The 116,662-nt window shown below is 38.6% G+C and overlaps 2 protein-coding genes across 3 annotated transcripts; one reads left to right on the top strand and one right to left on the bottom strand.

The window, feature by feature from the left end:
• Positions 1 to 38,512: 38,512 nt before the first annotated feature.
• On the bottom strand, positions 38,513 to 107,170 carry SGCE (sarcoglycan epsilon). 2 transcript variants are annotated; one of them, XM_082632481.1, is made up of 13 exons: positions 106,993 to 107,170; positions 90,800 to 90,907; positions 81,384 to 81,506; positions 79,406 to 79,563; positions 73,390 to 73,462; positions 68,616 to 68,814; positions 57,229 to 57,391; positions 54,663 to 54,874; positions 53,694 to 53,720; positions 53,320 to 53,391; positions 52,768 to 52,956; positions 41,602 to 41,645; positions 38,513 to 38,791 (listed from the first exon to the last, which is right to left on the bottom strand). In XM_082632481.1, the coding sequence occupies exons 1-13, from the start codon at positions 107,099 to 107,101 to the stop codon at positions 38,775 to 38,777; spliced, it is 1,494 nt and encodes a 497-aa protein (XP_082488607.1). In that variant the 5' UTR covers positions 107,102 to 107,170; the 3' UTR covers positions 38,513 to 38,774. The 2 variants fall into 2 exon arrangements, with proteins under 2 accessions (XP_082488607.1, XP_082488606.1); XM_082632480.1 differs by lacking the exons at positions 53,320 to 53,391; positions 90,800 to 90,907 and having other exon boundaries at positions 38,514 to 38,791; positions 106,993 to 107,139.
• Positions 107,171 to 111,951: 4,781 nt separating this feature from the next.
• PEG10 (paternally expressed 10) lies at positions 111,952 to 115,287 on the top strand (the record flags this gene model as incomplete). Its single annotated transcript, XM_082632972.1, has 2 exons — positions 111,952 to 111,959; positions 113,817 to 115,287. 2 exons carry the CDS (start codon positions 111,952 to 111,954, stop codon positions 115,018 to 115,020), a joined length of 1,212 nt encoding a protein of 403 aa, XP_082489098.1. The 3' UTR covers positions 115,021 to 115,287.
• Positions 115,288 to 116,662: the final 1,375 nt, after the last annotated feature.

The raw sequence follows: 116,662 nt of genomic DNA, 5'->3' as shown, positions 1-116,662 counted from the left end.
CTCCTTCACTATGCTTCCAGGACATCACCATTTCCCGTTTTCTCCCTACATCAGTAGCCATTCCTTCACAGTCCTGGTACTGGATCCTCTTCACACCCTCAGTCTCTAAACAGTTTCCCGGAGGTCAGTTCTCAGAACTTTAGGTGATATTACTTAAGGAGTGAGTATGAATAGTCACATGGCTTTAAACATTATCTACATTTTGATGTCTACCAAATTTTTGTCTTTAGTCTGAACTTCTTCCCGAAAATTCAAATCCAGATACCTACCTGCGTACTTTAACATCTCCATTTGAATATCTAAAAGACATCTCAAACTTAACAAGTCTAAAACAAAACCAAGCTTCCCCACAACTGGCCACAAACAAAAACACCCACAGTCTTTTTCTCAGTAAATGGCAACTACATTCTTCAGGTGCTCAAATAAAAAATTTTTGACTCATACTTTTTGTCTTATATTTTAGTAAAACTTGTCAGCTTCATCTTCAAAATATATCCATAATTCAATAATTCAACCACTTTTCATCATCCCCTATGTGATCACCTTGTTCCAGAAGTCCACCAGCTCTTTCCTGGATTATGGTCCTAGTCAGCTTCATTTTTCTCTGTAGTTCCAACATACTTAACACTTTTTATTTTCCTATTTTTTAAATCTTCCATCTCCCCCGATTAGAATGTAGTCTTTCTGAGGACAGGGATTTTTCTGTTTTACTCTGTATGGTATCCACAGCTCCTAGAACAATACCTCTCAATTATTTGCTGAATGAACTAATAAATAAATGCTATAGAAACTGTCAAGTACTAACCCCATACAAGGCAGGTGGGCAGCCCTGCAAATGATGAAAAGGAAAATTATTTTCCCAACTGCCTTCTTAGTGATTTGGACAGAAGGCTAAAGATATACTTTATTTGGCTGTTAGGATGTTGATTTGAATAATGTTATAAAAAATTTAACCCACTTATGCAGCCAGATAAAGAGTGAGTTTAAATAGTCACATGGCACATAACCTGTGACTCTGCAGCAGGGCAAGAGTCTTTCTGTCCTGGATGCAAACTACTTGCAGACCTGAGTGCTTGCCATACCAGGTAGAACATAAGCTTTTACTCGCTGTGAGTCCTACCGTTCTTCATTTTTTTGCTTTATGCTGGGGGAAAATGTCAACTGCAATTTGTCATTGTACTTATACTATTATATTTGTTATAGTAGAGAGAATTATTTCTTTGGAATCCTATCTCTATCAAAAGTGGAAAATGAAAAGATAAACTAAGAAAGCCATGTATTTTTAAAAAAGATTGTGCTTTTTGTGGAAGTCAAAAATATTCTTCTGTGTTCAGACAAAATGTGACTATGTCATAAAATACTACTTAAAAATACTACTTAAACCGTTATGAAATAAACTATATTAAAAACTATTGCCAGTACCTAGAAATGTATATATGAGTGCCAGTATAAGTAAAATCAGATTAATTAAATGAAAACCTGAAATTTCAACAGGACTTTAATGAAAATTTTTTAAATGATAATGCTGTGAAATTCAGATATATATTAAGTGAAAAAATTGCACCAGAACATTTAACAGATGGTAAGTTTTAAAAGCATGTCCACTGAATATAGCAGAAATTACATGCCAAAAAAATAAGCTTTTGAAAATAGAAGGCTAACTAGGAAAACTTATCTCCCTTGGTATATCAAGATATGGCTGAGAACTTATAGAGGAAGTTTATGAAAAGTGTAATTTGTGACATTTTCTATTGCAGTTGAGAGCCCAGATATCAGTAAACCACCTAGTTAATTATATTTTGCTTACACTGAGAATTCTAATGTAATGGACTCAGAATCATACCTATGTCATGTTCATTATAAGAAAATGATTTACTGATTTGATTGAGATCTTAAAGTTTGATATAGGCTAATATTAATAAAGTTAATTAGTATGATAACAGAAAGTGCCGTTGTAATGATCCATGGACTTACAAAATGAGACTGAAATTAATGATGTTTTGCAAGGACATGGAACTTAAGTCCACTCATTTCATTCCCTGGGAATGGCTTTATGCTAAATTTTAAAAATAGAATATATTCTGGATATAGCCATTGATATCATAAACTGGAAGTGTTTTGTGGGTTAGCTTATAGACAGGTCAGTGTTTTGTTTGATAGATTGGATGTACCATACGGGAGCCTGCTATATGACAGGAGGTTAGATGGCATTGTACTTAGAGGTCTTTAGAACTATTGAAAGAGATTAAATTTTTTACATAATTCAAGAGAAAATGACCATTAGCCTAATTTCAAAGACTGAAATAAAGATGGCCAATTTTGACTGGCAGTTCAATCTGTCTTACCAGTTTGAATATTTTTCTGTAAAGACATTCAAAACTGATTGAATATATGACTCAATTTGTTCATTCTCAGGATAATTGTGATTTGGGGAAATGTATTTGGCAACGTTTATTCTGGTTCATTTTCTTACGCTAAAAATGGTTTCCAGAGAAGCAACGATTGGCAACTACATACCCAAAATTATAGGGTTGATGACTAAATTCTAGAAAACTTTTTCTGGTTTTAAATCTTATAAAATGTAAAAGCACTATATGTTTTACCTTTTCATGTTAATGGTGATAGTAAAAATGAGATATGAGAAAAAAGTGGAATTTATATGGCTGCCATTCAATATGGTACCAGAATCTAAATATGACAAAATTTTGGAATACCTGAATTCTATGTAATACTAGGAATAGTTGTTCTAAAATATAAAAGCTATTATACAGGTATTGTATCCATTATGAAGAACTTTGGGGACTATGAAACAGGATAAAATGAAATACTTTGTCTTTAAAGGATTCAAAGATAAAATTTTACTGAGCATCATAATGGAAATATCTGACACTTTACATGTTAGTAAAGAACGGTACCCAACACTGGACTGGTCTATAGAGAGGACTGCTGACTTCAAAATCACCTTTAAACAACTCTCAAACTGACTAGTAACTACACCTCCACCAGGATGAGAAGATCACAACATCAGAAGTAGGCATATATCCCAAGATGCCAGACTTGACCCATATGATTATTTATAGTGTTTTCTTAATTTCTTGGATTTTTGTATATGAATCAAATGTTTTTTTTCTATCATGAGCGCAATCTTGTGCAGAATTTAAAAAAATTAATCCAAAAAAAAAAAGAACGGTACCCAAGATTCTTTTTCTAAATTCAAGATAAACAAAGAAAGAAAAAATTTTCCATTTTCTAATTTAAAATATCTCCGATATTATAAATGTTTATGTTATATTAAAGGCTTATGCCCTTGTACATTAAAAATAAAAAGGTTTGATTCTCTATCTGGCAGTTGTGTTTTTTGGGGTTTTTTAAATTCTTAACCTTCTTTATTCTACTTTCTACCTAGTCAAAGTTCTTGACTTTTGACCATAGCTTTTTCATAACTAGGTCAGTATGTTTTGTTTTGTTTTGCCTGATAAGTCATAGGGTCAAGGTCCTGCTAATAAAAGGATTAGACTCTCCTCTATGAGACTAGATTAGATATTAATGTTTGGAGTGGCAAGATTAGTTTTAACTAAGTAATTCAGGAGAAAAGTAGTGACAGCCATTTCTGGTATAGAGAGAGTAAACTAGAACTAAGAACCCACTCATCTCCTTCCATCTCACCCCCACCTAGGAACACTATCACTAAGAGAAAAAAATGATGGAAAAACATTTAGTTGAAGGCCAAGGGGTCCAGCACTTTCAAAACACATTCGCACCCAAGGGACACAGAGCTGGAGCACTTAGAGACTACAAAATTAAAAATGGAAACTATAGAGAAGTAATACATGGGCACGGCTATCCAAAAAAGAATTTAAATAGAGTAATGAAAGGGGTAGGACTTGTACAATTGGATGTATAAACACGTTAAGCTACAGTTATCAGTGTGGGTTAGATGCAAGAATATATAGATTGACAGAATATGAAACAAAAACATTTTAATTCCAACAATTAGAGTAAGGTAATATTTGATTTCACATTACTAAGGAAAGATAGACATAATCTTTAAATGGTCCTCAGACAATTGCTTAATTATGGGAGTGGGGGCAGTAAATTCCCTTTCTTACTCCATATACTAAAAGATATTTAAGATGGTTAAAGGGTTTAAAGACATTCAAAATAAGAATTAGAAATAAGAACTTGTGTGTTACCAAGTCCAAGCTCATACTACTCACTGCACAACAGGGTGACTCATTGAGAGATGAGCTGTTAGGGCAAGGGACAGCGACTTTATTCAGAAAGACTGAGAAGACTGAGAAGATGATGAACTAATGTCCCAAAGAACCATCTTCTCTGAGTTAGAATTCAGGCTTCTTTTATATCAGTACTAAAAGGTGTGTGTGTGTGTGTGTGTAAAATCCTGGTTCTCGCCAGACTCTGGAAGGGATGTGTTAATTCCTTCCTTCCTGCAGCTGTTCGCAGGTGGGCCTAGTCAGGATGTTTCCTGTAAGCTAAACAAAGGTATATTAGTTTAATGCTCATTACCTGGGAGGCAGGGTTCCCAGAGATAGGCCATTATGTGTCATTTAAGCTTATAGACAACATCCCTCTAGTGATTAACTTGTAATAGAATACAAAGGTTCTTCCCTATTACAATTTCCCACTGTCAATGATCCATTCCCCAATCTTGGGGGAAAAGGGATGAAGACCTCTCTAATCGCTGTTGAAAAGGGGGTGATGAAGAGGTGATTACAAAATGGAATTGATGAACCTTGAACGGGAAATATTCCTTAGAGTCTTTTAGTCAGTAATACAATCCTCCTTCCTTTTTTTTTTTTTTTTTTTTTTTTGCAGTACGCGGGCCCCTCACCGCCGCGGCCTCCCCCGCCGCAGAGCACAGGCTCCGGACGCACAGGCCCAGCGGCCACGGCCCACGGGCCCAGCCACTCCACGGCATGCGGGATCCCCCCGGACCGGGGCACGAACCCGCGTCCCCTGCATCGGCAGGCGGACTCCCAACCACTGCGCCACCAGGGAAGCCCCTCCTTCCTTTTTTTATCTACAATTATTTGAAACCAATTAAACTCCTTAGCACTTTATTGTCTAATTTAATTGAACTTGGGGTTTTGGTTCCTGTTCCCAATACATATAAATTCCTGTGCTATTTATTTGGACAAAATTAAATGGGCTGACCCTTCCCTAGCAACAATGAAATTATAATCAATACTTCTCTTTTTTTAAAGAGCAGCCTTAAGTCTTCTAAGAGCTCACAAACCCATTGCTCTCCAGGCCTCTCAGAAGTAGGGTCATTTTCAGATGATAGTGGTGTTGCTTTTATCTGAGTGTGATGAATCCACGATTTTATTCCAGCTAACTTGACAGATGAATGTGTGGTACTCCAGCTAACTTGACAGATGAATGGGTGGTAAGTAATACCACGTGTGGTCCTGTCCACCTTGCAGTCAGCTGATGTTCAGGCCATTGTTCTCTCCAGGTTTTAAGGAGGACTCAGTCTCCAGGTCGGAAAGGATGTAAGGCTACTTCCGTTGGAAAGGCAGACCGGTTGGAGGCAAATTCATGAACAGGGGTTAGTATAGTGCCCAAAGTTTTAACATAATAGACAACTGCTAGGTCTTTAGAGCATTTATAGATTCTCCCACCCAGCAGACACCTGGAATGGTCTACCATACAATATTTCAAAGGGGCTTAATTTAAGCTTGCTTCTGGGAGCCACTCTGATCCATATCAGGGCAACTGTCAAGGCCTTATCCTAAGTTAAATTAGTCTCTTGACATTTTAGCAATGCTCCTTTTTAATGGATGATTCATTTTCTCGGTTTTTCCTATGGATTGTGGTCTCCAGGATGAACATAGTTTCCAATTAATTTGCAATGCTTTAGATACCTGTTTGATTATACTGGAGACAAAAGCAGTCCTATTGTCACTTTGAAGGGTGTTAGGGAATCTAAATCGGAATAATTTCCATAAGGAGGACTTTAACCACTTCGGAGGCTTTTTCTGTCTGGGTGGGATATACCTCCACCCATCCTGAAAAAGTATCCAAACACTAGCAGGTATCTGAAATTTCCTGCAGCTCAAGGCATTTGAGTAAAGTCTATTTGCCAATCCTCGGTGAGGCAGGTTCCTTTGTGTTGAGTCCCCATCTGGGGAGGTCTGACAGCATTCTTCAGGTTATTTTTAAGCACAAATCATGCAATTCTGAGTGACTTGCTGGATGATCTTTTGTAGGTTAGACCCCATTATATACTTTTTAGTCCATTGTAAGGTAGCATCTCTCATAATGGGTACTATTATGAATGTGCTGCAGCACAGTGTCCAAGAGTGTCTCAGGGATCAAAACAATTCCTTGTGCACTACATTTCCAGCCAAGCAAGGTGTGATCAAGAGTGAAACCCCATTCTTTGGCCCTCTCTTTGTCCTTTTCTACGAAGGAGATCTTGGCCCAAAAGAGGGATTGGAAACTCGGACATACATAAGAATTTTTGTTTCAGGGTGAGGTCTCCTAGTTGGCATTCTAGAGGTTGTAAGAATGAATGATTTCGTACTCCTCCAGATACTCCCATGACCAGGACGGATTGAGATGTTTTCTGTGCCACTTTGATGTCTACCACGGAGTATGTTGCACCCGTATCTATCAGAAGGTCAATCAGCTCATTCCCCAGGACTCCTAATGGGAAATGGGAATTAGGTGCCTCAAGTCCAAGGGAGCCCCTGGGCCTCTTCATTCATCAGAGTGTCCCTCTCTTTCTACCATATGAGAGGCTCCCATCTTTTATTGTTCTTATGTTTTAGCCTATGGCAATCCAATGTCCTTCCTCCTTACAGTAAGCACATTGTTCCTTCCCCAGTGGTGGCTTACCTCTCTTCAGGTTACCCACCTCCCAGGAATCCAATGCCACTACCAGAAAAGTGGCATTTCTGTTAATATTTGTTTTATGTATTTAGGTGCTCCTATGTTGGGTGCATATGTTAATGAATGTAATATCCTCTTCTTGTATTGATCCTTTTATCATTATATAGTGTCCTTCTTTATCTTTCTTTATGGCCTTTGTTTTAAAGTCTATTTTGTCTGATAGGAGTGTCGCTACCCCCGCTTTCTTGTCATTTGTTTGCCTGAAATATCTTTTTCTACCCCCTCACTTTCAATCTATGTGTGTCCTTTGCCCTAAAGTGGGTCTCTTGTAAGCAGCATATTGTAGGCTCCTGTTTTATTTTTTTTAATCAAATCTGCCACTCTTGATTGGAGCATTTAGTCCATTGACATTTAAAGTAATTATTGATAGATTTAAAATGGCAAATATATGTCTTGTTTTCCAGTTGATTTTGTATTTCTTCTTTGTTCCTTTCTTTGTTTTCCCTTTTGTGGTTTGATGGTTTTCTTTTGTATTATGCTTGTGTTTTTGGTTTTTGTGAATCTATTGTATGTTTTTGATTTGTGGTAACCCTGCTTTTCAAGTATGTTAACCCATTACTATATCTATTTGCTTTAGACTGGTAGTCCTATAGGCTCAAACACATTCTAAAAAAAAAAAAAAAGTACATTTTCTTACTCTCGTCCTCCACATTTTATGATTTTGCTGTCCTCTTTTACATTTTCATGTTTTCCTTTTACTCTTCATTGTAGTTATCATTGCTTCCACAAAAACTTTTTTGATTTTCTTTTTAAATCTGTATACTGGCTTATTTAAGTGATTTACTTTCCAATTGTTATTTTCTCTTTCCTATAGGTTCTTGCTTCTTTTCTATTTAGAGAAGAACTTTCATTATTTCCTTTAGGATATGTTTAGAATTGCTGTATTCTTTTAGTTCTTGCTTGTCTGAGAAATTCTCACTTTCTATTCTAAATGATAATATTTATTAATACTCTATCCAACAAGATTAACAAACATAAAGGGAAAAGTTGACAGGAATACAGTAATATAGGAGACTTTAACATCCTACTCACATCAATGGACAGATCTTCCAGACAGAAAACCCATAGGGCAACAAAGATATTAAATTACACAATAGAATAGTTAGACTTAAAAATATCAATTAAGACATTTCAGATTTTTTTGGATATATACACATGCTTTCCAAATGCATATGAAACATTCTCTAGGATTGACCACATACTAGGACACAAAACAAGCCTCAACAAATTTAAGGATAGAAATTATTTCAAGTATCTTTTCTGAACACAATGGCATGAAACTAGAAATCAACCACAGAAAGAGAAATGAGGAAAAAAATAATTACATGGAAACCAAACAACATGCTACTGAAAAAACCAATGGCTCAATGATGAAATCAAAGAGGAAATTTAAAAATACCTTTAGACAAATTACAATGAAAACACAACAATACAAAATCTATGGGATGCAGCAAAAGCAGTCCTAAGATGGAAGTTAATAGCAATGCGGGCATTCTTCAAAAAACAAGAAAAATCTCAAATATACAACCTAACCTACCACCGAAAAGAATTAGGTTTTGTCACTCTTTTTCTAAAGTAAACAAAAGGAAGGAAATAAAGATCAGAGAGGAAATAAAATAGAGATTTTAAAATAGAAAAAAAATCCATAAAATCAAGAGCTAGTTCCTTGAAAGGGTAAACAAAAATTGACAAACCTCTGGCCAGACTCATCAAGAAGAAAAGAGGACCCAAATAAACAAAGTAAGAAATGAAAGAGGAGAAATAACCGATACCACAGAAATACAAAAAAAAAATAAAAACAATACTATGAAAATTTTTGAACAATTATATACCAAGAAGTTGGACAGTCTAGGAGAAATGGATAAGTTTCTAGAAACACACAGCTCATCAAAACTGAATCAAAAAGAAATAGATAATTTGAACAGAACAATCACTAGAAGTGAAATACAGTCTGTAATTAAAAAAAAAACTCCCTGTAAACAAAAGTCCAGGACCAGATGTCTTCACTGGGAAATTCTACTAAACATACAAGGAACTTCTTCTGAGCCTTCTCAAACTCTTCCTAAAGGTCGAAGAGGGGACACTCCCAAAGTCATTCTATGAAGCCACCATCACCCTGATACAAAAACCAGACAGACAATACCAAAAAAGAAAATCACAAGCCAATATCTTTGATGAATATAGATGCAAAAATTCTCAACAAAATATTAGCAAACCAAATCCAACAACACATAAAAATCATACACCACAATCAAGTTGGATTCATCCCAGCACCACAAGGATGGTTCAACATAAATCAATGTGCTACCCCACATCAACAAAAGAAAAGACAAAAAACCACATGATTATCTCAAGAGATGCAGAAAAAGCATTTGATAAAATTCAACATCAATTTATGATTTAAAAAAAAAAAACTCTTCCCTCCTTATAGAGGGAACATATCTCAACATAATAAAGGCCATTTATAACAAACCCACAGCCAACATAATACTCAATAGTGGAAAGCTGAAAGCCTTCTTGCTAAAATCTGGAACAAGACAAGGATGCCCACTCTCATCACTTCTATTCAACCTAGTATTGGAAGTCCTAGTCATAGCAAACAGACAAGAAATAAAAACATATCCAAACTGGAAGAGAACAAGTAAAATTGTCATTATATGCAGATGACATGATATTATATACAGAAAACCCTAACAACTCCACACAAAAACTACTAGAACTGATAAACAAATTCAGCAAGGTAGCAGGATACAAGATTAACATACAGAAATCGGTTGCATTTCTTTACACTAACAATGAAATATCAGAAAGGGAAAGTCAAACAAACAAAATCTCTTTTAAAATCACGTCAAGGGGCTTCCCTGGTGGCGCAGTGGTTGAGAGTCCGCCTGCCGATGCAGGGGACACGGGTTCGTGCCCCGGTCCGGGAAGATCCCACGTGCCGCAGAGCGGCTGGGCCCGTGAGCCATGGCCGCTGAGCCTGTGCGTCCGGAGCCTGTGCTCTGCAATGGAAGAGGCCACAACAGTGAGAGGCCCGCGTACCGCAAAAAAAAAAAAAAAAAAAAAAAAAAAAAATCACGTCAAAAAAATAAAATACTTAGGAATAAACCTGACCAAGTAGGTGAAAGATTTATATGCTGAGAACTGTAAAACAGTAAGGAAATTGAAGATGATTCCAAGAAATGGAAAGATATCCCATGCTTTTGGATTGGAATAATTAATATTGTTAAATTGGCCATACTACCCAAAGCAATCTACAGATTTAATGTGAGCTCTAGCAAATTACCCATGACATTTTTCACAGAACTAGGATACTAAAATTTACATGGAACGGTAAAAGACCCAGAACTACCAAAGCAATCCTGAGGAAAAAGAACAAAGCAGAAGGCATAACCCTCTCAGACTTCAGACAATAGCACAAAGCTACAGTAATCAAAACAGTGTTGTATTGGACAAAAACAGACATATGGATCAATGGAACAGAATAGAGAGCCCAGAAATAAACCAACACACTTACAATCAACTAATCTTCAACAAAGGTGGCAAGAATAGCCCAGAAATAAACCAACACACTTACAATCAACTAATCTTCAACAAAGGTGGCAAGAATAGACAATGGAGAAAAGAGGGTCTCTTCAGCAAGTGTTGGAAAAGCTGGACAGCCACATGTAAATCAATGAAGTTAGAACACACCGTCACACCATATACAAAAATAAACTCAAATGGCTTAAAGACTTAAATATAAGACATGACACCATAAAACTCCTAGAAGAGAACATAGGCAAAACATTATGACATAAATCATACCAATGTTTTCTTAGGTCAGTCAGTCTCCAAAGGCAATAGATATAAAAGTAAAAATAAACAAATGGGACCTAATCAAGTTTATAAGCTTTTGCACAGCAAAGGAAACTACAAACAAAACTAAAAGACAACCTATGGACTGGAGAAAATATTTGCAAATGATATATTTCCAAAACACACAAGCAGCTCATACAACTAAATAAGAAAACCCAATCAAAAAATGGGCAGAAGACCTAAAAAGACATTCTGCCAAAGAAGACATACAGATGGCCAAGAGGCACATGAAAAGATGCTCAAATTTGCTAAGTATTAGAGAAATGCAAATCAAAACTATAATGAGGCATCACCTCACACTGGTCAGAATGGCCATCATTGAAAAGTCTACAAATAATAAATGCTGGAGAGGGTGTGGAGAAAAAAAGAACCCTCCTACAACTGTTGGTGGGAATGCAAATTGGTATAGCCACTGTAGAGAACAGTATGGAGGTTCCTTAAAGAACTAAAAATAGAACTACCATATGATTCTGCAATCCCACTCCTGGGCATATATCCTGAGAAAACTATAATTCGAAAAGATACATGCACCCCAGTGTTCACTGCAGCACTATTTACAATAGCCAGGACATGGAAGCAACTTAAATGTCCATTGACAGATGAATGGATAAAGAAGTTGTGATATATATACACAATGGACTATTACTCAGCCATAAAAAAACAATGAAATAATGCCATTTGCGGCAACACGGAAGGACCTAGAGATTATCATACTACGTGATGTAAAACAGAGAAAGACAAATATCATATGATATCACTTATATGTAGAATCTGAAAAAAAAGATGCAAATGAACTTATATACAACACAGGAATAGACCCACGGACATAGAAAACAAACTTAAGGTTACCAAAGGGAAAGAGGAGGGGGAGGGATAAATTAGGAGGATGGAATTAACATATACACACTACTATATATAACAGATAACCAACAAGGACCTACTGTATAGCACAGGGAACTATACTTAATATTTTGTAATAACCTACAAGGGAAAAGAATCTGAAAAAGAATAGACATATAGAAGTATAACTGAATCACTGCTGTATACCTGAAAACATTTACAACACTGTAAATCAACTATACTTCAATTTTAAAAAGTAACAGAAAAAAAGAAAAAGTGGCATTTTGCTTTGCAATTTCCTTTTTCTGTCATTGTTCCCTGTTGCTGAACACTTTAAAAGCAACATCTACCATTTGAGAAGTGTTCACTCCAAATGCACCATTTAATTTTTGCAAATTTCTCCTGATATCTGAGGCACCTTGCCCAAAAAAAGATCAAATTTACCATTCTCATATTTTCAGGGGCCTTGGGATCTGCATCAGTATAATGTCCGTAGGCCTGATAAATCCTTTCCAAAAATTCAGAGAGGCAGACCAGTGGAACCGCTGCCATTCCACTCTCGGTCCACACAGCCCATGGCGCCGGCCACCTGCCCAGTGTCTGCCGCCCCGCTGCCATGGGAGTGCAGGTGGAGACCATCTCCCCGAGGGTCCGGCGCACCTTCCTGAAGTGCAGCCAGACCTGCATGGTGCACGACACGGGGATGCTTGAAGATGGAAAGAAATTCGATTCCTCCCAGGACAGAAACAAGCCCTTTAAGTTTGTGCTGGGCAAGCAGGGGGTGGTCTGAGGCTGGGAAGAAAGGGTTGCCCAGTTGAGTGTGGGTCACAGAGCCAAGCTATCTCCCCAGACTATGCCCACGGTGCCAGTGGAGCTTCTAAAACTGGAATGACAGGAATGGCTCCCCATCCTTAGATGTGCCATGGAAGGATCTGGTGCCTCCAGATGCACACAGTGAGTCTGCAGGGAGCTTTTCCTGATGTTCCACTACACTCTTTGTATAAACATCTTCCCTGACTGAATGTGTTCTGTCACGGGCTTTGGTCTTCCCCTTTCCTCTCGTATGTATGTTGACCTGAACTATACGCCATAAACCTCAAGTTACTCATTTCAGTTTGTTTTCGTTTTGGGGTGAAGACTGAGTTTCAGTCGTTTGGATCTAGGTTTCCACTTAAGTATTAGTCAAGTATTAACAGCACAAGTTATGGATTAACTTTAGAATAGGAATTGGTGCATGGGGGTGGGGTGGAGTGTGTGCAAGAATCTATTTTATTTTTTTGGATGAAAGTTTATCTATTATATATTAAACATTCTTGCTGCTGCTGTGCTGCAAAGCCATGCCAGATTTGAGGTGCTTTTAAGGGCCGAATCATTCTCCAAGTTGAGAGATGTCCTTGGGTTGAATTAGAAGCCCTACCCAAAACTAAAATGGGATGCCCAGGCTTCCCTGGTGGCGCAGTGGTTGAGAATCTGCCTGCCAATGCAAGGGACACGGGTTCGAGCCCTGGTCTGGGAAGATCCCACATGCCACAGAGCAACTAGGCCCGTGAGCCACAATTACTGAGCCTGCGCGTCTGCAGCCTGTGCTCCGCAACGAGAGAGGCCACGATAGTGAGAGGCCCGCGCACCGCGATGAAGAGTGGCCCCCACTTGCCACAGCTAGAGAAAGCCCTCGCACAGAAACGAAGACCCAACAGCCATAAATTAATTAATTAATTAATTAATTAATTAATTAATTAAAAAAATGGGATGCCCAATGCCTCCACTGCCCCACCCCTGCCCTCCCCTTAAACCCTGTGCCTTTCCTTTTGACAGCAGGTCGTTTTCACTGAGATGGTGGACACTACAGGTATCTGTCCCCAGGCCATCAGGGACCTCTGAAACCTTCATGGCCTGGCTTTTTTTTTTTTTTTCCCCATCCTGTGATTTTTCTAATGCATATTCAGGACTCTTGTAATCTCACAGCTATACAAGCTCCACTTCCTAAATTTTAAAAACTGTAATTGAAAGTTAAATTGAGGGTGCTGTTTGTAGACACTTAACACCCATGAAAGCCCAGCCATCGTGACAAATCCCATTGTCTTAAGAAAGTGATGTTGGCCATCATAGCTTCAGCACCTCCTGATTTTTAATGCTCAGCTTCCCCCCTCTCACCTTTGCTGTCCTATGTGGTGATTTGGTGAGAGAAATTGATGCCTATTCCCCCACCCCCTGCACTACATGTGTTTCAAGCTTTATTATTGCAATACAAGTGTTTTTATGCTGGCTTTTCTCAAAAAAAAAAAAAAAAGAGGAGTCTTCATTTGGTTTTTGCTGAATTTCTTGAGTTTTATTCAAACTCTTGCTTTGGTACCCCTTTTCAAAGCCCTGCCAAGATGCACTTACGGTAGAGCTCATATAAGGGCATTCCTCACTCACCGGGGTCCCAATTTGGCTCAGCTGTGGGTACTGCCAAGTGGGCTTCAGGTGTACCATTTGAGTCTACTAGGTAGAGATGGTACTCTTCTTCCCTGGCCTTATCAATGACCATTCTTCTTTCATCTCCTGTAAGCATATCCTCCCTCTAAGGAGGGTTGCGATCTTTCCAATTAAACAAGTCTGAGGTGGAGAAAGGACTATGGATCCATGGAAACCCAGCTGGTTGCCATTTGCATTAAGGCCTCCTAGAGGATATCGGCACAAGGCAAACTGCCCTGCTCCAGCAGTGGCTCCTGGTTCAAACCGAGTGCCTTGTGGAGGTCTTAGATGGGAATACCAGACTAGGTCCCTGCGCCCAAGGAACTAACACAGGATTTTCTAGTTGCCCCTATAAGGAGGTGGGGCAGTCTGACCACTTGCTGATCCCCAGCATCGGGAATTGGGGCTGGGTTGGAACAGGAGGCAGTGGAAGGGGTGTATACATTAGTATAATGGCTGGAGCAGCTGGGACAGTCAGCTCGGCCAGAGTTTGGAGCAACATATCCTCACCCTCATTCCCTTTCTTTTCGTCCTGTATGACAGAATTTCCCTTGGTTTCTTTTACCATAAAGGTGACAACTGTCTGACTCTTCCTCACCCTGATATAATGGCACAAGTGCTGCACACAAAGGATCATCATCCGTCCCCGCTCCCTCACAGAATTGCTACAGAGCCATTCAAAGTCCACTGTAAAACCATGAATAGCAATTGATCATCTGTAACCGTTAAAAGAATGAGCTTTTCCCTTGACATTAGCCAACCAGGCTGACTTTTGGAATGGTGATTTTGGTGATTTTAGGAACCCAGTGGAAACTTTTTCTCCCTGAGAATATCCCGCTTTCAGACAAGAACAGACAGGGTTTTTTTGTTGTTGTTGTTCCTTTCCTCCACTGACATCAGTCTGTAAATAGAGAAACGGTACCAAGACAAAACGAAATGAAAAACCTGAAGAACAAACAGAAAACCCTAAACAAACCCTCAAGTTTGGTCTCGGGGTTTTACATAACACAAGAAACATCAACTTAACCCCGAGGCAATGTGACTCCTTGGAGAGTTGTTGGATCCATACCAACAACACAGGAGACCACAGACGAGGTACTTGACACAACGAGGGTGACAGTACATGGTGCACAGGGTCCCAAGGTAACCCAGCCTAAACCCCTTATGGAGATCCTAACAGGTACTGTGGCCACACATTATTACAATAAAAAATCTTCCTCTCAGTCATGGGTTCATAGCTGTAATCACATCACTTAAGCAAAATGTGCTTCAGAGAACTTGCTTTAGGAATAGTTGAAACATTTCCCATTTTTTAAAGACAGAAATACAAGACAAACAAAACACAAACGGTGCACACAGATGCTAGCACTCAAAGAAACAAACAAACTTGTTCACAAATCGGGTAAAAGTCCAAGAACTACTTTCTCTCTCCAACAGGGTACTTCACTCAAATACAAAACAAATTGGCTCATTCCAGAGGAAAAAGCCCCAAATAGAGGAAAAAGAGTTTCTGGCTGTACAAACCAGAGTGACTTACCCTACTGTACTGAGCCCATCAGCTTCCAGATGTCGATTCCTTGCTCCAACTGCCAAGCCCTGGGTCAGCCAGTTCCATTTCGGGGAATTTTGAAGGGAAGACCCTCAGGACAAGTGGTCCTGGCAGCTGCTAGGGCCTTACCTGAAAATTCCCCAACTGGGGATGGCTGCCCACCAGCAGCAAGGCTCCTGGCTAGCTTTGTCAAAATTCGTTAACTAAGTCCAAGCTTGTCCTGCTCACCGCACGACCGGCCAATAAGTCAAGAGATGAGCCCTTGGGGCAAGGAATAGCAAATTTTTTGGAAAGCCAGCAGACAGAGAACATGGTGGGCTAGCGTACCAAAGAACCATCTTCCCCAAGTCAGAATTCAGGCTTCTTTTATACTGAAAGGGGAGGGGTTAAAGTCCTGGTTCCAGCCAGAACCCAGAGGGCGTGTTAATTTATTCCTGCCTGCAGTTGTTCACAGGTGGGCCTGGTCAGGATGTTTCCTTTGCGCTAAACAAAGGTATTTTAGCTAAATGCGTATTACCTGGGAGGCAGGGTTCCCAGCTGTGGGCCATTATGTATAATTTAAGCTTATAGGCAACATCCCTTTAGTGATTCACTTGTAATAGAATACAAAGTTTCTTCCCTATTACAATATTTCAAGATGAGAAAAGATCTACTAAGAATACGGTAAAAGATAAAACAGAATTATTACATCCCATTACATAAAAATTTAAAACCAATATGCCAAAAGATATTAATAGAAAACATACAAGCCAGAAAATTTTAGAACATGAGTATTTGACAAAAATTTAATGTCCTGTGTATATAGAGAGCTCTTAAAGTCTTGAAAAACCAAGATATTTTCCAAATTTCAGTTGGTTCCTGATTAATTCTAGACAGAAGGTCACTTCATTCAGATACCTTGATGTACATTACGCAAATAATTTAACTTGGAAGAACATCAGGAAATCACAGTACTCAAAGCTAGGCTTTCTATGGATGTTTTTTGGGAGTTGAGGATTAATTTTAATGGCCACTATATTTAGTTTGCCTTTCTTACACATTTTCCAGACTAATATTAATTAAGACTAGGTTATACTGAGCAGAAATTTGGAACCTAAATGGCCCATCTGTCTGAGAATACATATTCCATTCTTTTTTTCTAAAGAGAATCTTGGCCAAGCTTTAGAGTACTCCCTCAGAAACTCCTGATTATTAGACTCCTAAATTATCCCCAAAGGTGTCGCTCCTACATTTACTCGATGTCCTTTTGTGCTACTACTTTTCCCCTAGATCTCTGTAGTAGTAGAACTCCAGGTGTAGGATATCCAGTTTTGAACTTTCAGCTATCTAATATCTATCAGTTATGGGTTTGGCTTGGGCCAAATGTGTAAAGGAATATTAAAGATTTGGTTTTTACCACTTCCTCAGATCCTTTAAAATGTACCTCAGAATTAAGTAAGGCAAGCACCCAGAAAAGACCACTGGTGCAGTATCATCCTTCTGTACCCCCAGGATTTGCCTTTGGTTTGAAGCCCTTGGTCAGCATGGCAGGACACTCTACAAAACCATTACATGAAATTTATTATCATGTCACTGTTAAGAATGTTGTTGATTACGTTACACAGTGGCCTCTTTATATGGACTCTCAAGAGTTATTTCATTCTGGCCTCAGCACTGGATATTTGTGCTTCTCCTGAACAGTTAGTTCATTTGCTACTATCTTATGGACACTGTGAGTTGGCTTTTCAAATATGCTGATAAAAAACTAGAGCTAAATTTGTGCTCCATCCCAGAATACAGGGCACTTTGGTCTCTGTTATTTATATTAGGCTTATTCTTGGCCCCTTTTTCCCTCTCATCTACTTCAAATGATGTTATCTGACTATACTTTGCCCAGCCCTGTAAGCCATCTTATGTCCTTTCTTCGAACAAGGCAGTGTGGTGGTCATAACTGTCTTCAGACCGTACCACCCAGGATAGCAATAGAGGCATAGCCAGTGTAGCTCATAAAATGTTCCACAAAGCGTTCATAGTTCTCTAACTCTTCATAAAAACAAGGCTGAGAGTTCTCCTCCTGTTCCCTCTACATCATTTCTTCCTTCTCAGCCAATACTGTTTCTTTTTTTTTTTTTTAATTACCAAAAATTCTAGTGGTATCTGTGCTGGTTCCTTTCCTAACTCCCAGTTCTGTTTCCCTTCTGGAGGTTACTGCTCTGAGGACCAGATGCCAGGCCACAGCCTCAAGATGTTGGTACACAAGGGCAGTGACCTCTTCTGTGGATACTTGCTTCTCACTGTAACATTGTTATGCTACTGCTCTGACAGCATCTGGCCCCGGCCAAGTGACTTCATTTTAAACCATAAATCAGATGCTGTCTCTCCACTAGAATGTAGTCTCAACTGCCCCCTTTTTCCTGTATCCCAGAGGATGCTGGAGGATTCAGGAAGATTCCTCTGTTTCTTGTGGCTTTAGTTTTCCTGGCCCTTCAGAAAAATTTAAGACACCCTAACGACCTGATATGATGTTGATTGAAAGGAGAGTAAGGTCTGCCCCATGCTCAATCCCCACCCTACACACAGGGGCCTTGAGAGAAATAGCAGTATTATCTTTAGAGGGACACTAACCCATGAATTCCCAATCTGTAGTCTGTGTCAAAGGGAGTAGTGACCCTTGGCAGAGAAGAGAAGAGGAAGAAGAACCTGGCACTTGGAGGAGGTGTTGAGTAGACCACTCAAGATAGGAGGTTACACTACTTCCCTCCTTATTCCCTTTTCCATATTTTTAAAAAGGGGTCAGTGTTAAAGAGGCCTCTTCCATGCAGAGGTCAGAAAAGGCCTCTCTGAGAAGATCATATTTAAGCTCTGGCAAACTCATATATAGCTAAAGAATTATTTGAGGGAAGGTGTTTTTGTTGGGTTTTTTCTTTTTCTTTTTTTTTTTTTTTTTTTGATGGTTGGGCCGAATCAAGTCATAATTATTTATTTTCAGTTTTCAAATTTTTTCTTAATAAAGTGCTCATTCATTTCCTTTATCCATATGGAACTAAAAGCTTGCCTTTCTCTTGGTAATCTGTAAGCATTCATTGTATAATAGGATGACAACCCTTAGTCTAGTTTTGCAAATACTTTCCCTGGTTGCCATTTGTCTTCTATTTTGACTGATTATAATTTTTTACATAAAAATGTTCAAGCTCAAAATTTATGTCATTTTTATTCATCTCTTTCCCTAACCATGATGCATTTGTGATACCTGTGAAAGGAAAGGGGAAAGGATAGAAATTTGGGTAAGGAGCTGCAGAGTGCATGAAACCCTGAGAAGTCTCAGGCAGGCTGTTGAGGAGACCTGGAGCAAGGATCACCCATTCAGAGGAGTCCTGTGTCAGAGGGGAAGAGGTCGGCTAATGGACACCCACCATGCTTGCTGTTGGCTGGGGGCAGCCCAGGGAGATGGAGACCTCAGCCTGAACAATGAGGCAGCTGCAAAGGTGCTGTACCTGCAGACTGTCCACTATGGCCTTCTTCACATTGGGTTCTCTTGAAGGGAGATGTGAACAGGGCACCTCCACAGCCATCACAGTTCACTCTTGGTGTTGGACATGAATCCATATCCACACATTTCCAGGAAATTTGTCCCACATGATTTCCATGGGCCACTTTTTCTAAAGATAAATTTTCAAAAGAGACGTGAATAGGACAAAATACAGTCCTTGCATCTGCAGTAAGCCTTCGGGCCACAACTGATGCTCACACCTCCCTCCTCTGCTGCCAATTCTAAATCCCTTTTGCCCCCAGCCATGCAGCTCTCCGTGGCTTACCTGGAGTTGTGATCCAAACTCTCCTTCTGGAAGGGTCTGCGTTCTTGGCAATCATACTCTTATCAGGCTAGGTTCCGCACCCATTCTTTCCATCCGCCATTGTGTAAAAGCAGTCCCACCTCCTATTGCTGATTAGGATCCTTTGTCCCTTCCAAAATGGTGACTCCTCTTCTTACATGCTGGTTCATGTGTTTTGAGGGGAGATCTGAGCAGCACACCTCCGTGGTCACCCCAAAGAATAATGAGGGAAGTAGTTGTACTCAACAGTAATAAAGAAACCCAGAAAATTACAACTCAATTCACATGCTACATCAAAGGAGCAGAAGAAAAAGTTGGGAATAGAGTCTTATAAACAGGACAATTCATAATATAGTGAACACAGAATTTTAAATTAGCAAGGAAAGGAGGGGAAAAATACAACTTAATTTTAATCTAATCTCTGATACAGAAAGAATAGCTTAAACATATACCCAAAAGAAGAAAACAAAATGCACAGGATTGGGATACTCATTTATTAAAAAGAAGTTTCTCTCTTGGTTAAAAGAAATGCCATAAATAAATTAAAAGGCAAATTGAAAAAAATATTTAAAAAATGAGTAGACCTGTTTTTAATATTCTTATATAAAAAACTTTTACAATTTTATTTTTTTAAAGCAAGATTTTCTCCAACTGATGGTTAGTTTGTAGTTTATGATTTCATGTGGCACATCACTACATTCCGTTACTTTGGCTACATTACATAAATAGTTTAACTTGGAGGGTCCATCAGGAAGCAACAGTGCTCAAAGCAGGTCATTCTATGGGAGCTTTATTGAGTTTTTCCTTTTTTTTTTTTTTTTTTCCAACGTGCCACTGTGGGCTTTTGGTTACGCCTTCCTTAAACATTCTACAGAATAAAATTATTGAGTCTGTGCTATATGGAGCAGAAACTTGGGTCCTCAATGGCCCATCTGTTTGTGATTAAGAGCAAATTCCAAGTTTGTTCCTGAGGAGCATCTTGGCCCGCCTCTACCCCTCACACACCACTCATCCTGGTGCGGCACAATGATGGTTCTTCTGGTTTTCAAGATACAGAGAGAATGTTTCCCTTAACCCACTGTCCCCTGCCAGTTACTATTTAAATTTGCACTCTGAATCAACCAGACAGAATAGCTGTATGCCAGATATTGCCAGAGGGGTTTTACACTTTTCTGCTAACTGTAATTTTAACCTTTACTTCTATCCTGTTTTATATTATTTTATTACTCTTTATTGTTGTGATTGATTTTTCTTTTCTAACATATTGCAGTCGTCCTTTTTTTTTCTTTTCTACAGATTTAAACCTTTGATATCCTGCTTTTACCAGACCCGTGGTTATCTTTCTTTCCTCAGAGTTCTAATTTTATCTGAGTGGGGACACGTAAAAGGAACAGGCATATTATTGGAACAAAAATTAAAATTGCCCATCACTTCCCGCATGAAGCACGTGTACACTTCATTTTTGGCAAGGTGCTAGCTTTGAAAATACCAATGGAGTTATAAGGAGAGATCAGAAAGAAGACACCAGAGGATTGGTAAGCCTCTCTCTCAGCATTCTGCTCGTCTTTAAAATACCGGGGGAGATACGTGGAGATAACAGAAATAGGAATGTATACTGGTGCCAGCCGTGTCCTCTAGCATCTTCTCTCAAGGTCAACTTCATTCATTATTTATTTTCATGTATTTATTTTTGAATAGGGAATATATTTAGATGGTTCAAAAATCAAAAAATATTAAAAGTTTTATTTTTCCTCCACAGTCCGTCATCTGCCTAATTCTCATGACTGCTACTCCCCAAGGACATGTACCCACTTTCACTAGCTTTTCATGTATTCTTACAAAGTCCCTTTATACAGCACAAAGAAATATATATTCCCATTTCTTTAACGTAAAATATACTATCCTATCCAGGTTTCTGTGCTCTTTTTTTCACTTAGCAATATTCCTTGGAGATCTTTCCCTATCAGTGTATAGTTTCCCCACTGTTTATTACGCCTGCATAGGGTTATATGGCAACAGCAATCTACCATTCCTTTATTGATTCCCATATTGATCCACCATTCTCTTATTAATTTGTTCCAACCAATTGCTATTACAAATAATACTACAGTGAACAGATTTATTTATAAGGTCATTTTCCACCAGTATGAATCTATATATAAGTTCCCAGATGTGGGATTACTGGGTCATACAGTATATGCATTTTTAATTTTCATATTTACAGCAAGATTGCTTTTCTTAGGGATCCTAGCAATTTATACTTCCAACCAACAATGCATCACTGCTTGTCTCCTACAGCCCACACCCCCGATGGAGTGTTATCAAATTGCATCCTGTCATATATTTAAAAGCAGTTACTAATTCCATTTCTGTGAATACTTTGCCTATACTGTTTGCTCATTTATCCATTCTTGGTCTTTTTCTTATCAACTTCAAGGAATTCCTTACATGTTTGGGAGAGCAGCCCTTTTCTATAAGATACAGATACTTTTTCTCAGTCTGTCTCTTGCTTTCCTTATGCTGTTTTTGCTTTGTAGATGTTTTATATACATATAAGATTTTGTCAGTCTTTTCCTTTATGACTTCTGGATTTTTATTTTTTAACATTTTTATTGGAGTATAATTGCTTTATAATGTTGGTTAGTTTCTGCTGTATAACAAACTGAATCAGCTATACGTATACATATATCCCCATATCCCCTCCCTCTTGTGTCTCCCTCCCACCCTCCCTATCCCACCCCTCTAGGTGGTCACAAAGCACCGAACTGATCTCCCTGTGCTCTGCAGCTGCTTCCCACTAGCTATCTATTTTACATTTGGTAATGTATATATGTCAATGCTACTCTCTAGCTTCCTCCCAGCTTACCCTTCCCCTTCTGCATGTCCTCAAGTCCATTCTCTACATCTGCGTCTTTACTCCTGTCCTGCCCCTAGGTTCATCAGACCCTTTTTTTTTTTTTTAAGATTCCATATATATGTGTTAGCACACGGTATTCGTTTTTCTCTTTCTGACTTACTTCACTCTGTATGACAGACTCTAGGTCCATCCACCTCACTACAAATAACTCAATTTCGTTTCTTTTTATGGCTGAGTAATATTCCATTGTATATATGTGCCACACCTTCTTTATCCATTCATCTGTTGATGGACACCTAGGTTGCTTCCATGTCCTGGATATTGTAAATAGAGCTGCAATAAACATTGTGGTGCATGTCTCTTTTTGAATTATGGTTTTCTCAGGGTATATGCCCAGTAATGGGATTGCTGGGTCGTATGGTAGTTCTATTTTTAGTTTTTTAAGGAACCTCCATACTGTTCTCCATAGTGGCTGTATCAGTTTACATTCCCACCAATGGTTCCCTTTTCTCCATACCTTCTCCAGCATTTATCACTTGTAGATTTTTTGATGATGGCCATTCTGACTGGTGTGATACCACATTGTAGTTTTTTTTTGTTTTTTTTTTTTTTTGCGGTACGCGGGCCTCTCACTGCCGTGGCCCCTCCCATTGCGGAGCACAGGCTCCGGACGCGCAGGCCCAGCGGCCATGGCTCACGGGCCCAGTCGCTCCGCGGTATGTGGGATCCTCCCAGACCGGGGCACGAACCCATGTCCCCTGCATCGGCAGGCGGACTCTCAACCACTGCGCCACCAGGGAAGCCCCCACATTGTAGTTTTGATTTGCATTTCTCTAATGATTAGTGATGTTGAGCATCCTTTCATGTGTTTGTTGGCAATCTGTATATCTTCTTTGGAGAAATGTCTATTTAGATCTTCTGACTTTTTGGATTGGGTTGTTTGTGGTTTTGGTATTGAGCTGTTTAAGCTGCTTGTATATTTTGGACATTAATTCTTTGGCAGTTGCTTCATTTGCAAATATTTTCTCCCATTCTGAGGGTTGTCTTTTCATCTTGCTTATGGTTTCCTTTGCTGTGCAAAAGTTTTAAAGTTTCATTAGGTCCCATTTGTTTATTTTTGTTTTTATTTCTAATTCTCTAGGAGGTGGATCAAAAAGGATCTTGCTGTGATTTATGTCAGAGTGTTCTGCCTATGTTTTCCTCTAAGAGTTTTACAGTGTCTGGCCTTACATTTAGGTCTTTAATCCATTTTGAGTTTATTTTTGTGTATGGTGTTAGGAAGTGTTCTAATTTCATGCTTTTACATGTAGCTGTACATTTTTCCCAGCACCACTTATTGAAGAGGCTGTCTTTTCTCCATTGTATAATTCTTGCCTCCTTTATCAAAGATAAGGTGACCATGTGTGTGGGTTTATCTCTGGGCTTTCTATCCTGTTCCATTGATATATATTTCTGTTTTTGTGCCAGTACCATACTGTCTTGATCACTGTAGTCTGTAGGATAGTCTGAAGTCAGGGAGCCTGATTCCTCCAGCTCTGTTTTTCTTTCTCAAGATTGCTTTGGCTATTCGGGGTCTTCTGTGTTTCCATACAAATTGGGAAATTTTTTGTTCTAGTTCTGTGAAAAATGCCATTGGTAGTTTGATAGGGATTGCATTGAATCTGTAGATTGCTTTGGGTAGTAGAATCATTTTCACAAGGTTGATTCTTCCAATCCAAGAACATGGTATATCTCTCTACCTGTTTGTATCATCTTTAATTTCTTTCCTCAGTGTCTTATGGTTTTCTGCATACAGGCCTTTTTTCTCCTTAGGTAGGTTTATTCCTAGATATTTTATTCTTTTTGTTGCAATGTTAAATGGGAGTGTTTCCTTAATTTCTCTTTCAGATTTTTCATCATTAGTGTATAGAATGCAAGAGATTTCTGTGCATTAATTTTGTGTCCTGCTACTTTACCAAATTCATTGATTAGCTCTAGTAGTTTTCTGGTGGCATCTTTAGGATTCTCTATGTATAGTATCATGTCATCTGCAAACAGTGACAGCTTTACTTCTTCTTTTCCGATTTGGATTCCTTTTATTTGTTTTTATTTTCTGACTGCTATGGCTAAAACTTCCAAAACTATGTTGAATAACAGTGGTGAGAGTGGGCATCCTTGTCTTGTTACTGATTTTAGAGGAAATTGTTTCAGTTTTTCACCATTGAGAACAATGTTGGCTGTGGGTTTGTCATATATGGCCTTTATTATGTTGAGGTAAGTTCCCTCTATGCCTACTTTCTGGAGAGTTTTTATCATAAATGGGTGTTGAATTTTGTCAAAAGCTTTTTCTGCATCTATTGAGATGATCATATGGTTTTTCTCCTTCAGTTTGTTAACATGGTGTATCACACTGATTGATTTGATTTGCATATATTGAAGAATCCTTGCATTCCTGGGATAAACCCCACTTGATCATGGTGTATGATCCTTTTAATGTGCTGTTGGATTCTGTTTGCTAGTATTTTGTTGAGGATTTTTGCATCTATATTCATCAGTGATATTGGCCTGTAGTTTTCTTTTTTTGTGACATCTTTGTCTGGTTTTGGTATCAGGGTGATGGTGGCCTCGTAGAACGAGTTTGGGAGTGTTCCTCCCTCTGCTATATTTTCGAAGAGTTTGAGAAGGATAGGTGTTAGATCTTTTCTAAATGTCTGATAGAATTCGCCTGTGAAGCCGTCTGGTCCTGGGCTTTTGTTTGTTGGAACTTGTCCCTTCAGGTAAGAAAACTGAGGTCACATGGCTAATAGGTGGCTAAGCTGGGATATGAACTCAGGGAACCAGGTTCCAGTGTCTATACTCTTAACCACTACATGAAATCATCCTCCCTCCTCAGCCTAGAGGATGCTCATCCTGCCCCTTTTACAGCTGAGGACACAGAGACCCACAGCCTATTTCATAGAAGCTCACACAGCTAGTGATGGGGCGGGCCAAAAACAAAAAGAGTTAAACTCATGTGACTACTTCCAAGTCTTGTGCTCTCCTACAAGGTACACCGCCTCCCTTTGCTATCCTAAAATAAATAAAATAAATAAATAATCAAAAATTTAATTTATTCAGTCACATAAATGACCATGGCAAGAGATTAAGGGTGTGCCTCCCAGATCTTCCCAATCAAACCAGAGGGCCTCTAAGAAACATAAAGGTGTGGTCCCTCTGCCATCTCAGCAGGAGGCAAAGATAGAGAATGAATTATCTCCAAAAAATCTAGGGATGTGGCTTTTGTCTACTGAAGTTGATCTCAGTGAGATCCATGGAAAGCCCATTAAGTTCTTGAGAAAATCATTCCAGTAGAAACTGCCAGCTGGGACTGAAAATGACGGCAAATGTACAAATTAAAGGAAGTTGTTTAATACCTCTCACCCACCCCCAAAATCTACTGGCAGGAAGCAGGATGATAATACATGCTACCTTTCATGAAAAAGAAAGAATGACTCAGAGGATGGAACCAAGAGTCACGTAAGATTATTCCCAAGCCTTGAAACCTAATCTAGGAAAAAACAGTTGCCCAACTGGATTTCAGAGCTGTTATGGATCAGTTTCCTTTTTATCTACCATTTTCTCTGCCTTTTGAACCAGAATGTTTATAACTATTATCCTACACGTCTCTCACCATTGTAGCCAAGGTACGTTGGGGGGAAAAACTTGTTTCTTTAGTATCACAGGTTCACAGGTTAAGAGAAATCAGACTTCAAGAACTTCACTTAACAGATGACATCCAGGAGCCTTATCTGCATCTGATTTAAATAATGTTTGACAATGAGGTTTTGGACTTTGAGCCGATAATATCATGAAATCCAAACTTAGATGATGAGATTTTTTTACTTTGAGCAGATGCCATAATAGGATGATACTCCTGGGAACATTGCCCCTAGGAAAGCAACTGTTTGGAAAGGATGTGAATCTTGGGGAATCAGAGGAAGGAGTGTGATAGGCAGAATTCTAAGATAGCTTCCACTATTCAAACTTTTGGTATAATTATACCCTGTATAACCCCCTCTCATTGAGTATAGAAGGGACTAAGAAAAGGGTGTGATTAGGTTATTAATCAGTTGACTTCGAGTTCATTAAAAAGAGATTGTCCCCAAGTCTGGCCTAATTAAGTGAACCCTTAAAAGAGTGACTGAGCCATTCGTAAAGGGAGAGATTCAAAATGAGAGAGATTCTCCTGCTGACCTTGAAAAAGGAGATACCACGCTGTGAACTATGCAAGAGGCTACATGTGGCAAGGAACTGAGAGCAACATATAGAAAGTGAGAATTGTCTCCAGCCTATAGCCACCAAGAGAGCAGGGACTTCAGTACTATAACCACAAGGAATTGAATTCTTCCAACAACCAGTGAGCTTAGAAGAGCACCCTGAGTCTCAAATGAGATCATAGCTCAGGCCAACACCTTGACTTCAGCCTGGTGAGACCCTGCACAGAGGACTCACCTAATCCATACCCAGCCACTTGACCCATGGAAACTGTGAGATAACACATTTGTGTTGTTCTAAGCTGTTAAGTTTGTGATAATTTCTATATAGCAATTGAAAACAAATCAATGACTGTTATACATCTCCAATGCTTCCCTCTTTTAAAAAGTATCTATTTATTTAACAAGTACCTATCTCATCATTCTATGTGGAATTGTGGGAATGAGGCAAATTACTCATAGTTTAGTATACGTCTCCATATCAAGAGAGACCACACACAAATAGAAGCATCTGAACCTGATGTAGATCATAAAATCTTGTACTTTAAGTCTGTTGCTGTGTTTGGATGAGAATTTAGAGTCTTGAAAGGGGTTTAGTGTATTTTGCATGTGGAAGGAACATAAACAATCAGGGCCAGTGTGCAGACTATGGTAGATTGATTGAATTAATGGCCCCAGTTAATAGCTGCCCCATATTTAGTATGCTTGTAATCTTATATTCTTCTCCTACTCTGATTTAGGGCTCAGTCAGTTTACTTGCTTTAATCAATGACATATTAGCAACTGTGTCACAAAGAGTGGCTTGAAAGAAGATGCACATTTTCTGATAACCCTTTTGTGTTTCTGCCATGCTATGAGAACATGCCCATGCCAGCCCAATTAAATGAAATAAACCTGGAGGAAACCACGTTTTCCCACCATACCAGTTGAGGCCACCCTAGATCAGTAGTTAGTCAACTCCACGACACATGAGGAAATTTAACTGAGACTGAAAGAAACTTCTAATAAAACCCAGCTTAAATGGTTGACCCAAAGTGAGCTAAAACATGCTTATTATTTTGGGGGTAATTTGTTACACAGCAGAACTGTAGCAGTAGATAAATGACACATCAAGACATAAGCTGCTTAGCATAATCTAGTTAAAGGATACATATTCCATCCAATTTAAAAAATTTTAGGCACTTGGCATTTCTCACAAAATAGAATATTTCTCACCAAGTAGGCTTGTGAGTCACTCTGATGCAGAATGTGTCAACATAATAGATCCAAGCTATTTTAAGAAAGACCTCACATGTCTAATCCATGATTATCAACTATAAAGATGTAGCATCAATGACACTGTTATGTCTCACTAGAAATTCCATGCGCAGTCAATAAAGAATTCTTCTATCTCAATGACCTGACTATTTGGCTTGGCCTGGGAGCTCACAATCTCAACATTCAGATCCCTGAACACAGGAGGAAGCAATTTTAATTATTCATTTCAATTTTTCAATAATTTTCAGAGATGAGGAATCACCACAGATAAGTTAGGCCATAACTCTATTTTGAAATGTGTTTGTTCTCCTTTAAGTTTGTCTAAGATAGCCCCGTGTTACACATTCACCTGAAACAAGAACCCTGGACTTCATTATCTGTATCCATGACAGAACCTTTGAACACTCTGCACTGATATAGACATTACCACGCATTAGTATACATGTCCAGTTAACGTTTTACTAATACTGTCTGTTGGAGCCAATAAAATTTGTTTCAGAGGCTTACCACAAACTTATATACACGAAAATTTGGCAAATGGCATAGACAATTCCTCAGATTGCACATCTACCTTGCTCTTTGCCCTAGTAAGAGCTGGCCTTTGTAACTAGGAAAAAAAGTTCAGAACTAAACTCTTGGTTTTATCCTTGATATATATTCTTTGCTCAGCCTTCTCAAACTCAGTAAATAGATAAAAAATATACCCAGGAACTAAGGCCATAACTCTGGAAATTATTTTCATTCCTCCTTTCCCCACATTTCCAAGCCATCAACAAATCCTATCAATTTTATGTACAAAATATTTCTCAAAGACAAATAGTTCTATCCGTTTTTTCTTCCTCATCCTATTTCTCAAAAGTTGCTCTTCTTTCCTCTGCATTAACTCCTTGCCCTTTTATCCATTCTTAATATTTTTGTTAGAGTGCTATTTTTTTTTTTTTTTTTTTTGCTGTACGCGGGCCTCTCACTGCTGTGGCCTCCCCCGTCGCGGAGCACAGGCTCCGGACACACAGGCTCCACGGCCATGGCTCGCGGGCCCAGCCGCTGCGCGGCATGTGGGATCTTCCGGGATAGGGGCACGAACCCGTGTCCCCTGCATCGGCAGGCGGACTCTCAACCACTGCGCCACCAGGGAAGCCCTAGAGTGCTATTTTTAAGAATTTTTATTTTGAGATAATTTCAGACTTGTAAAACGTTTTAAATATAGTACAACTAGTACCATATACTTAAAGTTATCAAATGTTAATATTTTATCACACTTGATTTTTTATTTCTATCTATATATCTATCCATCTATGTATACAATTTATTTCTAAAAGACCTGAGAATTCCAGCTCAAGATCACACATTGCATTTGGTTGTAATGTCTCTAGTTTCTTTTAATCTGTAGTTCCTCAGTCTATAGCTCCATGAGCTTGATGCTTTTGAAAAATAAGGCCAGTTATTTTGTAGAATGTCTCTCAGTTTGGTATTATCAAATGTTTCTTCTTGTTTGATTTAGGATATGTATTTTTGGCAGAAATATCACAGAAATGGTGGTTCTTTTGATGCATTATAACAGGAGGCATGTAGCATAAACTTGTCCCATTACTGATGGTACCTTTGATTGCTTGGTTAAAGTAGTGTTTTCCTGGTTTCTTTACAGTAAAGTTACTGTTTTTCGCGAAGGTAATTGTTAAGATATGTTGATCAAAGCAGGATGTTGAAGAGATATTTACACACCCATGTTCACTGCTTCATTATTTACAACAGCCAAGCGGTAGAAGCAAACCAAATGTCTATCAACAGATGAATGGATAAAGGAATGTGATATAGATATGCAATGAAATATTACGCCACCTTAAAAAAAGAAGGAACTCCTGTCATATGCTACCACATGGATGAACTTCAAGGACATTATGCTAATTGAAATAAGCCAGTTATAAAAGGACAGATACTATATGATTCCACTCACACGAAGTAGCTGAAGTAGTCAAAAATCATAGAAACAGAAAGTAGAAAGGTAGTTGCCAAGGACTGAGACAAGGGGGAGGAGAAATTAGTGTTTAACAAGTATACAGTTTCAATTTTGCAAGATGACAAAGTTCCAGAGATCTGTTGCACAACAATGTGAATACAGTTAACATTACTGAACTGTACACTTAAAAATGGTTAAGATGGTAAATTTGATGTTATGTGTGGTTTTTGTTACCACAGTAAGAAGAAAAAACAGGATGGCCGGAACACTATGTAAAAAATGTTCATCTTTAGTGATAATCAAAGAAGTATTAAATAGAACCACCAGTACCAGCGATGAATATTATTACTTTTGTCATCTTTGACAATCTGTCTTTGCATAGGTTAGGGTGTAAATTGAAAACATTACCTTCTTTGAAAGTATTTTGGCAATAGAAATACATTAAACATGGGGAAATAAAAGGATATGTTGAAGTCCTAACTCCCAGTACCTCAGAAGTTAATTTATTTGGAAATAAGGTTGTTGTAATAGTTAAGAAGGAGTCACACTGAAATAGAGTCAGCACTTAATCCAATTTGGTTGGTGTCCTTATGAGAAGAATAGAAGAGATACAGAGACACAGACACACAGGGAGAGAAGGCCATGTGATGACAGAGATAGAAGGGCTGCCACTGCAAGCGAAGGAATGCCAAGATGGCCAGCAAACCCCCAGAAACTAGGAAAAGACAAGGAAGGATTCTCCTCTAAGGTTGTAGAGAAAGCAGGGCCCTGCTGACATGTTTATTTCAGACTGCTAGCTTCCAGAACTGTGAGACAGTAAATTCTGTTGTTTTAAGCCACCCAGATGATGATATTTTATAGAGCAGCTTTAGGAAACTAAAAGAGTAATTAATCATTACACTGTACAGAGATATTCTGAGTCTATGTAAATATCCTATATTACTGTAGAGATAGAAGATGTGTGTGTGTACATATATACATCTATATATTTTCTAGCTCTGTTCATTGGGAGGACTTAGAAGCAATGACACTCTAGAATATCTAGTACCCAGATCTTAGTTTCTACTTAATTATCTATTTATGATTCTTGTGTTGAACAGTTTTCTCCATGGTGGTTGCAAAATGATGATTTGCTAATTCAATCATATCTTCTACATTAGTTGATATTCTACTGTAAGGAAGCATTTCATTCATTTATATCAGTATAGATTCAGAGACTCTTATCTACAGTTTATAATACATTACTATACTTGTTACCCAAATTGTCTTATATTTGGCCAGTGTGAGCCCCTTCTAGCTGGCTCCTGAATTCTTTTGGTAAACCTCCATTATTCTTTGGACATTTAAAAATTTTCTGGCACAAGAAGGTGTTCTGGGTCCATGCTCATGCTATTCCATCTGACAAAATTGCTAAGGGTGACTGACATGTGATCATCTTTCCAATTTTATCTTAAGTGTTTTCTCTTAAGATAGACTTATTCTGATCATTTAATCTAAGCAGCTCCCTTCTCCAGTCCCTATTACAACACTCCTTTAACCTTCACAGCCTTTACTTATTGACATTAGATTAATTCCTTCAACAAATATTTATTTAGCGCCAACTAGTGTCAGACATTGTACTAGACTTTGTTTATTGTCTTTCATAACACATTGTCTGTTTTATTTACCAAACATAATTCAATGCCTAGAACATAACAGGTTCTAAATAAATATTCACTGCATGAATGAATAAAATGACCTGATACTAAATCCAATTAGAAATTTTGAGATGGTTTGGGGAAAAGAAAGGAACAGGGATATATTATTCTGTTAGACCAATTTATCTCAATCTTACCTCATTGTTTTAGCACTTAATTTGCTTTAGGCACACACATGGACGCCCAAATTTAGGTAATAAAAAGAAGCTTGTCATATAAAAGTCATTAAATAAATTATTTATAAAATTACTAACATAAGTCCACAATACATTACTGAAAACTCTTGAGAACAGGTATATTTTAATATTCAATTGTTTTAAGATTCTGTAAGTGCAATTAATATAAAGTATGTTCCTTATATAACATATTCAATAAGGTAAGGGCAATACCCTCTAATAAATGTTAAACTTTCTGTAGCAAAAAATCATACCAGGGCTTCCCTGGTGGCACAGTGGTTAAGAATCTGCCTACCAATGCAGGGGACACAGGTTCGAGCCCTGCTCTGGGAAGATCCCACATGCCGCGGAGCAACTAAGCCCGTGAGCCACAACTACTGAGCCTGCGTGTCTAGAGCCTGTGCTTCACAACAAGAGAAGCCACGACAATGAGAAGCCTGCGCACCGCGATGAAGAGTAGCCCCCGCTTGCCGCAGCTAGAGAAAGCCTGCGCATGGAAACGAAAACCCAACACAGGCAAAAATAAATAAATGAATTAATTTTAAAAAAATCATACCAAGTAGGATTAAGAAAGATAATATAAGTATCCTCATTTTTGTTCAGGTCAAGTTCTATCATTAAATGGATTTTCTATGAAGCTGTGAAAACAACTGAAATCTTTGTATTTGGAAATAGCAGACAAGGGACTGTAAACTTAAAATCACATATTTTTCTACAAGAATTCAAGGCAGCATTTCTCCAAAATGTGTTTATTTAGCTCAATTATTATATCTAGGCACTTTTTTTTTGTTTTTAATTCCACTGAATTAAAAATTCTATCTGACAAATTAGGTCATTGAGGACGACAGAACTACTTATCTGCATAATTATATCCTTCATTTTCACATACAGCTATTAGTCCACAAGCACCAATCACATGTTTTGTCCAGTCCACATCTGTGGGACAATGCTTGTGTTCACCACTTTTTCTTCCTGAGTACACAGGAAGACTACATTTCCTAGCATCCATGGCAATTATGTCTGGGTAATAAGACATTACCAACCACCAGAGCGTAGATAAGAGTGAGAGATGCCATTTCGAAGCCCATCTCTTAAAAACAACCATCATGGGCTTCCCTGGTGGCGCAGTGGTTGAGAAACCACCTGCCAATGCGGGGGACATGGGTTTGAGCCCTCGTCCGGGAAGATCTCACATGCCGCGGAGCAACTAAGCCCATGCGCCACAACTACTGAGCCTGCACTCCAGAGCCCTCAAGCCACAACTACTGAAGCCCACACACCTAGAGACTATGCTCTGCAACAAGAGAAGCCACTGCAGTGAGAAGCCTGTGCACCGCAATGAAGAGTAGCCCCTGCTCGCAGCAACTAGAGAACACAACTAGAGAAAGCCCACATGCAGCAACAAAGACCCAACACAGCCAAAAGTAAATTAATTAATTAATTTAAAAAAAACCAAACCAACCAACATGACCTTTCAGCTTTAATTTCCTTTTCCATAGAAATCCTGGGTATCATGTATTCCAAATCATATAGCAGACAACATGGAGGAAGGCTAACATAGTTGCACTGTACTGTGGTAAGAGTGAGCAGTAAACTTTCACTGTGTTAAGCCACTGTGATTTCAGGGACATATTTGTCACATCAACACAGCTCACAACATAATTTTTCCCTAAATGAAAATCAGTCCTCTCACGGCATGAGACTCCAATGATGGAGCAAAAAAGTCATCAAGCCATTCTCCCTTATATATGAATCTCACATGTATCACAAGTTGACTTGTATGCTGTACATCAATGATTTCATCTCACTGCAGACTGAAATGTCAGCTAATAAATACAAGTGATAGTAATTGCCTTTAAACATTGTATGTCAATAATACTATGCAGAATCCAGCACTGCCCCTTGGTCAAGACATTTTGCTAATAGCTTATTCAGTTTTCTTTCTTTTTCTTTCTTTTTTTCTCATCTCAAGTGTCCATAGCATCTCTGAGCTTCTCTGCCCCAGGTTTTTCTCCAGAGCACCAAGATCTCACCCAGCCTACTCACAGCCAGAGCCCACAAGTATGTGAGTCAGTGAATGAAAGATTAAACCTTCTGTCACATGGAGGGAAAATTCTGAGGTTTATGCTACATAGTTCATTACAGAATCCGCAGTAGGACCAAGTTCTGCTTTCCAGAATAATAGCCAGATCCATGACATAACCTTTATTGTCTTTCCTTCTGACCGCCTCACTCTTTCTGCTTCTATACTCTGTCTTCCTGGAATCACCTCCCAAATGAACGAGCTATTCTGGGGGGACCCAAACTAATTCAATACTTCTGTGGTGCTGCTACCTTTCATGAATTTATCTATAAAAGCAATCAATTTCATTCCCAATTGTTTTATTAAAAAGGAATTACATATTGTTTGAAAATGATGCAAAAACAGACAGCAAACTAGTTACTGAGGTACTAGGGAACAGATTTCTGATCCAATAAAATCCACTTTTTTAAGATGAGCACTTTTCTGTTTGTGCTTCTTTTATGTAAAATCCTTACCCAAAATCATGTATTCTCGTACATAGAGACATATATTCTATATTTGCAGTCGGAGCCCTAATCATTCCATATGTTCATGGCATTATTTTGAATTATAGTACATGTACATATTGGTATAGTGTGCTTATTGTTGTCAGTTTTCTTCAGTGAACCATTTTTGAACCATTGATCCACATTTGTGATTGGGAATGTAAAGCAATACTACAGAGATTCATTGGAGCCTCTGGAAAGTAGGTGCTGAAATGGAATTGCAAGTGCAAAGGTTTATTGGGGCCAAAGCTGTGAAAGATAAGAGGGGATGGAAGCAGAATTGAGCAAGGAAAATCTTCAACCCGTGATGGCGATCTGACACCTCTGAAAGGAAAGGGGGTGGAGGGGAAGCTGGATTGAGCAAAGAGGTCATCCGACCACAGTGCACATCTGACAGTCACAGCCAACCCAACAGAAAGGTCCAGAGAAAAGATTTCCCATCAGAGGAGTGCCAGACCCTAGGACTCAGACCATGCTCAGTCATGGCTGAAGGGTGCCTGCCCAGGAAGTTTCTCTGTTCAGAGGCCAAAGGCAGATCCTGAAAGTGCTAAGGACTGGAAGCTGACAGTTAACTGCTCTCCTTGCAGCTGAATGGCAAATTCTTTCCTGAAAGAAGATCTAAGCAGCACGCTGCCATGGTTGTCACAGTTTAAAAAAATATAAACACCAATATGAAAACTACAGGATAAATTACCTAAGATGAACTGCAGCCTATTAATGGAATGTAAAGTGAGATGATCTAACCACAGAAACCCTTGCAGCCCATGTACAACCTTTTAAAACTTCAGATTTATTAATAACATAGTACGGTTTCAATAAAAACGTAAGTAATATTACATTTTAATTTTGTGAAATGTGAATAAAATACCATCCCTACCTTTCTCTGTCCATTAGATCCTGGCAAACACTCAACTTTATGCACCCTACTCTTTTGCTAGCCATTGGAGGAATAACTGTAACACAAAATGTAGCTGACCCATGAGTGTTCAGGTGACATACCAAGGACCAGATTTCTCATCAACTTTCACGGCGTCAATGACTATGTATACCCAGATGACTTACCAATCATATCACCAGCCCAGACCTCTACTTTGAGCTTCAAATTCATGTATCCAACAGCCTATGTCTCTCGGTTTTCTCAAGGGCACTTCAAGTTCACCTTATGTACAACTGAACTCATACTGTTTTCCTCAATCCTGGTTCTTATCCAGTATCTCTTATAACAATGGACAGCACTACCATTTGACACGGCCCCATCAGAATTAGCCCCTTTCTTTTCCTTAACACCATTTCCAAAGTATCCAATGTACCAACAACTGCTGTTTTTCACCTCCTAAATAGCTCTTTTGTTTGTTTGTTTTTATTTCCAATTCTCTACGAGGTGGGTCAAAAAGGATCTTGCTGTGATTTATGTCATGGAGTGTTCTGCCTATGTTTCTGAATAGCTCTTGAATCTCTCCATTTCTCTCCATCTCTTCTACCACCAAAGTTATTTCTCCAGTTATATCTACAATAGCCTCCTAGCTGGTCTATCCACTCACACTCTGCCCACCTCCTCTATCTCTCCTCTATATTACAGCTGGATTGATTGTACAAAAATGCAAAGTATGACCACATCACCATCCTTCGTTCTTAAAATGCTTTTGCCTTCAAAGTCATGCATGGTTGTTTGTTATCTTGGGTCTCACTTTCCCAACACCTCCTCCCTATACTCCATACTCTGGCTGCACTGAACTTTCCGGTAAACTTCTACACTCATCAGGAACTCTTCTCCCCAAAGGACTTAGCAATGCTCTTCTCTCTGCCTCAAATACTCTTTTTTACTCCACTTCATCTTATCAATTTCTACTCATCCTTTTGCTAGCAGAGCAAACTTCCTTAGGAAATCTTTTGTGACCCTGATGACCAGGTCACATCCCCCTGTGATAAGCTTTTATAGCACCAATGACTTTCCCTCATAGTATTTATCACAGTTGCAATTTGACATTTATTTGTATGACAACTCGATGAATGTCTGTCTTTCCTACTAGAGTGTAAACTGCATGAAGGCAGAGCCTGTGTTTCGTTTGGTCCACCACAGTGTCCTCAGAACATGACTTGACTCATATTAACATATTGGGTGTAAAATAGATAAGCAGCTGGAAGAGTGTCCCATAAGAAATTCCAAAATGCAAATTTGTGAGGCTGCTCCGTCTTAGAATGGTTTGCTTGAAAGTTTTGATCCATCCCCTCAATTGGGTATAGTCAGGACATGGGAAGCAAGAGCTCAAATCTTGGACCACTGATCCCAGAGGTCACACACCCCACCTACATGCTATAGCTGTACTCAGAGGCTCCAGCCTTGATGTTGTTTTCTACTTAATTATTCTCTAAGTACTCTCTTAGCCTCAAATTTAGCCTTAACATTTTTACCTAATGCTCTCTTCTATCATCGGTGTAGACCTACGGACGTGAACTTCCCCAAAGAGAGCTCATCATTTATTGAGTGGCCATGGAAAAAAGAAAAGTCACAAACTTTTAGGGGATATTTGAAATCTAAAGCTGAGGTTTCTTGAGTTCCTGAAAGTGCAGACAACCATTGCAACTGTTTTTTTAGGGCAACAGCTTACTGAAAAAAGGTGTTCTAATTTAAGTTCACCATTGGGACCCCAAACTCACCATGTACTCATTTGCCCTCTATGAGGGTGCTTAGTTGGAACAGAAATCCTCAGCATGGGGCAGAATCCCCACATTTTTTTACCCATAAAGTTAAGGGCTATTAAGGTAGCAACAACCACTGGGAAAGCTATTTGGACCTTCTTCCCTATCGAAGTATTAAGTCAGAGGTAAAATCACTGGTTTAGAGGGAACTGCAGAGATTAAGGCAATATCAAAGATTTGTGAGATGCTGGCCAATGATTCTTATCCCCATTCAGTTCCTCAATATGGTCAGTGTGAAAACTGATGCTAACTCCAACTGCATTTTCCAATCCCCACAGTAGTCTCTTTCCTAGAACAGATGAATAAAGTTCCTGACTCCTGATCTGCAGTTCCTGATTTGTGGATTCTGTATTACTTTGTTCCTGCTCATTTGGACTACCAGTAGTAGTCTGATTTCACCTGGCAGGAGCAACAGTTTGTTAACTCTCCGCCTTGTGCGGAGAGTCTAGTCTAGTCGCTGGGAGTTGTGGCAACATTTCCTTTCTCCTAGCACATGGCCCTGACCCAACACTTCTATAACCTCAAGCTGATCAATCCAGGAGAAGAGCAAGTGGCAATACCCTAGCTGTCTTGGAAAGGAATATGAGGTAAATCTTAAAAAAATCAAAGATCCCACATCCTCTGTTAAGTCCCAGGAAGGTGTGGCTGGGAGGGGGAGTTTCAATGACAGGGACATGGTAGGCTATTTCCCCTAAGGGGAAGACAAGTTGTACACAACACTAACAGGGAACCTTCTTGGATTCTGGAATCAGATCTAGATAGCATTTGTGTATCCTCTGACCAATTCATAGGTAACACAGAAATCTGCCCAGATCAGATTAAGAGAAGGCTTTCTAGTCTGCAACAAAAGCGGCCTGCTCGTTGGCCTGATGACCACATTGGTCCGGTAGTATCCAAGATGCATGAAGCATGTATACCAACATGGTATAAGGAAGCTCTGCTAAGCCTTGAAAGTAGTGTTACCACAGGGAAGCCTGGGGTTTTGGAGCTCATTCATGTCACCATCAGCAGGTAACTATTCTCTTTTTTTTTTTTTTTTTTTTTTTGCGGTATGCGGGCCTCTCACTGTTGTGGCCTCCCCCGTTGCGGAGCACAGGCTCCGGATGCGCAGGCCCAGCGGCCATGGCTCACGGGCCCAGCCGCTCCGCGGCATATGGGATCCTCCCAGACCGGGGCACGAACCCGTATCCCCTGCATCGGCAGGCGGACTCTCAACCACTGCGCCACCAGGGAGGCCCACTATTCTCTTTTTGAGTAACAACTCCTGGCGTGCTTCTAAAACCAAATATCTGATTATAGAGTCAGGTTAAGTATGCAGTCTGGGCTGCCCTGCATGAACTGGGGATTATCAGATCCACAACCCAAAGGGCCACGTTTACCCTAAAACACTCCAACAAGTGGTATATAAAAGAACAAGCTTTACAGGCCACAAGGATAGAAGTATTAAGTAAATGGGTAGCCCACTTGGAACACAGAAGCACAGACATTTCATACATTATAGGAAGTGCTTAATAAAAATCTCATTAAATAAAGAATGAACACATGAACCTGTTCCTAGCAATGAAAGGTTCCTACTACACAGGAGGCAATCAAATACTTTCTGAAGTAAATTTTGCCAGACTTCAGGCTTCATTAATAATATTTATTTTAAAGATCACTTTTTATTGTAACAAATATAAAGTCATCAATGTTTTACAAATTGTCAAAAATGCCTTAAGTACCAAAAAAAATACATTAGTAAAATGAATGTTATATTGTATTATTTGGTATATACTTGATACTGTCAACATGCATACCATATGTCAGAAAAGCTCATGCATTATTGGAAGAGAGAAAAAATAAGATATAAGTGCTATATTGTCTGATTACAAATTCATTGCTTCGGTTAGCTTTCTTTCTTCAGGGATACCATTTACCTGCAATGTGTAAGAATGAATATGGGCATGAGTTAAGCATGGACACTTTTAGATTTGGAGCAAAATGAATTACTGCAAGGCATAATTTTCTATCCTCTTAACATAATTTAAAATAATTATGTTGCATTATTTCTCTGCATTTGGTTTTCAAAAAAAAGGAAATTCTAAATTAGTCCTCTCCTTCTTGGGTCAAAGCTACAATGTTCTGTATTTCTCAAAAGGCATGGCCTGAAAATTCCTCCCACAATAAACAAAAAGAATTAGTTTGACTGCAGGACGTATGACTGTACCTTTTAATCGTGGCTCTTTAGAAAATATCATGTGGTTTGGAAGGGCAGAGAAAATGAGAAAGCCTGAAGTGGCATCAAAACTAATGGCTTGGGCCTGGTCCAAACGGTGGTGCTATTGTCAGCTCTTAACTGCTCTATTATCTCAGCTAGTGCTTAAGTCCAGGATTACAACCCCAGCAGCTAGTTCATTTCTTAAACTTCTGATGATCTTTTAAAAGAAAACAACTAACTAAAGAAAACAAACTTCAAAATATACCCTCCCTTGACAAATTCCATACAGCAAGCTGCAAACAAAATAACTTGATATCCATGGGACAAACTCTGTGCTTAAATTACCTTCATAAAGAAAATTGTGACATTAGCATAGTGCTTTGAGGTACTTGGAAAAAACAAATTATGAAAATTCTGCACAAATGTCGTTGCCTCTTTGCGATACCAGGATAACCAGGATAGAGGGTCAGCAAAGCTGTTGTGCACGTGAAAATACATACATAGCACTGAATCCATGCATGTGCAGACAGAATGGAATAACTTATAAATTGAGAAACAAACTTCATTTTTTCATTCACATGAACAGAATGGGAATAAGGAATGTAACCTGCCCATTTAGCTCTTCTCTTCAGGAGGTACGACTATTTGGTGTTACATTTATCAGAGGCAGAAACACAAAAATCTAATATCATAATTATAAAAGATGCCAGGCTGGTCTCTCTCCCTTTAGCACTTAGGTACTTTGGGGACTCATCAAAAACAAGTACAAGAAGAAAACAACCAAGAAGATACGGTGTACTTTAGTCAATAATACAGAAAATTACAGAAAAATATAAGAAAACAAGAAGGTAATAGGCTATAAGTGTTAACTAAAAAGGAGATGAAAGCTTTCCTGACTCAAGCAAAATGCTCGTTCCCCAAAACCTGTCTTAGAAAAATAACTTAGAAAATTATGTTGAACAACCTAAAATCCCCCTAGGGAAATTCTTTGGCTCTTATAACATTTGCTCAGGCATAAATTGTCTTTGTATTTGGAAACGGTGCCTATTACTAAAATGTAGCAAGCTAACAAGTCTACTTGCTAAAAATTTATACAACTATTAGGTAAATCTCCCTAACATCATCTACTTAGGTTTCCTTATTTCTCCCAATGGGAGTGGGGGAGAAGTAAAATCTAGATTTTTTAAGTATTCAAAAGAACTATTTACTATTTTTCTAGATATTGTCTTCCTTCACTCCTTGTCTGAAATAATTAAGAATCAGAGGTAAGGCATCTTAGGAGAGATGGAAGTCTGAGGTTAATGAGGAAGAAGTTCTAGCATTTCCATTGAAGAAACATTCTTTTTAAATTTTACCTCTTTAAAAAAAAAGTCATGAAATCAGTGGTAGTAGGGAATCATTTATTTCTTTGCTCTTTAGACAACACATATTTACAGCAGTTTGTTCCTTCATTAATCTCCTGAATGGTCACACAGTAGCACCACTGCATTAATATACTGAACAGTCTTGCTGAAACATGTTAGCATTTAATTAAAACAAGCAATCAAAATTATGGGGGAAATTCTTATAAACATTATTTCATAATTAAAATCTGATGAACAACTTCATTATACTTGCCTCAAATCTTTGAAAAGTTGTCAAACGAAAATCTCCTTAAATTCCCGAAAGCAGTGATAGAGAAGATAATTTTTTGAATGAAAACAAGCAATACTTTTCTATATGTGCCTAAAGTTTTTATGAGACTTACTTAATAGCTTCCCTACCACAATACCACTATTCATACTCAGAATTCCACATCCAACTTACATTTTTAAAACTTCTCTGGCTTTTCCAAAAGAGCTACAAAGGCATTACTGGTTGCTCAGCAATTAGAACTAGGAATCAACCACTAATTAGAAAACAATCATGAATACGTTATCTACTTGGTACAGAGATGAATGAAATAATTGGCTGTGGAAATTTTTTAGGGACACTTGAAAGAAATAAACTTAAAGAAAGCAAGTCTTAGGGAAATAGAATAGTCCAGGGAGAATTGCCCGCCATCTTGTTGTCACTGGTCATGTTATAAGAGCTTTTTAAATGGCATTAAAACCAGACCAACCATTTCTCATTTATCCCCCTGAAGCCTCAGTGATTAGTCACAATGGTTTCCTTTTGTAAGAGTCAGTTTCAAGCTGCTCACTTACTGAGACAAATCCTGGAAGCATCCAAGCTAAGAATCTTTCATACCAAGGGGAAGAATAGGGAGCTTCACTGAAGGAAGGGAATTTTATTCAGTCTTCCTTAATTAGACAGGACCTCCATGGATGCTTTTGCTGTAAGATCATTTACCCTGTGTTTATCACTCTTACGCCAGTCTACGCAATGATCTAAGCTATTATTCAGAGGTTCTAACTCTGATTAAGGAATGACACAACTGTTTTGCCTCACTTAGTGAAGCTAAAGCTTCATAAATTATCTAGTAGTATAATTATCTTTTGATCTATTAGCTTCTTTCATAAACATGAACTTATTACGTTTCATACTCACCTGTAGTCTGCTGTTGGGGAATCTGAGTCTGATGTGGCAAGTTCCTAGAAATGATTAACATCTTTTAGTAAAACCGTATTTGTCCATACACATGTTAGCAGAGAGCAGACACATTAGAATGAAAAACTTTATGGCTGGAAGGACCCCAGAAATCATCTAATCCAGCACAAACACAGCCCCCCACCTCTCATAAGTTTACGGATGCGGAAACTGAGGTCTGAGGAAGATGAATAATAACAATATTTGATAATATTCATGGAGTTTCTACTACATGTTATACTCTAGCTCACAACGACATAGGAGGTAGGTATTATTTTTCTCAATTTACAGATGAGGAAATAGGCTTGGAAGTCCAAGGCTACGTAGCCAGGAAGTGGTGGATAAAGATGAGAACATAGGACTCCAGGGCTTGTGTCTGTAACCTGTACACTTTCAGATCCAGGTCTAGAACACATATACACACTCTCAGAACAACATATATTACCATCTTCATTCACTGTGCCAAACCTGTGCTCCTCCATCCAAATTCCAGGGAATGCCACTGGCTATCCACCCAAATGTACCAGTCAAAATATGGAAGTCATCATTGACTCTTCCCTCTCGTTCAGTTTCTACAATGAATCCCTTGGGAACCCTTCATGAGTCTCCTCAATCTCCTCTGAATCTATTTGCATCTTCCCCATCTCCACTGCTACCTTGGTTGAAGCCATCATCATTTCTCATTTGGAACTCTGCAACTGATCTGAATTATTTCCTCATTCCCATTCTTGCTCCCTTATAATCCACTGTGCACACTGCTGTCAGATGATCTTCTGAGACACAAATCTGATTATGTCATTCAAATGAACACATTTCATTATTTCCTTATACCTACTGCAAATTAAGTTTCAAGTTTCTTAGTGTGATCTGGAAGGCCATCAATGTATCTAGTTCCTACCTGGAACCCTTCCTGAACTTCCTGAAACAGAATCACCGCCACCATGGCCACTATCATCTCTTGCCCCCAACCAGCTCCCATTTATCCTTGCAAACTCAACCCAAAATTTGTTACAGTGGACTCATATTACTCCTATAATTTAAAAATATCCCACAAGGAACGTTAATTAAAATATTTAACTTATTGGGCTTCCCTGGTGGCACAGTGGTTGAGAGTCCGCCTGCCAAAGCAGGGGACGCGGGTTCGTGCCCCGGTCCGGGAAAATCCCACATGCCGTGGAGCGGCTGGGCCCGTGAGCCATGGCTGCTGAGCCTGCACGTCCGGAGCCTGTGCTCCGCAACGGGAGAGGCCACAACAGTGAGAGGCCTGCGTATCGCAGAAAAAAAAAAATTTTAACTTATTATTTTTAATTTAAAAAGTAACATCTCAAGTACCACCTCTTCTATGCCTCCTCACTCTCTAAGCATCCCTTCCCCAACTAGGTTACCACGGAGCAGGCTTCCATACACAAGCTGTCGTTGTATTTCTCCTCACATAATGTTTAACTGCCCCAAAGTGCCTTAACAGTAAGAACCTTCCTATTTAGTTTAGTATCCCTAGCAGTAAGCATGCAATAAATTATGTTTGGACGAATACATGCAAAAATGAAGATACTTACAAAGATTCACATAATACACATGTTTATTAACACTCATATTTACCCATGCATTTTCAGATTTTGATATGAAAATTAGTTTACAAAAATATACAATTTAGATTCTGTGTGGAAGAAATTCTAGGAGTCAGCCCCTTGCAACAGAGTAGGGCTTGATCCAAGCCAGGGATTTTCAAGGTTTTTTGTTTCTCTTCAGCAATGGAATTCCTTTTAATTGAAATCCTAAGCAGAACTCTTGATGTACAAAAGAGATAAATGTGAGGTTGCCTGGGTTGAAACAAGGGAGCCAGGAATCCCGCCTGCTTTGTCTCCTTTGCCTCACAAGCTGGCCCCTAAGGCATTGGTAAGAAACCTCCAAGAAGCAAAGTTTGAAAAGCGTTGATCTGAATCATTTCAGCCAGGCAAATATTATGCTCCTAATACAATGATCTAAACTCGAAAACAGTACATACTAAATACTGTTCAAACTTAAACTAATCCATAGGAATGTTAATGACTTCAAGTGATTTTTTTTTTAAGTTTCAGTTCCTTTTAAAATATATAGTTAAGGAAATAAAATCAATTCTAATTCAATTTGAGGAAGTTACTTAATAATTCATCTCAATAATTACATTCTTTTTTTGCTATCCCCTATCAACCCTACTTATCCTTGTGTGGTCTCCAAGAGTACTTTCATTGGTTTGTTTATTCTTTCAGTATTTCACACAATGTATTTATAGTGCTTTTGATCACGAAAGTAAAAAGATTAATTTACAAACCACAGAAAGGAAATTAAGTTACAGATTTAAAGATGGGTAAACAAACATCTTTACTACCAAAGTCAAAATACAATTTCATGGACATTTGGGAGGGGGATATGAGTTTTCTTTTAACTTCTCAGGTACAACTACTTTGGGTCTATTCTACATTAGAAATGAATACAGCACACCTTGCGTGCACACACACACACACACACACACACACACACACGTCCTCATTTCCTATCATCTCTAGCCCTACCCGGCCTATTAATGGATTAAATCAATACATTTTGACAAAATAAAGATACCAAAGAGGACAAAGAAAGCCTTTCAAAAGCCCTAGATCAGGATAACCAAATTCAAAATCAATCTGTGAATGAAGTAGCTGGACCCCCCTCTCTCACTGGCCAGCCCACCTGACCCTTCTGTGGAACACAGTTTTAAAACCACGGATCAAAGTCAATCTACACCCTGTCATTTCTTCTCTAGCCTTCTTTTTTTTTTTTTTTCCCTCTTTTGCTACAACTTTCTAAACAGCAATGGCCTTGGTTAGGTTTGAAGAGAAATGGTTAGTTCAGAAAGTGCCACACAAATGAGCAAGAAATTTGGAGAAGTATGAGCAACTGTGTGTATTACACTGGTTTAGGGATTTAAAAGTATCTGCAGTGAGTGTCCCAATTAAGTTTGTTAAGTTGGAACAATGTACATGTGCTCCTCACAACTTCAACTGAAATTCAGATGAGTTACATACAAGTACAATGTGTGCAACAAGGTGCTCAACAAAAAAATATGTGGAGATTCAACATCCCCAGAGTCTCCAAGGTGCGCACACATGACTGATTTTGTGGTTGACCAAACTTGTGGCTACAAGTAAGCCTGTGAGTGTTAATATACCTATGATGGGCATGTTTGAAGTATGTATTCCATTTAAAGGTTGAAGGGAGGTATAACTCATAAGAGCGCTGCTTCAGGCAAACTAGAAAAATGCCCACAACTGACTTTGCTATAGTTGAGCAGAGAATGCAGTAAGAAAATGGAAACACTTCTATCTTTAGTGAAAGCAGGCTGCTAAAGGCAATTAGACAGGAGAGTTGGGGTTGACTTCAAACAGAAGTCCTATAATCCTTCAAAGAAAGGACCTTTATAAAGTCATCAAACTATTTAGAATAATTAAGTTATTAGTGGACTGGTGGAAAGATTATTATGCGTAAACTGAATTATGTAGAAAAAAGATTTACAAAAACTGTAATTCTCTAAATTATTAGCATTAATTTTTTTCTATTTTTACTACCATTAACTACAGGGATTTAAATAGAAAATTATGTAAATTAGCTACTGCACAAACTCTATCCTTTAAGAAAGCAAAGGTAATAATTTGCAAATTAATAAATAAGTGATTTGGGGGAGTACACAATTATTTATTATTTGTGCAACCATTTTAAAGTAATTTGACATTCTTGGATATCCTGTAGAGTAATTCTATGAGTAAGGTTGATGATTATCAACTCATTATTTTCCTACTTGCTTGAAGACTCAAAAGCAAAGAAAGGTTGAGTGATTTGTATAAAGCCACAGAATCCATGCCAGAGTTGAAAACAAATGACATTAGCTTACTTATGTGGAACACAAAACACTTCTTTTGAATTAGTATGGATTCATTTAACAATAAGAAATAGTAATATCTTTTTGGAACTTCTCAATTATTAGCAAAATTGACATTACCCAAACCTTGAATTTTCTACAAAATTTTTTCTACAAAAATGCTGATTTGGACCCTATGACTACTTTTACTAAGGAACCAGGCCATTATTTTGCTCAAAGAAGGAAGGACACAAAGAAGTTGGAAACAACACCACAATTTTAAATTTCAAGATCTAATTTTAATTAAAATCAATGTAGAATATACATGGAATATAAAGAAGAAAGGAGAAATTCACTTATTTTAGGTTTTTTTCCCTACTTTTATAAAGCTGAAAGCAAGCCTACCACAGCTTTAAACTGAAGAAGTCCAAATCTCTAGAACCAAAATCCATCAGAGAGATACTATATCTATCACTTATAGTGTATACTCGATGAATTTTTTTAAAAAGTCAATGGCTCTGAAATATCCTTGGCTGCTCGACACTTCTTGTCAACAGGAAATCATTATCTTGATCCCCCGAAACAGTCTCTTCAACTGATACTAACTTTCATTGAGACCTAATTTTTTATTTATGGAATTTTACCATGAAGCTGGTTCTCACTACTACCCAAGGGAAGACAAATGGAAAAATACTTTAGATAAAAGCTAAAATGATTAGTTACTAAATATCTATAATTAGAAGACTTAACTCTACTTTTATACTTGTTAATTTGTAAAAGATTAAACACAACCTACTTCCTGTCTTGAGGGAGACCCAATCACCCTGGATTAAGTGTTATGTTTAGTATAATGAACAAGGAAAATTTTTGTATAGCCAATTAAAATCTTCCTAGAAAATGTTTGGGTACTTTCCCCTATTATTCCTTATATAAATTCCTCATTGACGATGCCTCCCACTCAGGAAAGATCAATTGATACTGATGTTGGGATTAAAAAAAAGAATAATGAAGAGGCAGATCTACCCCCTAAAAGACCACATAATACAGTAAAAATTAAAGAATAAATTAGTTTTTAGAAAATTGAATATTTGGGATCCTCCAGTCAATACTTCACATGAAATCGCAAAATGAGCACAGTTTCCAGTTTTTATCACAGCACAGTTTTTATCTTTTCAAGGTTTACCGTTTCTCTGTCCCATTCAGATATCATTTTCTAATCAGCACTAATCTGTCACTTCTCCACACCATCCTCTTCGGCAGTTTAAGGAAGTGTGAAAATCTAGAGGCATAAAGCCCAACACTCTGGACTGTCCCCTTTCACATTTTCTTTTGCACAGACCCCTCAGGGGGAATTAGGAGAAACTGTTCCCCCTTTAAAACCTCCCCCCCTCCCTCCACAACAGAATTACTAGAAATACTGAATCCTAAAACGTAGGTTCTTTAAGTATTTGAAGCTGGGATTCCCAGTGTTTTTTTCCTGCTCCACCATAATACATACGTCCACCAGCTTCCAAACTCCCAGAAGTAGGGCCCTGGGATCTGTATTGCAAAAGCCTCACAGGGGAGTGTAACGTGCAACTTGGTTTGGGAATAACCAGGCTAGACTACTATCTCTCAACATTTCTTTTAGGACCTAAAATTCTATGCCATGGAATTTGACTTTCTTAATTTAAATCATTACAAAAGCTTATCTTTGAAGTATATCAGTCAAATCTGTATTATATTTTTGATGTTACATCTTTGGTCAAAAACGTAACCTCTAATCACAACAATGATTCTTCGGGCAAAGCAAATTTACTTTTAAGAATTACTTTAGCATGTGACTTCTAGCAATGAATTGTAATAAGTCAGGGGACTGCCTATAGAGGCAAAAATTCTTCTTATTAACGGTAACACGTATTCACTGAGCTACAAAGATAACAGATTAAGTACAGATGCAGACAGCCTGACTATACTATGGGATGGGGGACACTCTACAGAAGACATGGCTAGTGCTTCTCAAGACTGTCAAGGTCATGGGAAGCAAGGACGGTCTAAGAAACTGCCTAGAGCAGAAGAGACTAAAAAGATATGCCAATTATTGTGTCCTAGACAGCATCTTGGAGCAGAAGAAGGACATTGGGGGGGAAAACTAGTGAAATCTGAAAAAAAAAAAAAATCTGAAGTCTGGCTGATAGTAAAGCACCAACATTGGTTTCTTAGTTGTGACAAACTAAGGGACTGTACGATGTTAACGACGGGAGAAATGGGGTGGGGGAATCTCTGGGAACTCTGTATTATCTTTGTAACTTTTCTGTAGCTTGAAAATCATTCCAAAATTAAAAAATTTATGAGAGCTTCCTTGGTGGCGCACTGGTTAAGAATCCACCTGCCAATGCAGGGGACACGGGTTCGAGCCCTGGTCCGGGAAGATCCCACATGCCGCGGAGCAACTAAGCCCGTGCGCCATAACTACTGAGCCTGCGCTCTAGAGCCCACGAGCCACAACTACTGAGCCCGTGTTCCACAACTACTGAAGCCCACGCACCTAGGGCCCATGCTCCACAACAAGAGAAGCCACCACAATGAGAAGCCTGTGCACCACAACGAAGAGCAGCCCCCGCTCGCTGCAACTAGAGAAAGCCCGTGCACAGCAACGAAGACACAACGCAGCCAAAATTAAAAATAAATAAATTTATTTTTTAAAAAGTTTATGAAACAATAAATATGTTAGCAAAGATCAAAATTAATTTGCCTTATATTTTTATATTATGTGATAATTTTTAAAGTCTGTCTATATCGTCTCTCTAATCTGAAAAGTAGAAGGAACACTGTACAAAATGAAATCCTCCCTTTCTAGCAGGTGTCCCCTCTCCTGGGCCTGCTCCAGTTTCCCTTTCCACTAACTGTTCAATCACCTTGCCCATAACCTGAATCAGAAATCCTTCGAGGTCAATGACCACATTATCTATCCCTGACTTGATATCAAGATTGGTAAATAACCTAATCTCAGTTTTGACCTAATTTAGGTCTCTTATCCATATCTCGATTTTATCATCTGCAAATGATTAAACATTTTTTTACTGTCTAATTCAAGGTGCCAGTCTGGAGTCCTATGAAGCATTCTACCAAAAAGAAAAGATTATTGTGTAATTGATAAATAAGTGTGTCAGCCTCCCGTTACACAACTGTTATGAGTTCTATAGACCATTTCACTATACGAGGTTCGCTATATCTCGTGGACTGACTTCTTTAAGAGACCCAGGGGCTTCCTGGTGGTGCAGTGGTTGAGAGTCCGCCTGCCGATGCAGGGGACATAGGTTTGTGCCCCAGTCCGGGAAGATCCCACATGCCGCGGAGCGGCTGGGCCCGTGAGCCATGGCCGCTGAGCCTGCGCATCCGGAGCCTGTGCTCCGCAACGGGAGGGGCCCCAACAGTGAGAGGCCCGCGTATCGCAAAAAAAAAAAAAAAAAAAAAAAAAAAAAAGACCCAAACAAGTTTCTATGCAGCTTTGAAGGAAAGCTTTGAATGTTCCTGAGTCTTAGTTAGAAGCCAACATAAACTTTCAGCCCTATTATGCCTGAATATTTCTGATGTCAAGTCTGAAGAATAAACACAAAATAATGTAGCTAGCCACATTATTTATTAATGATAAATTCAGTACAGTTAGTATGAATATATGAAGATGCATGCCCTTTTAGAGAGGGTTAATTAATAAAAAACAGGCAGCATTATCCAAGGATATACCTGGTTATCAAGTACTGTAATACCTCATCTAATATCTCATTTTAACAATGAGAATTCAATTCGATCCAAATGACCAAAATATTTATGTATGTGTGTACTTGGGCTGAAATAAACCTTCAAAAACAGAGAAGGAGTAAAAGCTGAATTTGCGTAAAGGACAGTTGTGATGAACCTGAAACAATAAATTCTCTACTATCTGGCATGGTTGGAAAATGAGGTTAATCACATATTTTGGCTTATAGGGAGTTACCATAGAGACCGTGCACATATTATCCATTTCCAAGAATAAAAGAAAGATAATATAAACTCAACACTGAAACTACATTGAATGTAGTTTAATTTTCCTCTGATGAGTCAGACACACTTGATGATCTTGCAGTGCCTCAGAATAATCATTGTGAACATCATCAATTATCTATGTATTCTATTTATATAGAAGTGCTAGTTAATGGACTTTTTCCATTAGCAGAAATCTGAATAATATAAAGGTTTTCTGGACTTAAAAATACATGTATGGTCAAATTGTTGTAAGTTCAATAAAATAACCTATTGCATTTGCAAACAGAGAGATCTGATCAACATAAGGACAGTCTTGATGGGGTTATGGAAGGACCAGGAAGATGCATTTAGTTATAAACTAGATAGGAAATTTTATTTTGCTTGTACATTAGTAGCAAAATTGCAAAGTCCTAGTAACATAGAATCAAAATAAAATTTAAAGAGTTATCCTTATTCCCAACAAATATGGTCAGAAAGCATATCTAAAAAGTGACCCGGCGGGCTTCCCTGGTGGCGCAGTGGTTGAGAGTCCACCTGCCGATGCAGAGGACACGGGTTCGTGCCCCTGTCCCAGAAGATCCCACATGCCGCGGAGCAGCTGGGCCCGTGAGCCATGGCCACTGAGCCTGCGCGTCCGGAGCCTGTGCTCTGCAACGGGCGAGGCCACAACAGTGAGAGGCCCGCGTACCGCAAAAAAAAAAAAAAAAAGTGACCCAGGCTTTTTTTCCTCCCTTAAAGTTTTACTGACTTAAAAACATTTTCAAGTTCCCCTATTCATTATAATGAATATTTCTCTCCTCTAAAATTTGATAGCATTGTTATTTTGTCAATAGAAGATTTCCCAAACTGTGTTCTTTAAATAGTTAACCTCTTCCGAACTTTTCCATGCTTTTCACAAAGCATATCATCAACACACCAAAGGCTCTGAGAACTCTTGTAGTTTAAACACAAAAAAACAAAATATCCTGTTTCTCAAATGTATTTGACCATTTCATTTTTGAAAATATATATCAACCTTTTTTTTTTTTTTTTTTGCTATACGCGGGCCTCTCACCTTTGTGGCCTCTCCCATCGCAGAGCACAGGCTCCGGACGCGCAGGCTCAATAGCCATGGTTCACGGGCCCAGCCGCTCCACGGCATGTGGGATCCTCACGGACCGGGGCACGAACCCGTGTCCCCTGCATCGGCAGGCGGACTCTCAACCACTGCGCCACCAGGGAAGCCCGAAAATATATATCAACCTTTGAAGAATAAATATCGACATTTCACTAGCATTCTTGGGTAAAGAACATAAGAAATGGAAGCCTTAAAGAATTCTTTAATTATTTTCATTTTGAAAATGAATAAGGCTGTTCATAATTTTCATCTAAAAAAAGACAGGAGAGATTGTTAAATTGTGAACTATTACAATACTCTTGAAATTTTCCTAATTTTTCTCATCAGTATCTAATAATCCTGGTAAAGTAGGTTTCATGATGACCCTCTAACCATCAGAGGACATAGAAATCCATCAGTTCCATTCAGTACAACTCAATTTTGTGAGACTTTAATATTTACATCCCTGATAGAATATTGTTTCCAAAACTCAAAATTTTAAATGTATGCAATTTTCCCTACTGCTAATGGAACTTGAATCAATTACACACAAACACACACACAAACACATACCTTGGTCTGTCCAACAGTAAGTACGTGTTGTTAGAGGACTTCAGGAAAATATTCATAATACTTTTAAGAGTCTCACTCTCTACTGAGCTAGCTGGGTGCTCTTTCACAATATTTTTAGATTGCCAAGCTATTTTGGACAAACTTATAGTCTGACTGTCTATAATACTCTTATTAATTACTGTTTAATCTTCAGATTACCACATGCTCTTTACACGGTTGCAAAATAAGCATTTGCAATGGAAAAATGTACCCAATATGGTTCCCAAATAAATCTTTAATCAGTAAGAGGTTACTTTTATATCATATCCTAATGTTTGTGTGTGTGTGTGTGTGTGTGTGTGTGTGTGTGTGTTGGGGTGAGAGGGCCAGATTTTTCTGTATATCCATTGTATTTACAATAGTAAACTGAAAAGGAGGAGGATCTCAAAAGCAAACCGTGACTTCCTTGGGGAAACTGAATTTAACGCATTTTAACATATGGTTAGAAAAGAAAAGAACAGCCATGTTCTTAGAAATAAATGACACTTTTACCTACAATTCCCTTATACCAAAACCGAGCTTCTAGACATATAACATGGGTTCTCAAGAGCAACTGGCCAGTCTCCTCAACCAATCTCCTCCACACCTATCCCTTACAAAGGCCTCTTCCCAGGCTTTCTAACCACAGTCCTTCTAGCACTACAGAGAAGGTCTGTACTAATAAATTGTGTTTCTAGCCAAAATTGGAACTACTCATTTTGATATATAAGCAAATGACAAAAAACAAACAAGAAAACGCTGAAAACCCTGAGGCAAAAAATTTAGATTAAATAGATCTGTGGTGATAACATTAAAAACAATAGGTTAACAGAACCAAACAATTCTAATAGTTCTAAAAAATAATCCATTTGTTATGCTTTAGGACATGCCTTTCTTTTCACAATTAACTCATCTTTGAGCAAGCATATGTTAGTTTATTAGCAGTGCCAGTTTCTTAAATATTAAGGTGAATGTCATCTTGTTTGGATTAGTGAAGGAAAAAAAGCATTTCCTGAAAGTAATTCTATTTATTTGGATTAGCACCATGGGGTTGGTGCTAATACTATCAGTATTTTGCTATTTTCTCCTCCAGTTATAAACAAATAAGCAAATGCAACAACAATGAAGATGTCTGGTCTTGAAAGACATTAAGTAGATATATTCATGCATTAATAATTACGGTTCCAGGGGCTTCCCTGGTGGCGCAGTGGTCAAGAATCCGCCTGCCAATGCAAGGGACACGGATTCGAGCCCTGGTCCGGGAAGATCCCACATGCCACAGAGCAACTAAGCCCATGCGCCACAACTACTGAGCCTGTGCTCTAGAGCCCGCGAGCCACATCTACTGAGCCCACACACCACAACTACTGAAGCCCGCATGCCTAGAGCCCGTGCTCCGCAACAAGAGAAGCCACCGCAATAAGCCCGCACACCATAATGAAGAGTAGCCCCAGCTTGCCACAACTAGAGAAATGCCGCACGCAGCAACGAAGACCCAACGCAGCCAAAAAAATAAAAATAAAAATAATAATAGTAATTACGGTTCCAAGTGGATACTTACTGCTGTGTTTGCATCAATGGCATATTAGTGCTCTCATAATTGTCTGCGTGTAGAGGAGGTATGATTTCCCCAGTCACAGGGTGAAACACAGGAAGTGTTGACAGGGGCCATGCTATCTCTCTATTCTTGGACATGTCACGAAGTTCTTTGGTAGATTTCTGAATAGCACTATGATGGACCAGTTGGATGCTAGGTCAAAAAGAAATAAAACCACATATATTTAAAATCACATATTAGCCCCACAGGTCATCAGTTTGAAAAAGTTACGATATCTTTTTTTCTTTTTAAAATAAGAAGACATTATTTAACTTTGGGCATTCTACAAGTTATTTCAGAAAAAGATACATTTCATATACTTTTAACATAACAAAACTGAAAATTAGAAACTAATTTTTAAATAAATGCATCTCTCATTAAAGTAAGCTATAAAGCATTGTGCTACTATTACAGCCCTAGGTAGCAAACTACTATTCTATTTAATTTCTACGATTAAGATAAAACTACCATAGCTTTTATATTGTTGCTTCTGATGGGGCATTTATAAATACTCACATAAGTTTCATTTTATGGTAGGTTATTACTGTAGATTCAGGAAAACGTGTATGAAAGGTCTTTTCATCTGTTCTCTGGTTTATAGAAATGCAGATTGGGAAATCACATAATATAAATGGCAAGTTAATATTCTGAATCTGAAATATTTTAGTTTTAATTTTTATCTATATAATCTTAGTTTTCACACACTTTTTATTTTTAGTCTCACCCCTCCTAAATATCTCTATTTAGAAAGCAGCTTTCACGTTTATGAAATAAACTATGAAAGATGATGAATGGAAAAAAAAAAGCATGACACACATGTATGGAGCATGACAAGCAACTGAGAAATGAAAAAGAAATGATAAAGAAAATAACAGGAAGAAGACACTTACTCTGGTGTTTGCATGTTTCTCTTTTCCCTAGAAACAAAACAAAATTTATGAATTAAATAATAGCATTGATATTTGGAACATTAAGACTATATGCTCATGGATCTTGCACGAGGTGGAAATGCTGACACTGTTACTATTAAACGCAACCAGGCAGCATTTGCCACCAGGTTTATGATGTTACTTGGATGAGTACACACACAGAGATGGAATACTGGTGAGAAATGCACAGAAAAAAATGAAAAAAAAAATGGAGATTAAGAATCAAGCTCTTGGAAATAAGTTCTATGACATAATGAAATCAGGCTACATGTAAAAATGGAAGAATTTGTTACTTGCTGCTTTATTAATTTTTTATCCTTTGTTTTGTTACCCTGACTTCCAGATAATCTCGGGAGATTATTTTAATTGACATAGATGTCCAGAAAGTACTAACTATTCATGAAGTGAAGACTCATTACTCAAATTATCATCTTATTTTCATTAATTTACTCTTAAGTTTTTATATATCTATATATACCTTTAAACATTTAGGTGGTATAGCCCTGTTTGATAGCAGAACAATTTCAAGAAAAATTCTGACCATCATTTCTGATCAAACTGACTGAGACAATTTATTTATTTAAAGTGCAATTACCATGTCAATAGATTCCGCAGTCTCTGCTTACACAGGATGGCTTGTATAACCAAAATATCTAGCCTCAGTTATTCTTGGGACTGTTTTGCCTGCAAGAATTTACATCTAGCCTTAATAATTTTTGAATAAAGTAATTATAACCTCTAATTTAATTTACTAGACTCAAAACTATTTTACTTCATTTTAAAGGAATAAAGTACTGTAGTTTGACTTGAACACAATTTCAATTCATTTATAAAGTGTTTTATGCACTAAATGAAACTTGGCTTTTAATGGAATCTTATATGTTATCTTAGTAGCTCTATAATTTTTTATTAGTGCTTTAAAGTACTCACACTCCTTCCCGTCGGCAGCACATGATATAAGCAAGTATTAGAAAAAGGACCAATGCTACTGCCGAGGGCACAGCCAGTGTAATTAGGAAATCCGTGTAATAGTCTCTGCTTTTCAAAGAATCGGAAGGGGGTTTGTATTCTCCACCATCAGGTAAAATCCCTTCTCCACGAATCACTTCCTGATAGGTGGACACTTGCTTTGTTTTATCAACCTGACACAAAAGAAGACAATTACACATCAAATTAATAGTTGCAAACATTATGAGAGTTTAAGATCTAGACATATCAAGACAGTCTTTGACTAATTTCTAAAAAGCAATCTTTTCCAATTACTTTATCACCTTGAACTTGCAATTATTTATGGAAACTAGGAAGAAGTAATGCATAAAAGTAATAAATTAAAGGGTGTATATTGGCCTACTTTCTAGGTCCTTCCCACAACATATATACATACATAAATGTATACAAATATAACAAATATGTGTGCATGTGTAGGTGTGTGTGTGTACAGTTGTTGTTTTTCAGTTTACTTCCTCCAAAGCAGAAGTCCTTCACACCACTCTGTATATTTCTTGTTTCCTAGTGACAAATCTCTAGTGCAGATGTTACAAACTGTGAACTGGCTGACAACCAGTATGTGAGTATGGTTTCTAAGGTTAGTAAAAGAGAAAAAAAAAAAAGGGAGAGAGAGACAATTTCTAAGTGACTACAACCTTGATCTTTCTGCCATCCAGCTGACAGAAGTAGTTTTTAGGAAAGATAGTTTAAGGAACAGGTAACCCATCCAATGCTACAGTTTCAATAAATTCTATTCCAGGCTCAAAAAATGTACAACACTTGGACTATATTAATTTACCTCCACAGTAATTGAACTGCTTTCACTATGTTGCATTTAATTATGCTAAAGTTTTTACTGAAGGCCACTACAAAAACAGCCATGTGAAACTTGTTACTACATTTGCTCGCCCTTTAAAAGGATGTTGCGGAGAATTATCTGTGGCATTTCTCAGTATCCTCTCCCATAAAACTCCACTGGAAGAATTTTGTTAATGATACAGTGCTAGTAAAAACTTCATCTTCTGCCCAGAAATTGAGGCTCTACCTCCTTTAAGAATGAGACCCAAATAACAGATGAATTTCCTCATTTAATCTGGGACATTAGGAGGCTTATTGTCAAACTTGACCTTAGGCTTATGTTTTGGTAAAGTTTAGGTCCCGATTTTCCAGTTCTTTTATATTTTATATATTATGTTTATTGTCTGACCCTTTAATTTAAACCTCCTGAAATCTTCTGTGGTAAGATGTGACCTATAAATAAATACAAGTAAAAGGAAAAAATGAAAATTCCCAACCTTTCTCTTTATGAAGGCTTAACCCAGAAATTAAAATCTTCAAAGCAGAAGTCATTTTTAAACCTTTAGAAATTAGATAATTTTCCTAAACATGAACACTGTGTTGTCAGGGCCTGCTGTCTACTGGCTCTGGTGAGAGGCATCTATTTAAGTTATGATTGCAGCCACTCAGTCTTTTGCACCCTTGTATGGTTAGCATGATGACTGAAATATTGAGCTTTGTAAATAATACACATAAACCACAGCATCTGGATAATTTTACTTGATTTGAGAAGATAGGGAAAGACCATTATTTTCCTAAGACACAGCAACATGGAAAGAGGAGCCTGGGGCCAAGGGCCACAGGTGCTAAGTGCCACAGTGTGAGCAGTATGTTCTCCCATCCTGGATCTGGGAAAAGTGCCTGCCGCTGGTTCTCTAAGACATGAAGTGACAGTTGTGTTTATGTGTTGATATTTGTTCAAATGTCAACTTTAAACTTAGACCTAATTCACTCACCACCAATCATCAAGAGTTGACAGAAGTTAAATCTAAAGGTCGCTAGAGAAGTGAAACAACCTTCCTATCTTCCAGAAAGGAGGATCAAAAAAATTAATATAAATTATATATAAAATATCATATATACCTTTCACATATAGGAAATCTTACCCATATGTTCCTAAGTCCTTGAGCATGCTAATAAAAAAGTGATTTAGAAAGAAATATTTAATATTTACGGGGCTGGGGGTAAGAGTCTAAATTTTCTCTGCTTTTCCTTTCATTCCTTGGTCTCTCCCTACAATCTGCGTTTCTAGGACATTGAATCATAGCACAATATTGCTTTATTTCAGATCTGTGATTGCATTCCAGTCTCCCCTTCCCAAGTGGGACAGTGGCAGCATATCTGAGGCTTCCTGCACATGTCACACTGACTCCAAAATCTATCTTGACTTAGCAGCCACCTGGATGTCCAGGGGGAACACTTGGACCACCTGCCAAGGTAATCTGGCCCCCACAACTAATCAAGAGTAGACTGAGTACAAAAGTGGAGGTACTATTTCTTAAATGGATGCACTTTCAACGGACTTGCCAAATCCTTAAAGTCAAGGGAAGTCAACGGCAGTTAACAAAGTAAACCCAGGATTTGTTCCTAAAAGCAATTCAGGTTTTAGTCAAATGCTATCTCCAGCCACATCACTTCTAATTACATTTGCAAAAACAAAATAAAGACTCACCAACGAAATTTTGCACCAGTCGATGTAAAATTGAGTACGAAATTTTTTATCACATGTTATTACAGGCTCCATTTCTTGACTGCATCTCAATTGATTCTGCGGATTTTCAACTTCTCGTAAACAAGAAGAAAATGGGACGTCAGCACCAACCATGACATAAACGCTGCAAAAATGTGAAACACTCAGGTTATCCTTTAAGAAAATTGGAAACACTGAAAAACAATCTACCCTGAAAGCAGGATTTATCCTTTTGAATTGAGGGATTATCTACAATCATCCCTAAGGTAGGGGCCTGGGCTTTAAAAGCAGTGATTCATGTAGGGGTTTCTTTTCATTCTTTCCTTTATTCAACCAATATTTACTGGGTGCTTTGGTGTATGAGACACTCTCTTGAGTCCCTGTTAATTTCTAAAAATTTTTTCACCCTATTTAATTCAAAATAATCATGTATCATATTTCCATTACAATATTTGGTAGACTACATTCAAAAATATTCTTAAAGTAAATTGTTTAGAAAATAATTTTATCACTAAAATAATTATAATTATTCATCTGATTTCATTTTTAATAATACTGTGATATTACATCCTGGAGGTGTGGAGCTGTAGGCAGACTTCTCCATTCTACCTAGAGTTTTGTTCATCAGCTTTCCTACTGCAGAGACCCCTACTGTTAGGTCCCTCATTATAAGGTCCCTCAATCTTTAAGAAGCTAATATAAAAGAAAAACTATTTTTTGGTAAATACAAATTAGGCAAACAAAATGTATTTTCTTGATGTGTATCTTGGCAACTAGGGGAAAAGAACCCTATTCAATTTGCCAGTAAGAGTTTCACAATAAAAGTGAAGATAGTGATAATAGCATTTAAATAATCTTGGAGCAGTTTAAGAAGGTAGAAATTTCATAGGTTTTTTCCAAAAGAAAAGGGAAAAGCAGGAAATTACTCTAAATAAATATTATTTCTTTTCCTAATGACAATGCTATGACTACTTACAAAATGGAATAAACCCATCAAAATTCCAGCTGTCTTCTTTGCAGAAACTGACAAACTGATCTTAAAATTCATATGGAAATTCAAGGGACCCACCCACACACAAAATTCTTGAAAAAGAAAAACAAAGTTGGAAGACTCACAATTACCAACTTCAAAACTTACTATAAAGCAGTAGTAATGAAGATAGTGTGATACTATCGTTAAGGCTTGGCATGTAGATCAGTGGAATAGAATTCAGAGTCCAAAAATAAAATCTTTAGTAAACTGATTTTGTCACAGGTGCCAAGACAATTCAATGGGGGAAAGAATAGTTTTACAACAAATGGTACCAAAACAACTGGATATCCACATGCAAAAAAAAGAAGATGGACTCCCATCTCACACCATATAAAAATTTACTCAAAAAAATCAAAGACTTAAATGTAAGAGCTAAAACTATTAAACTGAGAAGAAAGCAGACACAATTTTTAATGACCTTGAATTAAGCAACAGTTTCTTCGATATGACACCAAAAGTTCCAGCAATAACAGGAAAAAATAGATAAATTGGATTCTATCAAATTTTAAAACTTTGTGCTTCAAAGGACATCATCAAGAAAGTGAAACGGCAACCCACAGAACAAAAGAAAATTTTTACAAGTCATATGTCTAATAAGCAACTTATACCTACAACATATAAAAGACTCTAACAATTCCATAACAAAGAGACAGATAATCCAATTTCAGAATGACAAAGGATCTGAACTGATATTTCTCCAAAGATGACATACAAATGTCCAATAAGTGCATGAAAAGATGCTCAACATCATTAGCCATCAGCAAAATAGAAATCAAAACCACAATGAGATACCACTTCACACCCATTAGAATGGCTACAATGAAAAAGACAGATAGTAGGAAGTGCTAGCAAGGATGGGGAGAAACTGGAACTCTCCTACTCTGCTGGTGGGAATGGAAAATGGTGCAACTGCTTGGAAGACAGCCTGGCAGTTCAAGAGGTTAAATACAGAGTTACAATATATCTCAGCAATTCCACTCCTAAGTATATACCCTAAGAGAAACTTAAATATATGCCTACCAAAAAGCTTGTACATAAATGTTCACAGCAACATTCTTCTTAATAGTCAAAAAGTGGAAACAATCCAAATGCTCATCAACTAATGAATGGATAAGAAGTAAAATATCCATACTTTACTCAGCCATAAAATGGAATGAAGTACTGTGCACGCTACAACATGGATGAACCTTGAAAACAATATGCTAAGTGGCAGAAGTTGGTCACAGAAGACCACATATTGTATGATTCCATTGATATGAAAATGTCCAGAATTTGAAAATTTATAGACAGCAAGTAAATAAATGGTGGTTGCCTAGGCCTGGGGATTGTGGTGGTGGTGACTGTTAATGGGTGTGAGAGGGGAATGTTGGGAGGATAAAAATGCTCTAAAATTGACTGTGGTAATGACTGTACAACTTTGTCAATAAACTAAATCCATTGAGTTATATATACCTTAAATAGGTGAATTGTATAGTATGTAAAGTATATCTCAATAAAAAAGCTGTTTTTTTTAAAGAAATGAAATGAAATAAAAGTATGGCACAAAAATTCAAAGGTATGTAAGTATGAAGTCACATACTTAATTGACAACTGTGTCCCAGAGTACCATTACACAGATTCATTTGATTGCTCTTTATGTCAATTTTATATTTGGACTTAATTTGAAAGATTTTTAAAAAACTATGGTGTCTTTGGGAGACAAATAGTATATAATGGATTGAAATTTAAAATCAAGATAGACATTTATAAGTTCAGAAAAAGTAGATATAAGAAACCACTGGTGGGGCTTCCCTGGTGGCGCAGTGGTTAAGAGTCTGCCTGCCGATGCAGGGGACACGGGTTTGTGCCCCGGTCCGGGAGGATCCCACATGCCGCGGAGTGGCTAGGCCCATGAGCCACGGCCACTGAGCCTGTGCATCTGGAGCCTGTGCTCCGCAATGGGAGAGGCCACAACAGTGAGAGGCCTGCATACCGCAAAAAAAAAAAAAGAAAGAAACCACTGGTAAAGAATTTTGATAATTAGTGAATAGAAACACATTCCATTTACAGGAATATTACTCAGCCATAAAAAAGAACAAAATAATGCCATTTGCAGCAACATGGATGGACCTAGAGATTGTCATACTGAGTGAAGTAAGTCATACAGAGAAAGACAAATATCATATGATATCATTTATATGTGGAATCTAAAAAAACGGTACAAATGAATTTATTTACAAAACGGAAAAAGAGTCACAGATAGACTTGTAGACTTGTAGACTTGTAGACTTGTAGAATACAAGCTTATGTATGGTTACCAAGGCGGAAAGGGGATGGGGTGGGGGGAAGGGATAAACTGGGAGATTGGGATTGACATATATACACTAGTATATAAAAAATAGATAACTAATAAGGGCCTACTGTATAGCGCAGGGAACTCTTCTCAATACTCTGTAATGACCTATGTGGGAAACGAATCTAAAAAAGAGTGGATATATGTATACGTATAACTGATTCACTTTGCTGTACAGCAGAAACTAACACAACATTGTAAATCAACTACACTACAATAAAAATTTTTTAAAAAGAAATATATTCCATTTACAACAATTTGTTAACTTTTAAGCTTCATATAAAGCCAATTTCTATCCCCTTATTAACTGCTTAGCAAAGACCATAATTTTCCTTGATAACTGTGAAATATATTTGTAAATACAGAAATGAAATAAATATTTTTAAAAGTGTTAGAAGTTCTCTTGCTTTTACATAACATTGATTTGCATTTATAATTAGTAAGATTTTAAATTAATTCACTTCAAGATAACATAAATAGGCATAAGCATATGTTTTGGGTGCTTTGAAATGTTTTATTTTTTTCCTCAAATTATAAAAGCAATATAAAAACATTACATAAAACGTGGGACATAAAAACAATTAATTTCTAATACCAAGATCACGATTTTCATTTTCCAATGTACCTTGCAGAATACTTTTCAAGTGCATATATTTTAGCCTAATTGCAATCAATCTCTAAAATATAATTTTGTATCCTGCTTTTTCACTTAATGCATCATAAACATTTACCATATTGTACAGTCTTTGTAATTATATTTTTATAGAAGTATAATTTTTAAGTGCACATGATTTATTTAGTAATTATTTCGGAGCTGGACACGTAAGTTGCTTCTCATTTTTTGATGTTATAAATAATATTGTAAAGACTATCTCTGTGCATATTCTTTAATGTTACTATCTTAAAAGAGATGCCTAGAAGTGGAAACATTTTTATGACAGTTGACACATACTGCCAAACTCCTTTCTTCTCTACTTGGATGATCCAGAAGCTTCACAAACTTAATATGTTCCGAACTGAGCTCATCATTACCCCACCCCACCTCCACCTGTTGCTCCTTCCATCATCTTCTCTCTTGGTGATTGGCATGGCCAGATGCTCAAGCACCATCATCTTTGACTCCTGTCCTTTTCCCTACACATTCAATCTATCATCAGTCTCTGACATTTACCCTGAAAGAACTCTCATACACACCTGTCCACTTTGTTCCATCCCACTACCACCCAGTTCTAGTCACTGTCACTTTCCACAGGGAGTGAAGCAACAGCCCCTTGATTGTTCTCCTTGAACCCAGTCTCTCTCACTGTTCTCAGGGAGCCTATCTGCAGAATGAATAATACCAGTTTAAAAACAGAAGCAACTGTATATTTGAAAGTTGCTAAGAGAGTAGTTCTTAAAAGTTCTCATCACAAGAAAAAAAAATTGTATCTATGTGAGGTGTCGGAGGTTAACTAAAGTTACTGTGGTGATCATTTTGCAATATATACTTATATCAAATCTTGATGCTGTACACCTTAAACTTATCCAATGTTATATCATCAATTATATCACAATAAAACGGGAAAAATAAATAAGTTAATAAATAAAATGCAAACACACTACTCAAGAGAAGTAGATACTGGATTTGCCTTGTAAGTCAAAAAAACGTGTATTTATTGTTTCTTTTATAGAGCCAGTAAGTTTCAACATGTTGGCTTTTCAAAAAAATAATTTTGTACGAGGCCGTGTATAACAATTATAATTCTATGCTATACATGCTAAAATACATTTTTCATAATCTGCTGTTTTCCCAGATCTTTGACATGCAGCTTTTTTTGATTTGCAGCTATTTTGATAGGCTAGCTTTTTGATAGGCAGAAATTTAAAATTTTTATGAAGTGAAAGGAGGATGATCTTTACCTTTATGACCATAGCCACATGTTTTCAAACTTTGAAATATATGTAAACAGATGGGATGGGAGTATATTATCAAGTTCAAGGCTCTCAAGCAATGTTAACAAAACATGGTGACTCACAATCTTAGGCACTGGGTACTCTGAATAAAATTTGTTCCTTACGAAGGATTTTTTTCTTCCAATTTGAACAACTCAATTTCCCTTTAGGTAAAACGCATTTACTGAGTCCTTTACACACATACAATGTGGAGAACCGCGTTACAGGTAAAAAAATTTAAGTCAAGGGCTTCCCTGGTGGCACAGTGGTTAAGCATCCACCTGCCAATGCAGGGGCCACGGATTTGAGCCCTGGTCTGGGAAGATCCCATCCCACATGCTATGGAGCAACTAAGCCCGTGCACCACAACTACTGAGCCTGCGCTCTAGAGCCCGCAAGCCACAACTACTGAAGCCCACGTGCCTAGAGCACGTGCTCCCAACAAGAGAAGCCACCGCGATGAGAAGCCCACACACTGCAACGAAGAGGAGCCCCCGCTCACCGCAACTAGAGAAAGCCTGAGCACAGCAACGAAGACCCAACACAGCCAAAAATAAAAATAAAATAAAATCAATTTATAAAAAAAAAACAATTTAAGTCAAAACTCTGTTTTTTTTTCGGCAACAGCCAGATAAACAGATCCAGTGATTGTATTTTTTAACCTAATTGTCCAAGTAATGAATGTATTTTATTCCTTATTTTATGTATATAGGAGACAAGGGACAGTTTAGAGAAGAAAGTGTCCACATATGCTACATGCTGCCTGGGAACTCTTGAGCTCTTAAAAGAAAATGCATCATGATTCCTGCCTCTCTGCTCCACCCCACTTCTTTGTTCTGTGCATATCAGTCAATCAAAAAATAAGATGAAAAATAAAGAAGAAATAAAACTAAATAAAGAATCTAATTCAGAATAAGAAATAAAACAAAGAATAAGGTCACTTCTGGACTCTAGTTCTACTGCTTGTTACTCATCTTTACTGGAGAAGGGATGAACTATCTTAACAGAAGAGGGAACTGGCACACAAGGCTCAGACCTTTCTGGAGTTTTTTGTGGGAGGATTTTCCTGCTTGCAGAAAGGAGGCATTTAGGTTTGGTCTATTCTTTCAGCCATGTGGTAGGGCTTAGCAGGCCTACTTGCTCAAATGAAAATTTTAATACAAACCATTTTCTTCAAAGTTCCCTAGTGCTTCAAGATAAAAACCCAAACAATTCTTCCAGGTGTACAAGGCCTTACATGGTCTGGTCTTTGCCTCTTTGGTCATTATCATTTCTGGATCCCTGTCCCCCATTTCCACACAAAGCAGGTTTCCAAATTGACCAGGCTTCCTCCTACCTAATGGATTTTGCCCAAGCTGTTCCTCTGCCTAGACTCTCGCTTTCTCATTTTTTGAGCTGGCTAATTTGTACTCATATTTTAAACTCAAATCAGGTTTCATCTCCTCTATGAACACATTGACATGGACCAGAAGTGGGAGAGGAGCCGTCTCTGTGAATACCTCAACTGTGATAGGTACCACACTGCTTTCTAATTATCTGATTACTTGCCTGGTCCCTAATAGATGTGAGCATAGACTGCATTCTTTAAAATCACTGTACCCTAGAGACTAATATATTATTCCCCCATAAAAAAATACTTAATAAATGCTAAACTATGAAAGAAAAAAAATGAATCTACGCCTAGAACTTAGAAGAATAGATATTAAAGAAATACAGTTATAGACATATAGGTTAGACATATAGTTGCATTGATATTAAAAATTTATTTATTTTTATACTTATAAAAATGGACTAATATTGGTTTCCAATTTTTACTTTATTAAGCCTTTTTTTCAGAAATTCCAATCTCACATCACCATCATTCCCTAAAAGAAAGAATAGTTGCATCAAAAACATAGGAGGGGGCTTCCCTGGTGGCGCAGTGGTTGAGAGTCCGCCTGCCAATGCAGGGGATGCGGGTTCGTGCCCCGGTCTGGGAAGATCCCACATGCCGCGGAGCGGCTGGGCCCGTGAGCCATGGCCGCTGAACCTGCGTGTCCGGAGCCCGTGCTCCGCAATGGGAGAGGCCACAACAGTGAGAGGCCCACATATCGCAAAAAAAACAAAAACAAAAACAAAAAAACATAGGAGGCACGTTATTTAAGAATTAAAGACTGGGCTTCCCTGGTGGCGCAGTGGTTGAGAGTCCCCCTGCCGATGCAGGGGACAGGGGTTCGTGCCCCGGTCTGGGAAGATCCCACATGCCGCAGAGCGGCTGGGCCCGTGAGCCATGGCCGCTGAGCCTGCGCGTCCGGAGCCTGTGCTCCGCAACGGGAGAGGCCACAACAGTGAGAGATCCGCGTACCGCAAAAAAAAAAAAAGAATTAAAGACTATCTTGTAAATCACCAAACATGGGGACAGATTCAGCAGAGCACGACAGACTGGCCTAGGACCATGACCTTGCATCAGAGCAGGCTTTGGCAGCCTTTGACTTACATTCTCTTCTTCAAGGGTAACTTCTCTCTGAGCCCTTTACAGGGCAAAAAGCAGACAATTGATTAGAGGGAGTACTTTGTGAGACTGTCTAGAGAATAAACTAGGATCCTCTGTTGTTGATTGAGGATAGATCCACAGGCTTTGGTAACAGAGGAAACAGTGGTAGGTTTGACAGTCTCTTATGAAAAGTGAGTATATTCTTTAATCCTCACACCCCGTCATTCCCTTCCTAACCACCATTTACACCGCATCACTCACCCTGAGTTGGCAGCTCTGCCATGCCCAGAATGAAACATGAACCTGCTCCTCTTTCCACGAGCTTTATCCCAGGCTAAATGCATCCATGAGTCCTTAGCCTTTGGCTCAGTGTCAAGAGCAAAGCAACCCTAAGTCCACACCCAGAGAGAGCACAGTTGCCCTGAGGTTATGGGTCTGGAAAGTGAAAGGGAATCTTTTCAGGAGGTTTAGGGTTCCTTTGCAGGAGCTTACTCACTTTGAAGGAAATCTTTATAATTGTTTTCTGTTAGATTTAGAAGAAGTTTAAAGGCTGTCAGTGAGGTCGGCAGAGATGAAAAAAATGCACATCAAGAAGGACGAGGAGCTGGGATGCTGTAGAGGGGGTTCTTGACGACTGACATTTAAGGGCACTTTGGGCCGTGGAAGGGCTGTTGGTTTACTCTGAGGGTCTACTACTGGGAGCTCCTCTTTGTCTTCTGCTGTTGGTTTGAGTAACATGGAAAAGTTTGCAGTTAGTAAATTGTGACTGCCCTGCGTAATAGGAAATACTTTCAAGGAGTTTTTTTTTTTTTTTTAATCAGAGACTGAGACTTATGCAAAATATTAAGCAGAACACGGTTATTAGGTATTTAATTAACACTTCTGAAGCCCCTCAGTATTTCATTTTTAAAGAGATTTATAGTCCATGTTATTTTCAAAACAAAGTACAGAGGCAAAAAGTTTTGTAAGTGAATTAAGAATCATTTGGGGCTTCCCTGGTGGCTCAGTGGTTGAGAGTCCGCCTGCCGATGAAGGGGACACGGGTTCGTGCCCCGGTCCGGGAGGATCCCACATGCCGCGGAGCGGCTGGGCCCGTGAGCCATGGCCGCTGAGCCTGCGCGTCCGGAGCCTGTGCTCCGCAACGGGAGAGGCCACAACAGTGAGAGGCCCGTGTACCGCAAAAAAAAAAAAAAAAAAAAAAAAAGAATCATGATATACACCATTAAAAAGAAAGGAAGGCACAAGAGATGAGTTAAACACTGGATTTCTTTCTAAATTTAAGGCAACAGGGTAAAAAAAAAACCCTATTTTTGTTACCTTGACATTATGTAACAACCAAAGGAAATATGCAAAATCATTCCAAGGGACAAATTTTTCTCCTGCAATTATACTCAAGTAGGATCTTATTTCATTGGTGCACATATAGGGACACTGGAGTAACAGAGTCGGCACTGGGTACAATTTATAGAAATTCTATTTTAAAAGACTTATCATATGAATACTCTGTAAAGGTTGCAGCTTAACATTAAATTAAAACTCATGGAAAGCATTTCAAGTTGGGAAAGGATCTGAGACAACAGGGTCCAAATAAATGCCACGGGACTGACAGCACATGCCTCCCGCTAGCAGGTGCTGGGGGTCAGTCAGCTAATGACTGAATTCTCCAACAAGTACTTGTAGGACAAAAAAATTCTGTTCTTAATTTAGAGTCACATGCTCAGGCCCAGCCCTAGACTCAAAGATCCTGAATCTCTAGGGGGAATCAGAGGCCAGGAACCTAGGTATATTGTTCATAAAGCTCTACTGGCAATTCTCAGGCTAGACATAGTTGCACAGCACTGTTTTAGGTCAGAATTTGGTTTAGAGAGCTGTGAGTTCAATTTAGCCTAGTTGTTTCTTTTTCTTTTTTTTTTTTTGCGCGAGCCTCTCACTGTTGTGGCCTCTCCCATTGCGGAGCACAGGCTCCGGACATGCAGGCTCAGCGGCCATGGCTCACGGGCCCAGCCGCTCTGCGGCATGTGGGATCCTCCCGTACCGGGGCATGAACCCGCGTCCCCTGCATCGACAGGTGGACTCTCAACCACTGTGCCACCAGGGAAGCCCAAGCCTAGTTGTTTCTTAAAGTGCCTCTATGGGTGGGGTCTACACTACTGGTTAGAGAAGCGGTGAGCCCAAAAGAAAGCACAACTATGGAAAACTCTACCAATACCTGGTTTTCATGTTGTTTCCTCCAACATCTTTTGGTCATTGTTTTAACAATCACTGTGGAACACATTACCTTAAAAAACTGTTGAAAAGATTCCACATTTGGAGAATGTCTTCAGGGGAGATAGCCCTGTTCATCTCTTTCTATGGTCCTCCTTTAATTACTCATTGGGAAAGAGATCCATGTTGTACCTCTCAAGTAAAATCTTAAGCTCCAGAATTATGTTTTCATAGAGAAAGCCAACCAGCAGATGATAGGCAAGTGATAAAGCAACTATTTTCCTCCAAGCACTTCTATGTGTGCTTGACTGACTTCAAAATCCATTACTGTACCATACAAGGTACAATGTAATTCTGAAATCTGTAACTTGGACTTTGCAGCTCACTGCTTATCCTTTATCCCCCTTCGGACTTCTCGCTCATACCTCATCTATGTCTATTTGTGATCTTTTCCCTTCTCTCCAACAAAGTTCTCCTTTAAAGTTTCCCTTAAATTTGATTCTTATTAACCCAGATATTCCAGTTCATTCCAGATATCATCTGTACAAATGTTACCAAGAATATGGATAAAGGAAGAGTTGGAAAAGGACATGCTACTTAAAATGTGATTTATTCCGTATCTTGCACATTTATAGGATTGTTTTTTTTAAAAGGCAGATCTGCCTCAACTTACAGAACAGAAATTAAACAGCAAAATTTCATTTGACATTGACATTTGATCTGTCAGTGTACCCAGGCATAAGGAGTGTTTCATAACCTCTACAAGAATGTAAGTCATACTCTGTAAGGCTTGAGGATAGACAAGTCCCTTTCAAATGCATTGTCTCGTTTAATCATTACAGCAACCCTGAGGGAGAGAGTTTAGTCCCCATTGGAGCAGGTGAGGAAGTTGAAGCCCAGAGGAGTGCAGCAGTTTGCCCAGTGTCACCCAGCTTGTGAGTGACAAGGCCAGGCTTTAGGAATGGGTTTCAAATCCACCCCAGCCATCAATCACCACCACATGGTGGAAAGAATGTTAAAGGCAAAGAAATAGTTTCCTAGAATAAAGTTACAGCAGTCTGTGCATCCTCCTGCAGCTGATAACTGGGGCATCAATTTCCTTTGAAATTCAGGACCCTAAATAAACAGCTTCTCTATGGAAGGTACAAAAGACTTAGTGCTGTAATTTATGATGTGGATCCTGATCTACGATTAGATTTCACAGGACCTGGAACATCAGATATAAAGAACCATTAATGCAATCTTTGTCAATACAGAAAATTGCTAGTTTTTTCATATCTTTACAATAACTATTTCTTATTAAAAAGAAAAATGCAATAGGCCATCTTCCATCTATAATAAGTTTGATAAGATCACCATATTTAAAAATCCATACTTAAGGCAAGTCTGCTTACCCCTCCTTCATGTCATTGATGGGAAGCGGAACCCTGCCGCCCCTGTCTAGAGCTGATGTGATGTTTATGGCGTTCAGACGCTCTGGCTGCCACACATTTTTCACGGCCCCAAGAAAGTCTCCGAGAACCTCGCTGGCCAACATTTCTTCTACGTTCATATTTTTAATGAAGAATTCTGCTTGATATGGTAACGGGAAGTCTAATTTTGGTGAAAAAGGGTATGCATATCTTTAATGAAGTAGTCTTTTGAAAGGGAAACAAAAGAACCATTTGAGATTTGTTGATTTCTGTCACAATCCTGGCTTTCGGGAACGATGTTATTACTGACTTTAAAGGCTTTCTATATAACAGAGGATATATCTAAAAGCATGACGTACACTAGACCCAGAATTTTATCTACAATGCAATTAAATCTAAGGGACAGCAGGGCAATTCACAATTAGAGAAAAAAAATAAAAAGGAAAAGAAAAAAATGTCAAATCTCAAATCTGTCGCTAACTTGCCAGTGACATGCCAGCCTCCTTGTCCTGTCAATGTACCCAGGTAGAAGGAGCATTTCCAGAACTTAGAAAATTATTTTGTACTTGTAGTGTTTTAAAGCTGACAGATCTTCAAATACAATGTTTAATTTAATCATTACAATCCTACGTAGTGCTGTTTCCCATTTGAACAAAGGAGGAAGCTGAAGAACACAGCACCATCCTTTCTAAATAGAGAAGACATGGCAAATATCTATACTTGCTTGTGGGCTGCTTATATATGATATGGAAAACCATATTTTTAATTTGCAGTGTTACTGATCTTTTTAGAGCATGCTAAAACATCACATTTTATTAAAATAAATATTGATTGTATTTTCAATAAGAACTTTGAAATCATAGCTATTTCATTCTTTGGATCACTCCATAATTAAATATTCTAGAGAAATAATATTTTAAATTTCTCATGAAATTCCATATCTCACATTGTTAGAGATTTAGTTAGCTTTTTCCCTCTCCAATGTCTCATCAATAATTTCCCTCTAAAGATGCCAAAATGAATATTTTAAACCAACCAATGTCCCATTCAGACTCTCAATATAAGAAACTTTAAATAAATATAATTTATTTCAGCTTCTCAAATGTTACTCTTCAATTACAAACTATCATTTCCTGTATTCCGGTTGTTCTGTTAAGACAAAGGATAGCTTTCTTTTTGTTTAGTAATATTTCTGTAAGAATAAAGGCTACTTTTTTTGAATACTTACTACGAGGCAGGCCAAGCTAAGGGAAAGAGGTGAATTACCGTATTTAACACTCACAAGCAGAAGGTAAGCAGGTACTTGTATTTTTCTCCATACTTTCAGAAAGGGAAGCTGACCTTTGATCATTTGAATTTACCTCATATGATTTTTATCTAAGCTAAAAGAGACTGTATATATAAAGTGCTCAATGGAGCTCCCAATATAGAGTAAGAACTGAGAAAATGGTAAACTTTAGCAATTCTTACAATAATATGCACAAGTTAATTACTTGGATTCTGCCCTTTACTTAAAAAGGAAAAAAAGTACGTCTGGACTATACACGGATTTAAAGTCCCCAACAATAATTATATTATGTATATCCTCTGACTTATTTCATTAAAACTCATGTACTATATGTTCTTATTTCTTATACTATTCTTATCCCATGTACTATTCCATTCTTATTTAATAAACAAAAAACTAAAATTATACGATAAATAACTGAAACCTTGATGACTTCATTTATTATCAAGCCTCTTTAATATTAAAGGACATTTGAGGGCCTCCCTGGTGGCGCAGTGGTTGAGAGTCCGCCTGCCGATGCAGGGGATACGGGTTCGTGCCCCGGTCTGGGAGGATCCCATATGCCGCGGAGCGGCTGGGCCCGTGAGCCATGGCCGCTGGGCCTGCGCATCCGGAGCCTGTGCTCCGCAACGGGAGAGGCCACAACAGTGAGAGGCCCGCATACCGCAAAAAAAAAAAAAAAAAAAAAAAAAGGACATTTGATGCCAGAGATGAAGTCAAGGAGATATTCTGGCTTTCGAGTTTTCAGGAGAGTTTTCTGGAGTGTGGTGTCTCTCCCTAAAGACTAAGTTTTTCAAAGCCCTAATCACAGAAGGCTCTTTACTCATCCCCTACCCTGTAATTTATTCTGCTTATGATTTTGTTAGATTTGTTTGATGTATGGCCCATCTGCAATCTTCTAAAATATGCTATGTTTATTCTCTTTTATGTAGATAAGTTTCCTGTTTTATACTGATACATTTCCTGTTTTATACAGATAAACAGGAGCTTAATCATGCTACATTTTTCCCCATACTGAGAAACAGTCATGCAGAAAAATGTCATGAAGAACAGTTTCTTGGCAATAAATAATATTTATAAATAATACCAAGTATAGTTTTGGGGTATGCTAGAAGTCTATCATCTATTAATTTCATTCAGTGAAATTTTTCTTAAAAAGCGTGCAAAACTTTTTCCTTATTATCAGTGCTACTCCTTGGAGAACTGTTACTTGGCTTTCCCTAATCCATGTGACCCTCCGTGGCTCCTTTCTGAGACTTGCGGCTGCCACGCCCTCTGAGGCTCCAGGCTGTGCAGCTGCCTGCCGTCTACCCGGCCAAGTGCTGCTGCCAGGGCTCCCAGAGATGAGTCACAGTAGCTTTCTAACTTTGGGGAAATCCCATGCCTGCTATATTTGGATATCACAGAGGCCAAGGGAACAGTAGGCCAACAGATTGGTGGCAGGCCTCTGAGGCACTAAACCCAATTTAGAGAATCACTCTATGTACTCTTCTTGAGCTCCATGCTGTATGATTCTACATGACTAATTTCCCATTAGGTCTCCCAGAGCAGGAGACTGCTGGGCAGGGAGTTGCACTGAGCATGGTTATCCGGATATTCAACCCTTGTTACTTCTTTCCTAACCTTATCCGGGAGAAACGGCATGTGTACAGGCCATGCTCAAAGATGTACGTCCTAGTGTCCACATGCATTCCACCGAGACAAGCAAGGAAAAATGCCTGCCATTTGGTGCACTGATTTTCAGAGTTTGGGCCACTGACCCTTATGTAAAAGGAGGCTTTCAAAACCCACGTACTCGTGCTCCCTCAACCCTGATTTAAATAAGTAGCCCCTAATGCCAACTTTCAATCCTTCAGTCATCTAACAGTCTTACATTAGTATCTGCTTGAACATGGGTCCCCGCATGTGTATTATGTATTGAGTACACGTGTGTGGACCCACGTACTCTGTATTGACAGATGCCTGTGTACTCTGTATTGACAGGACTGAGACCAGACTTGAGAAGGAGGAGATTCAAAACTGCAGACCAGGCTACCTTTCAGTTTGTAGGGGCTCCCATACCTGACAAAGGGTTTTGAGTCCCTCTGAGAGCATAATAGTGAGGTTAGTGGTCCAAGCCCACTGCAATGGAAGTATATAACTAAACTGATGGATTCCCAAGGAGAAAGGGAACTTCGCAACCATTCTGCTCATCAAAGGTATTCCAAATTCTACAAGGACAGCTTGGACTGGATGCAAGTATCCAATTACAATTGGAGTCAAGAATAAAAATCTCCTTGATCCAAACATGAATACCTTCCAAAAGCCCTTGGGAAGTGGAAAAGTGGGTAGAGAGTCTTCTGTCCAGGCCAAAGGAACTGGTACTTGGACTTTCTTTTCATATATGATGGTCATTTTAAATTTTAAACTAGCACATTTTTTGTCTGCAATTATTACAGCTAAAATGCCTGGGAAAAAACTCATGTTAAGGGTTTCAAAACCTTCCAGCAATCTTCTCCCCAGTTATGTACTGCATTATCGATTCTATCGAAATTGCTTTCTTTCATATACTGTAAAGGTAATTTTTAAGTCAGCCTTTACTGAATTATTATGAATTCAAAATTAGTAGGCTCTGATAAAATGTGTTGTGTTTGCTTATTTGTTTTCAATCGTACTAGTAAATAGAAGTAAGAATTTTCCTCTCCAGGATGCACAACTGTTTTACTGTTTTGGGGGGAAAAATGCTATATCAGTTCTTCTCCTGTCACCCTCATAAATGATATCTGGTATAGTATCCCATGATTTATAAACTTTAACCACAAAGTGTTTAGTGCTATGTATTTCTCCCATTGAATGCCAAAACAGGATCAGAATATTTGAGAGTGTAATTCTTGGAATCTCTCCTGTGTCCCTAACCTTCTAAATCCTTAGGCATCATTTACAATTCAAGCATGTGTAACAATAAATTGTTGTTGGACTCCAGCAATTACAGATGCATGATTAGCTATTCAGAAAGGAGACTGTGACCCAAATTATGGTTTATTTCTGTCCATCAACAGCTCTTTATCATCATATACAACCAGACTACCACCGATGATAGGTTTCAAAGTACAATAATACTAATCATGCATTCTATGATCAGCCCTATGTCAAGCACATTTTGAGACTTAAATGATGGCATTCTTACCTCAGACTTATGAGAGAAATAGTATTCTTAGTCTCACTTTACAGATGATTTAACCAAGGCCTGGAGAAAATAAGTGGCCTCTATATTTGGTTCCCTACCCTGAGGTTTTCAGCACCAAAACACATCATGATATTTTATAATGAATTAAATACTGCTTAGTTTTCTACATTTTACTATTTCATTAGTTATAGTAAGTATGTGGTGCTTTAAAATCCTTAACTATGTTTTACATACATACAAAATATAATGAAATACTTCTTGCAAATAAGGAAACAATCAGCAACGTATTTTTCCATACCTACCTTCTGCTGACATTATATTAATTATCAAATTATGCCTTGCAGTCTCAAAGGTACGCCTATTGTAGGCAGTTATCTATTAGAAAAAGAAAGTCATATTAAAGAAGTAAAATGTTATTTAGAAAACGAAATTCATTAAAGACAAAATGAAAACAAATAGTCATTCTTTCCATTTTCATTATTTGTTTATATACTTACAAAATATTCCTTCTCTGGACAAGAATCCAGAGCTTTTAGCAATATTGTGGGAAAACAGATAATTAGGTCTATTTAACATGCTAAAACAACAAGTTAAAATCAGAAAAACCCTTTTATAGAAGACTGTTAAGTGCCAGTAGCAATGCAGATGCATCATTAGTAAATGGATTAACCATTACGAATTACTTACCAGAGCTGTTCTAAAATTTCAAAAAAGCCAAAACAATATATCTGTGTACTTTTAAATGGAGCTTAAGGATCATACCAGAAAGTACACTTTAAAACAAGCACATCTCTGTTTTGTTTGCATTCAGTACTAAACTGCACACCAACCAGTCAAGAAATGTCACGAACCCTTTGGAAATCATATCTCACAATGTGAGTGGAGCAGTAAGGATCACAGTCTGAGAAGCTGATGGCAAATGCTCAAAAACACAAATCAATCCCTTCACAGAGTCAAATATTAGTAAATGTTTGCAGAGCCAATGAACTTACATCAAAGTCAATTCAGAAACAGCCACTGCAAACAACAAACAAAGCAAAGGCCAACAACAGGATATGGCTTCAAAAATCAAGGAATAATTAACTTTATAACAGATATTAAATCACTCAGACAGGCCTGCAGTACCTCAAAAAAACCCCAAATGATTGTGTAAAAGTCTTAGCATCCCAGCACTAGCCTTCTGGCAGTAACTGCAGCTGTAGTTGACACTGAGACAAAAAAGACAAAACTGACGCAAACTGAAAAGAAATATCTTGCATATTTAAAAACAAGTATCGAAGATTTTAATAGCATCACATATGAGCTTTAAATAAAATACATTACACTCATCAGAAATAATATTTGAGAGAACAGTGAAAATCAGAATTTTGGAATAAAAAATTCCAAACCTTTAACAATATTTCAAAGTACATATTCTGAAATGTGTATTATTCCACAAAGATAAAAGCACTCATCTCTCCACAATTTGTCAAATTTCTTTTGGATTTAATGACTTCTTTGCTGCTCTCTATTGGGACACATGATCAATTAGGTTCACATTGAACACTAAAATTAAGACTAGTCATTAAAATTAACGAGGCATTATTGTTCACAAACAAATGAAGAAATGCAAAAACATTTGGGAATCCTCATGATTTTAAAAGTTTACCCTGCAAAAAATTTAATAATATTCTCAGTGGAAAAAAAAATACTAGATACTATTTGTTATAATATCTCAAAGCTAATGCTCAGAAAAAAAGGTTAAACATTTTCAGATTAATAGCAATATTTTTCTGGCTAGCCTTCCCATAATTATCACAAATTTCATTATTGTAAATTTCATAAATTCTAATAAGTTTTTTTAAATCAGAGGCTACACAAGAGAGTGAAGAACCTTTCATGAATCCAGAGGAAGAATTTTATTACCTGAATTTATATTTAATGCTTAATTTTAACAGCTGTAACAGAATGCAATTCTTCTATGACTTCTAATGAGATATTTAAATACTGTAATATCCTCAATCGAATTCTACTTATCATGATGATGTGAAGCCCTTCATAGCAAAGAGGTATGCATGTTTGTGCACTTTCTGATTCCCTATTTCTAAAATAGTGGCTGATCTATTTTAGATGCTTAATAAGTAGCTACTGAATAAATTAATTAGTGGATGTATGATTAAATATTAGTTTAAGATATGCAAAATCTTTTGACTATATTATTAATAGAATATTTTTAAACACTGAAAATGTTATTATATATGGATGTAGAAATGAGTTATTTACAGATAAATCAATACTTGTGTTAGATGAAAGATATAATAAGTTTTCATAATCTTTTTTAAAATTTAATTTATTTATTTATTTATTTATTGGCTGCATTGGGTCTTTGTTGCTGCGCTTAGGCTTTCTCTACTTGTGGCAAGTGGGGGCTACTCTTCGTTGCGGTGCACGGGCTTCTCACTGTGGTGGCTTCTCTTGTTGTGGAGCACGGGCTCTAGGTGCACGGGCTTCAGTAGTTGTGGCCGTGGGCTCTAGAGCTCGGGCTCAGTAGTTGTGGTGCACAGGCTTAGTTGCTCCACGGCATGTGGGATCTTCCTGGACCAGGGCTCGAACCCGTGTCCCCTGCACTGACAGGCAGATTCTCAACCACTGCGCCATCAGGGAAGCCCTCATCATCTTTTTAGATATTATTTGATACATATTCATAACATTGTATGTTGGTAGTAAGGTATAAGGCACCCCTGTGAATCCTGGTTCAACACGTGTTTCTCTCCTACCCTAGCCTCTTGCCTCTCTCCAACCAGAGTAACCATTTTGGATTTTGTGTTTATCATCCCATACATTTTAAATATAGTTTTATTATCCATACATGTATGCTTAAAATATATTGTCCATTTTTCTGGTTTTTGAGCGCCTATAAAAATAGTAAACTGTATGCAGTCTTCTGGGGTTTGTTTGGTTTTTTTCAGCATTACATTAAAAACATTCATTCACGTTGCCAGGCAAGCTTAAGTTCATTGCTGCTGTAAATGTTCACTGTGTGAATACTCCACAATTTATCTATTCTCTTGCTGCTGGACTTCTGGATCTCAATTGGTTTGTGGGTTTCCAGTGTTTTCCTATACAAACATTGCTCAGTGAACATGACTGTGCATGCCTTTGGGTGGACATTTGCAAGTGTTTTTCTTTTTCTTTTTTTTTTTTGGCCATGCTGCGTGGCTTGCAGGATCCTAGTTCCCTGACCAGGGACTGAACCCGGGTCACAGCAGTGAAAGCACCAAGTCTTAACCACTGGACCGTAAGGGAATTCCCTGCAACTGTTTAAGTGCATATCTGGAAGTGGGACTGCTAGATCATAGGGTACAGTGATACTCAGCTATGTGAAATATTCCATTTTCCAACCCAAATCCACTGCAATGACCTTTACTGAGGATAAAATTCTCACTGCGGTTTTAATTTGAATATTCCTCCTTACTGAGGAGAGTAAGTTTCTTTACTTAAATGGCATTGATGTCTCCTCTTTGGTGAAATGTCTGTTCATGTCTTTTTCTTATTGAAATTGCAGGAGTCCTTTTTTATATTTTACATACTTATCATTAGTCAGCTATATATATTTAAAATATCATCTTCCAGCTTGTGGGCTGTCTTTTCTTTAATGTTTTCTTTTGAACAGAAGTTCACAAGTTTAACATGGTAAAATTTATCAATCTTTTCTCTTAAATAAAAAAATTTAGGTGTTATTCAAGATATCTTTCCCTCCCCCAAACTCAGAAAGATACTCCTCTACAGTTTTATATAATAGTTAAAATTTTTGCTAAATCCTTAATCTACCTAGACATGAGTTTTGTATTTCCTGTAAAGCAAGAATCTAATTTTATGTTTGCCATATGCTGAGCACCAGTCAATAAACTGACCTCCTTTTCCCTAATCTGTGATCTTTGGCACCATCTCTTTAGACATATATCATTGTTCTTTATGTAGATGGATCTGTCTCTGGGCTCCCTATTTTATTCATTGGTTAATTTGTCTACCCCTGTATCAATACAAACTTATGATTGATTACTACATAGTTACAATAAATCTTGCTATCTGGAAAGGAAAGAAATCTTTCCCCTTTTTATTCTTCTCTAAGCATGTCTTGATTTTGCTTTATTATCTTCTTTATAAATTTTAGAATTAGTTGCCAAGTTCCATGAAATAACCTACTGAGATTCTTTTATTGGAACTGCATTGAATCTATAGATCAATTAGGGGGAAAGTGATGCTTTCATGATTTTCAGTGCTCCTATCCCTGAATGAAGTATCTTTTCATTTATATAGGCATTTTTAATATAAACAAAGTTTTATAATTTTCCCATACAGAACTTGCATACCTTCTGTTAGATTTATTCCAAGTACATTATAATTTTGCTGCTACTAAAAAAATGGTATCTTTTAAAAACATGTATTTTCCTCAGTACTTGTTACTTAATGAATAAATATAACTAAATTTTTTATATTGATCCCATAGCTTACTGCTAGGCTTTCTGAAGATTTTAATAGCCTATAGACTCTTTATATCATTGACTATTCCATTTCTTCCTTTCGAATAGTTATAAATTTTTCTTTCTTTACTGCACTGGATAGGACTTCTAATATATTCTGTAATAGATGTGATACAGGGGGTCATTCTTGTTTTGTTCCTGAATTTAAATGGAATTCCTCTAGTGTTTTCCCATTAAAAAATGATGTTTGCTATTATTTTTGATAAATAACCTATTAGGTTAAGGAAGTTCACTTATATTCCTAGTTTGCTACGAGTTATTTTTTTCTTATCAAGAATAGGTGTTGAATTTTATTAAATGCTTTCTCTGAATCTTCAAGGTGATTGTGTTTTTCTTTTTTAATCTAGCAAGGTGGTGACTTACATTTATATATATTTTTTATAACTTTACTGAATATTTTTAAAATTATTTTGACAATAACTCCAAATAACTTTCTTTCTTATATCTACATATATTTCTATCTTATATCAACATTGCCTTAAGAAAGCAGATTTATAGATAGAAATCACTGAAATGTCATGTTAATACAAACTTCAGTTCAAGTGAAGAAACACCTTCTCTCAGCCAGCGCATATCCAGAGTCCACGGCTGATTAAAACTTTGGAGAAAAATGCAAAGCATGTAATCTCCTGAGAATCTACAGAAATTCTACAAATTTTTGGTGGTAGAAAACATGCCATGCAGGACATATGCAAACTCCTGGCAATTCCACTAGCAGTTCCTATGCTGGTGCCCTGGTCACTACCAGTAAGCTTTTATGGAATTGAAGAGTTAAATTCCAATTTAAGATCCTAGAGGCATCTAGGCATAAAACTATAGTAGGCCTCTCCTGCCATTAATTGCCATTATAATTCTGATTTTGTTAGGTAAAGAGTGAAACAATTTTAGCTTTTATATCCATTCATTAAAAAAAATTAATTCCCATTAAAGGTTTGATGTCATCATTGTTTTTGTTATTGTTTCAATTTCTAATATCTTCCAGGTATGATATTAGGTACTGGTAAAAATCTGATTAATTATAGCACCATCATCACTCCCAAGGTAAAGGTCAAACATATCCGCATGGCTTACAGAGCCCTCAAAGATCTGCTCCTACCAACATCAACACCTCCGTTCCCATCATTTGCCTTCTGGAGTGCATCCTGTCCTCTAGCCACACTTGTAGTTCTCTAAGACTATGTGGTTATGTTTATGCCTCCAAGATTTTGATGTGCTGCATCTTCTGCCTAAAATAGCCTTCCTTCTACTTAGTGAATTTCTATTTACCCTCTTATAACTCTGCATCAAACAGCACCTTTTTATTATAACAGTTATGTCAGTGCTGGCTAAGTTTGCGTTTCCATTCAGTGCTTCAACCCCTGAACTGTAAGACATGGCAGGGCACAGCTACTATTCATCCTTCTACCACCGACACCTATCATAATGTTCAGCACACGGTAGGGGCTCAAAACACGTCTCCTTAATGACTGAATGAACATGAAATCTGAAATTAAAATTTGGAGAAAATAAGTGTTTTAAGTTTTTGTTCATTTTCTTAAATAGAATTCACAGTAATTTATTTCTTTTAAATAATTTTAATTTTTTTCACTAATTTAGATGGCGCTTTTTTACATAAAAGCTGAAACAAGAAACTCTGTAGATGAACAGAAAGGAATGGTACATTTCCAAATGTTACCTAGTGTGTTTTCATGCATAAAATACTGAAAACCACTGCCATGTAATTTTAATTACAACATTTGAAACTCAAATTACAAAAAAACCAAGAATATAATTTTGCTCTTTCTAAGTAAATTACCTCAATGATTGTTGGTTTCCCCACATTTTCAGCCGTTGGAGACCCATATAGGACTCCATCACTATATGGTGTCCTTTGGATATATCGAAGCCATCCAGGCCGGTCTGGGTAACCCATTAAATTTGTGTTAAATGTTATGGGATCATTTCTAATCTCGCCTAGGTAAGAAACACAGAAGTAAGATATAAGACGGTTATTTTCACATGTTGCTTTGATTGTTTCAATAAAAATATGTCCGTCTAAAATTTTTTTCTTAACATTTGTAGCAAATTAAATACACACCAAAAAAAAATCTATCTGGGAATTTAGATTAGGGCCTCATGCAAGAAAAAAATCCTTTTGGTTGTTTAGTTAGTCTAGAAATCTGATTCAACAAAGAAAGCATATTCATACAATTTGGGGGTAAATTTCCTTTTCTTTTTTGGGGGGAGGAGGTCACACAGCAGTGGAAAAGTTCTACCAATGAGACAACTATCTTTCAGGAAAATACCCTAATCATGTTGATGTATTCATTCTTCTGAGAAACCTTCCTTTCATGAAACTCTGAGCACTATCAAACTCATCTTAAGGGATATCTCAAAATTATAAAAGTGTCATCAAAACAAAAATAATGTAATTTAAAAACAACGGAGGATGAGTTGAAAAAATCCAAATCCAAAAGAACTGCAATAACATGACATTTATTAATAATAAATAATAATGGTGTCATTTTATTAGCATGTGCCTGGCCTCTACAGGCACTATTTCATCTGATTTTCAAACATACCAATGAAAGTAGTACTCTTATTAGCCCTAATTTTATTGATGAAATATGTAATTTTCCATGTTAATTCTTCATGGTCATATTAAGTGGTGAAACTAGAATTTACTCTTGGCTGACTCCAGAAACTATGCTCTTAACTACATTTTTTTTTTTTTGCGTTACGTGGGCCTCTCCCGTTGCGGAGCACAGGCTCTGGACACGCAGGCTCAGCGGCCATGGCTCACGGGCCTAGCCACTCCGCGGCATGTGGGATCTTCCCAGACCAGGGCATGAACCCGTGTGCCCTGCATCGGCAGGCGGACTCTCAACCACTGCGCCACCAGGGAAGCCCTCTTAACTACATTTTCTTCTCCAATGTTGAAGCTGCTGCTCACAAGGTTTAGCTATATAGTTTTGCAAAAATAGAATGCCCCTCATGAGAACACATTTTTTAAGTAATTGATGAAAAGACTGCCTTGTTTCTTGAATGCTGATGAGAACATGCTTAACTATATTTTATGAGTGTTTTCAGGTATGCTATTCATCATATAATCCACAAAAATAATATTTATATTAATTCTAATGCTGGAATTTTCAGAAATTCATTTTTATTTGTTACTTAAGAGTCATAATAACAATGTATTTTCTCTTGCTATTCTTTCTGTATCTTCGTTAATTTGATGGCATTTGTGACAATCCAACATAACATAATTTAAACTGATAGTAAATTAAATAGAACTTTGTAACTGGTATTACTTTGAAGAAAAATTAATCTCCATTATATGATTATGAAGTTATATAAAATTATCTCATATTGTAAAAGTTTTTTTGAGAACTCTTTCTTAATACCATATTTCATTCTCTTCTACAACATATGTATAGTTTTCCAAAAATCAATGTACTCTATAAGACTCTAAGTCTTAATGTGTAAAATTGTAATTGTACATCTATAATTATTTCTCTGAGAATACAGGTAGATCACTTGTCAGAAGCACAAAATTCAAGACTAGGAAATCAGAAATACACTTTCTTTAAATTTCAAAAATGAGTTATTTCCTTCGGTAATTAAATTTCTAATCATAAAATGGGAAATATTCTACAACAATCAATTTATCACATAACCAGACCATGTCAAGTAATGTCAGTAATACCTGATCATATATCATCTAGATTATGCACATTGAACAAAAAGAAAAATTTAGTAAATTAACCACTTTTTTTCCCACCAGAACATACCAGGTTTTGGGTAAGGTGGAAATTCCCCCTTAAAATACTCTCTTTCCAAAACATGAACAAAGAGGACACCTGCAGATGGGTAGACATTCCGATCAGAGTGCACCTTGGAGAAAATAGTGTACACTGAAAACAAAGAGGGAAGATAAGAGACAGAAAGACAAATAATGAGATCTGCTTTTGAAAATTCACTTACACTGTAAAGAAGGGTTTCACTATGTAGAAATTTCTGAAAAAACTGAAGCAACATGCAAGATTGTTAAGAAGTTTGTTTTAAAGGGGAGTGATTTTAGGACAAAACATGGAACAACTCTCAACTTGCTGTGTTTATAGACGTTTCAAATATTATGTAAGCAGAATTAGGCATATTTAATATTTTAAATTATTATTAAATAATAAAGACATCCATGAAATCTCTTTTGTAATTTTTATGGAGATTATTACCAACAAAATACATCATGAGAACTGACCAGCTATATAATTGCTGCAGTATATTTTTTCTTTTTCCTTTTTTCAAAGCAAAATATAAAGAGTCATTTTTCTAAATGGTAACAATCTCCACCATATTAACTGTTTGCCAGACAGAGCATATCAGACTACATAATACCATTGATATATGTAAGGTGACTTTCATATAGATTGATACTTATAAAAATGCATTGGATACTCTTTCTTTGAGTATTATTCCCCCCCTATCTTTCCTGGAAATGATTTATTCCACTTTACCTGATCTCGACATTTAATAATTCACACATACAATCTAGTCTATTATGCTACCTCCTAAATAAGCAATAACAATTACATCATAAAATTCAGTGCAAATCATTTCTTTAAGTGAAATGGGGCAGATTTCATGATTTACTGGTTACTTAAGATACATGATGTGAGTACAATAAAATGACCAAATTGGTTTGATTAGTTTCAACTGATCATTTTTTCCTCTGATATCATCATCTCCACCAACACATTACTGCCATTACCCTTGTCACCTCTACAATCTCTTTTGGTTTTCTATCTTCCTGTTTGGCTACTGGCTGCAATTTTTAAACAGATAAACCCTATCAGGCAAGTTCTTTCTCTTAGTCACTGATGGATTTGTAAATGTAGTAATTAACCTTAAGAACCCAAGGCTGCTCACTCCCAGGCTCACAACTAACTAAAAGCCCTTGGATGGCAAAATCACTGACAGTGAATTTTTCAGCATAAAAATTGAACTCCCACAAAAATGTTTCTTTATCTGTGAAAACTTGCCCCTACAGTTCTGTGGACGGCTGCCAAAAATGGGGAACTGAACTAAAATATTTGGCTTGTAGCTTCATGTATCCATAGCTTTACTACTAAAAACACAACTTCAAAGGCTGTGGTAACTGAAGGAAGGAAGCAGCAAGTTAGGTTTAAATTAGATACATCGGGAGACTCATTCTTTCCTGACCTGTTTTGTACTAGCACTGGTAAGCATTCCCATTGCATTTAGAGTACCCATGCTCTACCCAAGAGCAATTTACTCACCTGTGAAAATGGTCCCGTTCCAAAAAAACAAGAACAAGTGAATCACAGAGAAATAGTGAGAATGAGAATTAGAGATTTTTCACCAGCTGGATTCCACAGCATCCCCTGAATGCTAGGTGCCGTGGAGAATGTGAAGATGAAGGAGACCCAGTCCCTGCCTTTCATGAGCTCACCATCTGGTTTGGGAGACCAACACTCCCCTAACTAGGTATAACCCCAGAGAGACAAAGTGCTCTGGCAAGACCTGGAAAGATGGTGAAGAGCAATGGAAGCTGGAAAGACCTGGGAAAGGTTTATATAAGAAGGAGAATTCAATATGGCTTTTAAAGTACTAGCAAGATTCTGAAACTCAGAGATGGGCAATTTCAGCGGTGAAATGTGCAAGATACAAAAGTGGGATACTGCGGGGCCCTCTCAAGAAAGGGAATTAAGCCAGTAATGCTAGATCCTGGTAGGGGGGAGGAAAACTGGGAAGATGAGTCAAATTATGGAGAGCTGTGAACTCCTGGTGAGAAGTTATTTCATTCTATACAGAAAGGTGTTTAAATTCTAGATCACAATCCTACATCCAAGGCACAGGAATGTTTTGCATAATTCAAAGGAATCTCTTTGGAGCTTATCCAATTTATTCTTTCTAGAGATTAAAAACACCTTGAAGTCCAGCACTGAACTTTATTTACCTTTGTTATTTTCTCGGCACCTAGAAGGTGTCTGGTATATGTGAATAATTTTATAAATGGATGAATACATTCTAATACAAAGCACTGTAGAGGGAAACACAGTTCTTATGTTTGTGGACTAAATATATATAATACTTAACTTCATTTTCAGTTTTGTAACTTAAATTAATTATCATATGTGTGTAGCAGTTTATGGGCTACCATCCTCCATTTACATTATAAACTAACAGTCTCCCATAGTTTTTGCTGCCATAAGGTGGTAAAAGCTCGCTTATAAATCAAAAAGAAAGGTTGTTCATATTAATAATATTGAAATGGTTCTATTTTCTATATGGCCCACGGCAGGGCCTAAAATAGAACCATAAAAGGGTACTTGTCACTGTTTATTACCTCACTTCAAGGACTAGCGTAGAACATCTCACTTTCTGCTTTCATAAAACAAAACAAAAAAAACAACAACAAACAAAATTTCTACAATCTACAGAGCCAAACCACAATCTACCATGGCCCTCCTGGCTTTTAAGATTACATGCACATTTATTTATTCATGTGTAGAACTGCCTTTCTGCAATCTGCTGAACTGCATACTTGCTGGTCAGTTACCTTGGCAACTCTGCAGTAAAGCCTGCTTCACTGTAAGTATAGTACGCCATTCACTTTGAGAAAAACATGATACAGATGTATGACACACTCATCATCTAGAAATGGAAAATGACTAAGCCACTATGTTTTGTTTGTGAAAATAATACTTCCTTTCTGTAGCATCAGTTTAAATTATGGGCACCCACAGAACATTTTAGAGAAGTGCCCTTTACCTTACCTTTCCCATTTGTTACTTGCAAAACAAATAGCTCTTCAACACAGGCTATTTGGACAGTATTTACACCTAGTTTCCTTTAAAACCAACAAGTGACACAGAGAATTCAGAGTTATGGGCTCTTGTTCTAAACATGAGCGATATAAACCATACTGATAGGGTTTGCACTAACACCAAAAAAGGCTGTTACTTAACGGTAACACATGTTGCACTCACATATGTCTAGGTAGTACTCACAAACAGTAAGCTTGACACATACTGTTTTCCCTAAAAGTCTTGAAAACGAAATGTAAACACTTTAAGAATCTCTGAAATACACATCTCTGAAAAAAAGCTCTGAAAAGTCTCTGAAATATACAAGCATACAGTTCCGTGCTAATCAAGCTGAGGTCACAGGGTCTGGCTGCTCTGTGTATTGCATGGCTCTCCAATCGTCTAGGGCTGCAAATCCATTATCTCTGCAAACACATGCCACTGGATACAAATGAAACTGGAAACCAATCTGTGGCTAAATCCGTGCAAATTCATCACCATTAATGGGCAAAACAAACCAAAAGTCCAACCCACGGGGGGTCAAAAACATCATCTTCAAACCACAAGGGTAGCTAGATTTGCAAAGATTAAAAACTGAAGACAGGTAGTCATAAATAATGGAATTTTTTAAAGGAGAAATTACATATCTGAGTTGAAAAGAGCAAAAGGATATGTGGGCAAGTGGCCAGGGTTATATTTCACCCTCCCTAAATGCAGGTCCAATATTCCTTGTTAACATGCTACCAAAATCTTTCTATAAAACTGTTCCCTGTATGTTTTCGTCATAAGGCATAGAAACTACAAACCATTTTCGACAATGTATCTTATGGGACAGCAGAGAGCCAAGAACCAAGTAACAGACGGTGATGGCGGTAGCAATAAAGTGGGACATCATGCTAGCTAAACAGCATCCTGTCTTCCTTTATTAATAGTCCATTTGAAATTCTCTCCCTATGGGAGCAACACTGAGATGAAAATATAAGGGTGCACATTTGTGTGCTTATTTACAATTACTTAAAAACAAAAGCAAATCTGGATGTGTTTAGTAAACATCAAATTTTGAAAGGGTTTGGTGGTGCATTGCTAACGAATCTAGAGCATAACACTTCACAATTATCACAATTTTTTTAATGGCATATGCACGTGCACAGGCACATACAAAGTCCACTCTCTACAAAAAAGTCCGGAGAACATCTACCAGCCCTTTTTCTGCATCAAGAACAAGGACATGACTATAAAGATAAACTGGCTGCTGAGTGTGACACCCTACAAGTCTCAGCTAGATTTAAGTCTAAAAGTCTCTCCTCTGAAGTCATAAAGGATTGTCAGTATTCACGTCAAGGTGATCTCTCTCTCTCTCATAGATGCTTTATCAACAAATTAATCACTTTAAAAGGTCCACTTACATCATCATTTTCTAATTTTTGCAGTTTGAGAGAACACAGTAAAATCTCAGTTTAGCAGGAACCCCAACGAAGGAAACATTTTAGAGAGCTGAGTTTTCTAAAGTACTCGGCCGTCGATCCTTCTTCATTATGGCATAAGATCATCATTTGGCGCATCAATTATTGCACTCCCCTCTATAATACAATCATGCCCTTATGGACTGTTTGGTTGCCTTGTCATTTACCGATCCCAGTAGCACTAGCGGGTCACCGTCTGCTAATGCTTTTTATGGTTGTGTGTTTTATAGATTTTCTGTGTTCTCATCTGTAGACACGTTGTCAGCCGTCACTTCTCATTGCTATCCATATGTTTCCTGTAACAGCTCCTCTATCGCTTCTAATTTGCTGCTATTAATCCGCTGCAGGTTTAGAAACCAGGCTACCAAGTGAGGTGGGACTGCATGTTAAAGTAAGAACAAATTTGTACTGTTTTAACACACGCAGAGCTCTGCTAGGTGTGAAAAAGAGGAGCCTGCGTTTGCTGCATCAATTTTGGCTACCCAGAGACCCTTTTGTGGTGTATTTCCTGATTCTTAGTTGACACAGTATACTTCTGAAAAGATGATCTTACTATAATTGGGAGACAGCCATTACTTGAGGAGGTGGCAACATAAACTCTATGTATTAAGTGCATTCAGAAATAAATAAGTGTACCACAGAAAGTCTTAATTCAACCCATATGTTACGTAAACAACTGTCAAATCAAAAGGAGGGGTTTAATGTGCTGTATAAAATAATTTCTTACATATTTGATGTGTGGGAAATATACTGCATAATTTAAATGAAGAGATCTATTGATTAAGTGATCTATTACCCTTAGCAATAGCTAAATCAGCCTAAGAACATAACACACTAAAATAAGTAATTTATTAATAAGAAACTGAAGCCTATTTCCAAAAGCATTTCAATTTTGTTAATTTGCCTCTAGTGTTCAGAGAGTTTTAAGACGTAAGCTACTCATTGGGAAACATGACAAGGGTGCTTTAACTGAGTGCAAATTAGTTAAATAAGACAGTGCATATTTTCCAACTGTTCATAGTATTGCCTTAATAGTAAGTATTATTTGAAAAAAAAATTTGGATAAGGATGATGAAGAAGACTTTTAATATGTTTAAAATACAAAGATAATACTGAATAGCCACTTATCTGGTACAGCTTTTAAAATAAACTTTTGCCTAAGCAACTAGGTATCCCAATTCCTCAAAATCCTATTTACAGAAGAGACACCACGTCTCTGCTAAAGAATTGGAGTATTATTAAAAAGAAAGTTACACAAAAAATACAATTGCTGAAAACTTATTTTACTATATGATCATGTCTGATAATTAGAAAACTGTTAAGTACGGACAGAAAAAAATAAGACTTGCCTTCTCTTTTACAGTTTTAATAGCTGAAAGCTCTTCATGAGGCTCAGAGCCCCTGTATACACAGCACTCCAAGAAGCTGCTACCAATTAATGGGAATTGATTATAAGAGATGAATTCCATTTGATATCTCTGCACCAAGAGAACTCATTTCAGGGTTTTCAGAGCTTGATATATTTATGGTTTCCTTCCTAATTTATTTTTCAATGTGTTATTTCTATAGTCTAATTGAAATTTAATTACTAAACCAGATAATGTCTGTAGAAAAATAGTTTGAAAGGCATCAATATGCAGCCAGGTACACAACCTGCTTTGTTTTTGTTTTTTTTTTTCCTTTTGAAAATTTACCCTGTGTTTTATCAATCCAGCTTTATAAGTCTTGGCTTAGAATCAAAAGCTTTGCTCGGCGGTCTGCCCTTCACCCCTTAAGTTTACTCAGCATCAAAGTACTGAAGGCCATTCACTGGGCAGTGGTCAGCTATTGTTTTATTTCAGTCACAGATAGTCCACACCTGGGCTGTAGAGCTCATCATGGGGAAGGCATTAAATTGCCTTTTAAAACTTCACTCCTCTAAGAGATAGGACCACTTTTCTCTACATGAGGTAGAAAAGAAACCACTACTTGGATCTTTTTCTACAAGAAGCAGAAAGGTTACTTTGTTCGATTCCCCTTCCCCCAACCAAAGCCACTTACTAAAATCATTTTTCTATACTAGAGTTAAATATCCTGATTTTTCCATAGAATGATCATGTGTTTGTTTTGTTTCGTTGTTTTTTTCTTAAATGTAGGCTGGAAAGTGGTTACAAACCATTTTAATTGGTAATCAATAAACTTGGTCTTATAGAACACTGCAGTTGAAAGGGGCTTTAGATGTCATCCTGTCAGGGTGTGCCAAATAACTTTCTCTATGAAGAGACAAACCATTGCATTACTTCCAGCTTGGATATGGCCTCAGCATTCTACTCAATCCAGGATTCCTGACTGATAACATCAATCGGAGTTTGCATGCAAAAAACCAAGTTCAGTCCTTTATTTTATAGTTAACAAAACTGAACCCAGAGAGGCTGAATGACAGGTTCAAGCTTACAGGACTCGTAAGAGGAAGAGTCAGGACTTGAACCCAGGGTAGTTACGTATTTTGTTGATTTGCTAACATGAGGTAATACATTTGGTGGCTGTCCATTACATTATTACAACCCACTAAAGTAAACTCATTACTCTCTGTGTAAGATATTTTAGTAATGCAGAACTATAATGATAGGATTTAAATTAGAGGAAGAGACCAGGAAGGGAGAAACTAAAGAATGAGTTCAAGAGAAACTGAGGAAATAAGAGAATGAGACAGTCTGAACTGGTTACCTCAAGATGCATTGATCATTTCGATTTTGAGAACTACAGTTATGGCTCAGGTTCCAAGGAGAAAATCCAAGGAGCATGAAGTTTGAAAAAGGAAGAGATGGAGATTCTAGAGAATGCTATGCTAAAGGCCTTGGAATACATTTCACTAAGAAGAGCACTATAGTAGATGACTCAGCTGAGCTTGACAGCCGGTTAGAGAGTACCTTTATGCAAAATCAAATAGGAATGGAGGGACACCCTTAAAGAGGACAGAAATTCTAGGGATCAACGTTAAAAAGAAGAAACTGAAGAAAAGGGAAAGACTGCAATTTCGTGCAAAATAGTGTGAAGTCCAGAGGAAGGGTCTTTAGTGATCTCGTGTGGGCAGGTCCCAAATCCCTGGGAGACGACAGAAGTAAACTGCAGATGGCAATACTGAGGGCCATCTGGGGCCATAACTGGGAAGGTTAGAAAACAGGAAGGGGCTTCCCTGGTGGTGCCGTGGTTAAGAATCAGCCTCCCAATGCAGGGGACACGGGTTTGATCCCTGGTCTGGGAAGATGCCACATGCCACGGAGCAACTAAGCCCGTGCGCCACAACTACTGAGCCTGCACTCTAGAGCCTGCGAGCCACAACTACTGAGGCCACGTGCCACAGCTACTGAAGCCCATGCGCCTAGAGCCTGGGCTCAGCAACAAGAGAAGCCACCACCATGAGAAGCCCTCGCGCTGCAATGAAGAGTAGCCCCACTCGCCACAACTAGAGAGAGCCCGTGCGCGGCAACGAAGACCCAACACAGCCAAAAATAAATAAAAGAAAAGAAAAAGAAAACAGGAATAGCGGATGTGCTGAAGAAGCCAAAGGCCCTCAGCCTGATTAAGGAGCAGCCCAGATAAGGTAGTCGGGGGTGATTCCCTTGAAGGAAACAGAGAAAATCCCTTCAGAATATCTAAGGAGGGTGTGGGGAAAGGACTGTGGGACAATGCGCTTAGATCCTAGAACAAGTGAGTCTAGTGCTTTTGAAAACAACTTTTTGTGAACTTTTCATGAGAGTTTACTGTTATAAAACTCTTTTATATTAGAGATGAAAATTCCTTAAAAATGCAAAGGTGTTTGTGGGTTTGTTTCAAAGACAGCAGTGCAGAAGAGATGCTGGGAGCCTTGGTCCCACTGTGAAACAGATCTGGGAGTAGAAGGTTCTAGCTGAGGAATAATTTGATGCCAGCTGGAAAAAAGTCAGTGACCCCCAGCTCAGAAATGTAAGAAGAAAATGAGGTAAGCCAGTAGTCACTCCTACAAGATACCTAGAAAGTTCTGTAAGGCCATTTTATCACATAAAATTACTGCTCTTTTCAAAATATTTTAAAACTGTTGTTTTTTTAATAGATATTCTGGTTACCCCAAAGTTATGGAAACTAGGCTACTGTTCTGCTAATGTTCTGTTCATGACCACATATAGCCAAAATTGTGTGTGGGGGGGTGGGGAGTGTACGGTTAAGAGGGATTATAAAGACAAGTAATCCAGAAATATTAAGTGAAAGCTCATATTGATAATTGATATTTTTAAAACAACTAATCTTTTGGTTAAGTAGTAAGTCTTTTTCTCCCTGATGAAATGCATTATTTCAAAGGTCCTGACATATTGCTAATGAACACATTAAAGATAGGGAAGAAAAATTTAGAAGGACAATCATTCAAGGGTCAGGCCATCTTTTCAATAGAAAACAAATGCCATCTAATTAGTTAATAGCAAACATACCAATTTGGTTTTGCAACAAAAATCATTCAAAAAATCATCCACAACTAGCCAAAATATTTTATGACCATTTTTCTAAGGTTATGTAAATACTGTTTTTAAACGATTTACGTTAAATGTACTTCTTAATGTTTTTCAATGTTATAAGTAAATTGTTATAATAACCACACTGGGACAATTTTCATAAGTGGCAAGCTAGTGACTGGATAAGGGGCAACAATAGGTTAAAAACAAGAATTATTTTTGGTTAAAAAAAAGGGAAAACTACAGCAAAGGAAAAAAACTTGGAGAATAATGGATTAAGAACACAGAGAATCAGAAGCTTTAGAAGATTAGGAAAACAAAATTTGATTTTATTCAGATTGACTTATCAAAAAAAAAAAAAGTCCACACGACTAAAAAAGCAAAAGGACTATTGGAAGCGGACATTTAATTGACTCCCCAAAAGGGATTTAGATTTACAACCTAAACTCACCATCTTTCTTCCCAGCAGTCATTTTTCTGCTGATAATAAAATTGTTGGCCTGTTTGGTCTTCCAGTTAACTGTTCCATTTATGCCATCAGCACAGCTTAATAAAAAAGCTTTTCAGAATAAAACAAATGCACAAAAAATGAAATTAATGTCAAATTAAAATGACTATCACAAATCACCTACTACGTATTAACTAGTATCAGATTCTTTCCAGCCCCAGCGAGCTGTTTAATTCCACTCAATAAATATCTGTTGCATGTCAATACAAGGAATATATGGGGATACAAAGTAAAGACACAGTTCCTGCCCTCCAAGGAGCTTACAGTCTATAGGGATTGATGATTCATGTACCAAAATATATATGTAATATATAATATAGTGTATATGTATAGCAATTACACATATACACACAGTGGGAGAAAGCACAGCTGCTACAATAGCACTGAGAGGGGAAGCAATTTTCCCTGGCTCGGAATGTTGTGATAAGTTTAAAACGTCTTTTAAATTTACAGTTGAGTTTTGGAAACATTACACTGGCAGCAATGAACAGAATCAGGATCAGTGGAGACTAAATAGGGGGATATCTCTGGAGTGTAGAGTAGCAGTCAGCCCATAATCAGGGGTTGAAGAAAGGAAGAGTAAAGGTGGGGCCAGTTACGAGACATCATGGGAGAGAATACTGACAGTACTTCTCAAATTGCTGGATGTGGGCTAAAAAAAGAATCAATAATGGCTTTGAAGTTTTGATCCAGGATGACACAAAACAGTGATATATTAGGAATGCCAAAAAGGAGTCCACTTCAGGAGAAAGATGACAAATGTATTTGGGGATATGTTAAATGTGGGGTACCAGTTGGATATCCAGGTGAAACCACCTAAGAAGAAGATGGAAATAGAGCTCTGGTTCACAGGAGAATCTAAGGCAAGCTTTGGATGCAGATTTGAAGTTCATCACCAGAGAAATGATTGTTGAAGCCAAAGCTCCAGTGCAATTCCTTAAAGAGATCATGCTCTCACGTAACACACATTAGACTGTCAGGTACAAAATGATCTGGAGAAGATACACATTCACGTTCCTGACCTATTTGCCTATACTATTTCCAATCATCCAAACTACCAATCTTACTGCTTACTCTCCCACTTTCCATCCTTATCTTCCAGACTTGATATTTGGGTACCATTTTCCTAACTACAACATTGGGTCACCATCTCATTCTCCCTTCCTCTAGCCATCTCAGATATGTTCCCTCTGAGTTCAGCTCAGTTCCCAAATCCCCCAGTGTGTACCCCGTAGTTTTGTCCTAGCTTCTGGAGTTGAAATATATAGCAAGAAGGAATGCACGAAAAGTGGAAGGGACAACAAAGGCAGAAGAACATGTTAATAAATACATTTACATAGCAAAAAACAGAGGATAATTCAGCAAAGAAATAAGAGACAAGGCAGTCAGAGAGGTTGGACAACTGAGCCTGAAGTGTCATATACATATGTCAACGGAAGAGTTGTCAAAAAGGAGAGTGTGATCAACATCCTCACTTACTGCAGAAAGGTCAAAGAGGACGAGAGCTTAGAAAAGACTGCCAGATGTGAAAGGGGAGAAGTTATTGGTGACTCCTTGAAAGCAGAGTTCCAATAAAGTGGTAAGAGTAGAAGCCAGACAGCAAAAGGCCAAGCCGTAGATGCAACAAACAGAGTTAATCTTTTAAGAACACTGGCCAGAATAGGGAAGCAAACAGATAAGATGATATGTCAGACTGAGGAGCAGCAAGGTAGAGAAATTTTGTTTGTAAGCTGAGGAAAAGACATAAGGAGAGAGAAAGAGACTAGGTGTAATGAAAAGGAACATAAATGATGAGACACAATCCCAGAAAAACTAGAATGGGTGGGACCAAGCAGAAACATACAATATACATGTACTTGTATATTGTACAGCATATACAAAACACATATACTTCATACAAGCATATAAAGAAAATACTTCATGAATCAGAGAGTAAGGACAAGTGAAGAGAGAAACATTTGTTGGGGTACAGGACACTTAATGTTGAAAGGGCTCCTCACCCTAGTAAATCAGAGGTGAAATGGTTATTTCCTTCTCAAACTGAATTTTGAGTAAAATTCTAAACTTAAACTAAATTATAAGAAATACCAAGTCCCCTTCCAAAATGAAAACAAGAATACAATTCAAAACCCAAGTTATTAAAAATAATCAAACAAAACCTCAGGTGATCATTTCAGTGACACCTGGGAGTGGAAATCAAAGGCTTAGCACCCCAAGTGAATAAATGAGTTGGTTGGTATTGAATTTTTAAATTATGTAAACCTAAGTATACTAATTTTATAACTACTAAAAGACCAATCTTATGGCTGATTCACCTAATAAATGGTTGATTCACCTAAGAACTGAAGTTATGTCCTTTTAAATCTAGATGAAGAATACAGTAGTCATTTCCTAAATAATTTAAGCTAAAATAGGATCAGAAATGTTCATGGCCTCTTGTGGCAAAATATCACACCTCCAAGGGTTTTCCTAATTGCTGGGTTCCAAAGGCAACATGCTAGTTACATAAGAATCACCTGGGCAGCTCTCTAAACATACATATTCTCACACACCCCAAAAAACTACAAAATAAAAAAATTTAAAACACATATTCGTGACTCCACCATGGAGAATCTAGGTAGGTGGGTTACACAGTTTCATCAGGTGATTCTCACACACAAATACGAACTCTAGAAGACCAACAGAAGACCTACAGGACCCAAGGGTATATAGGATATTCAACCAAGTCACATCAAATGTGGCAAATGTAGGGCTAACCTTATAACAGAAAACTTTACTCTCTCTTATCCCCAACTGGCCCACAGATGCAGCCAATTTGCAAGAACATGAAAGTCACTGCTGGAAAGTGGGAAATCTCAACCTAGAAATACAGGAAGCAAGTGGCCAAGTTCTTCTCTACAACTTTTCAAAAAACAATGTATATATGTGGACCTGACGAGCAACATTTACATTTAAATCCATCACATCACCTGGTCCTGAGCAAGGTGCTTTCATGTAGATTGTCTAGTTCAATCCATACAAAACCAAGATAATCTGTTAACATGTCTGAAGGTTATAGAGGCTTGATCGAACAGCAGAATCGAGTAAACCCTGCAGGCAAGCAGGCAAGCAGGCATGCTTCAGAATTCTCCACTTTTCCATGGATTGGGGAGTTACCATAAAGAAGGAAGGGTTTGAGTGTCCAGACAGCACCCCTTTTGTTCCTTCCTTTATTCTAGCCCAGTGGTTCTCAGACCATGCTCTGCATAAGAATTATTGTTCAGTTATACACACAAAACTACACATAATGTACTTCATAGGTAATTTAAAGGATTTACTAGGGTAACTTAAGTCTATGAAATTTTCTGCCTCATACTCTGGCTTTTAGAACCACACTAACCCATAAGATTTAATGTCACTGCACATCCTTGCCGGGTGAACCAACGTATCATTGCTCATGCACTTATGTAAGTGCAGCCTACTTGGCTTTTACAGACAAGAATTTCAAAATTCAAAAGACAAATTTGGTGCCTCAGTTGTTATAAAATAGAGGCAGGGTAAAATAGTTTAAATACATCTCACAGATATAGCTCTGTTTTAAGGCTGGCATTGCTTTGAGCATATTCATTTTTTTTAAGTTTATATTGATCCGTCTAAAGTCCTGCTTTGACCACAGAAGACCACAGTCCAATAAATCTAAATAAAAAGACAACTTTTTACTGCTCTACTCACCAGACAATGTCAATAAAGGCAAGACACAACACCACGGATAATGTGTCTGCTTAAACATTCAAGTTCCACACCCTGAGGGAGAAATCTCAGTAACACTGAAATATCTGTTTTTCACTGTGTGTCCAAGGTCATGGATCCACTTAGCTAACTTCTTGTAAAGAAAATTATTGTAATCTGTACATTGACAAATGCAGAATACTCATTGGGGAAAAAAAAGGTAGTATTTTAATAAGTTTAATTTTCATTAGAAAAGGAGCACACCATTTTTTTTCTATGAGAACAAATTTCCTTAGGATGGGAAAACATGACTCAATTTTTGAAACTATTCTATACATTACTTTTCAAGATTAAATCTAGTGTGTAAAAAAAAAAAGTCAGCCTGTATAGACTGATTCTTGGACTCCTTCCAAAGATAATGGACCATCCTCAGAAATCCTGAAAGAACTCCACTGTGCTCATTGCGTTCATGATAATCTATGCTACAGTTGTACCTGGATATGAGTTTTGCTCTAATTCATAAACACAAAAGCAAAGAATAATATGAATCTTGTGTTTACAGAGCCCAGACTAAGAAGACATTCACACAATTAGCTAGCATAGCATGATATACAATTTAACCAATTCCTCAGTGCTCCCTCTCAAAACTCATCAAAGCCTGAATTAATCCAATGGTGACTGGCATGCCCTTAAATTCCCTAGAAACCATTCAATACTTAAAGTTTGTCTTAAGGTTCCATGATTCATCCGGAGTCTTGTAGCAGCATGACTGCATCTCATCTGGCCTGGGGCAAACACTCTCTGAAGAGACAAGACTCTTTCCCAAACCTGAATAATTTGCTGACTTAGTGAGGAAGGGTTTGCTATTTAATAAAAGCAATTGAAGAGCTGTGAATAGTGACTGATTGCTGATGAGCTAATCAAAATGTCAAGGGATAGAAATAATAAATAATAATTTAGTCTGACATCACTGTCCAAGTAAATAGCAGAATATGCCAGATGAAATATAATCTGATTAACACACTCACCTTAGAACCAAACTGTCAAGTCTTTCTCTGTCCACTGTTTCATCTGTCTCTTTTCCTAATTCACTCAAAGGGGACACAGACTTTGTTTTCATAAATAGGATAGACAGCTCATGTCGCCTACATCTCTTCCCTTCTCTCATCATTCCCCATGTCATTGTGTCTCTCCCTTGCCCTCTACATTTTCTCTTCCCTTTTCTGTGTAACTATCCTTAATACTTTTTAAATGGTCTCTTATACTGAAATCTTGATTTTATATTTTTCTCTCTAAAAAATGTTAGCTGACATCATCATTAGCTACCAAGTTTTGAGTGCTAAGTACAAGGCACTAAACATTTTATACGTAACTATTCTAATCCTTACATCATCACTATGTGAAACAGGTATTATTACTTCCACTTTACAATGAGGATAAGAAGTCTTAGGAAATTATGTAGCTTATCCCAGATCATTATGTTTAGTAAGTAGCAGAGTTGGATTTTGAACTCATTTCTTGATTGACTTCAAAGTCCCCGTTATCTACTCATCAATACGATCCCCAAATGGTTAAATGGGAAAGCACTCTGTGAACTGTATATTTCTTAAGTAATTTGAGATATTTTTATTATTACTAGTAGGTCCTCTTCAACTTACTTTTCTTTCTAGAAAAAAATAAGTTTTCCCTGACTGCTGGATTAGAAACAGCTAGCAAGGAGGCAATACCCATGAGAATTAATCCTATGTGTTATGTACGTATGTACACACACACACAATTCATTAAAAGAGGAAAGCTAAAAGGTTAGTTGGAACCTATGGAGAAAAAAATGGCTTTGCTGAGGAGAACTGTCCACCCCAACTTCAAAGGGAGTCAGAAAAAAATATTCCTAAGAGTGTAATAGCAAGACTTCAAACCAAAAATGCCAGAATGAGAAGCCTCTAAACTTTGTTAAAACAGAGGAGCCTGGCAGGGCAGAACGTAAGTAATTAATATAATTTAAAGTTATTAGAATTTTATAACTTTAGCACAAGCTAGGTAAGATTTTAGACTTTAGAGTGAAATAAAAATTGGGAGCACAGAAAGGTAGTGTTTAAATCAGCATCTCTGGAGACAGAGTGCCTGGGTTCAAAATCCCAGTTTTTGTCCACTGGGTGGGTTATTCAATGTCTCTGTACCTCAGTTTACTCATCTGGTAGGGCCAGAACAGTGCCCACTTCATAGAGGCATTGTGAATATTAACACACTTAAGACCCTTAGAAGAGTGCTTAGCACACAATGATGTTCTCTAAAAATATAAGCTATTATTACATTTACTCTTCACTTAATATGAAGGAAATTTTAGAGTTCTTTAAATGTGTTTTTTTAAAAAAATAGATGTTCACATGAAAAAACTATTGTCACTACAGTTGGCATTATAGAATATAGCACTCTTTCTTTTTTCTTCACTGTCATGAGACACATGAAAAATGATATTTGTATGGCAGAGTGGAGTAAACGCTAGAGGCTGCTCACCAGCGGAAGGAGAAGCCCAGGGGCTCCAACCACCCCAAACTTCACAGGGCTAAGAAGACGGCATCTTAGCAAGTCTTCATTCCCAGTACCGGCCAAGGCAGACTGGTTGAGAGCTGCAAAAGCCAGGTGTGATAAGAAGCAAGTTATAATTGAGGATACGGGCAGGGGGAAGTGTAAGCTGGGACAAAGTGAGAGAGTGGCATGGACATATATACACTACCAAATGTAAAATAGATAGCTAGTGGGAAGCAGCCGCATAGCACAGGGAGATCAGCTCGGTGCTCTGTGACCACCTAGAGGGGTGGGATAGGGAGGGTGGGAAGGAGGGAGAGGCAAGAGGGAAGAGATATGGGGACAGATGTATATGTATAACTGATTCACTTTGTTATAAAGCTGAAACTAACACACCATTGTAAAGCAGGTATACTCCAATAAAGATGTTAAAAAAATAAGAATAAAATAAAATAAAAAGAAGCAAGTTATACTGATATCTGTACTCTCTGACTCTCACAAACTCTTAGGTATTTTATTCTGAGGAAATAACGCAACAAAAGCAAAAACTGCATGCATGGACACAAGATTCAACTTTGCATTACATATATCAAAACTGGATGAAAAATTAAATATCTGATAAAAGAAGAAGTGTTGGTTTGATAGAATAGTTCATGGAGAAGGGAGGGTTATCCACTTCTCTTTGGAGATTTACACCTTTGCTCAAATAGCCCAACCAAGACACGTACTGGGTTTTCACTGCCCGGAAATGGTACTATCTATATTCTATCTGAGAAACACTAGATGCATAAGGAGCACCAGTGGGACCCTTGAAAATGGGATACATAATATATTAAGTAGTTACAGGCACCATTACAATTTAATGTCCTCATCTGCAAAATGTTGGACTGTTTTGAAATTAATAAAATTAGCGAAAGGTAGAATACAAAGTACTACGCAGACGGTGAAATCTAGCCTAATAGTGCGATCTAGTGGGAAAGGATTAAAAGGCAAAGCGGGTTAGGGAAGCAAAACTGTAGGAGAAAATTCTGCTCAAAATAAAAAATATAACAATAGTATACTAATGGGTGTTTACTTGAAACAGTCATTATTTTTCTTTATTATAGAAGCCACAAATTTTCACTGTAATACATTCAAATAGTATAACCAGGAGGGTATAAAATATAAAAGTTCCCTCCAATGCCATCCTCCTAATGCCACTGCCAAGGGTATCCACTCTTAATAGTCCCTGCATCTTTCCATATTCTATGCATATGCAAACGTATGTTGATACACATACACATATAAACACACACATACACCATGCTTTTCTTTACATAATGTGATCACACTTTTTCCCTTAGCATATATCTTGAACGTGTTTACATGATATCACATTTTAAGACTGCAAAGCTTTATGCTGTGTGGCTCAATCATAATTTATTTATCATCACCTCAAACTCAGCCTGTCCAAGCTAGGACTCCTGATCTTTCCCTTAAAGTTTGGTCCTCTTCCGGCATTCTTCATCAGGAGAATGGTATCACCATTCATTCTAATGAATACAACAGAAATCTGGAAATCATGCTTGATATTTCCTGTCACTCTCCACCCCAAATTCAATCCACAACCCACTCCGATTGCTGTTTACCCCTCAAGATGTCCCTCCTATCTTCATTTCCCCATCACCACCCTAGCCTGGGAGGTCATCATCTCTATTCTGGGTTACTAAAGTAGCCTTCGAAGTACCGCTTCTATTCTGACCCCTCCAATCCTTTCATCACAATGCTGCCTAAGTGCTCTTTTTGAAATGCAAATTTATCAAGTCCTGCTTAAACCCATCCAAAGACTTCCTGTTGGTTTTAGGATGAAGATTACACTCTTGAAGGTGGGCAAAATTTGCTCCCTGACCCCCTATCTAGCCTCCTTTCATATTGTAGTTCCCCTTCCCTCCGGGCTCCAACATCACTGGACTTTTTCCAACACCTTCTGTTTGCCAGGGCAACCTGCCCCAGGGCCTCTACAGAGCTCTTCCTTTGACCTCAAATATACCTTTCCTCTTCACCTCACTTAATGTTTACTCATCCTTCAGATCTGAGTACCTTCTCAGAGAAGCCTTCCTTAATCCCCCTGTCTGGCCAAATCCCCTGCTTAGAAATTCTACTAGTGTTTGTAGCACTTATCATAGTTCTGAGGGCACATTTATAGTGTGATTAATTGATTAATCTTTGTCAACTCCGCTAATGTAAAACTTCCCTAACGGCTGGGAAAGTGTATTCCCCAGCATCTAACACAGTCTCAAAACCAGTCAATTCTCAAAAAATAAATGAATAAAAAAAGTATGTTAGTAAGATGACCCAATTTTTTTTCTAGTTTTTCATTATTACTATCAATCCTACAATAAAGGTCCTTATATTTTTATTTTTCATCACTTAAAGGAGTATATTTGTAAACTAAACCAGAATTTAAATGGCTAGACAAAAAATAACATACATTTCAAATTTTGATAAGCACATGTAGCAACCTGTTCTGTTTCCACTTCTGCAGTACTGGCCTTTCATTAGAATCAATTCTATAACTACAAAAAAATGAAACATGTTAAAGGTGCTACACTGATTAACTCTTTCATAGGACAGAAGAGCCACTGACATTTTACCGCACAGTGAGAAACACCAATTTGCTAAGGAGAAAAAAGAAAAAGAAAAACCATGCGGCTAATTTTTTCTTCTTCTGCATTCCAAGATAAAAAAATCAACTTTACTTCTATGTCTATTGCTGAAGAAATCAGGAACTAAAATATTTCACTTTAACTGCTCTAGGAAAATTAACTGCGATCTCTTCTTTCAAATTCACAGTGAACCCCAAATCTCCATAATAATCAAAGTGGTGACCAGATGAATGAGTGAAAAGCTAAAGAATGGGAAAGAATTTACACTGGAGCTGCCTAACTCCTAAACATTCTTGAAATGAGCGGCTTCATTTGTCAGAAGAGAAAAAGTCTGCCTTCCGTGTCACAACAGATGCCGTGGCGATTCCCGTGGTACAGAATGCCAAAGAGCTAGTCTAAAAAATCTGATTAGTCCAAGGCAATTAAGTAGAAAATGAGACGTGCTAAAGACGAGCGCTTTTTAAGTGATAAGACACATTTAAACCGGGATTGCATAAAGAGTGCATAGAAATTCTTAGATGAAGACACGAAAAATAAGAATTTTACCAAAGTGGCCCAAAAAGAAAACAGCACTTCAGCTTTACTAATATGTTGATTTTTGCAAGATTATAACATTAATAAGCACAGCAACTCATGTTTCGAGGCTACCTGTTTATTTCCTAAGATAACTTCTTGAAGTTTTAAATTTTAAACGTTGGAGATCATTTGCTTCCCAAACCCAGGAGCAGAGAAGCAAGTATTGCATTCAAGGAATTGCAAGTAGCCGCCCGCTGATCAGGTGCGTGAGCGCTGACAAGCCAGACGCTCATCGCTGAGCATTTCTCTCTCGGAAATATGAGCTTAGCTCAGGAACGCCTGTGGCATCTTCAAAAACTGGGAACCCAGCCATCACAAGTTGCCCGGTGTATTACTACTATCCCACAAAAGTGCACGACACTTTTATAAAAGATAGAGAAAGTAAGAAGAGGAGAAACTTGTTCAACATTAAAAATACACTTCACATAGTCAGGGTTAGCTTGCCCATATATCTGACCTAACAATTTGAGTGGAGGAGAAAGTTCTGGGTGTGGGGAGAAGAGGCAGGAGCAAAAGAGGCAGGAAAAAGTTGGTTTAAAAAGATGACTGAAGAATGTTCTCTTCTTTCTTCACATTTCTCATCAGAGTCTTAGTTTTCAAGGGTCAGGAGCATAAAAATCGTTGCTATGGAGTCAGATGTGTTACAGGTTATCAGTTCTTAGAAGTGGGGTCCTGTGTGCATACTCTACAAATTAATTTTGAGCAATCACATTTTCAAAGTTAGAGATTATAATCAAAATAAACAATCAATAGGCAGATGGAGAGGAAAGAAAAATCTGTCCCGAGACGTGTTTGAAACACTAAGACTGGCAGTCAGAAACGAGGCTAACTTGAAAGGAAGAGAAGTTAAAAGAGCACAGGGGCAGCAGCTACTTTTGATTGAAAGGTTTTATTTTCTATTGAAAAGCTAAAAATTGTAACTGTTAAGTATTGCAAGGACATATAAGGGGGGGCAGGGACTGCAGAAGGGAGAATGGCTCCACATTTCCCCTGAGTAAGAGGCTCCAGCAGCTGAGGTCTCAGCTGCCCAGCAGCGGTCCACTCCCCCAAGCCAGGGCGCCCCCCCAGGCATCTGTAGCCACTCTGCCTGAGAAGCCTGTTCTCAGCAAGCAAGAAACACTAGGAAAGGAACAACTCTAGGAAGCAAGTTAAAGCCAGGATAATTTGCAGGGGGGGGGAAACTTTACTTCTCAGATTTTCATGTTTGAAATGAAATGAGAAGGGAGGAAAGAATGTGTTAAAATGTCCTGTTGCAGCTATTTTCAAGTTGTAAGAAATCAACCTGCAACACATAGGGCTATTCTTTTTAGATAGTTGATCAGAAAAAATAAAATGTTTCCATCACAAGTATCTTTGCTATCCTACACTAAAATGTTATCATGGCCTTCAAATTAAATATCCATTACAAGAAAGGTAAATATTTCTGATACTTTAAAATAAGAGACCAAGTAAAGGTGTTAAGTTGATTCCCTTCCTGAGCTGCACTGTTAGAAAGGTCTCAAGTTGAAATCCATCTCTACCTTTCACCCACTGCAGCTAGATGTGCTTTCTGAAGCAGACAGAAGAGAGTTTATGTCTTTTAGTCTTCAAGCTAAACATTTCCAGACCCTTGGAGGATACCTCCTATGACAGGATTGCCAGACCCCTCACCATCCCCACGGACTGTTCTGGAAGTTGTCTACTTTGTCAATGTCTCTCTTTAAACGTGACAGCCAGAAATGGACACAATACTACAGATGTGGTTAATTAGATCAGGGTACTGTTAATTTTTGTGACATATGGACACTACACTATTATCGGAATCTAAATTTGATAATTTTGTAGCCACGTTATGCCACCAGTTCATACTAACTGTCCTTTTCCTCAAAAACTGCCACCATGTAAAGTCACCTCCTTCCTTACACACCAATGAATTATGATGCATTTACTGCTATAAAATATATTTTTGAATAGCACTACAGCCTACTTAAACCTTGTTAACTCTAAATTCTGTTATCTATTTGTAACAGTAAACCTTTTTTCAAGTCAACCATGGATTTTAAAGCAAGCATCTTAGATCTTCATCACAGTTATCCATAAAAATGTTGAAAAAGAGAAGACCCAGGGCAAAGGCTTGTGATCCTTCACTAGGGACGGCTCCCAGACCCAAAGCCCGTAAACCCCACACCTGGTGGGTACTGGTTCAGCCTGCCTCATGCTCACAAAGCAATCCTGCTAGTCTAACACAGCATCTCACACACAGGAGCATTCTAAAGCCTTGACAAATGCTTAGCTGAAAGCAAGATTCACTTATCTTTCAAAGCAAAGTGTAAAAAATCTACACATATTAAAATTATAGTCATGTAAAAATATATATGCACATGGAACAAAGACTAGAAGGGAAGGAACATCAATGGAAATGTTTCTTCTAGTGTCAGATGGTGGAGATTGTTTTTTATTCAATACTGTCTTTACTATAGTTACATTGTTTAAAAAAACTGAATTTTGCTTAGACAGAATTTTGCTTGGAAGCAGTTCAGAAGCAGTTCATGTGGAACAACTTTAAGAGCATTGAGACTCTATCTGATTCTACCAACCTGAAAAATACTTGTTGATCTTTAGAAACACCAGCTGCCCTTTCTGAATTATGCACTGGTGCTTTTGGCTTAATATTTTTAGAAATCAGGGAGATAGCAAACTGGAGAACTGGATCCTAAAGTTTAGAAAAAGCCTGGATGTCATGCATATGTGTGTGCCCAAGTGTCTGTCTATCTGTCCATGTTTGTCCGTCTGTCTGTCTACCCATGTCTATCTGTCTTCCTATCATGCCTGTCTCTCTGTCTCTGATGGACGGATTGGAAAGGATAGAAAGAAAAAAATCACAATGTTAATATTTCTGTGAAGCTCTGGACTTAAACAGAGCTCCAGACCAAGAATCTCTAACGGACACATAAACCCATGTCATCTATTCACTTAGAGTCCTTTTTTACACTAAGAGTAGGAAATAAGACCAACAATAGAATTTACACTTGGGTATTTAGAACTGACTTAACGGTAAGTTTTAAGAAAAGGGATCAGATAGAGTAAGTGTGGACAGTTAGTAAAAAAGAAAAAGAAACAAAGTAGCTGGTTATTTTGGAGAAAATATGATCCATAAATACTGCACTTATTACAATCCCAACCAATCTGAATATCTGATTGAGAATTTTTTAACATGTCAGGGTTTCTTCAATGCTTCAACACTTTGTTTGGAGCATGGTTTTTATCAGTGAAAACCAGTGCTAGAAACTGGATACGTGCTACTTTTTTCTCTCATCGGTTTTCTCACTGTCCCTTGCTAATTTTCAATGTCTGAGAGACAAGTGAAAATTCTGCTTTGCTAAGAAAAACAATTTGTCCACCATACTAGAATTTAAACTAAATATATGAGGTAAATCAACAGTTTTTAGATTTATGGCAAACTCTTATAATAAATGGATAAAATGATCAAGTACTAAGTCCAGTTAATATTTGACAGCTGAAAATTTTACTTTGCTTAGAAGTAAATTTTTCCTAATATACTAAAAGGTAAGCCAAATGCATGTGGTAAATCAGCAGATTCATAGAGCCACAGCAAATTGTCATGTAAAATAGATAAAATGTCCGACTAGAAAGTCCAGTTATTATTTGACAAGTGAAAATTAAACTTTTTTGTTTTGGAATACAATTTTCCCACCACCCAAGAAATTAAGCTAAACATATAAGGCAAATCAACAGCTTCACAGATACATGGAAAATTGTCTTAAATAAATAAAACGTCCAATTAGAAACTCTAGCTATTATTTGACAAGTGAAAATCCCACTTTGTTTTGAAATACAATTTTCCCACTACGCTAGAAGTTAAAATACAGGTGGTAAATCAACAGCTTCATAGATCCACAGGAAATTCTCATAAAAATGGATTAAAATGTTCAGATACAATGCCCAGTTATTATTTGATAAAGTATATAATTCACATTAGCACCTCTTTTTGCTTTGCGTGTAATCTTGTGCAAAACGGGTAAGGAACAAACAACAATGGGAACAAATATCTGAGAAAATCCAAAATTCACTTATGATATCAAATGTCAAAGTGTTTTAAATTCCTGTCTATTAAGTTGGGGGGTGGTTTTAAATGCAGTTTTGTTGTTTTAGGTAACATGTTATCTCAAGTATTTATCTATTAACATTGTACTTTTGTTTTTATGTTTAACATTGTTTTGTTGCTTTAGATTAAAAAGTTTTATCAAAACTACTTATCTACTGTTGTTGTTTTTTCCTTAGAAAAATCTATTTCTGAGCAAAAATTATTTCATATGTAGAAGAATAAAAAACACAAGGAAATATACCAAATGATTACTATGTGTATGTTACAATAGTGAGATCAGAGGAAACTCTCTATTCTTTGGTTTTAAATATTTCCGTACTAATGTTGTTCATTTAAAATTTTAATTAGAAAAAGTAATTAATACTATTTCCTTTTAAAAAAACTCTGCAAATTTAAAGTTATTTAGATAGTTAAGGCTCCTTGAAGAGAAAAAATGGAGGAAATTAATTTGATCCCATTTTCAATTTTTAGAAATTATACATGTGCAACTCTGTGAAAAACGTATATTATTTAGACACATATATATGCATAGATAAAGTACAGCCCATAATGTTTACTGGGGTTATCGCAGGATGAAGAGATTACAGGTAATCTTGATTTTCTTCTTGATTTTTTTTCCAGTTTTCTGGAGTTTTTCTTCCCTAAATTTTGTACAATGAATAGGAATTACTTTTATTATGATAAGGATAATACTAAAGCTGTTTCTTTTCTCACACCCCCCTGCCAAAAGAAATCCTGGCTAACATTTTGAAATAAAAATTCAAATAGGTTCAAACTTGTTCAAACTTTAAAAGTCTTGGGATAGATTTTTAAACCTGAATTTTCTCTATCATCTATACTATTTTTTAATTTCATTTTTTAGAAAAAAGAATGTCTATCAGTTAACAAACAAGTAGATGAAGTAACTTTCCTGGATTAAAAATGCTAAGAATTTGACAGTCCAGTGGTCACCAGAACAGTACTCTAGCATACATAATAAATCCTGAAATTATTCTACATTGAAGAAAAGAGTGAACATCCTAAACATTAAATAAAAGGCACTAGGCACTTCTAAACAGTATAATTATGTTCACCCAACTTCCTAGAAAAATATCTTTCAGTGTTGGGAATCTGCACTTCATTCATTCACATATCTGATAGTCAACATTTTATTTCTGATTAAAAAGTAGAATCTCAATAAATGTGCTACAGTTTTGTTTACTCCTAGAAAGGCTCGCTTTAAGTGAGATCTCTGCCATCGTATAATCTACAATGGGTCAAATTCTTATCTGTCCTCCTACAATGGGTCAAATTCTTATCTATCCTCTATGTATAAAATAATCTGTAGCAATGTTACTGAAATATGCTCAGTTTTAGCCTTTATATACAAATGTGTCTCATCTGTGTTTCAGGAACCTCACTCAGTTGTAGGCAACTGGTTTTTCATTTTAAACTTCTTTTACTAAGATTATCAACAGATTGTCCCTTTTCTCCGTGCGTTAACACTGAGGCACTTAAATGGAAACCCCCGTTAAGGCTTTTTTTCCAGCATCCTTCCTCATCAGTATTTTAAATTCTTGTAACTCACTGCAATTTTCTCTAACGTAAAATATATATGCTTATACGTATAAATATACACAAATACTTGCGGCCGAATCTCGGCAACACGCTTCAAAGGATTAAACGTGCGGTAACCGTGACTAAATGTATTCATTCACCCTACAAGATTTATAAAAATGTAATGTTGCAAAGAGATCTAGGTCTCTGCGTAAACCTCGTAATCACCACCACAAGGCCGTAGCTGGGTGCCTCCGAAGCCCGCCAACTACACTGGAGGCATCCACAGCTGTTTCTAATTGTTTTGCTTTCTCGAAATACTGCACTTGGTGAGGCAAACCGTTCTGTTTGCAGCATCTCTGGCCCCCAGCCGAGGTTAACCCTGACCTCAACACCCTGTTTGGCTCCTAGCGTTTCATGATTCCTTTTCGCTGCTCTGCAAAACCTAAGAAAAATGAGATTTCCGTCGCCGAGAAATTCGCTTAGAAAGAGGGGAGAATTAGGCGTTTCAAATGCACATTTTTGTGTTCTCTCCAGATCGGATTCAAGAAAAGGAAAAAAAGATGCGTTTGTGTAGAGGGGGGCGCAGCTTGACACCCATTTCCTACGGCGCGCCTCTGGGCCGCAGAGCCCCATTCGCGGGGTAAGCCACAACCCCCCCCCCGCAAATGGTCAACGACCCCCAGCTCTTTGAGGCAGGGATCAGGAGAGGTTCACCACCAGGACTGCTGGGGGTGGGGGTGGGGGAGCAATGGGAATGGAAATTGGAGATGGAATTTCGGCGCCTCTGGGCAGGGAGGGGCCCGCGGGGGCGGGGGGGGGGGCGCGGAGAAAAAAGGCCAGAGGTCAAGCCTGGTAGGGGACGCACAGGGCCCGGGAAGTGGGGTGCGGGGCGTCCTGGAGGAGGGATGCACCGGGGATTCCGCAGCAAGAGGGGCTGATGCCCAGAAAATGCACCCGGGTACCCAAAACCCGGGCGGGGGATGGGGAAGCGGCGGCCTGTTGGCCCCAGGACCTCCCGTTGCGCGCGGGCCACTAACCTGTCAGCAAGAAGGTGCCAGTGGTCGCGGGGCTCATCCTGCGTGTCCCCCGACACTGTCCCGTCCAAGCACAAGGGTCTCCCAGCTCCCACCACCAGGGCAATTGCATTCTTGGCCTGCCTAGGCCAGCCGTCCTCGATTCTCCACTCCCCTCCCTTTCTTCTTTCCTCCCAGCTTGGCCAGTTCAGCATCAGCATCCTGCACCCCCTCCTTAATCCCGTGCTCCCTCTAGCGGCGGGCCAGTGTAGCGTGGCCATCGCCCCCACCCCCATCTCCCCCATCCCCCACCCCCTCCGCCCCCGCTCCCCCCTCCGCCCCCCTAACCCGCGGAGCACGCTGGGATTTGGCGCCCCCCTCCTCGGTTCAGCCTATATAAGGCTCCCAGTCGGCGCTCTCGGTACACGCGCTTCAACTTCGGTTGGTGTGTGTCGAAGAAACCTGACTACGACCTGAGGAGACCAGCGAAGAGGGACCACCGAGCCTCGTGAAAGGTCCGCTGAGCGGGCTCGCGTCCGGAGCCACTCCGGGCTGCCGAGCACCCAGCGGAGCCCACGCCTGGCACAGGTCTGGGACCCCGTCCTTGGTGTCTTCGCAGAGGAGTCCTCGCGTGGTGAGTATGCGGTGAGGATGTTTCTTTTTTTTTAAGATCACATTTATTCCCCCTTCTTATCGGAAGCTGCGGGAGATGGAGTAGCGCCCGGAATGTCTCCACGCACACCTTGTCACGCCTTCACTGGCTGTGCCCCAAAACTGCGTGGAGAAACCTAGCCTTCAGGGCTTTGATTTCCAGAACCTAAGTCCAGATACGGACTGTAGACACATATGAGCTGCGGACAAACATGAGCTGCAGACGGACGTGAGCTACAGACCAATTTGCAAATGCGCTGCAAAGTGATATGCACTACAAACTAATTGGCGCTTCAAATGCGCTACAAACTGATGAGCGCTTCAAATGCGCTACGGACGGATGGGCGCTTCGATGCGCTACAGACTGATGGATGCTTCTTTGCGCTAAAACCAGTATGAACTTCAACGATATGTGAGCCGCAGACGGATGACTGATTTGCGCTCTAAATGCGCTACAAAATCTGAGCTGTAGAAGATCAGCGCTACAAAAATGATAACGATTAGCACAACAACAGCGCTTCATTGCGCTGCAAGACACAGGAACCGCAGAGGTACATGAGCTGCGGAACAATTTACACCTAAAATGCGCTACAAAGTAATAACAGCTGCAGAGGTACACAAGCTGCACTGTTTTGCGCTACAAAGAAACCAGCTGAAGCGCACATGAACTGAAGAGTAAGATTACTCTGTCTTCTTGGAGGAACCCCACCCTTTGTCTCTTACACACCTTTTGGAATGGCTCCCACTATGTTTTTCTACAGGACGGTTCTCTGCATGATGGTGCTGTTAGACAAAATGGAGCCCTGGGCAAAAATCAGTGTTTAACATTCTGCCCACACCATTCCTGCTATGGCAGTGGAGTGGAAGGGCGCTGACTTGAGCGTAAAAAATCTTTTGGTGGTGGCAGAGCGGGCTGCCTTGCCTAGTTGCGCTTGATGGAAGTGGTGGTATAGTTGTAGTGGTGGCGCGAACTGGAGTCCAGCAACAGTTTGTGGAAACTGTTGGTTTGCTTAGTCTTGGAAGGCGCGGGGTGGTGGTGGGGGGATTGGATCTGGGGGTGATTGCTCTTGTTGCATGAAATGAATCTGCCTGTTGGAGGCTGGTGGGAGGGGCTTGGGGAGGGGGGAATCCTGGGAGAGGCATGCAGCCAGTCTCAGACCTGCCCCGCCCATCCTAGCACGCCTTCTCTGCAGTATCTCCTCGGAACAGGCTTAGCACCTCCCAGCACCTACTCAGAGCGCGCCTCCTCTGTGGCGCGCCTTCCCAGAGCGCGCCTTCTAGACCCTGCCTCCCCAAACCCCGCGTCTCCCCGAGCCCTCCTCCTCTGAGGCGGTTCCTCTAGACCCCACCTCCTCTGAGGCCGTTCCCCTAGACCCCTCCTCCCTCTGAGCCCCCCTTCTCTGGAGTGGCTCCTCCAGACCGCACCTCTGAAAACTTGGCCCCGCCGTGAACCAGCCTCTTCTGGGCTGGCCTATGGCCCCACCTCCCCAGGGCCCACCTGCGCCTGCGCAGTGTGAGCCCCCCACCCCTCCCATCAGGTACCTTTCCTTTGCGCCTGCGTCTTCGCTGCCTGCGCCTGGCTGCACAGCCCAGCTCTCCTGCGGTTTCGCTGCTGCGGTTTCTCTTCTGCGCTGGTTTTGCTTTTTATCCACCAGTGTCTAATAAATATAAGAATAATAAATAAGAACAATTAACAATAGTAATTATACATGGCATTAATAAGCACTTTGCATATGTTAAATAACATAATCCCACAATTTAAACTCCTGATAGTGGCTTATGAAGGGTGCTTCTAAGCTGACGTGGCTGGCGCCTCTAAAGGCAATCTAGTTAAATGTTTTTACTGCAAATGAAAAATAAAATATTTTAAATACTTTTAACATCATTAAATTTTAAATTAAAATTTTAATTTTTTACAACTAAAAAACTCAAGGTTTTTTTGATACACTAGTGGACCTTTGTGGTGGGACCTACTGGAATCAGATGCTTTGGTGGCTACAAAATAAAGAACAACTTGAACTTTTGTTTCACAGGAGTTTTAAGTGACTTTGTTGGTGCTACTGGCTTGGCCTCTGAGCAAGGATGAGGTGTTTATCTGGATTTTTTTCTTGGAATTTTAGGGGATTAGCCCTGGCTAACTTGCCTACATAATTGTGCCTGACACATTGTAGGCACAAATAAGTGTTAAATGACCAGAGTAAACTGGTTTATTCAGTGTCTTCCTTGGTGTCTGCAGTTGTTTTCTGGTTTTTTGCTCCTGGCTATTTCCTATGGTGTTTTGCTGTCCTGGGTTGTCCAAGACATTGCTTGCCTTATCTCTCTCTCATTCAACAGGATCTTTAAAACAGAAAAAAAAAAAAAAATTTTTAAGCTCCAATAATGTAAGCAGTAATTATAATTCAGAGCAGCTAAATTAATTCAAAACACTCAAAATAATTAGCTTTTTTATAAACTAAAAAGCAAAAGCTAATTATTTAAATTTGGGGCAAGTGGATTATTTAATGGTACATAATTGTCATTTAAAATTTGTGTAACGTAACAAAGTGGTTACATGAGAAAATATAGATTGAAGGTTTTAGCTGGCATTTAAAAATATCTATATAAAACAAACAAATAGCTAACTGCCAATCCGCTATTTATGTTTCTAACTAAATGAAGAAATTTTAAAACCTGGTTCCATATGTTAGGAACCATGAGCCAGGACTGTTACAGGGGCATTTAGCAGCACCCAAAACCCTGTCACACCCCACCAATCACCCCTCCCCCCAGCCCCCAACAAGTATACAATCTATGGATAACATGTGCTAATCATAATTACACCTTTCAGTAAGTCCCCAGGCCCCTTTTACCCACCTTGCCACCCTGACCCCTCTTCTCTTCAGAATTTGTATCTGCATTTTAAAGAGGTTCAAAACAATGGTTTGAAAAATGTGCATATTATTAGAATTTGCATTTCGCAAATGTACTCATAGCTCTCAAAAAGAAATGTGGATGTTTGCAAATGTAAAACAATTAAGCACTGTTTAATGAAGTGTCATTTACTAGTGCGATGTTTAATGTATGGCGGGTTTTGGCTACTTTTGCACTTTGGTGTGTTTGTAGGGGGGTTGCGGGGGATAGAAAGTTTCAAAAGTCATTGTGAAGAGTCAAAGATGAAGCAAATGTCTTTACTTCTTAAACAGAGTAATACTGAACTCTTTTTCGTGTGTAAAGGTGGCATCTGACCCAGGGAACTTAGCTTTATGCTGTGTGTCCTTCCAGGTTTTAGGCACGGGGCCCCTTGACCCACCTCCCCAGTCCAGCCCCTACTAAGGGGGCGTTTAAGGAGCCATAGTCCTATATTCAAGTCAAGTTACCGTTCTCCTGTTCCCATGTTAACTGGTGCTCCAATTGCTGTTTAAACATTTGTAAACTTTACTTACATTGTTGACTTGCCTGCCCACTGCCCTATCACTTTTAATGGTTAAACGACTCTGTTCTGGGCAGTTAACTCTTTTAGGACTTAGGGTCCCACCCCAAAATTACAAACCCCGGGGGTGTAGACCTTAGGCCTGATATTGGTAAAAGTTAAGGGCCTCAAACTGGTGATCTCCTAGGTTAAAAAAGGCCCTGAATTTGTTTGACCGGCACTGTATTTAAAAATTTTACAAGAATTAAAAGTTGGGGGGGTGGGGTATGCATCCCCAAGTTAAATAGTTGCAGCCCCTTCCTGTTTTCCTATCTCCAGTCTCTTCTCACCTTTATATTTCCTTCCTGTCACCAAAAGCATTTGAATTTTAAACTCTTATTGATTTTGTTTCCATAAACAATACAGTGATTGTTTGCTGATTTCCTAATGTACTGTTATTTCTCTCCTATCATGTCTTGCAGATGTGAAAACCATCAGACCTGGGCCTCATTAAAGCCCACCCCAGTGACTGTGATTGACATATAGGTTGTTAACCTTCCTGACCTGGGTCACGCTGCTCCAGGCCATGCTGTGAATGCCTTTTCAGAAGTCTTGTCTCTAAGTTTTTAAGTATTAGTGTCTTGATGACAGAAGTGACACCTGAGTCACCTGACCTGCGCTTATTAGTTGCTTTTTAATGGGACATTAAAACTCTTAAGTTTAATTAATAAAAATTGCATTATTTTGTGACCTCATATTCTGAGTGTCACCAATATAATTGTCTTTAAGCAGCTGGAAATGAAACAGTGTCACAGGCTATGATGTGTTAATTACATCTTCTGATTTTTTTTCTAAACTTGAAGATTTTATCTTGCATGTCAACTATTAGTTGTTTCCATAACCTAAGCTATTAAAGTAATTAAGTAGCATTTGAAACTATTAAAATGGCACAGTAATTCTGTCCCTTAAGGACTCTACTTGCTGTATAGCCACTCCTTGATGAGGCCATACCCACAGTCCAGGGCATAAGGGAAAATGGCTGTGGATGGCAGGGCTGGCGCAGGGGAGGGGCCTGAAGAATGAGGAGGGGTCTTAGGAAGGAAGGAGGAAGGGGTATTTCTCTACAGCCAGGCATCACGTTTGATTACCATCACCTTTTTTTTTTCCCTTGTACACTATTGGTTGAAATATTAGCTATTTTTCACCTAACTTCTCTGAAATAACACGTTTATCTTTGTGGCTTTATTTTACGTAATTAATTTGGTGTCCATTTTTTACCTTGATGGGTCAGAGAGGAACAGGTGACCAGGACTGCCAAGTTAAAATGTAGTGAATAGGCAGTCTGCCTGCTTTACATATTATATTTTTAAACTTTTGAGCACTTTCCTACAGTTTTCCAAATATGAGAATTTGATGCCTGTTAAAAAAATCATCAAAGTGTTAAAATAATTACTCGAAATGAATTTAACCCTATTTCCAGGAAGTAATCAGGCCCTGTGTGCTGATTTATTATATGTGTGATTTATTGTCACCCTACCCATAATTAGGACATTTAACCCCCCTGTCCCCTCCCCCCACACACACATACAGTCACTCACCCCGCTAGGAGTGACCCATCCCGCTCTCAGTTACAAACTTTTGGGTGGGGATGTATTGACAAACCTTGTTTAAAAACCTGGGATTGCACACTGGTGACCTGCAAGTCTAATGAGGCCCTGGGATTTGTCTGACCAACAGAGTATTTAAAAAAAAAAAATTAGTATCTTTAGTGGGATGTGCATACCCAGGTTGCCATAGTTGCAGCCCCTCCCTGTTTTAATCGCAGCCTCATTACACAGAAATTTAAAGTTTCTGTTCTTTGTTAATAACTTTATTAATATCAGCTAACAGTTATTGAACACTCACTATGTGCTTTACCTGCATTATTTAATTAAATCCTTATTATAAGTTTGAGGTATACTATTATTGGGCTTCTTGGAATGTCCCATTTTATAGCCCAGCTACTCCTAGGAGACGTCAATTAATATTTGTTGATTGACTGCATAATAAGGAGGGAAACTGATATTACACAGGTTGCTACTCATTGCCATTTCTGTCCCAAAGGGAATTCTCTTTGGGAAATCAAATTATGGTCCGAAAAGTAATTTAGACAATCCCACTGGTTTGATGGCAGTTGTTTGTTTTGATGACTAGTTGCCTTCTCTGTAGAGGTGGATCAGGGTCGCGACAGTGGGCCAGAGTGCCCCTCTGCCCCCAGGATGATGAATACAGGCACTGTGATTTTTAACTCACCCCCCCCCACTTCTTTTTCTTGGTTTTCTATTGGCTGGAATAGTAGCAACTTTTCAGGTAACTTCTCTAATAATAAACAGTTATAATTTTGACTTTATTTTGTGTAATTTTCCACTATCAATCTTTGCTTGAAAGTTTCTTGCTCTGCTTTCTCCTTATAAAACTTCTTGTTTGGAGTGTCTCCTCATTCTTTATTAGTCAGTAAAGGTCATAGTGCTGTTGATACAGTTGTGTATTGTTGAATCATGATGAACAGGTGGTTCTTGAGGAGGAAAAAGTCATTTGGACATCAAAAAGTAGGATGCTTTTCATTATCTACTGTCCTACTGATTAATATCTTTTTTGCAGGGCTTTTGTCTGTTTATTAACTATTGATGTGAGCAAGCAGAACAAAGAGATGCTTTAAATAGTCATGTGTTTAGAGTACTTTAGTAGATACTTTAAATGATAAAATCTTTTTTGCATTGTGGTGCTTTAAATGCATATGTTGAATTTATGCTTTTATCTTCACTTACAGAAACAAAAAGCTTCTGAAAACCAAAAGGCGAAAGGGTGGAAGAGGAGGCCAGGATCCAGGCCTCCATCCCCACCGGAGTGAAGCTACACCTGGGAGGTCTCCTCCCACCCCACCTCTCACCCTGGGGCCCGACTGCCCACCTCCTCCTCCTCCTCCTCCCCCCAACGATCCTGCCTCCCCCTCCAACTCCCCCTGCAGTGGCCAAAGGGGCCAGTACAACCCCAACCTGGCCGAACGAAGGCGGGAGGATCTCTCTGAAGAGATCAACAACCTCAGAGAGAAGGTCATGAAGCAGTCCGAGGAGAACAACAACCTGCAGAACCAGGTACAGAAACTCACAGAGGAGAACACCTCCCTCCGTGAGCAGGTGGAGCCCGCCCCTGAGGAGGAGGAAGATGACATTGAGCTCTGTGGAGCTGCAGCCGCTGCTGCCCCAGCCACTCCGATCGAGGAAGAGAGCCCAGAAGACCTTCCCGAGAAGTTTGACGGCAACCCAGACATGCTGGTGCCTTTCATGGCCCAGTGCCAGCTCTTCATGGAAAAGAGCACCAGAGATTTCTCTGTTGATCGCGTGCGCGTCTGCTTCGTGACGAGCATGATGACCGGCCGTGCTGCCCGCTGGGCCTCCGCCAAGCTAGAGCGATCACACTACCTGATGCACAACTACCCAGCCTTCATGACCGAAATGAAGCATGTCTTTGAAGACCCTCAGCGGCGTGAGGCTGCCAAACGCAAGATCAGACGTCTGCGCCAAGGCATGGGGTCAGTCATCGACTATTCCAACGCTTTCCAGATGATCGCACAGGACCTGGATTGGAACGAGCCTGCCTTGATTGACCAGTACCACGAGGGCCTCAGCGACCACATTCAGGCGGAGCTGTCGCGCCTCGAAGTCGCCAAGTCGCTGTCCGCACTGATCGGCCAGTGCATCCACATCGAGAGAAGGCTGGCCCGGGCAGCTGCCGCCCGCAAGCCGCGCTCCCCGCCACGTGCGCTGGTGATGCCTCACGTCAACAGCCACCACCAGGTAGATCCGACCGAGCCCGTGGGAGGTGCCCGCATGCGCCTGACCCAGGAAGAAAAAGAAAGACGCCGAAAGCTGAACCTGTGCCTCTACTGTGGGAATGGAGGTCACTACGCCGACAACTGTCCTGCCAAGGCCTCGAAGGCTTCGCCGGCGGGAAACTCCCCGGCCCCGCTGTAGAGGGACCTTCAGCGACCGGGCCGGAATTAATAAGGTCCCCACAAGATGATGCTGCTTCATCGCCACACTTGCAAGTGATGCTCCAGATTCATCTTCCGGGCAGACACACCCTGTTTGTCCGAGCCATGATCGATTCTGGTGCTTCGGGCAACTTCATTGATCACGAATACGTTGCCCAGAATGGCATTCCTCTGAGAGTCAAGGACTGGCCAATACTTGTAGAAGCGATTGATGGACGTCCCATAGCATCGGGCCCAGTTGTTCACGAAACGCACGACCTGATCGTCGACTTGGGAGATCACCGTGAGGTGCTGTCATTCGATGTGACTCAGTCTCCGTTCTTCCCCATCGTCCTAGGGGTGCGCTGGCTGAGCACACACGATCCCAACATCACGTGGAGCACCCGATCGATCGTCTTCGATTCCGAATATTGCCGATACCATTGCCGGATGTACTCTCCGATACCACCCACGCTCCCACCACCAGCACAACCATCATTCTATTACCCGGTGGAAGGATACAGAGTTTACCAACCCGTGAGGTATTACTACGTCCAGAATGTGTACACTCCAGTAGATGAAAACGTCTACCCAGACCACCGTCTGGTTGACCGTACCATAGAAATGATCCCTGGAGCACACAGTATTCCCAGCGGACACGTGTACTCACTGTCGGAACCCGAAATGGCAGCTTTGCGAGATTTTGTGGCCCGAAACGTGAAAGACGGGCTCATTACTCCCACCGTCGCACCCAACGGAGCCCAAGTTCTCCAAGTGAAAAGGGGGTGGAAACTGCAAGTTTCTTACGACTGCCGAGCTCCCAACAATTTCACCATCCAGAATCAGTATCCTCGACTGTCTATTCCAAATTTAGAAGACCAAGCTCACCTGGCAACGTACACTGAATACGTACCTCAAATACCAGGATATCCGACCTACCCTGCATATGCCACGTACCCGACCTACCCGGTAGGATTCGCCTGGTACCCCGTGGGGCGAGATGGACAGGGGCGATCACTGTATGTCCCCGTGATGATCACCTGGAATCCGCATTGGTACCGCCAGCCACCGGTGCCCCAGTACCCACCGCCGCAGCCGCCGCCACCGCCCCCACCTCCGCCGCCGCCGCCGTCTTACAGCACCATGTAAATACGCATCATATCCTTCAGGATCTCTGCCCTCGAAATGAACTCCTGTTCAGCTTCTCAATCAGTGACTGTGTGCTAAATTGGGCTATTGCACCTTCAGACCAACCTGAGGCACAGGTTTTCTCTGAAACGGCTACAGAAGGTCAGGGCCACCCTGGACTGGGGCACATCCTAAAGCACCAACAGACCTCCACTGTTTGGTGGGAGTGACAAAATATTTACCAACAAATTATCTCTGTTTTCCACCTTAACTGCCAATCTAATTAAAATTTGTAATAAGTTTACTTCCCAGCAAACCCTGGAAGCCTGGGTTTTACCTGCTGAAACCTCTGTCACCATGTGAATTATTGGCTACCAGGTTCCTCATTTAATAGTTACTGAGAAGCTGATGCAAACACAGTACATGCTGTTTTCTTCATGGAGGGGGAGACAAGGAGGAGGAGGACATGACTTTTCTTGCAGTTTCGGTACTCTCTTTACACCTTTGGAGGACCG

The sequence above is a fragment of the Mesoplodon mirus genome, assembly GCF_964341445.2.
Source record: "Mesoplodon mirus genome assembly, chromosome: 9".
Classification (NCBI taxonomy): Eukaryota; Metazoa; Chordata; class Mammalia; order Artiodactyla; family Ziphiidae; genus Mesoplodon; species Mesoplodon mirus.
This window is presented reverse-complemented; position numbering and strand designations above follow the sequence as displayed.

Excerpts from the sequence above, each read along its gene's own strand:
- SGCE (XM_082632481.1), bottom strand. The coding sequence starts at position 107,101 with ATGCAATTGCCCTGGTGGTGGGAGCTGGGAGACCCTTGTGCTTGGACG. Across the intron at positions 81,507-90,799 it reads GACTGCTGGGAAGAAAGATG|TGTACACTATTTTCTCCAAG; the intron begins GTGAGTTTAGGT and ends CTTTGTTTTCAG. Across the intron at positions 52,957-53,319 it reads TACCATAAAATGAAACTTAT|CATCCAACTGGTCCATCATA; the intron begins GTGAGTATTTAT and ends TTTTTGACCTAG.